Genomic DNA, 144,179 nt, shown 5'->3' with positions numbered 1-144,179 from the left:
TCTGTGACTCTTTATTAATTTTAAATTCTCCATCCCCTCTTTCATCAGTGCTGCTCTCGTAGTCTTTAGAATCGGGACTAAGTGGAAGAATTGACTTTCTATTCATAGTGGAAGAATTCCCGCTATATTCATCAATATGAATAGAGTTGTTACGCGATGAAGATTTTGATGGTGTATAAACCGAAACTTCACCATCAGAACAATCCATCCCTTTCAAATAGAAGATGTTGAATGATACAAATGGAGTCTCCTAAGAATATTATATAGCTTAAAGAATGAAATATTCCCTTCAAAATTGTTCCCTCCAAAAATTTTCGCGAAAATATTTCCCTCCAAAAATTTTCACGAAAATATTTCCCTCCAAAAGTTTGTTAGATTTATTTACCTTTATTATTTTATTCTACAATTCATTGAAAAACATAAACTAATTTTTTTATGAAATCAATCACTGAAATTCAAATTGTAAACTACAACTTCTATATTAATTATTCTAATAGTTAAAGTATATAATATTTACTAAACAACTAATTTTTTTTTTTTAATTTTTATAATATATTCTAAAACAAATTAATCCCACATTCAATACATTCTAAAATAACTCTACAATATTCGCTCTATAATAATTTAAAACAAATTATCCCACATTAATCGTACAGAAAAACATCTTCGTAATTTCACTTATATATTAAATTTCGTTATCACTATTACTTACCTCACATCCAGGTTTTTTGAAGTTCGTTGAAAGACTTGTGAATTTATGGAGCAGCTATATTGCTATCAACAACATATTCAACAAAGAATTATCGCAATTGAAAGGTAAGTTCAATTTTTTTTCAAAATTTTCATATTAAATTAATTTAACGAAGAAGATTTTTTTTTTTAAATTAATAATTTTTCCAATCGTGAGCATGGTGGGCCCAATCAAACTCAATCACCCAATAACCGTGGGTAGGCCGTTGTCATGCCCCCTTCCCCCAACCCATTACCGATCTTTCCCATTCACCCATTCACCCATGCCCTCTTCCTCCTTCTACCCTACCCATGCGCCAGCCCTTGCCACCCCCAACTCACCCACCCATGCACCCTTTCCCCAACTCTTCCTTCCCTACCCCACAACTCTCCTCCCCATAAGCCCACCCCCTAACTCCCATTCCCCTCCAATCTCAACTCCTCCCCTCCTTCCTTAACGTCGGCCCCATGGGCCCCACCCCCTAACTCCTTCCCCGTGCCCCCTCTCCCTCCACCCGCTTCTGCCCCCCCCCCCCCCCAACCCGCGCCCTACCCCCCCCTTTCTGCCCCTACCTCTACCCCCCTCCTACACCCTAACCCCTACCCTTACCCCCCCATCCCATCCCCCCCCCTTACCCCCCACCCCCCGCCCCCTACCCTTACCACCCCACCCCAACACCCCCCCTTACCCCCCCCACCCCATCCCCCTACCCCCCCCATTCCCCCCCCTTACCCCCCACCCCATCCCCCTACCCCTACCCTTACCCCCCCACCCCATCCCCCTAACCCCCCCTATTCGCCCCCCGCCCCCTCCCCACCCCGCCCCCCTCCCCCGCCCCCTCCTCGGCCCACCCCGCCCGCCCCTCCCCCGCCCCCTCCCCGGCCCCCTCCGCCCAGTCCTCCCCCACCCCTCCCCCTCCCCCGCCCCCTCCCCGCCCCTCCGCCCACCCCACCCCCTCCCCGGCCCCCTCCGCCCGCGCAGGGCCACCCTCGGGCCGCCCCGCCCGACCGGCGGCGGGTCGATTCCGGGAATCGACCCGCCGCCGGTCGGGCGGGGTGGGCGGAGGGGGAGTGGTGGGCGGGGAGGGGGTGGGGTGGGCGGAGGGGCCGGGGAGGGGGCGGGAGGGGGAGGGGTGGGTGGGGGGGGGGGGGGGGGAGCGGTGGGCGGAGGGGCCGAGGAGGGGGCGGGGTGGGCGGAGGGGCCGGGGAGGCAGCGGGGGAGGGGGAGTGGTGGGCGGAGGGGCCGGGGAGGGGTCGGGGGAGGGGGAGCAGCTGGGGAGGGGGGGAGGGGTGGTAGAGGGGGAGGGGTGGGGCGGGTGGTAGGGGGGAGGGTGGTGGAGGGGTGGAGGTGGCGAGGGGGGGGGGGGGGGGGGGGAATGGGGCGGGATAGGGGTAGGGGGCGGGGGGGGAATGGGGGGGGTAAGGGTAGGGGGCGGGGGGGGCATGGGGGGGAGGGGTAGGGGGATGGGGCAAAGCGGGAATGGGGGGGTAAGGGTAAGGGGCCGGGGGGGGGGAATGGGGGGGGTAGGGGGATGGGGTAAGGGTAGGCTGCGGGTAGCGTGGGGGGGGATGGGGGGGGTAGGGGGTGGGGGGTAAGGGTAGGGGATTTGGGCAACGAAACTGATCGAATCGGGGCTTTATCATATTCCCAGCATTGGAGGAATTCCTGAATCAGCATAGTCGGAAGTAGCAGCGCGACCAGAAGGAGAGGGGTAGGGCACGGGTAGGGTGTAGGGGGGGGGTAAGGGTAGGGGTGGGGTGTAGGGGTATTGGGGGGGGGTGGGGGTAGGGGTAGGGGTAGAAGGTGGGGGGGGGTAGGGGGATTGTGGGGGATGGGGGGGGTAGGGCGCGAGGATGGGGGGGGGGGGGTGATGGGGTAGGGCACGAGGGTAGGGGTGGGTGGGGGGTTGGGGGGGGCGGGGGATGGGGGGGGAGGGGATTTGGGGGCGGGGGGCGAGGGGGGATGGGGCGCAGGAGTGTGGGGGGATGGTAGCGGGTAGGGTGAGGGAAGGGGGGGGGGGGGGGCGGGGAGGGGGAGAAGCTTAGGGGGTTGTGGGGGGCACGTGGGTAGGGGCTTGCCCATACTTGCCTAAATGTCTACTTAGCCTCATTATCCCTCACCTGACCTCCCGCTCGCGCATCGACCCACCTGCCCGTTAAAGGTGGCTGGGAAATTCTGATTATACAAATAAAAAATTTATGGTATATTTTTGTTATTAATTTAAGTTAATATGTTTTTTTATTTACTAATTTATGTGTTTTTTTTTAGGAAAATGGCATCAAGGAAAATTTCTGTGAATCTTTCTGGACCAAAGAGTCTTAAAGGTGTATCTTCAAAAAACATTGGTGAAAGAACTCCACCTGAGCTCATGCCTACAAATATTTCAAGTGCTTCAAGTGATAAGAAGCTAATCTCAGATTGGAAAAGTTCAAAAGAGGTGAAATTTCCATCAAGAGTCTGGTATGTGAAAGAAAGAGAGAGCACAACTGTGAATATATATCTATACATTGATATACCCCATAATAATGAAAATTTTGAGGTGATGGGAAGAGTCATAGATATGTGTTCGGTACCAAACACTGAAGTTGTTTACGTACTTACAAAAGCTCCCAAGTCACATGAAAGGATTAAATACCGACTATCATATTCATTATATGACACGAGAGAGGTATCTACAAAGTTGTGTAAACAAATCGTAAATGAGATGACACAAAACATCGTAAGTATTGTTATTTGTATTTTTATTTTGCGTTTTGAAAGTGTCTTGCTATAATTTTTTAACTTTGTTTATATTAACATATGATATTTTGTTTGGCAGAATTTTGTTGAAAGCTGTTCAATTAGGTTGGGAGGCATTCATTTCATAGAGCATGATATCATGAAAGTTGTCAGCCATTTTTACTCAGTGTCAGAAGAAGATATGGAAAACATGGAAAATGTAGTAATTGATGATGCTACAAAACTACATCCAAACAATCAGAAAAAAAAGGCCTCTGGTGGATAAATCTAGCAAGGGTAAACAAGTTACTTTTGAGGACGATGAAGTTGAAATTGACAATGAAGCATATGTTGCCATTACTGAATATGACATTGGAACTGAAGAAGGTCGTAAAAGACCAAAAGTAACAATGCCCAAGAATAGATCTCTTGAGAATGTTATGACGAAAAAAAGTAGAGTTGAAGATCTTGAAGTAGTCATTACCAGCAGTCAAGAACCTAGTGAAACTTCAAAAGAAAGCAGAGAAATCATTACACCAAGAGCTGATTTAGATGATGGCATAATCAAAACAAAACAAAATGCCATTCGACAGAATTTGACAAAGAGAAACTTAATTGATGGTGGTCATACATTTCAGTTAAATGTCAGACAAACCTATAAGGCAAGTGAAGGAAAATGCCAATATCAAGTCAGAAAGCCACATCATCTGCATGTTCACAACTTGAAGACATTGATGAGGTACAATCCATATGCTCATGTGGTTAGTTATGTGCTTCTTGTTGATCCACTTCAAGTTCCCAACAAAGAAGCATTTGATAAGTCAAAATGTTTTGAATACAATTATTATGTGCTTGGGGGGAACCATTCTGTTGAAGCTCAAAGACAATTGATGGAGGAATATCCTAATAAGCCACGTTTTGAAACAATGAAATGTATCATTTATGCTGGTTTAAATGAAACAGAAGCAAAGTTAGTGGCATGGGATCATAATTCAGATAATGAATATAGGATGTTTATGACTTTGATCCAAAATGTTAGATTTATTCATAGTGAATTCCTAGAAAAATGTGGTGGGGATAAGATAAATATTACTGCAGATTTCCGAAAGGAATGTTGTATGGAAATAGGCTATCAAATTGAAGAGAAAACCAATTCAAAAGGTGGAAAAGACAACAGATATAGCGATTTATTCAGAGGTGTTGATAACATTTTCCAATTGGCATTTAGAACTGGAGATATTTGGAATTTGATTGATAACATTTTTAGCATGTGGGAAGACATTGACATTAAAAACCAGAGGGTCAAAAAGTCTAAGCCATTGATATGTAGCAACAATAAATCAACACCTGAACTAAAGAAACTTCCAGACGATATGACCATCATGCCTTGGAGGGCGATGCAAGGAGTGAAAGATGAAAAAATTGTCAAAACAATATTATCTCGTGTGAGGTTAGGGGAATTATCATTGGAAGAAATGTCTGAAGAATTTCAAAAGTAAGTTTGCTGAATTATTTTTACTTATTTCCAGGATTATAGTTATCTTTTAAATAAAACATGTTGTTATTGGTAGTATTTGTTATACATATCATTATATTAACTTTTTCTTACTTTATCTATGCAGTCACAAAGTTTACATGAAAATTCAGGAACAAATGGTTAAATTGTTGAATGAAGATAGTTGGGATGATGTTGTACGCAACTATCCAGATTCAAGTTCTACATCAACATTAAAAGCTTTTTATCTTGCATTTAAAAAGGTAACTTGATTTATACATTCAGTTTTAATCATCTGTTTACTATTTTTAATCTAAAAATTACACATACATTTGTTTGTTTGGTAAAAGATGAGGAAAGAAGATAATGGAGCACCAGACAGTTTGAAGACTTTTATTGAAAAAATAAAGATTGAAAGACTGAGAAAGAAACGTATTAAGAATGTTGAACTTGATCCAACTCTTAATCATTTCATTTGGAATGGGCTAGACACTATTCAATATCAAGTAATACAAGGCGACTGTGAAGACATTGCTAAACTCGTACCAAAAAGGGATTATGCCCTGGTTATTGCAGATGTTCCCCATGGTTTCAATATTCCAAACATTTACTATGATAGTGACCCTTATACTTATCAAGCTTTTAATAAAGTGGTGGCGGGATTTATGGAAGTGACGTCATCACCATTATGGAGATTTGTGACATTTCATTCAGACACACAATTGGCAATGGTATTGTCAAGCTTCAAGGGGAAAAGAAATTCAAGGATGCAGCTTACATGGTAAGATGTTTAAAGGTATATTTGATTAATGTTGAAAAATTCATTTATGTACAAGTTAATTGAACTTTTACTATTTTATGTTACAGGCAAAAGTCAAATCTTCTTAACAATGAAGATCAACAACTTATAAATGACTGTGAGTTCATTCATATTGATAGTTGGGCAAAAGATGATAGCCATATGTCTATGATTTTTAATCGGGTGGATAGAAAGAATCATAGCCAAATACTGACTTATGATGCTGTTGTGAGAAAACTAACATATGAAGACAAAGAAACGAAAGGAGAGATAGTTAACATTTATCAGAAACCACAATTATTGATTAACTATCTTATAGACATATGTTCAAATGAAAGAGATTGGGTTCTGGATTTATTTTCTGGCTCAGGTAGGTTTTGCCACATGGAATTGAATTTCAATATGTTCTTTTTTTTAATTAATATGTCATTGTACTAATTTACTTCATTATTTTTTTGTGCTTGATAATTAGGTACAACACTAGCATGTTGCCTTCAAAAAGGAAGAAATTGCATTGCAATTGAGAAAGATCCATTACAATGCAATTTCATTCAGCAAAGAATTAATGCTCTTCAATTTCTTCCAGATGCAATGCAAGAAATTGGGTTGAAGAAAGGGGACTTTAGTGAATCACGTGTGGCAAAAAAGGCAAAGGAAGCCCAACCACCATTACATGGAATGTTTGGAAAGACATATATTGGGAGATTTGCAGACATCAAAGACCCATTAGAAGAGGAAATTGCGCAAAAGGAAGCAGAAAATATTGTGGAAGATGACAATGATGAAACTCTAGAGGACGAAGAGTTTGGATTACGTGACATTGTTGATTAAATTTAAGTTATACCTGGAAATCAAGCTTTGCAATGTTTTGACTCTGACATTTCATGAAAAGAATAATCAATGAATTAAAGTTGTTATGTGTTCAATATTTGTAATTTGTGATTTTCGCATTGATTTTTAAGTTAATTATTATTTTTTGAAAAAAAATTTGTTATTATTACTTTTTTGACATGAAATTCATAAAAAAAACTATTATTTGACCATTTTTAGTTAATATTTTTGTATAAAAATTGTGATTTTGACATGTTAATTCTAGCAAAAAATTATCAAAATGTTTAGTTTTTTTGTTATATTTATGTTAAAAATGGTTATTTTTATGTCCATTGTTAAAAAATGTTGTTTTTTAGAAACAATTATTTCATGTGGATTGAAAAATTAATTAAGGATGTATAAATATGTAGATTATCTAAAATTCAAACTATCGACTTTCTAATTTAAAAACGCAAAACAATAAAAACCCCACTAAAAAAGAAAAAAAAAATTAAGATAGAGAACAAGAAAATATGAATAAAATGACCACTTCAAAAACTATCAAATTTAGAAAATAATTTTTTACATTTCACACACTAGAACATTTAAAGTCAAAAAATAAGTCTTTTAAAAAAAGGGTGTGACGCAGAATACTCACTTTTTAAAATCAGCATGAAAATCACTACCATTCTAAAACTTAATGCACATGAAAAAAATTAAAGTTCCAAAAACCATGTTCTAAAAAAACATGTGTATTCTGCATCACCACTTTTGAAAATCGGGTCATTTTTTTGCTATCTCTACGAAACGGGTAACAGTATCAGTTCTCGTTTCAAAGTTTACATTATTTCAAACAATCATATACGCGACTATGCCATAACCAACTCGCGTATATACGTGACTTCTCTTTAAGAAACTTGCGTATGAGATTTAAGACACTGAAGTTTTACACTTCTAGCTCCCTCTGATTCTGTTATGTCTGTATGTTGTGTTGTGTTGCCTCTTTCTGACTGTACTTCTTTCTTCTTCCACATCTTCAAGTGTGATGATGATGTTTTCTCCTTTTGGTATGGTGCCCATACTTTGTTCCTGCATTCCTTAGCTATATGTCCAAGCTTGTTACATGTGTAACATCTTACATGTCTCATATTTCTTCTATAGCAATCAACAACGCTGTGACCAAACATATTGCAAGCAAAGCAATATCCATTAAAGTACTTTGAATGTGATGATCTTTCTACATGATGGTCTTGAAACCTTCTTCTTCTACATCTGGCTGCAACATGTCCAAGATTATGACATACATAACATTCAACATTATTCATAGGAGGAGTAAAAGATTTTCTTTGAAGAATTTCTTTCCTTGGTTGATGATGAGATTGACCTTTCATCTCCTTATTGAGCATTTCAGATTTTGCAGTCGAGTCCCTTCTCTTACTTTGTGAACTAGATTCACCTTCAATAGATTCATGAAAACCAAGACCAGTTTTGATAGCAGGAGACCTTTGACTATTAATAATATCATCCGAGACTTTAGTACTATCTTGAAATCGTAACAGTTTATCCTTTTCTTCTAATTTATCTTTCAGAATATTTACCTCAACTTGATGTTTCTCTTCCTTTTCAAGATACTGCTTCTTCACATTTTCTTCAGCATTTCTTTCTTCTTCCAACCGATGTCTTAGTTCAAGAACTTCATTTTCATGAGCTTGGAGTAGTTCTTTATTCTGCTTCTTTGATTCTTCAAGATCTTCTTTTAGCGAGCGGATCGTGGCTTCAAGACTTTCATAGTAACTGGATCTATCTCTGAGTTTCTTGATGGTTGTGCTTCTTTCATTGACTTCATCCTACAACTTTTGATATTTTTCCTTGAATAACTTCCTTACCTTGTTTCCTTCCTCTAGTTGGGCTTTTAGTTTGGCAACTTCCTCTTTGAAGTCACATTCCCTTTTGTTCAATAGATCTTGTTGATCTCTGATTTTGTCCGAAAGCCTTTTAAATTCTGCCTATATTTGATATCTTTCTTGTTCACCCATAAGAGCATATTCAGTTGTTTCACTATCACTTTCATCTTTTCCAAATGGATAGATAGCTAGAACATCAGAGGATAGCAAATTCATACCTGATAGTTCATCTTCATTCTGAAATGATTCTGAATCTGATTCTGAATCTGAAGAGCTTCTTACACCTAATCCCCAATCGATTCTCCCACTGTCATAGTTCTTCTGAGATGTCTTCTTCTGCTTATGTGCTTTCTTCTTAAGCTTCTTTCCCATTGTTCCACGGATCTCCTTTAAGCGATCAAGCCTCTACCAAAGGACCTGCTCTGATACCAATTGTTGGAAATAATACTGAGAGGCGGGGGGTGAATCAGTATTATCACATCAATAAAACTTTTTCATTTCCATATTCATATTCATATATGCTACTTCCACAAATTTTTATGATTCAGTTAGTTGATCCTTAATGAGTGCATTAGAACATTATCAACCATATTAATAGTAAACAGGTGCAGTAAAATAGAACAGATCATCACACATAAGCCACACACATGAACACCATAATATAAGGTGGAAACCCAATGTGGGAGAAAACAACCTGCTGCAAGTCGTCTCAATCTTCTTTAATAAGAAATATCTTTTACAATTGTTCTGTACTGGTGCAGACTTATACCAGTGCACAGGCTTCTACCTGCAGAAGGCTACAACCTTCTCTCATTCTCTTGTCTTTCCTGGAAGGGAGCTACAACCCCCATAGTTCTTGTACTAGCCGATCCATTTACTAGTACGCAGGCTGCTACCTGCTACAATGCTCCAAAGTTTTCAACTGCTACTGGAAGGGAGTTGCCACCCCCTTAGCTCTTGTACTAGCTAAGATACTAGTATGTAGGTGCCCGCCTACAATCTTCTCTCCTCCAGGTACCACGTTTCATACATTTTCATACTGGATACTCCTGAAGCACAACACATAATCTGAAAGGCCACGTTTCATCCAATTTTCATACTGGACCCATTAATATCATTGAAGCACATAATCAATCAATCTTCTGAATCACCCAAACACTAGATCAATACATATACAAGGATAATATATGTGTTAGCACCCAAATCTAGTCCATCAGATCACATAAATATGAGCCATTATGATCCTGATCCAATATTAGTTCTCATCCATCAATACTGAAGCTAAACACAATCAACCAAACAGGATATGCAGAATACTGACACCTTTAAACTGTCATCAGAACCCATCAACAACCAGAACCACCTGTGACTTCAAATATCATAACTCAAATTGTATACGCTACTACAATGAACCAAACCTGCATACATACGCGCTTACACCAAAGCCAACCCGCGTACAGATCTATAAATATTCAAACATGACTTGCAGCGATTTCAAACTCAAGTTATACCCAGTTCAGATCATTACAAGCGTCAGTATACAGATCTAGAATAAGCATAATCAAATATATAGAGATAGTTCATTTCAAACCATTTGATCCCGATCTATCCTTAGATCTTGTTTTCCATCAACTGGTGAGATCCCTCTTTAGCTCAGATCTAGATCTACACCATAACCCAATCATAGTATTCCAGATCTAGCACTTTATGAGATATTCAATAATTCAGATGATGCTTTGCCAAATGATCTCCTTCCTATTTTATAGCCTTCGTCCTTTCTCAATACCACGGTCCAAAACCATAGGATCAAAAAACTGTTGGACTAATACCATGAACCAACCATGAAAGTGCGTGAGTTCAAGACTTTTGGATGCAATACCATGGACCAAAACCATAGGATCAAAAACTGTCGGACTAATACCATGAACCAACCATGAAAGTGCGTGAGATCAACACTTTTGGATGCAATACCATGGGCCAAAACCATAGGATCAAAAACTGTCGGACTAATACCATGAACCAACCATGAAAGTGCGTGAGATCAACACTTTTGGATGCAATACCATGGGCCAAAACCATAGGATCAAAAACTGTCGGACTAATACCATGAACCAACCATGAAAGTGCGTGAACTTTTCTCTTGCATGAAGGGAACTTTTCTCTGCATGAAAGTGCGTAAACTTTTCTCCACATGAAATAAACTTTTCTCTACATAAAAGTGCGTGAACATTTCTCTACATGAAATAAACTCTTCTCTGCATAAAAGTGCGTGAACTTTTCTCTACATGAAATAAACTTTTCTCTGCATAAAAGTGCGTGAACTTTTCTCTACATGGAATAAACTTTTCTCTGCATAAAAGCGTGTGAACGTTTCTCTACATGGAATAAACTTTTCTCTGCATAAAAGTGCGTGAACTTTTCTCTACATGGAATAAACTTTTATCTGCATAAAAGTGCGTGAACTTTTCTCTACATGGAATAAACTTTTCTCTGCATAAAAGTGCGTGAACTTTTCTCTACATGAAGGAAACTTTGTTGCACTATAATTTATCAAATAAATTTGCTGCACTATAATTTATCATTTGTGTGATTTGCCATCAAGGACAACACTTGTCTCATAATGCCAACAATCTCCCCCTTTGGACTTGTCATACTGAGAATTGTCATCTGATATCTCTTCCGTAGATTCATCTAGATATATATAAGTGAGTTGATCTTCTATGAGTTGTTTGCCATCAAGTACAACACATGCATCATAATGCCAACATTTTATGCATCTTAATAATTGATTGCCCACAATCCAAAAACACCCTGTTACTCTTTTCTGAGATGAAATCATGAGTTTCCCTTAAAAGAACATTTTAAGCCTTGAAGTTAATTGTTATGTTGACTAAGACAAGGTCATCGTGGATGAACCATCTGGTTCACCCAATTCCTCTTCCTCTCCTCCATCTAAATGATTGTCTAAGGAGCCATTTCCTGAGTTACCAAAGTCACTTGAGGACAAAGATGTTGAACTTGCAATTGTTTTGAGAATTTAATCCTTGTCATCTCATCCTCCACCTACTTTTGATGTTTGGTCATCTGTTGATCTTGGCTTGAAACCTCTGGACAATCCTGTTCAAACTCCAGAGAACCCGTTGACCACTGACGGTCAGCTTGGACTAGTTATCTACCCTCCAAACCTTTTGTTTGACCCTGTTGTGATATCACCGCAATGTCCTTACAGTCCGTACGACTAGCTGGGTGTTCCTTTAGAACTATCCCCTTATACTCGTTTGGCCATTTTTCGTCGTTTATTTTCAGACATGGAACCTAAAGGCGATGCTACAGTTACATCTCCGAATGAGTCTAAAGTTTCCAATCCACCCACTGTTGAGAGGAAAGAATTACAATTGCAGTTTCCTCCCAAGGGTTTCCCTTTTTCAGAAGGTATTCCCGCCAATTTTCCACCCAACTATGTGTCTTTGGCGCAGTTAGTTTCAAGTACACCTAATGCCTCATCACGTTACCATAATCCTGTATGGGCGTTAGGAACCAAGCCTACGTTAGGTCCATTTCTTACGAACATGACTTCCCAACAGGCTGTTACTTCAGTCCCAGTGCAACCCACCATTCTGAAGACTCTTGTATCATCAATCCCAGTTACCTATCATGCACAACTGGCAGTTTCAAAGATTATCTCTATCAGTTCCTCCCTCCCACTAGTCAGTGGCCAGGTTGTGCCACCGCCTGGGGGGAAAAACCAGAATGTTTCTATGGTGTTAGGTTCCACTAATGTGAGCGGCTCACAAGCTCCCATGCTTGGTATAAACCAACCTTCTTATGGTATTATTTATAACCCTATTGATCCTATTAGGTCAAGCAATGTCCAGTACCAACATGTTCAGAATCTCATTGGTCTGTCTAGATCGAGTAATGTTTAGTATCAGCAGCCCTGTGGGGCTCAAGTCTAATACCAAAATCCTTACGTTCCATATGGTTCTCAAGGAATGGTTAATCAACCTTACACCCTCCAATCTCGGCAATACATCTAGCCTGGATATGGCCAGATTCAGTTTGGTAATTTCCTAGGCATTGTTCAAGTACCTCTGCAACAGCAAGGACAACCTCTGCAACAATAAGGGTAGCCTTTGCTACTGTAGGGGAAATATTTTTTGCAGAAATTTCTCTTCGTGAAACTGCAAGGGCAAATGATCCACAGCAAGATCAACTACAACAACCATAAGGTCAGCCCTTGCAACACTTGCAAAAAATTGTGCAGCAGCAGATGCAATATGCTCTACACACCTCTCAACCCATATCCTCACAAGGCCAATCTCTACAACCCCAAGGACAAATTTTGCAACCGCAAGGTCAACCCTTGTAACAGAAAAACCAACAAAGGAAGCAACAACCCTTGTATACATATCAACAAGGTCAACCCTTGCAGGGGTAGGGCCAAGGTCAAGTCCTGCAATAGCAGGCTCAAAATCCTCATGTACTAGGTCAACAGGTTCAGAATCCTGCCAGTCAAGGGCATCAGGTACAAAATACCTATATCCAAGGGTAACAAGTGTATCAACCTTATGCCCAAGGACTACAGGTTTGTTTCTGGGAAAACTAGTGTCTTTTCGATCTGCTAGCCCTCTAGGATTCACAGCTATCCTAGCAAACAAACAATCAAATAAATTTGCAATTTCCTCTATGTATGATAGATAAGAGAGCAGCAAGGGAACCAACTTGTATCTTTCTATTGACTCCTTTCTTGATTTCCCTCCCCCTTGATAGAGCTTGCAACTCCTATCCTACTTATCCTGCTTAGAGAATACCTGTAGAGACAAAGTAACAAAACACCATCAAAGCATCTTGATCTATTATATCACAAGCATTGCAAAATCAGAAATACAATGAACATAAAATGGCATTCACAAATAACAACATTCACAAATACACGATTGTATGGAGGAAAACTCAAAGAACTTTATTAAATAGAAAGGAGAATTACAACCCAGCTGTCTAATCTAGCATCATCCTCCTAGCATCAAAGCCCTCTTCACATCATGAAAAGCAAGATCACACAACAATACAATGCTATTTCTCAGATACAAACTATCAACACTTCCTTACAAATTACAAAATCCCAACCTCTAGATCTCTCAGATGAGGGATCCATTTATAGATGTTTGTAAGGGTGTGAGTCATCTGTGGGTTTTTGATTAGTTTCATTCCACTTGTTGTTTTTGGTTCCACTTGGAGATTTCTTGGATATCTTACTCATCCCTGGGAAAATTCAGAGAAACAAGTGTCATAGGAGAAGTTTCTAGTAGATTCCATGAGCATCCACTTAGCAAACTGTCTCAGACATTTGTCCATTCTCACTCATCGCAGCCCATAGAAGGCATCAACAGTATCCATCACACCTGGCTAGTGTAGAAGTCAGTATGCATCGCACCATGACAATGGAGCAGTCAGTATGGTCCTATTTTGGCCAGTTCTGGATGGTCTTTGACGTGGAACTTTTGGGGAATGATGTAATTAGTTGACCATGATATTTTAGGGTATGAAACAATACTTTTATGGATTAAAGAGCCCTATTTTATCAACATATAAGATTGGGGTTGAAGTGACCAAATATGTCTATAACAGATGCACCCTAAAGCATGAAGTTGTAAATCTTTGATGTCGGGTGAAATACTTTAACATGAGGATCTGAGGTTTTCGAAACTGGAAGGTGACCTGTATAAGATATAATACAATACATCATCATCATATAATTTTCATGATCTAGTCGAGGTGGGAATTCCCATGCTCAGCTTTATAAATTCATTTCATGTACATAGAACAGATAACCATCTGCAGTTGTAGACTGGTGATTCTTCATATGTAGGGTCATCGTCCCTAGCTTGGATGACCATCTGTGTAGCTTTTGTGTACATTTGATGTCTTTATATTCCTGAATATATCGCAGCCCGGATGGATGAAACTAGATCCAAGGTCTTCAAACTCGTTCAATCTTCACCTGATGTACAAGTCGTTCCATGTGGAAAGATGTTTTGAAGTCGAACATGGAAAGACATCGCCTGATTACCAGCCAATAATGTGAGTTGTTAACAGACGTGAGAGGAATCACCACTAATGATAATGACTGTCAAGGTACTACAGTACAATTCACGTGGTGTGAATATATGATCTGGTGTTGAACACCACGCAAAATCTTTTGGTCGAAGGCCATTGATGTCAACCTGTCGTCGGAAGTGAGAAACTTGCCATTAAGGCATGCAAGCTTCAAAGTAATGAAAGGGTTGTTTCTAAGTCAACTTCTTGGATAATGAGCTGATGTCAACAAGAAGTGACCCGTCATAGGAGGGCCTTAATGTATCCCACATCTATGACACGAAATGAAGCAAATGATTTTCTGGGGGTGAAAACGATCGACGACACAAGGTTCAGGAATGGCGATCATGAAAAATGGAGGTTGAAGGTATTGCAATGGATGAGGCATTAACTAGATGGTGAATTCTCAATTGAATGACTTCTCTTGAACATATCGGTGACACTTAGATAGATTGGTAGCATTAACCCCAAAAAATGGATGGTGTGAAAGACCAATGGTGAAATGACCAGTGAACGGAATAACCCAACCCAACTCAATCATGGTGATGGAGTGAAAGTGTCATGTTCAAGAGTGACCTACTACCATAAAATTATTTAAGTTTTCTTCCCTTTTCCCAGTCATTGCTGATCAATACCTCTTTATTTTTGTCAAGCTTGAGGAGGATAGCATATGATTGTTCTATAATTTTCCCTTCAGGCAAACCTGTCGCCATGTTTTAGCGAGCCTAGCGACAGTGAAACTCGTTCTTGTGTGGGTGGACAAGTTTGTCGCTATTGTTTTATCAAGTTTAACGACAAAGATAACTTAGTCCTTTTCATGTTTAGAGAGTTTGAAAAGGGACGAAAAGGAAACTTTAGTAGTTCTTTTTCATAGCATAATCCCTTAAGTCCGAAAAAGATTAAAATAATACAAAAAGGATGACTTTTCGATCACTTTAGCGAGCTGAAATAGTCAAACACTCGAACTTTTTCATAAGATAATTCCTCAGGTCCAAAAAATATTAAAATCTACATGATGGATGGTGCTTCCAATCACTTTAATGAGTTGGAGAGTCCAATTGCTCGACAATCTTTTCATATTTAAAGAGTCTGAAAAGGGTTTAAAGAGGACTCATTTTTTAGGAACGAGTGCTATCCAGGGTAGCAACTGGTTTTGGGTAATATTGGAACTTCTCAAAACATGGTGATGTGAAGAGGGTGGCTAATAGGACCACTCGTTGCAGTTGTTCCTCAAAAGGGTAAACAATCAAGTGGAAGCGTATGATCGGCCAAAAGAATGGAGGTGATGGCAAGAACACAACCAAGGCTCAAAAGGCTGATGTAATGGCAATCACAAAGGTTATTTACCGAAGGTAGGTTCATTTTTTAAAGAGCTTGAACTCTGGGGGAACATATGCTCTGTTTTGGTGCAAGTTCATTTTTTAACGAGCTTGAACCTTGCGGAAAATATGCTCAGTTGGAGGCGGGTTCTTTTTTTAGTGAGCTTGAACCTTGCGGAAATTATGCTCAGGTGGAGGTGGGTTCATTTTTTAGCGAGGTTGAACCTTGCGGTAACTATGCTCAATTTTTAGATTTCCTTTTTGGGCAAACTAGAAATGACCAAACTAAAAAGCTAAAAAAACTAAAAAGCTAAGGAACCACTGAGGTTAAGTAGGATGATTTTTTTTATTAGCAGTTTAGACAAAACACTTCCTTTTCTTCGTCCATAGCATAAATGAAGGTGAATGGTGTGTCAAACCAATCACCTAACCTAAGGGGTTAAAAAACTAAATAGCTAAAAAATCTAAAAGGCTAAATGGCTAACAAAACTAGGAAAGGAAAATGGTCGTTTTTATTTGGCATAAAAAGGTTTTCATGCCCCCAGCATGATGAAAAGGAGAGTCTCTAGAAACCATATGGAAACTTACTGTGGTTATGCAAGATGGTTTCGTCCATGGAACAGACAAAACACTTCCTGCACTTTGTTCGTAAAATAGACAAAGGTGAAAGGTTACCCAGACACATAACTTACAAGGAAACTTATCTCTATAGGAAAAATTATCCTTTCAGCTGGGTTTGTTCGCCAAATAGACAAGGGTGCATGCCCCCTAAGCTTCGTTATGTTCATCAGTTTACTTGCAGTAATTAGGTAGAAGGAATGAAGGTTGAAGAGATGCTCTTGATGCAAAAAGACCATTTAGAGATGATTTTTGACTTGGAGTTGTGTTTGATCCTGGAAATAAAAGCTGGTCAATAGTGACAATTTTGCCTTCATGCGGGAAAAACATCACTCGAAAGAGTGTTGAAACAATAACTTCCATGTTGTAAACATAGTCACACCCAAGGAGTATATTGTAATCTAAAAACCCTTGGACTACCATCACGTTCAAGTGAACGGTTTTCCTTCTTAAAGTAATTGGTAACTTATGAAGGATCCCTAACGGTCGACTGGTTCCTTTGTTAAATCCTAACAAATTCTGTGTAATAGGCATAAGCGATGGCAAACCAAGTTCTTTCTAAGCAGTTGAGGAAAGGATACTCACTGATGCCCCTTCATCTATGATAGTGATAGACATGATCATTTTGTAAACTTGTACTATGATTTGGAATGGTACATTAGAAGGAAGGTGAGATCTCGATAGTCGATTCCAATCAAAGGAAGTGACTAGACTGCTTGGAGGGGGTACTGAATAGACGGGTGAAATAACCCTTTGAGTAATAGGAAGTGGGGGATTTTCCTCCTGTTGTGAAGGAACGGGCGAATTGCCCCCAAGTTCATCGAACTCTGAAGTAACAAAAAGAATTTGAAAAGTATCATTCTTACTCTCTTTGGGAAGGATATGATCTTCTGAAGGTAAAACTGGGTCAACTACCATCTCGACCTGCTGAATTTGGTCCGGTATGGACTCAGAAGATTCACTTTCAGCGATAGGTGTTTCGACCGACTGTTGAGTTATATCAGTCATATTCTCAACTAGTAAAGGACTTGGGGAGAGTTTCTTGTATCTAGATGGAAGTCGTTGCGGTGAAGCAGGACGGTTATGCAAGACTCTTTTCGCTTCATCCAAAAAAGGACAATGGGGAAGGGTATGGTCACCTTCACATAACTTACATGGAATTTAGACCTTTCTTCTCTACCCATTATTACTAGTTGATGGTGTGTTGTCAACTTTATCACTGGAGGTTGACGACATTGCTTGGTGAGAACAGGGGTACCATTCTCTCAAGATCCGAGGAATGCACGGACATTCTCGATGTAAATGGTCTCCTCTACAAATTATGCATGGATCTTTAGGTTTGAAAAGCTTAGTGTGTGGATTTTCACTAGATGCTGCATGGTTGCCCCCTTGCTTTACCGACTTATTTTTCTTCTCCTTCCCTTTCTTCTTTTTCTTAGGCACTTGGTTACTAGCATCACTATTTTCACCAAGCGAAGATTAATAAGGGGAGGGAGAAACAAACGAAGAGGAAGGTGAAGGGTCAACTTCAGTATCAGTTGGATGTTGATTCAATTGCTGAGGAATCACAATGTTTTGAATGACAGAGGTTGAGAATAGCCATACTGGCAGGCTAATGGTAAGTCCTGGAAGGGACAAAGTGGCCATATGAGGAGCACCAATATTTCCCCAAGATGTAAAGGGACTAGGATTCCCCTCGAGAGGGATTCCTTGATTGGTGGACTTCATTATCTCAACCTAAGATCAACGAAGGAAACAGGGTTGTTATTCCAAATTTGATAAATTTTAATGATGCTTTGACACAACTTTGCTTTTTCAATTTTTAAGAGTTAAGAAAACGCTAAAGATGACTCTAGTCCCCTTCGATTTTTAATGAGCCTGAAGTGACAAGTTCTCAGATGGACCTTTTCTTTTAAAGAGTCGAAAAGGAATGAAAGTGATTACTCTAGAGATCTAGACAAAGGGATTACCAAACCAATCGCAAAACTGCAATATACACCTTGGTGATAAATTAAAGAGAAATTACCAAGGACTTATGTACGATAGTCAATCTTCCTGATTGTTGTGTTCAGTGCATTGTGATCGATAGGGTAGCAGACACGGCTTCCTATGGATAAAGGATATAAGACTATTGTGGTCTCCCAATATATACTTGACAGTACAGGGAGCACAAGTCCATGCTAGCACTTGTCATATCAAAGAGGAGGAATCACCCAACCTTCAATGAGAATGATAGTTACTAGATTTTACGATGTCGGAAGACGTCTCTAGCCTAGATCTCTAGATGTGTTGCATTAGGTCCCAAAGCATTGTTAAGTTCATTGAAATTTATTTTAGAGTTGTTCTTGTTTAAAAGTTTGCCTTTCAGTGGTTCACTGCTTGACGTAGATTTAAAATTCCTAAATATGCAATATAAAATGATAAACAATCGTTGTTTATTTTGATCAATGAAAATCCTAGCTACTAAGGAAAGAAGATTACGATTCTTTCAAACAAAGAGCAAAGAGCACACACTAAATGCACTTTTCCTAAATCATTTTTCGCACACGGTCTAAATGCAAATTCAAATGCATGTATTTGTTTTTCGTTCTCTTTAATGTGAAAATGCCCAAAAACAAAACTAAATGTAGTAAAGATCTAAAATAGTTTTACTCAAATTGACATTTGGACAATTTGTTTTTCAAAATAGAAAGGAAGAATAAACGACACTTTTCGATTTCGAATAGAAAATGCTTTCAAAACTTCAAATATCAACAAATAAAATCAAATACATGACAAAAATTTCAATCGACTATCCAAGGAAGGAAGAGTCAATGACACTTCTCTTTTTGACACAAAACGACAGTTCGATTTAAGCAACTTTTCGACAAAGGATCGTAAATGATGGACACATACATAAAATTTTTTATTAATCCTAATCAATGGAGGCTGATTTATTTGATGCAAGGAGGCTTTAGTAATGAGGTACCTTTCATAAGCAGCAAAACAACTAAACAGAGCTGAAAACAAGGACAAAGCCCCAAATTTCAAGAAGGGAAATAGGCTCAGTCAGTCATCACACCTGGGCTTCACAGAAACAAGGATGCATAGCACTTTTTAGACTCGGGAGGAGCGATGCATACTGGCAAGCAGTGATAGACAGTGCAAGGGGCCAGGGAGCGTAATTGAGATAGGTTTTGGCTCAAATTTGTAGTTGATTTCAGTGAGTTAAGCTAAGCTATGATAGACAGTAAAAAGCAAAGTACAGAGGTATGATCTTGGGAGGTTACTGAGCTACCACAAGGGCATCTAGAATGTTTGTAAGTTATATGTTCATTTCATAAACTAAATAAGAGATTGACTGAAGCAACATTCATCTACTATGCAATTGCAGAGAAAGAGCAGTTCGCAGGCTGTTTAGCTAACTTCAGGCTCCGTCTATAGTTTATAAAACAAACAACAATAACCAACAAACATCTATTCGATCCCCAATGGAGTCGCGATTTTGTTTATGGGAAAATTAGTGTCTTTTCGATCTGCTAGCCCTCTAGGATTGGCAGCTATCCTAGCAAACAAACAATCAAAGCAATTTTCAATTTCCTCTATGTATGATAGATAAGGGAGAAGCAAAGGAACCAACTTGTATCTTCCACTTGACTCCTTTCTTGATTTCGCTCCCCCTTGATAGAGCTTGCAATTCCTCTCCTACTTATCCTGCTTAGAGAATACTTGTAGAGACAAAGTAACAAAACACCTTCAAAGCATCTTGATCTATTATATCACAAGCATTGCAGAATCAGAAATACAATGAACATATCATGGCATTCACAAATAACAACATTCACAAATACATGATTGTATGGAGGAAAAATCAAAGAACTTTATTAAATAGAAGGGAGAATTACAACCCAGCTGTCTGATCCAGCATCATCCTCCCAGCATCTAAGGCCTCTTCACCTCATGAAAAGCAAGATCACCCAACAATACAATGCTCTTTCTCAGATACAAACTATCAGCACTTCCTTACAAATTACAAAATTCCAGCCTCTAGATCTCTCAGATGAGGGATCCATTTATAGACGTCTGAAAGGGTGTGAGTCATCTCTGGGTCTTTGATTAGTGTCATTCCACTTGTTTTTTTTGTTTCCACTTAGAGATTTCTTGGATCTCTTACTCATCCCTGGGCGAATTCAGAGAAACAAGTGTCATAGGAGATGGTTTTAGTAGATTCCATGAGCATCCACTTAGCAAACTGTCTCGGACATTTGTCCATTCTCGCTCATCGCATCCCACAGAAGGCCTCATCAGTATGCATCGCACCCTGACAGTGGAGCAGTCAGTATGGTCCTGTTTTGGCCAGTTCTAGATGGTTTTTCAGGTGGAACTTTTGGGGAGTGATGTAATCAGTTGACCATGATCTTTTAGGGTATGAAACAACACTTTTAGGGATTAAATATCCCTAGTATATAAACATATAATATTGGGGTTGAAATGCCCAAATATGTGTATAAAAACGTCCAAAACCCTCTTGTTCAGGGACAATAGGTTCATCAACCGTATGTTCAAGGACAACAGGTCCCATATCCATATGTCCTAGGTCAACAGGCTCAACAGCCTTTTAACCCATATGTTGCTTATCAGCAACCTATGGTTGGATAGTTTTAAGGTATTCAACATTCAAACCCTCCCTATGGTCAAGGTAATCTACAATGGGGCAGCCTTAGATGGCATATGGCCAAAATTCCCCATTGTGGGGCCAAATACCTTACCATCAGGGATGGGATCCTCCCTATGGGCCTGCTTAACAGCTTCCCATGCCTTTTAACACCCAATTTACTTTCTTGGATACACTCTAGTTGCCAGATGTATCTCTCCTTACGAATGATTTGATCCTTCATTCGTCGTACTAGCCTCTGGTATCGTCCAAGATACCAAGTGATTACCCAAAGTTCAATGGGAAAGCTAAAGAAGATCCTTAGGCCCATGTGATGACATATCACCTCTGGTGCTCATCGAATTCATATGTAGACAATTCCATTCATCTCCATCTTCTCCAATGAACCCTCATGGGTGCTGCAGTGAAGTGGTACTTCAAGCTACCTCAAAGTACTTACCACGACTTTAACTCTTTATCCATGGCTTTCCTCACACATTTTCAACTGTTGGTTCGCTATGAAACTGGCACCTATTTTCTCACATCGCTTAAGCAAGATATTGTGACACACATCTCTGATCACATCCATGAATGGAGATGTAGGAATTGCCTAATCAAATTGGAGATTGCTAATCAGTTTCTCACTAAATGGTTTATCAAATCATTCGTAGCCCCAATTTCTCGTGATATAGCTATGGGTGGATGTGTCATTGAATATCAGGCCATCACTCGTGCCAAGTACTTGGATCTAGTTTACTCTCAGTCTGGCACTTTGTATGAGTTATTACCTAATTCTCCGCAGCCATCATTAGATGCCACAACATCGAAGTCACCAGTTGTTCCTCGCGTTGATGGAGTTATTGGTTTAGTATCCCAGACCCCTGCTAAAAATTCTTCTAAATAGAAGTCGGTCTCAAATAATGTTCCTAATAGTTCATCTTAGAATCCACCTGGCCCTAGTAAAACCTCAAAGGTCCACGCTGTCCAGTCTATTGCACCGGAAAAATCCTCGAAAGGAAAGAATAAAGGCAAAGGCAAAGCTAAATCCGATGCCCCAAAACAGGGTCCTCCCAAATCGTCTGCTGGGGAATCTTCGCAACGGAAACATAAGTATCCCTGCCTCATCTACGAGGAAGATCACTACACTACGGATTGTCCCTGATGATCCAAAGTTATTTGCCTACTCAAAGGGACCCCCGTTGTCCTCAAAGAGCCATTTCCGTCTCAGCAAACCCAAATGGTAGACCAACCCCAATCAGCTTCCTTCGGATCTCAAGTGTTCATGATGAGTATGCCTATTAATGTGGCTACTAGGTCGAAAGACTATCAAATTCCTGCTCCAGCAGCTAGGAAAGATAAAGAAGTTGCACCTTCTTCTTCTACCCCGAGTTCTATCCCTCTGCATATTGAGCGCCCTAACCCTGATTCTGCTATGAGGCCACCCTCTCAAGGTGTATTGTGGAAATCCTCGTATAATCCCAATGCCTGAGCTACTCAACATTACAATACTGTTGAAGATTTGGCTTAGGCATTATCAACCATGTCGGCTCTCGTGGTACTCCAAAGCTACCCATCGCAGTGGAAATATTTGCTGTCAACTATCAGGGACATTGATCCCGTCGATTCCAATTTGATATGTTTTGATCTAGAAAACCATGTTTCGCGGCTTCCTCATTAGATTGCCTTTCTTATTTGGGTAATCATCAATGAGAAGACCATCCACCAAACTGTCATCGATGAAGGTGCTTCCACCTGCATCATGTTAACCACATGTTGGAAGGCTATTGGTTCTCCTGCATTGAACCAATCTCCAAACACTTTGGAAGCTTTCAATGGGTGTGATTCGCAGCCCTTCAGTGTCTTACCTAACCTTTCCATCACCCTAGAAGGCAAGATAGTGCAAGTCGAGTAGAAATTGTTGATGCCAATCTCAACTATAATCTTCTACTTGGATGAAGTTGGACTCATGCCATGCATGTCGTAGCCTCCTCCTTGTTTCGCATGATTCATTTTCCCCACCAAAGGAATATTGTCACCATCGACCAACTGTATTTCTTTGCCTCTTCCTCCTTGGATGGAAATGTTCCGTACATCAAGCACTCTGGTGCTCCCTATGAGAGTGTGGGCATAGATCTCTTCAAAGATTCTGCCTTAATGGGAACTTTTCTACTCCCACCTCATCATGTTGCTTCTGTCAACATGATCTTGGCCAAATCTGATCCCTGGGTCATACCTGCACCAGATCTTGTTGATACTTGGGGCGAGGTTATGCTGCTTAGTCCCGCCAAAGTCAATTACGTGGAAATTGTTTCGGCTTCAGACTCTACATCCTCTGCTTCTCATATGTCAAAGACCTATTTCAATACGTACTCTCAATCCCCATGGCTTGGCACTTTGGAATCAACTAATCCCTTAGCCGAGACCTTCCTTGCTGATGAAGGTATCATGGAAATCATGTCTATCAAGGAACCCCCATGGATCGATACTCATCATCGCTCCTCATTCCTGCCTCGCCCCGTGGTCAAGTTTATGTGTCTTGAGTAATTTTCTTCTCCATTTGACATGTCAAGTTATCCTGACATATTCAAGATCTTTCAAATAAGGGAACCTTTATCCTATTAGGGATTCAGAATTTTTCTCCCTTCCCAAGTTTTTACCGATTTCCCACTGTTGCAATGGGGTTTTCATCTGACTTGTAACCCTCCCTCACCTAGGGGGCATGGGGACAAAGCCTTATATGCATTCTACTCTATTATTTGGCCCGGTTGATGCTTATTCGTCATGGCAATGGTAAAACTCTGGTGCCCTTCTGTGTTGATCGAATACTTGAGTCCCAACATGGGCTCCTACCTTAAGAAGTGCTATGCTTAGGTCATCTTGCATAGTTCCATATGTACATTAGTGTGTCATTCATTTTTGTATAGCGTGGTTTTGTGTGATAGTTTTCAAACAAATTTCATTTTTACTATGCTTTTCTTGCTTTGCAGATGTCTGCAACTCCCCACGTTGGTTTCACTGATGGTGCTTGTCGTAGTACCCAGAACTTATAATCCATGGCATGGGCTATTTATGACCCTAATGGTGAGTTGATTGACCTTCAAGGTATATATGTCTGGGTCGTAGAACCAACAACATTGCTGAATACAATGCGGTTATCAAATTGTTGTCAAAAGCCATCGTATTGGGTGTCAGAGAATTGGTTGTCAACTTGGATTCACAACTTGTCGTCCTTCAACTCAACGGGTAATATTCCGTCAGAAACCCTCAAATATTGAGAATGTATCTCTATATCCATCTATTGGAAAGACATTTTGATTACATTACATGTCATATTCCTAGACGCATGAATACATTAACAGATGCATTAGCTAATCATGTGTTGGATAGACATTTACAAAACATGTAAAAGATAAAACAAACCATTTATACCATAGTCGACAATAAAATACAACAAATATATATATGGTGAGAATGTTTGATACAACAAAACCCAAAAAATAATATATGTGTCTAAAATAACATCGGCGGCTCACAGGCCTCATATATTCGTGGCACGTAAGCCTTAAAAAAATATGTAAGTGTTGGACCTAAGAACTAATCAGCATGGTGATTGTGGTAGCATGATATGGCTCATGCAACATCAGTCAGCAATCGGTGGATCCACTCCGAGACTCCCATAGTATGTCTCTGGTACTGAGGAGAAATGTCTCCTACCCGAGCATACTCCGGGATCCCTCGAGTCAATCCCTGAAGGTTCCTCGTGATCTCCTCCTCGTTGTCACTCCCTTCCTGATAAGGGGCGATTGTATCAATGGGGCGGGGGATGAGCCTGGCTATTGGGGACATCCCAGCAGGCAGTTCTAGTCCAACATCTCCATTAACGAGAGAAATGTTATAAGAACATATATACCAAAAATAATTAAAAAATCTCACAATTAAAAATTTTGGCTTTTTACCTTCGTCATCGAAATCCTCTCCATCTGGTAAGGACATGTCTAGATCTCCACAGAAATCAGTTCCACTGTATGGACAATCCTCCACGATGATCTTCTGTCATCGTAGCCATGAAAAGAATGCAGGTTGGTATGACATATGCTGACCCCCAGTGATCTTGGGCATCAAACAGATCCAGTGGGCCATCCATGGATCACGTGGGATAGGAGGATCTACCTCAGTCAGATGATACTGGAATAGTGGTACTCATTCCAGGAAGAAGGTCACAAGTACTGATTCGAAGCAAAATTTCTTTAAATTCCCTACCTTAGCTTTGGACAGTTGGGGCTTGATGTTCATCCTCATGGCCTCTACCCAGTTGAAAATCGTAGGAGCTGTGCAGTCAATAGCATAAAGGAACTTCAACTTGTTAGTCTCATGTTCCACCTGGGAGCCCGCCACTTTGTTGATAGTTAATAGAAGCACCCTCAGTGTTAGATCCCACACATTGGAAATCTCTATCTTTCCACTCTTGGATTTCAGGGCCTCAGGTTAGTGTTTGGCAAGCAAATAATAGATGCTTGCCCCATCGGACGTGACCCATACAAGTTCACCGGCTCCCCTCTGCGTGACAGTACAATGATGAAGTATATATCTAAAGTTTCCAACTCCAACTCCTAGTCGCCAATGACAAAAATTTCCCGATTAATGTCCCAAAGACTAATTAGGTATCGAAGCAACTCGGGCTGGGCCCGCATCCTTGGCGTAGCAAAGAATTTGAGGAGCCCACAAGCCCTCAAAGCCTCCAGACAATTTGGGTCATTCTTTTCCTGGGTGTCAACATCTTCATGTTCGTGTTCTTTCCAATCCACCATTTTCAGTGATTATCTCCCACAAAAGCCATTAATTTGAGTCATTAATAATCCTTGGCACAAAAGATTTAAGTTCAAACGGTCAGTTTTGAGGAAATAAGGTTTTTCCCTATCCACAGTGTCAACACCTCTATTTTAAAAATAGTTGCACCACTCGGCGTGGCTGGCTCTTTTAATCACCCCTGCCTGCCACGATTCCATGCTCAGACATCGCGCTGACTGAGGGCAAAAAAGATTTTCAAAAACCTCCTCAAAAAACCTAATAAATGGCTAAAAGAAGAAATAAAGAACATAAAAATGGAGCTCAAGGCTTCGACTATTACCTGGAACTAGCGTCTCATCAATTGACCTCCCAGATCTCCCGTAATCTGCTCTAGAAAAATTAGGGAAAAAGTGAGTAAAAATTCTTCACAACAAAGATAAAATGGTAAATGGTAAAAATATATTTACTTTTCCCCTTTTTATTCATTTTTTTCATGGAAATATCAGGTTTTGTACATAGTTTTACCTATTCTGCCTCAAGGACTCGATAATACACTTTACCTTACTTGTGCAGCGATAGGTGATGGATTTTCAATGATGATGATGAGTCCGTTTCAACTCTTTTATCGATTCATTAAACTCATATGAAAATATTTCCGAGTATTTTTCCCTTTTTGACTCGTTAAAGAGAATAAAAATGGGGGGTCCACTTTTAGCTCTTTTCCAACCCTTTAAAAGTGAAAAGATGCCCGAGCCCTTGTCGTTTTGAACTTGTTAACGGATGTGAAACATTGTGTGCCTAGTATAAGTTTACCCCTTTTTTAGGCTAGGAGGCACTATTTACGAAAAAAGGTATTCCTTGACTGAAATGGTCAAGCAGTTCTCTCAACTATTGTTTTATACCTTTTCGGGCTCGAGAGACACAAATGTACAAAAGGGGACCATACAGAGTTTTCTTTTATGTGTATTTTCCAAACTCTCTAAATATGTAAAAGGTGTCGAGTTACACCTTAGTCGGACTCGTTAAACTATTAAACGACATCGGATTCATCACTATGATGAACATGAGCTTCTCTTTCCGAGGGCTCGTTAAACTTACTAGGTCAGATTCATTCGAAGGATGAACTTACAGTAAAAGCATATGATATCCCCTTCCAGCTTGCGGTTAAAAAATTATTGGGCTACCTGCCAGAAATGGTGGGGGAAAATTTGGAAATCTATAAGTTGTGTTGGCAGATCACTCTTGAACATGACACTCTTTGCTTCATGTCGGGTTGGTAAATCCTCCATTGTATCGTTGACTTTCCTGGGTTTGGTCTGTTCATTTTGCCTTCTATTTGATCTCTGCTACTGATCATGACCACTGATCCTATGGATCCAAAAGCTGTCAAACTTCCAGTTGTGTTGTTGATATGTTCAAGAGTTGTCCTTTAGCAGTTACACTTACCTCTGATTCTCTGTATCATCCAAAATCATTTTTCATCCTCTCATCTCGCGTCAATGATGTGGGATTTATTATGGCCCTCCTTCGACATGGTCACTTTTCATCGACTTCAGCACATTATCTAGGAATTTTACCGAGAGAATCCTTTCCGACACCTTAGAGCTTGCATACCCTAATGGCAAGTTCTTCGCACTCGATGACAAGTTCACATCATTGACTTTCGATCGAGTCATTTCATGGGTGTTCGACTTCAGTTCCTCTATTCACATTCCATGGATTGTGTTGATAGTACCTTAAGGACCATTGTCATTATTGGTGGTTCCTCCCACGCTTGTTAATGGTTTACATCATTGAATGATAATCAAGCGAATTTCTAGCATGTTTGACGTCAACACATCTATTCGCATGCTAGAATCTCTACTTTGATCGGGTCATGTTGGAGCACAAGAACCTGGACTCAGATCACACAAGTCTAGGTTATGAAATGATGTGACATGGTTATGATGATATTCATGTCTCTTTCAGATGGCTGGCTGTGATGAGACCATGAGTTATCATATGTGATCCTTCTCATTATTGGGTGGTTGCGACCATACCGTGGTTTCGTAATGATCCTCTTTGATAGATGGCTTCGCCCATACCTGGATCCATTTACATGATCATTCTCTAGATGGCTACGTCCATACCGTGATTCATGATCATTTGACAGAGATCTCAATTTATGTATATGTATCTGTACTTGCTTGCAGGTTTTCCAATGGCGAACTAGTTCCCCACACTGATTTATAAAGCATTTCATCCCTCACTCCAACTCAACCTTCATGCTTTAGGGGGCATCTGTTACACGACATTTTGTCACTGTCCCTGTACTCCCTGTTCCTTGATCCTGGAGGACCTCTACAGTGAGCCTTGCATGCTTTGCCTTCATGAATAAATTCCCATTGTGTCCCTCTTCATGAGCAAATCAATTCCATTTTGCACCATTTCCCCTGAATCTTCTGTTTTACCCAGTTTACAAGACTACCGCTAATGACCTTTGTCTTCCCTGCACCGATGTGCAGAGATTAGCACTACTCCTCGTGCTGACTGGAGCAACTGAGCTGTGTTCCAGTCTTGTCAGTCCTATTATGGAAAGTTTTCTAAATTAGAGCCAAAGCTTCCAAGCTCTAGAAGCTTCGTAACAAAATTCTGGTAAATGGTTTGGCTGGATGGGGTCGAGGATGACAGTTTGGGCTCCTTTCCCCTATAATGATGGAAGTACCTCAATGATCCAAAATGGATCTAACATAGACTTCTAAGTCTATGAATTTTCCTCACAAAGGAAAAATGAAAGACATTGGATGATTTTGAAAATAATCTCATTTCGTAGATTGTTTCATTCTGAATCCAACGCAATTTTAATGGGCTAAAATGGACTTCAGTTGAAGAAGTTATTACAAAAAGAAGATTTCCCATTATCCTTAGAAAAGGAGGCAATTTCTTATATAAATGGACTTAAAGGCTCTTTCAGGAAATCACATTGGAAAAACTCAAAGGGAGGACTTAAATGGAGGCGGAAGGACTCCCCGATAGTGATCTCTGATATATTGCATCAGATGAAGGCCTTCATGCAATATCGAAACCCTGGGAAGGCGATTAGCGATTGCGATTGCAATCGGTGGATCGGTGGATCGGCGATTGGCACAGTCAAAGGGAAGACCCCCGAGGCCATTGCAATAGCGATATGCGATGCGCCGATATTGGTGATCAGCAATCAGCGATCAGTGGATCGCAACAATACAAAGCGTCGTTGACATGTGACAATGCGATATGCTGAAATGCGATAGCATCGATATTGGTGATGGGCAATCAACGAATGAGATTGTAGCCATATAAAAGAGCCATGCCATTGCGACTTGCGATAAAGCATGGACCCGATGAGGTTTATAGCCGCAATTTCATAAATTTTGAAATCTGGATTTATGGGATTTCTTTGTATTTCCATGTAATTGGCCATTTCTTGGGTTTTAAGCATTCCACCAGTGCGATTGCAATTTGCGATCACAAGATGGACCCAAGAGGGATATAGATGCGATTGAAGGCCATTTGAAGTCCACGCTTAAGGCCCATGATGGGTTTTTCTGTGTATTCCTTTTTATTTCCATTCCAAACAAATAATGCATTATTTTGTGGATTTCGTTCCGGAAAAAGGCCGCTTGTGTATTTTCTTTGTAACGACTCCCATTCACCTGTGCCACGCTATAAGCAGGCGTTGTTGTAATAGGAATGCATTATACGTAGAAAGCCACAGAGCCATAGGGCTAGTGCTAGAGCCACAGAGCCAGAGAGCCAGAGGGCCAGTTGAAGAGACAAAGGAATGATTACACATAGAGAAACGGACGGGAAGCCGCAGAGTCGGAGGACTCCTCAATGGCCAGAGAGCCAAGCGAAGGAGCAGTTTTTCCCTTCAGAGAGTTGATAGAGGCATAGCCACCAGAGGTTGGAGGCAGAGCCGCAGTTCTAGAGAAAGCCAGAGAAGCCACCAGAGGTTGGGGGCAATGGCAAAGGGGTGATTCCTCAGAGAGCTAAGTGCAGCATAGTTGCAAAGCCAGAGAGCTGAACGTAGCAGAGTTGCAAAGCTTGAGAGACTAAGAGCCAGAGAGATAGAGGGAAGACAAAGCCAAAGAATAGCAAAGAGATCAAATGATCAAGCTATTGCTAATTTCTGATGTGTGTTGAAGACAGAAGAAGGAGTTCCAGAGATAGTTAAAAGAATTCTGAGGGAGTTGGTGCAAGTTAGAGCTCAAGAAAGTTGAAAGCGCCGAATAAAGGAGTCTAGTCTAGAGAAGCCTAGATCTATCTACATAGTATGGAAAGCCGGGGATAAGATGGTATTCTAAACCCATATGTTCAGTTGTAAACCAATGGAGTTGAGTGTGGAACTTTTAAAAAAAAGATTACCATAATCCGAGAGAACCTAGTCGAGTGTAGAGCTCACAGAGATGTAGCCCAAGAGTTTTGGGTGAAATCTTAATTATATTGTTGTCTTATGTGTTTGTTGATTTGTCGCTTTATTTACTATTATGTGTTTTTAAATATCATCATAAGAAAATAAACTTAAAGCACATAAACAATCAAAAGTACAAACACAAGCATACACCTATTTCAAGTTATTTATTCTGCAAATTGTCAAGCATAAGCTAGATCTTGGAAATTGTTTAAGCTTTGGAGTGGGAGAGGTTCTTGTAAGCATGACATGAAGCCTTTAGTTCCCCATTTTTAGATCACTCAAGGGATAAGACCTTCTCCCATGAGAAGAAGATCCATCTCCCATCCATCTTTCTTATATAAACCTCCCTTCTTCCCAAACACAAGCTAGTTTTTGGTTGAGTGTTGATGCTATTTTGGTTTGGAGTAGACATCAAGCTATTACTAGTTGTAGCTATCTAGTTGTGTGAGGGAGAAGTGTGATTTGGTTTGGAGTGAAGCCTAAATGGAAGAACCTTAAAACTATTGTTGATTGAGGCCATCATGGAATGCTAGCAGAAGTGTGTGGGAACGTGGTCTTGTCAGAGGAGGACTGCAACGTCAAGAAAAATGGTTGTAATCTCTCTTTGATATTATATGAAACTATCAATTGATTTCCTACATGTTTTGTAATATTACATATTCATGGCTTAATGTTTCTAGAATTGTTAAGTAGGTTGAATTGCAATTTGTCTATTGTCATGTTTGTTGTTTATTGTTTTTTACTTGTTTCAGGTGCTTGAAGAAGGAAGCGAGAGATCGCTAGAGTGAGCAAGCAAGGAAATCATCAAATAGGGTAAGCAAACCAAGAGGTAGGCCCTCTTGATTGATTCCAACCTAAGGAAATCTTTCATAGAATGTATCTATTGTGGCTAGAACCATTATCGGGCTAGAGGAATTTTTTCGTGTTCGCACTTATAATTTTACTTCACAACACATGGGTAAGAAAGACTACAAAAAAACCCTTGGGTTTAGTATTCAGAAGAAAAAAGAAACATTCATGGAGGTGAAGTGAAGCTTCGTGGATGTTAGGGCTTCAACATATAGTGTGAAACCAAAGTTAATGCCAAAGAAGGATTGCGACAAAGTATCTATTTTGACGCGAGAATTAGATCCAAGAATTTTAAAGTCATTCTTATAGACCTGCATGAATTTGTTGAGAAATCAGAAGGTTGTTGAAGGACTCTAGGAGTTGATAGACTCCTACACTAATAAACAAGTGCCACGAAGAGATCTACGTAGTAAACAATTTACATCGACATAAGAAGAGAACATGGAAGGAAATGAGACTAATTGCGTAGATCAGGGAATAGGATAAGGATCAAGTAATCCTAGACTTAGGATCTAATGCCAACATGTTACCTAAGAAAACTTGGGATTTAATGGGAAGACCAAAGTTGAAATGCAAACCAACCTAGTTGAGGATGGCCATCCAACAGAAGATCCTCCCTATGGGAAGGTTACCTGGAATTGTAGTATATATTGAAGGAGTTTGTGTCGTTGCAAACTTTGAGATGATTGAAATTGTAGATGATAGCAACCCCTATCTGGAGCTTCTTGGATTAGATTGGTATTTCAGTAATTTGGCGATAATCAATTTGAAGAAGAGAAAAAGGGTGTTCGAAAAACATAATCTGAGGGTCATTGTTCCTTTAGACCCATCAGAAGGAGTGCGCTATACAGAGATTATCCGGGATGAGTACTACGAAGCAGATGTCAATAACATTTATCAAATAATAGCCAAGGAGGAATATTGGATTAATGCCTGTGCAAAAGGTAAACTAAGTTGGGAACATGATAGTTCCTAGATTTCAGATTCTGAGGAAAAACTAGAAAACTGGCAGAATAGGTTACATGAAGTATATACCAGATGATGTGCCATAGTAAAAAAATCACTTCACTGCATAACTTCAAAGGTATATAATTTGCCTTATTATGATGGGAGAGGAGTTGTAAGCCTTTTCCTTGATGAATATGAAAGAGAAATACCATAAGAACATAGGTTGCAAGATTTGGGTGTAGCCCTAAAATATACACCTCCTAGATGGTGGGGTAATCATAAAAGGATATAGGAAGTTGGGAGGAGTATTGAAGGCTAACGTGAATCAGATTTGGGCTAGAAAATACAGGAGTTGAAGAAAAGTATGATGGTAAGGTTGATCCCTAGGAGCATATATATCGCTGCACTTCAGTTTGGAAGGAGGTTCCAAAACAAGAGTGAGTACATGGGTTTATCCACACACTAGAAAAGATTCCTTTGAATTGGTATCTTGAGAAAAAATTCCAACATGGAATTTTGAATTAGACAGATTAAGTTGAAGGGTTCATACTAACATTTAGTTTTTAAGATGACTATTTGTGCATAGATTCAACCCTTCACAAAGTCAGCGGAAAGGTTTTTTAGAACACAACCTCGCTAACATGGAAGAAACTAGATTGGACCGCACAGTTGGAGCAAGCACTGGAGTGATATAATGTGATTGTAGAAGAAGATGATGAGGATCCATGCAAAATCAAAATCACAGAATTGGAAGGACACTGCGAAGTTATTGGCCCAAAACCTGAAATACCCTATGTAGCAAAGCCCACAAAAATGAAGAAGGTAAATATCAGATCAGAAGAGGAACCAAAATTTGCAATGATTGGAGATTATTGGGATGGAGGCACAGTTAGAAACATTACAGAGCTACTACACAAGTACCAAGAGCTCTTCTTGTTTTGGAGAATTTGGTATCTACGGATTAGTACTAATTCCCTAGATAAGTAGCTATATCTAGAACAATAGTTTAAAGTGTTTTAGACTTTTCGTATAAGAAATAGATAAGATGAGAAGATGAGAACACCTACTTTTAGTTCCTCTTTCATCTTGTCTCCTTTGTATCGATCCTGTCACTCTTTCCCATACTTAATAAGCTTGAGAAGTACCTGTAAACACAACAGAAAACAAAGAATCAATCAAAGCACATGATCTATTAAATGTAAGTGAAAGGAATTAGATACAATTCACACATATAAGCATTATGAAGCAATACAAACATATGGGAGAAAGGTTCAAACACTTTATTAAATAGAAGAAGGAATTACAACCATTGGTGTCTGATTTAAAGCCATTCCTCCAGCTTGGATCCCATCCACATCACATCAAAAGCATGACAAAATTGTAGCATTACAATACCTGCTTCAAAGACAAATCTCATAGTAGCATTATCTCCTTACAATTCAACATAATCTAGCTCCTTATGACTTAGATGAGTGGTCAATTTATAGGAAGATGAAGGAGGCTTTATCATAAATGGTGGCATTGAATGGCCTTCCATACTTAGAATTAGTTCCATGGAGGAAGGGATGAGAGGATAGGATGCACCTTAACTAATTCCTCATCCATTTTCGAGCTCATAGGAGTTGATAAGTGAGGGAACCTTCTAGATGACTCTGAAAGATAAGAATATTCCCCAAACCCTATGCAAATTTCACTCAATCTTGCCCAACGCAGGTGAAAGGAATCCTAAGTGCTCTGCAGAGCACACTGGCAGTGGACTCATCTACTCTCCAAGACACCTTTACAAGGGCTTACCTGCGCTGGTCCTTTTGGATGTCTTGAAGTCTTGAAACTATCTAGGAAGGAGGCATTCAAAGGGGTGACTTGTTTAGGGCATGGTTTGATGAGCCCTAAAACACTGATCTGGATGATGGGATTAATGTGCCCAAATGGATCTGTAACAGCTGCCCCCTAAAGCATGAAGTCGGAAAAATTCCATTGTCGAATGAAATGCTTTACGATGTGATGAAGAGGTATCGAAGTGGAAGGTGACCTACATCAATTACAATACATATATCATGATATTTGATTTTACATGAATTGTTGAGGGAAGGCATACCCATGCTTAGCTTATAAACTTTCATTACATGTACTTAAACAGTTGTCTGTAGATATAGACCCATGATCGGAATGACCATCAATGTAAAGCCATTGTACATATGATTTAGTACTCCTGAAATTGCAGCCTGGATGGATGAAACTAGATCCAGGGTCTTTTACTTATTCAATCATTCGCTCAAGTACGAGTCTAACAATGTGAATATATGTCTTGAAGTCGAACATGGGAAGACACCATCTGATTACCAGCCAATGATGTAAGCTGTTAACAGATGCGAGAGAAATCACTGATAATGATAATGATCATCAAGGTACTGCAGTACATTCTGCATGGTGTGACTGGATGATTTGATTTTGAACACCATACAAAGTCTTTTAGTTGAAGGCCATTGATGTTAACCTATTGCTGGAAGCAAGAAACCTGCCATTGATGTATGCAAGCCTCAAGGTACTGGAAGGGTGTTTCTAAGTCAACTTCTTGGATAATGTGTTGATGTCAACAAGAAGTGACTCATCGCAGGAGGGCCTTGATGTATCCCACATCAACGACATGAAACGAGTGTAGTGATTTTAGAGATGGAATTTGACTGACAACACAAGGTTCAGGAATGGCGGTCATGAAAATGAAGGTTTATGGTATTGCAAAGGATGAATTTTGACTGAATGACTTCTCTTGAACATGTCGGCGACACTGAAATGAATTGGTAGCATTGACCCAAAACAAAGTGATGGATGGTATGATAGACCAATGGTGTGATAACCATCAAGTTAATAACCCAACCTAGATAGTCACGGTGATGGAGTGAAAGTGTCGTGTTCAAGAGAAACCTGCTACCATAAAGTGGTTTTCCCCTTTTTCCCATTTTCCCCAGTCATTTTTGACCAGTACCTCTTTATTTTTACCAAGCTTGAGGAGGATAACATATGCTTGTTGTATAATTTCACCCTTCGGGTGAATCAATCGCTATTTGATGTTTTAATGAGTCTAGAAAAGGTGAAACTCGGTGTTTTCTAGGTGGAAACGTTTGTCACTATTTGATGTTTTCACGAGTTTAACGACAAAGATAACTCAGTCCTTATCATGTTTAGAGAGTTTGAAAAAGGACAAAAAGAAAACTCCACAAGTTCTTTTTTGTAAATTAATCTCTCAAGCCCGAAAAAGCATAAAATAATACAAGAGAGATATTGTTTCCAAGCCGTTAACAAGCTGGAAAGGACAAGCACTCGACAATCTTTTCATGTTTAGAGAGTCTAAAAAGAGCTTAAAGAGGACTCCAAGGGGGTTCCTTTTTCATTTTTAACAGAGCTCAAAAAATATATAAAAGTGTGCTCTATGGTCAAAGGTACAATTTACAATCGAGCACGTTGAATTCTGTAAGTTAGTTTCAAAACCTACTCAAAGCAAAGCCAAATGGATTAAAAATACCTGTTTCAAAGGCAAAAATAGATAAATACTAATGTTTACTCGATTAATGAACATTAAATAAACATGAAACAAGTTTTTACCATGAAACTTTTACCATTTGGAACTTACCATCTAGTTTTGTGGTCTAACCTAGTTTTTACCTCGATCTTCATCGGCTGATTGCGATAGATTTTGTGGACCATTTCTCGAGTTGCCTAGAATAGGTAGGAGGTAAACCTATCTTCTTTCTTTTCAGTTCATTCTTTTGTCATTTCATGCAAGTTTTAGGGTTTTTTGGGGCCCCTGTGGTTTCATTTCTTTCCCTGGGATCAGCTGCAGGCTTTCACATCGAAAAATATGCTGAAGAGCACCCAGATAGAAGGTTGCATGCTCTGCAGCACACCGTCTATGTGTCTTGGCTACACTAGGCAAGTTTCCCAAGTTTAATTTAACTGTTTGGTCCAAATTTTGTCCTGTTTTTTGCATGGAAATGATCCTAATTAAGCTTATGATTTTGTTTTAGGCTTTCATCGGATCATAATGTTGATTACATGGTGAGAAAGAGGGAACAAAGAAAAATACATGGTTTCCCTAAACAATCTAGGTACAGTTGAGGCCCTCAAAAACTCCGGGTTACTCAAACACTTCAAGTTGTCTGGAATGAGGCAACAAATAGAACTACTGCAGTTCCTTGTTCATGCATGGGATCTAAAAGAGTGGGTTTTTCAAATTTGGGACAAGATGGTCCCCATTACCATAGATTATATTTTCTTTCTTACCAGACTGTCAAGGCGAGGTGCTTCCATCTCACTTTCTAGATTTTCTCGTGGAGGTGAATCGGTGAGAGATTATATTAGATAGTTTTGTTGGCTAGGTGCACAACCTAGCAAGGGTGGGAAAATATACATCAGGGATGTAGGTGATTTGCCTTTGAGAATGATCCTCTTCACAATCGCAAAATTGGCTAGAAATGTGACACTACATATGGCGAACATATCTTATATGTGATATGCATTGGAGTGTCTAGAGCCAAAAGTTTTCAACTGGTGCGAGGTTGCGCTTTCCTCACTGAATGAACAACTGACCAAGGTAAAAAGTGGTAAGACGAAATTTTTTTGCTTTGGTTCTATCTTAATCACTTTTACCATAGAGAGAATCACATTGATGCAACCACAACATGTATCACTGGGTGTAGTTGGTCCTAGAGATCCACGTATGTAGAGGTGGGTCAAATTGATGGCTTGACATGCGGGTCAGTCAACAATCATTTTCCACTATATTTTTCAGTTGGCTCGAGCAACAACATCTTGTATTTGAGGAGCATCCATACTCAGGGATGGATTTCCATGGAGGTCCAGATTTGATTCTGCTAGTTGGAGCACAATGGGGTGCTATGGGTTCATCCTCTAGTGGAGTCTTTGGATATGATCTTAAAACTGATTTGGAGTCACTAGGTGAATGATTTCAGCCTTCATGTGTCTGATCATTGTCCACCATCAACAATCAGATCTAGATCTAGACTTTGATGATGTTTCCTAGGGAATACGAAACCTTTCGGTCGTTCCCCAGTATGGTCGCCACTATGTTATGACCTGGATTGAACCTTAGGCTAAAGGATGGCAATGCTAGGGTAAGCACAAACCACGCTTAGCCAAGTAGCTAGCCCTACTAGGCCAGGAGAGGGATCTCTCCATAAGGATCTCAGCCAAGATTACTGGAGCAAGAAAATGATATTAGGCTAGGTATAGTAGCACAAGGTTTGATTTGATTTTGAAGGGTTTTGCTAGATCAGGAGGAGCCGGACAGTTTGGGCAAGGAAATTAGGTCAAAATTGTAGGGTTTCAATGGGGCAAGGTAGGCACAAGGCTCAACACTCTAGGGTTTGATGGGTGAGGTGATTCAAGAGAGGTGAGGATATAGAAAGAGCATGTGAGCAACCTGGATTCTTCCTAAACTAAAGAAAACATAGACTGTGAAATGTCTACCCAAAGCAGAGCATAGAACTTATGGATTCTTCCTTTTAGACTTGTATACATTCACATAAAGAGCATGAAATGATGAAATGGAATAAAAAATACATTTTAACACATGAAAACATAAGGAAATCTGAACTGAGCATCATACCACATGGATCCCAAAGAAAGAGCTGCAACTTTTCATTAATCTCCTACTAAAACTGATACAAAATGATGTCTACTCAAAGCATAAGCATCTAGCTGAGTCTAACCCTTTACAATGAGAAAGAAAAAGAAGATATAGACCTCAATTCAACCTCCTCCCATCCTTAGGGTTTGAATCCCTAAGATGAGGAATTAATCCATCAAAATCTGAACAAGAAACTAGAATCTAGGCAACCCTAACAACTTGCCTCTAAAAGCAAAGAAACTGATTCATTTGACTTCAAGACAACTTTTGATCCAGTGAATCTACCCTCCGGTAACTAATATTCATCTTATTTACATGCATAGTCACCATTTACATCAGTAAAAACATCATCCATGAGAGAAAACCCAAAAATCACAATCATGGCACAGTAAAGTGCAAATTGAGCAAAAAATTGTCCTATGCCCAATGCCCAAGCTCTATGTGCAACACTTTTTGTAGGGCTATTTTTGATGCCTTCCCAGTGTCGAAATTAGGCCCAAAATAAATTTTTGGAAATATATTCAAGTCTAATTTCCATAACATCATTAATTTTTTAATTTGGAGTTCACTTGACTGCTCAAATGTGGATTCTTCCGAGACTGCTTTTGTGGCTCAAAAAGAGGGTAGAAAGGTCATTTTGTGGGTGTTTTTTGACCTTTTGGTTGAGCAATTTTGCTCCAAAAGCTTAGTAAATGCACAGGGTGCATGTACTCATCATTTTGAACCCAATAATTTTGACCATTTCCTCATTGGATGCCCCTAGGAAAAGTGCAGCACCAGTGGTGGTGCACATAGAGCTAAAATTTATGTGTCAAAAACTGCTAAATTCTTCAAAAATGAAAAAATTCTCAAAACTTGCTCAAAGTTGCTAAAAATTTGTGAGAGACCACCACCATCAAGTGTCTGGGTCAGCCAAGGAAGCTTCACCAAGCAACCTAAGCCTATCACCCTCCTTTTTTCCTTTGAGTGCTTGTTTTAGCCTTGTCTTCATTTGCTTGACCCTTATGTTGCAAATCTTGTTCCAGGTCCTGTAATGGCGAGCCATGTGCCTAATGACTTGATTGTCCCTATTTGCCTTTTGTAGTAGCTTCTCCAAATGTAAATTGACCCTGTCAAGCCAAGTTTCTCTATCCTCCTCAATCTCCTTCTCAAGTCTTTGTTTCATAGTCAAGGTGGCTGCGGTTTCTTCTTCTTGCATTACTGACTTGCCTTTGTCACCATGCCTCTTTGCTTTGTGAAGTTCTAGATCCATGAGGACTTTTTTTTCACTTAGCTACTTGTTCTCTTGGTCAAGGTATGAAATTACATACTTAGCTCTCACCAAGTTGTCCATCAGTGCTTGGATTTGTGCATCTTTTTCCCTTATGGTATATTTTTGTTTGTTGCCTCATCTTGAGCCTCCAAGTCAACTATATCAATGCGATGATGGATGTGTGGTTGTTCTGGTTCATCATCTTCCATCTACTCAAATTCCATTTCCTCTTCATCATTAAGGCTTCCCTCCAACATCTTTTCTTTCCCTTTATGCTCCTGTTGCACCTGTTGTACCTGTTGTGTTGATGAAGAAGGCAAAGCCCCTTCCACAGTTTGTGGACCAAGAATTTTCCTATGAGCTGATGAAGAAGTCAAGGCCCCTTCAACATCAAGTGGAGTAAACACTTGCCTATCCATTGCAAACAACTTTAAATCCCCTCTCTTATATGTTTTGTAGGTTTCTGGCTTCTCAACAACTTTAGTCTCTTTAGCCTTCTCACTTTTCTTTACTTTGGCACTACTGGAAGGCCTTTCTGCTTCTTGGGGCACCAGTGGAGGAATCTGAGGGCCATTGAATATGTCATTGGAAATAAATGTATCCCAGGGGATGTTGAGGAGGTTGAGATGTTGTAGAAAAATCATCTTAATCAAGGAATAGTGATAGATACTACTCATCTGCTGGGGGTATGACTTTTTCTGTACAATGTAGGCCATCTTCTTAATGTTCCTAAATAAGAAATATGGGATGTTCAAAATTTTCACTCTTGTGAAGTGGATAAGAAGCCTAATATGATAGGTGTTCAATCTATAAAATCTACCCTCACATGTAAAATACTTCATAATGATCCTCATCATAGGGGCATACTTGTCTTCAAGGAACCTCAAAGGAAAGGTCCTCTTTTTTTCATTCCTGTACCTAGATTTGATGTATGGATCATAGTAATGCTCATCCAAATCTTGTGCCTTATACCATTTTCCCCCACATTTGGAATCCTTCTAGCATTAGCAATGGTGGACGATGAAACTGTAAATGTCACCCCAGCAAGAGTTACTTTGTTATCACGGAGATGGGCTACAAATAGTCTTATCAGCTTAGGATGATGTTGAACTCTTTGCACCTGCTCACAAAACTCATAACACCCTAGATGCCTGAAACAAGTGACAGTCATATGAGAAGCCTGTAACTCTCTTATGTTTGATGGTTCCTCTCTGATAATTCTACCTCCCTTATGTGCTTTTCTCTAATGATGAGGTTCATCTTCCATGCTTTCACTGCCACTATTTTCCTCCTCCTCATAATCTTTGTCCTCTTTGTCCATGTTTGTTGAATTTTGAAGTTGTGTAACCCTAAAGAAGGTAAACAAGGAGTGAGTTATGGTGAATAGGGATAGGGGAAGGGGAGAGGAGCTTGTGCGATGTAGGATGAGATATATATGATGTGAGAGTGATAAGGAGGGTATTTTTTGGTAGGGATTGTTTAGTAAATAAGGGTTTAAGGATTTTGTTTTGGGGATTAGGGTATAGGGGATAGGTGGAGGGATTTATTTGAGGGAATTAGGGTATAGGGAATAAGTGGAGAGATTTGTCAACAGAATGTGGGAATAAAGGATATGGTAAGTAGGGAGGGTTTTTTAGGCAACCTAGGGTTTGAAAATTTAAATAGCAAACCAACTTCAAAATCATGAAATGAGTGCTGGGAGGATAGTTCAAGGAGTGTACTTACTTGTTTAGAAGTTCTAGGTGGAAAAAGAGCAATTTGGATGGTTGATAGGGTGGTTTTGGTGCTTGCTGGCCCTATGTGCAGTGCCTTGTATAGGTGTGCGGTGTTATGGCTGTATGTGCAGTGCCATGCAAAAATTTACTGGAAAACAGGCCCTATGCGCAACGCTCCCTCCTGTATGCGCAGTGCCTCCTGCTTTATGTGCAACGCCTTTTTGTAGGCCACTTTTGGAGGCTTTCCTGGTGTCCAAATTGATCCCATGATAGCTTGTTGGAAATTTTTATCTCTTGGCTACACAATGGACCTATCAAGCACTGAAAATGATCAATTATAGCCCCTAAAAAGTCAATTCTCCCAAGACTGGTCAAAAAGTGCAGAATGAGGGTGAAAAAATGAAGTGTTCTCTTGCAGGAAACTTTTGGAGGTCTTCCTCAACTCCAAATTGAGTGCATGATAGCTCATTGGAAATATATTGTTGTCTAGTTATCATTTGACTCATCAAGAAAGTCATTTGGAGACTCCAAATAGAAGAAAAAGTGATTTTTAGAAAGTTACTCCAGAAGTGCAGCAACTCTCTTGTAGAAACTGTATTTTTGACATTTCTCTAAAACCATGACACCTGTGTAAAACATGAAGGAGGGTTTTCATCCTTGGCCTATTATGGACAAAAACCTCTCTCACGTTTGCCAAATCCATCCTTGTTTGGTCTAAAACATAGTTTGAAGAAAAACTGGCCCCTATGTGTGGTGAATGACTTGTCCCTTGGAATGACTTCTTGACAACTGATGGAGACCTGATATTGATGATATGAAATGACCTCATACCTTTTGATATCCTTTATGCCTCCTCTACTCATATATATCTGATTCCATAGCAAACCCTAGCTCAGTGGGAGAGGAAATTAGGGTTTAGTGAAGGGAAAGCAGGGGATTTGTAGAAATGAAGGGAAATGAAGGGAATGGGGGATTCTAAATTCTTAGGAAAATCTTGGGAGGTAGGGAGGGATGCTAGCAAATAGGGGAAAGTGTAATTTCAAATATTTAGTGAGAGTAAGGGGTCCAAAAGGGAAAAACATAGGCCTAGCCTAGAAAATCATCAAAAGTATATCAATAGGCTAGGGTTTGTAGAAAAATGATGATTTTGAGGGATAGGAGTGATGGAAACTATTTAGAAAGGTATATTAAGGATAGGGGAGGGTGTAAGAGCATCAGGATACACATTTTGTTGATGTGTTAACCATGAAGGTCATGAAACCAAGAAAAATGCCCTTAAAACCCTAGGAGAGGGAAATGAAAAGAATGGGCATGGGAAAAGGTCAAGGGAGGTAGATGGAGTGTAGGTGAGTGAGATATAGATGGATAAGAGTGAAAATGAGCCTTCCCTTGGTCTTTTATTGCCTTTATACCTTGTTTATATTTTCAAAATTACTCTTGGGACCCACTTTTTCTTTCTCAAACTTGACTTGTCTTTTACAATTTACTTTTGGACTTGATCTTCTAATTTGATCTTCTTGGTGGATTTGGAAGAATAATGAATTTGAAGCTCTTCCTTTTGGATGATGGAACTTTGAACTTACAACACTTGGAACCATGAGAATTATTACATATTAAAACCATAAAATTACATTTTTGCTTGAATATTCAAATTACAAACTATTTTGCTGATGAAATCTTGTTTATTCTTACTCCCTCACTTGCTGTTCTTTTATGTAGGAGATGGTGTTTTAGTGGACCTTGGAAATGAACCCTACGATCTAATGAAACCTTGAAAAACCATAAAATACCTAATGAGACCTTGAAGGACTGAATTTAAAGATGACATGATTGACATTTGAAGTATGCTCAGCAAGACATGAAGGTGGGTCAGCAAGTAATCAAATTTGAGGAAGAGTGATGTCTTTTTACTAGGACTACTAGCAGTGAGTAAATTTTTACATGACCTAATGAAATGAAAAAAAAATCTGTGTGGGACACCTAAAATGAATATGAAAATAGCAATTTTGATCACTAATGGTAGTATGAGAATACTGACTCTAACATTGGTTCCATTGGAGATGGTAGCTCCATGGAGGTGCCAAGAACACCGTAGACCAAGTAGCCTTATCCCTTGGGCATGGAGTAAAAAAAAACTCAATCTGAAATGCATGACTGAATACTGATGACTCAAAGACACAAACTAACTTTTAGTCAACTGAAAACTGACTCAATACTAAAACACAACTGACAAAATAAAAAAGATGCTCAAAATGGAGCTTATTCAATAAAACCTACTCTAACTATTCAATTCATCACCTGATCAAGTGAAATGAAACAACCAATGCAACCAAGTAAGCATTCTGGTTGCTGCTTGAATTATCTGCAAGTGCTTGTTTATGAGCAAGAAGAGAGAACTATTGAAAGGAAACTCCCATGAAATTTGTCAACAGATTGAATCTTGATGAAATTGCAAAGCACAAGCCCACCTGCTGACCTTAAGAATGCTACGAAAGTATCTTCATAGGAATACATATTGATTTCCAACCCATCTAGTATGTTATTTCTCCGCTCCTAGTAGTCTTCGTACTTTCGTTTTAAAATTTTCCTAACATCTATGTTTTCTTTCTTTGATGACTGTAGCAAATTGACAAAAGGATCCTGAAACTTACAAATGACTAATTTTTCTTGATGATCAACAACAAAACAAAAATACTCTTCATTACTCTCCTGATATGACTGGAAATCTTGGTATGAGATTTGTAATGAAACTCCAGCTGAACAAGACAATGAAGTCGGCTATCAGATCAAGTTTATATCAACATTCTTTTCAGGCTCATAGTTATCTAATGGAGAAGGAATTTTACTACAGATATCATCCAACACATCAGCTATTGGGTCATGAAAAACTTGCAAAGATTGCTGCAACCTATTTTCCATCAGTTTTAATGAGACTGCATGACACTCTACAGGTTGCTCATCCTTTGCTTTAGAGATATTATGAAAATCTTTCTTTAAAAATTGAAATGTTTCAAAACATAGTGGTACAGAGTCATCTTCCATCATTTGATCATATGTTTCAGCTTCCAAGCCTTCATCTCCAATTTGAAATTCAATGGAACTGGGTGGCTGCAAATCTAGAGCCATGGAGGCTTCTATGTCGCAAATGATTTCCTCAACCAATTCATGAGAAGGTTTATCCTTTATAGTGTTGACCCCTCGCTTATCTGCTTGCTTATAGTTTTCTCTTATTTTTGAAAATGAGGAGAAAAACAAGGGTAAGGATATCTAATCAAAAGTTTGATTATCCTCTTGATTGTCAAGATCAAAACTCAATGAGTGTTGATTTCTGATCGCATCAAAGTTACCTCTGATGAACTGAAATGAAGTAAAACAAAGAAGCAAAGATCCTTCACTTACTTCCAAATTTTCTAAACTTTCCTCATCACTATCATAGCTAATATGCTTCGGTTGATTACTATATTCGAGCTACTGAAACTAAAATTCCTCCTCCCACAAACCAACTGCTGATTTCTCTTCAAGATTAGCTTCTGTTTGGAGAACATAATAATTGTCGTACTGATCAAACTCTTCCACCACATCAATATAAGTAATGTCACCAATCATATGCATTATATTATGAGATTGTTTCTCCTCGGATTGATCTACAAATCCATTTTCAAATCTATGGTAGTTAGGATTAGCAAGAAATGTTAAGTGCTCTACAATGTTCTCCCTCTCTTCTTCCTTCAACTTTGCCCTCATGATCAATAGATTAGCCTCTACATCTACTGCATTGTTTTGCATCTCTTCAAGTGTTGCAAGGTTCCTTTCCCTCAGTTAAAACTCCATTTCTAGATCAAAGGAATCCGGGTAGTGCAAGAGAGCGGATCCAGGAGGAGGCCTTATATTAGCAGGCATCGAAAGATAGACTTGGTTAAACCTGGCAGAAAACTGTTGTACTATCTCCCCTTGTAGTCTTTTCAGTTGGTTACACTCTTCTAGAATCAAGAAAAGGTTTTGTTTGACCACCCACTTGTCGAGGAAAACTTTGACAAACTATTGGAAATTTGAGATGCTCGCATTAGGCAGGTTTTTGAACCAACTCTTGACTTTTCCTTGCAAAGAAAGAGCAAATAGCCTGATACTGACATCCTCTTCGTCGACTTCAAAAAGGTCAAGGAAAGTCTCAAAATTTTGCATATGTCTCTCAGCAGTGATATTTTCATATTCACCATCAAACCTCGACAGGTATAGGTAATGATTTTTAGGGAAAGCATGGAGTATAGGAGGTAAGATGAGTGGTTTGTATCGATCTAGAATTTTACAAGGTGTAGGAGTATATATAGAAGCTGTAGAATCAGTCTTGGTCTCTTTAGGATCATCAAGTTGAAGATGGTCATCATAAGATTCAGAATAAGGCTGTTGATCAATATGAAAGGCATACGAAGAATTTGTTTTCACAATTTTTAAAGGGAAGGAGTCACATGTAGGTCTATGATATTTTCTCAAATATAATATACTTTGTAAAATCTTTTTGAGATTCTTGAGAAAAGAGAAAAAATAATTGATGACAAAGAACATAATTTCTTGGATGAAATTCCAACTTGAATACCTAATCTTTCCATATTGTCCTTTCATGTTTTTGTTGGTCAGGTTCATCCTCTAGTGGAGTCTTTGGATATGATCTCGAAACTGATTTGGAGTCACCAGGTGAATGATTTCAGCCTTCCTGTGTCTGATCATTGTCCACCATCAACAATCAGATCTAGATCTGAACTTTGATGATATTTCCCAGGGAATACGAAACCTTTTTCTTGTTCCCCAGTATGGTCACCACTATGTTATCACCTGGATTGAACCTCAGGCTGAAGGAAGGCAATGCCAGGGTAACCACAAACCACGCTTAGCAAAGTAGCTAGCCCTACTAGGCCAGGAGAGGGCTATCTCCATAAGGATCTCAACCAAGATGAATGGATCAAGAAAATGATATTAGGCTAGGTATAGTAGCACAAGGTTTGATTTGATTTTGAAGGGTTTTGTTGGATCAAGAGGAGCTAGATAGTTTGGGCAAGGAAATTAGGTCAAGATTGCAGGGTTTTGATGGGGCAAGGTAGGAACAAGGCTCAACACTCTAGGGTTTTATGGGTGAGATGATTCAAAACACGTGAGGAGCTATACAGAGCATGTGAGAAAACTGGATTCTCCCTAAACTGAAGAAAACATAGACTGTGAAATGTCTACCCAAAACAGAGCATAGAAGTTATGGATTCTGCCTTTCAGACTTGTATACATTCACATAAAGAGCATGAAATGATGAAATGGAATCAAAAATAAATTTTAACACATGAAAACATAAGGAAAACTTAACTGAGAATCATACCACATGGATCCCAAAGAAATCGCTGCAACTTTTCATTAATCTCCTGTTAAAATTGATACAAAATGATGTCTACTCAAAGCATAAGAATCCAGTTGAGTCCAACCCTTTACAATGAGAAAGAAAAATAATATATAGACCTGTTGTGGCCAGCAAAACCCCCCTCGTTCAAACTAGTATCGGCTACGATGCTAGAATGAATGGGGACCCTTAGTTAATTTAAAAAAAAAAACAAAGATTTCTTTTGAAATTACAAGCATAAGCTTAGGAAAGGTTTCTTGGACGACTTAAGCCTAAACCTGTGTTCATAAAAGCAAATCTTTAAGGTTGCATCACAAAAAGATAAGAAACGCCTTCGTTTCCCCTCTAAAGGCCAATATGCACATCGCCTCGGTGTTAGTGGACAACATCGCATCGCAATACACTAGCATCCATAAAGAAAAGCTTACAAGTCCGCCGATCGGCGATGTTGCGATCGCGCGATCGCATATCGCAGAAATGAGGCAGGGTACGTTGGCAAACATTGAATTATTGCGATCTGCGATGTTGCGATCACTAACACTTGCGATCGCGTGACATGCAAGGGTACGTTGGCGAGTCATGAAAGCACCTTAGTACGACTCCTTCGGGCGCGCCACCCAAAGAAAATCCACTTACTATAACCTGACTTGGAAATTATGCGCTTTTAATGATAGTAATAAATTTGGTTGTTAGTTATTAAGTGGAATAAAGACGCGTGCCTTAATGCGGATTTGCTTCACATAAGGTGGCGTATCTGATTTATCTCTTGCATTTAAAACTCTCCCATCACCTTTCTGATCAATCTTTCCATTTCACTCATAACCTGCAGGAGCAAAGTGCGAAGGCAAAAATCAAACAGAAACGCTAAGCGAGATGGGGAAGAAGAACAAAGCTCAGAGCTCAGAGACAAGAGAAAAGACCAAGGAGATGGCACCCCTCTACACAGATACTGCATGCAATAAAGACGCAGGCATCTCAACATGGGAAGGCATGTATAGGCTATTAGAAGAAGAGAACCCTAGAATAATCAAGGTAACTGTTGCCGTCGCAGGTGCATCACGTCCTTCAGAGGCATCCCTGGAAGACCTAGCGTGCTCTTTCCTCCATAGAATAGCGGCAAGGCCGAAGATCCTACCATATACAGACATGATCAAGTGGATTTTAGATGATGCGGAGTTGCATCATAGACAGTTCAAAGTCCAGGGGCATGGGCTCGTGGGATTGTTTGCGGCTCAAGACCTGAAGCTCATGTATCATCTTCCTGAACCACAAGCAACCTACAATGCAGAGTTTGTTAGGAAGTTCGCAGCAGAGAATCCGGACCTATCAGACACCACTAAGGAATGGTCAAGAAGAGATGAACCATTGAAAAGAGATAAGAACGGTATGTATAGCACTGGTTCTCTTACCTCTCCGTATTGTTTTGCTGCAGCCATGCTATGTAGGCTATTTGGTAAGCCCGATATCAATAAATTTTCATCTGAATGGCTACCGTTAATTGATGCCGTGACTAACTCTGAGATAGTGGATTGCGCCAAAATCCTTTCTGACACTCTATACACGGCGGTTCTCCACTACCGTTCTAAGAGATCCTTCTCCCAAAGGGTCTATCCTCCTTTTTATTTGTCTGCCTATATAATGGACTTTGTCTGTCTTGTATCGAAATTCCCTACTATGGGCTGGCAATGGACTACCCAGGACCCATTACCCATTCATGTCTATCATAAAGTCTTGTGGGATTCCCAGTTTGGCCCCCATTTTTACCAGATTTGCCATGGGCTCATATTGCCCATGCATAGAATGATATATGATAAGGACCCCCCAAGGTGCTCTCCCAAGGCACAAAACGATATCATCCCCATCACAAGATGGTTTGGGGAAGAATGGTTTACCTATATTCAAGTTTTTGGAAGCACTGCACCTCCGCATGTCCTACCCTTGTATATCCCGGATAAACTGTTGGCCCGAGAGATCGCTTATCAGACTTGTTCTGAAGGCAGTTTAACTAAGGACCTAAAGAACAAAAAGAAGGCCATTTGGCCTCAATTCGCCGTTACATGTGGGGCCTTCTCTTTGTTCGATGTGGGACACGCTTTTGGCGAGGTGGAGAATGTGACGTGTCTCCAACTATTTAAGTTCTCACCAAGACCATTCGACCCAAATAAAGTGGCCCAGGAATTTACAACCAACGTCAAGATAAGTGTGTTCTCTGGGAAGAAAGATCCGTTTGATGATCTCTTTCAGAGCAAGAACTCACTTAAAGAAGTTTTGCAAGAGGCTCAGTCGAGGTTGTCCCCAGACGACCTCCGGAAATTCACATTGTATAGAGAAAGAAGGCTGGCTAACATTCCACTGGAAAGACTGCAAGTAGCAACTAGAGAACTGACTCCGATCATCAGCCTCAGTAAATACTCCAGCGCTTCCAGATCTAATTCCAGAGCCATAAAAGAAATATCCGAAAATCCTGAAGAGTCTGTGCACAAAGAAGAGAAGAATGAAGAAACAATCAAAGACACGACTCAGTCAAGTACGATGGCTCAGCAGCAAGTTATCGCCTCGCCACCAAGAGAAGTTCCCCCTCCCGTCGCCGAAACACCTCTTGTCACTGAAGAATTGGATAAAGAATGGGAGACCTTCAATGAACTAATAAATCTTGAAGGTCAAGTCCCGAAGACACCTGTAAGCAATACACAGGTGGTGCAAGAAGCCGTCTCGACCATGGTCAGTAGTGCCGCAGAAATGGAGCATCTTCCTATCGCTCCATCCTCAGAACGTCTACTCAGCGTAGAAGAAATTCCTCCACTGGACGTATTTTACAGTCCACAACACAGGGAAGTTGTAAGGAGACAAAGAAAGAAGAGGAAGCTTGAAGATGCACTGTCTTAAGATGCTGAACACCTAGATGTCTTGTGGAAAGACCCGAATAACAATCCAACCGAGAATCTCACGAAATTGTCTCAGATTGCAGGAGCATATGCTTCTACAACTATCGACAAGGCCTCTGAAGTTCAGCAACTTCTAAAAGAATGTGAAAGTCAAATACAACTGCTACAACAATAGTTGCGACAAGCCAATGAGAACGCTGAAGCTTCCAAGCAGCTCGAAAAGCTACAGGAAGACTTTCGCCAGTTGCAGGTGAACCATCAAAGAAGTATTGAAGAAAAGGAAAAGCAGCTGCTGACGGTGCAATAAATGCATAAAGATGAACCTAAGCTGATAGAGTTTATTTCAGAGTCCATCGGCTTGAACGACCAACTGTCACAGCAACAGGAAGATATGGTGCGCAGAATATCACAGTGGAGGCATTTTTGTGAACTAAGCGACAAGATCACCAACCAGGTGGTGGAATTGCGGAATGACTATGACCAGAACAACAAAAGAGTAACAGAATATCTGGCTTGGCAAAATGATGAGGAAGGGAAAAGAGCAGGGGCACCCAAGATTAGTGAAAATCATAAGGAACTGCTCTTTAATAAGTGGGACGAACAAATCACACAGGCGGAGCAAGCAACAGAGTCAGCGGAAACACAGGCGAGCATACTTATCGACTGTGTAAATGAAAATTTACACAGGGCTAATTTAATTTCAGAGTCCACTCCGGGGTACCTACCAATCGCGTCGCAACTGGAGGCAGAATGGAAGCAGAAAGCACAGGCAAACGGGAAGACAATCCAGGCATTGGCTAGAATAAACTGGGAAAGTTACTGGACTTACTTAGTTAAGCCTCACAGCCAATGCATGACAGTAAGATGCATCATGAACGCAGCCGAGAAAGTAGCGCCAGCTCTTATGGATGCTGTTTTCGCAGCCCAGCTAAGCACAGAAATCAGCCAACCTACTCTTCTCAAGCCTATGCTTGACAGCTGCAACTTCAGAGACCAAATTAAGAAGTAATTTCATTTAGAATGTTGTTTTTTCCTTTTTTACTGAATTAGAAAAAGGGCGGTCATTTGAGAACCGTATCCTCAATTTTGTAATAATACTATTATTAGGATTAGGTAGTAGTATTTCAACCCTTCTCATTGCATTGGAGAAGGGTCCAGAAATTTGTCAAAAACTTGTCCTCGGAACATGCACTTCTGCACCCTCAGAGGAGGTTTTGATGAATGGAAGGATCGAGATTTATTTATGTTTGTATCTTAATGTCTGCTACTGATGTTGCACTTATGTACTCTTGGTAGATATTAGAGCAAGTAGAGATAGATCGTTATTGCTTGAAGTCTGTGAGTAAAAATTAGTCATAAATGGTACTTTTATCTCTTGACGAATTTCTGCTTATATTCTTAGAGTGATATACAGCTGATATTGTTTGTATGTTAATGTATGAGCATATGGGATATCATTTGGCACTTCTGTACGGTGGACTCATGTATTTATGCTTGACATATGAATGATTTGATTATGCGATATGCTGTTCACAATTGTTTTGTGTAACTTATTATGCAGAACAATTTACCTTAAATGGTTTATATTCTTATGATAGTTGAATAATCTTTATTACCAGTTATTGTATGAAATCTTTCTAGATTGCATAATGGAAAAGATACATCCCGGGTTAGTGTAGATTCTATATGTTGTTTCCACTAGATTTCAGTAGCTTAGAGTCAGTTTGCAAGTTAGATTTACAGTAGTTTTAGAATGCTTCCAGAATCAACATAATCAAACTCTACACACACTCACACATCACATGTATCGGGAAGCTGGTCTCGTTATCCCCAGTCGGACCCGCTACTCCAAACGGGCAAGGAGCCGCCAACCAGGTTCCGGACCGGGTGGGTATCCCCCTTGTTGTCGACCTGATCTCGGGGCCCTCAACAAGACATAAATTCAACCTCCTCCCATCCTCAGGGGTCGAATCCCTAATATGGGGAACTAATCCATCAAAATCTAAACAAGAAACTAGAATCTAGGCAACCCTAACAACTTGCCTCTAAAAGGGAGGAAATTGATTCATTTTACTTCAATAGAACTTTTGATCCAATGAATCTACCCTTTGGTAACTAATATTCATCTTATTTACATGCCTAGTCACCATTTACATCAGTAAAAACATCATCCATGAGAGAAAACCCAAAAATTACAGTCATGGCACAGTAAAGTGCAAATTGAGCAGAAAATTGTCCTATGCACAACGCCCAAGCTCTATGAACAACACTTTGTGAAGGGCCATTTTGGAGGCCTTCCCAGTGTCCAAATTAGGCCCAAAATAGCTTGTTGGAAATATCCTCCAGTGTACTTTCCCAAACATCTTCAATTTTTTCATTTGGAGTTCATTTTACCCCTCAAAAATGGATTCTCCTGAGACTGCTTCTGTGGCTCAAAAAGAGGGCAGAAAGGTCATTTTTTGGGTTTTTTTGACCTTTTTGTTGACCAAATTTGCTCCAAAAGCTTAGAAAATTCATAGGGTGCATGTAATAATCACTGGGAATCCAAAAATTCTGACCATTTCCTCATTGGATGCCCCTAGGAAAAGCACAGCGCTAGTGGCACTGTGCATAAAGCCAAAATTTCTGTGTCAAAAACTGCTAAATTCTTCAAAAATGAAAAAATTCTCAAAACTTTCTCAAAATTGCTCAAAGTTTGTGGGAGACCACCACCATCAAGTCTTTGGGTCAGCCAAGGAAGCTTCAGCAAGAAACCTAAGGCTATCACCCTCCTTTTTGTGTTTAAGTGCTTGTTTTAGCCTTGTCTTCATTTGCTTGACCCTTATGTTGCAAATCTTGTTCTGGGTCCTGTAATGGTGAGCCATGTGCCTAATGATTTGATTTTCCCTATTGGCCTTTTATAATAGCTTCTCCAAATGAAAATTGACCCTGTCAAGCCAAGTTTCTCTATCCTCCTCAATCTCCTTCTCAAGTCTTTGTTTTGTAGTCAAGGTGGCTGGGGTTTCTTCTTCTTGCATTACTGACTTGCCTTTGTCACCTTGCCTCTTTGCTTTGAGAAGTTCCAGCTCCATGAGGACTTGTTTGTCACTTAGCTACTTGTTCTCTTGCTCAAGGTATGAAATGACATACTTAGGTCTCACAAAGTTGTCCATCAGTGCTTGGAATTGTGCATCTTTTTCCCTTATGGTTATATTTTCGTTTTTTACCTCATCTTGAGCCTCCAAGTCAACTATCTCAATGCGATGATGGATGTGTCTATGTTCTGGTTCATCATCATCTATCAACTCAAATTCCCTTTCCTCTTCATCATTGAGGCTTTCCTCTAGCATCTTTTCTTTCCCTTTATGCACCTACTACACCTGTTGTACCTATTGTGTTGATGAAGAAGGCAAAGCCCCTTCCATAGTTTGTGGAGCAAGCATTTTCCTATGAGTTGATGAAGAAGGCAAGGCCCCTTCCACATCAAGTGGAGTAAGAACTTTCCTATCCACTACAAACAAATTTATAGCCCCTCTCTGATATGTTTTGTAGGCTTCTGGATTCTCAACAACTTTAGTCTCTTTAGCCTTCTCAGTTTTCTTTACTTTGGCAATGCTGAAAGGCCTTTTTGCTTTTTGGGGCACCGGTGGAGGAATCTGACGGCCATTGAAGATGTCATTGGCAATAAATGTATCCCAGGAGATGTTGAGGAGGTTGAGATGATGTAGCACAATCATCTTAATCAAGGAATAGTGATAGAAACTACTCATCTTCTGGGGGTATTTCTTTTTCTGTACAATGTAGGCCATCTTCTCAATGTTCCTGAATAAGAAATACTGGATGTTCAACATTTTCATGCTTGTGAAGTTCATAAGAAGCCTAATATGATAGGTGTACAATCTAGAAATTCTGCCCTCACATGTAAAATTCTTCATAATGATCCTCATCATAGGGGCATACTTGTCTTCAAGGAACCTGAAAGGAAAGGTCCTCTTCTTTTCATTCCTGTACTTGGATTTTATGTATGGCTCATAGTAATTCTCATCCAAATCTTGTGCCTTATACCATTTTTCCCCCACATTTTGAATCCTTGTAGCATTAGCAATGATGGAGGATGAAACTGTAAATGTCACCCTAACAAGAGTTACTTTGTTATCACGGATATGGGTTACAAATAGCCTGGTCAGCTTAGGATGATGTTGAACTCTTTACACCTACTCACAAAACTCAGAACACCCTAGATGCCTGAAACAAGTGATAGTCATATGAGAAGCCTGTAACCCTTTGATGTTTGATGGTTCCTCTCTAATAATTCTACCTCCCTTATGTGGTTTTCTCTGATGTTGAGGTTCATCTCCCATGCTTTCATTGCCACTGTTTTCCTCCTCCTCATAATTCTATCCTCTTTGTGCATGTTTGTTGAATTTTGAAGCTTTGTAACCCTAGAGGAGGTAATCAAGGAATGAGTTATGGTAAACAGGGATAGGGGAAGGGGAAAGGAGCTTGTGCGATGTACGATGAGATATATATGATGTGAGAATGAGAAGGAGGGTATTTTTTGGTAGTGACTGTTTAGTAAATAGGTTTTTAAGGATTTTGTTTTGGGGATTAGGGTATAGGGGATAGGTGGAGGGATTTGTTTGAGGGAATTAGGGTATAGGGGATAGGTGGAGAGATTTGTCAATAGAATGTGGGAATAAAGGATATGATAAGCAAGGAAGGTTTTTTAGGAAACCTGGGGTTTGAAAATTTAAATAGCAAACCAACTTCAAAATCATGAAATGAGTGCCAGGAGGATAGCTCAAGGAGTGTACTTACTTGTTTAGAGGTTCTAGGTGGCAAAAGAGCAATTTGAATGGTTGATAGGGTGGTTTTGGTGCTTTATGGACCTACGTGTAGTGCCTTGTATAGGTGCACAACGCTCCGGTGGTATGTGCAGCACCGTGTAAAAATTCACTGGCAAACAAGCCCTATGCTCAATGCTCTGTCTATATGTGCAACGCTCCCTCCTCTATGCGCAACACCTCCTGCTCTATGCACAACGCCTTTTTGTAGGCCACTTTTGGAGGCATTCTTGGTGTCCAAATTGATCCCATGATAGTTCTTTGGAAATTTCTCTCATTGGGCTACACCATGGACCTATCAAGCACTGAAAATGATCAATTATAGCCCCTAAAAAGTCAATTCTACCAAGAATGGTCAAAACGTGCAGAATGAGGGTTCAAAAATGAAGTGTTCTCTTGCAGGAAACTTTTGGAGGTCTTCCTCAACTCCAAATTTAGTGCATGATAGCTCATTGGAAATATATTGTTGTCTAGTTATCATTTGACTCATCAAGAAAGTCATTTTGAGGCTCCAGATAGAAGAAAAGTGATTTTTTCCAAAGTCACTCCAGAAGTGCAGTAACTATCTTATAGCAACTGTATGTTTGACATTTCTCTAAAACCATGATACCGGTGTAAAAAGTGAAGGTTTTTTTGCATCCTTTTCCTATTATGGACAAAAACCTCTCTCATGTTTTCCAAATTCATCCCTGTTTGGTCTCAAACATAGTTTGAAGAAAAACAGGCCCTTATGTGTGGTGAATGAGTTGTCCCTTTGAATGACTTATTGACAAATGATGGAGACCTGATGTTGATGATGTCAAATGGCCTCATACTTCTGATATACCTTATGCCTCCTCTACTCAAATATCTCTGATTCCATAGCAAACCCTACCTCAGTGGGAGAGGAAATTAGGGTTTAGTGAAGGGAAAACAGGGGATTTGTAGAAATGAAGGGAAATGAGGGGGATGGGGTATTCTAAATTCTTAGGAAACTTTTCGGAGGTAGGGAGGGATGTTAGGAAATAGGGGAAAGTGGAATTTCAAATATTGAGTGAGAGTAAGGGATCCAAAGGGGAAAAACATAGGCCTAGCCTAGAAAAGTGTCAAAAGCGTAGCAATAGGCTAGGGTTTGTAGAAAAATGATGATTTTGAGGGATAGGAGTGATGGAAAGTGTTTAGGAAGGTATATTAAGGATAGGGGAAGGTGTAAGAGCATCAAGATACAAATTTTGTTGATGATTTAACCATGAAGGCCATGTAACCAAGAAAAATTCCCTTAAAACCCTAGGAGAGGGAAATGAAAGGAATGGGCATGGTAAAAGGTCAAGGGAGGTAGATGGAGTGTAGGTGAGTGAGATATCAATGGATAAGAGTGAAAATGAGCCTTCCCTTGGTATTTTATGGCCTTTATACCTTGTTTATATTTTCAAAATTAGTCTTGGGACCCACTTTTTCTTTCTCAAACTTGACTTGTCTTTTACAATTTACCTTTGGACTTGATCTTCTGATTTGATCTTCTTGGTGGATTTGGAAACATAATGAATTTGAAACTCTTCATTTTGGATGATGGAACTTTGAACTTAAAACACTTGGAACCATGAGAATTAGTACATATTAAAACCATAAAATTACATTTTTGCTTGAATATTCAAATTACAAACTATTTTGCTGATGAAATCTGATTTATTCTTATTCCCTCACTTGCTGGTATTTTATGCAGGAGATGGTGTTTTAGTGGACCTTGGAAATGAACCCTAAGACCTAATGAAACCTTGAAAAACCATAAAATACCTAATGAGACCTCGAAGGACTGAATTTCAAGATGACATGACTGACATTTGAAGTATGCTCAACAAGGCATGAAGGTGGGTCAACAAGTAATCAAATTTGAGGAAGATGAATGTTTTTTGACTAGGACTACCATCAGTGAGTAAATTTTTGCATGAACTAATGAAATGATAAAAAAATTATGTGTGGGACACCTAAAATGAATATGAAAAGAGAAATTTTGATCACTGATGGTAGTATGCAAATATTGACTCTAACAATGGGTAAGTTGTTTGACCAAAGTGTTTTTTTATTTTTCAAGTTTCTACATGTTTTTTGTGTTTTTAATGTTTCCAAGACTAAACTAAAATTACTCTTATGCATGCAGATGTGGGTAGTATTCGACTTGTGGGACACCAATAGGTTGCAGGTGGGCCAACATAGAGAAACATTGGGAGAGCAGTTCTCCAGGACTTGGATTTGGCTAAGACCTTAGCAGAGTTGCAAGATCACACAAAGGGATTAAACCTTGGTATTCCAGATGTCTAGACCGAGGATTTACCTATGAGGCTATAGCGCTAGAATATTGGTTGTTCCTAGCCATTGGGCGAGGCTTTTGCACATGATAGCATAGGTTGTGACCTGTTACCATGAGCACCACTAGATCTACTTAGGATATTTTGCATGCATTTTGAGTTTTTTGGGTCAGATGACGAAGTGTGATCTGAAAATGTGTCACTAAAGGCTTCTTGTCAAGCTTACAAGAACCTCTCCCACTCCAAAGCTTATATATTCCCAAGATCTATGCTTACGATTAACTAATTGTGGAATTAAAAGTGCTTGAAATATGTGTATGCTTGTGTTTGCCTTTGAACTATCTAATGCCTTAAGTTCTATTGCTTATGCTGATATTTAAATACATGTAACAATAAATAATGCAGAAAATAAACAAACACATAAGGCAACAATATAATATGGAGTTCACCCTAATATCTTGGGCTACGTCTCCTTGAGTTCTAGTCAACTCGACTAGGTGTAGGTTTTAACCCCGTACAGAAATTACCTGCATACGAATTCTAAAACACAGAAAATAAACAATGCGAGAGAAAAACACATAAAAGACATATACATAGAGATTTTCCCCTGGAACCCAAAACCGTGACTACCAGCTTCATTTTTCATTATGTTCCCTTCAATGTTATAATACATATTTATACATGCTGAAGCATCCAATACCATGGACCGAAAACCATCGCATCCAAACCATGTGTGAAAATCATGAAAAAAACCATAGGTAGGTCCGCCCAACTTAACGTAGGGTCCAAAACCAAAATTTTCCAGGCACTGCCTCGTGTTAGCACTCAGGTTGTTCCCAAAAGTGGTAAGAAATGGAATACAGCCGAGGTAACCACGAACCAATCTTTTAGATGTAGGTTCTAGCCAATCTGCATCCAAAGAGGGCTCTCTCTTTATAATTTAGCTTTGTTTTAAGGTATATTAGGCTAGTTATGAAGTACAAGGGTTTGTTTGATTTTTGGATGGTGATATTCAATAAAACAGGGGTGTAAATCTAAGAAGTTCAGTCCATTGGGCTAATGGAGTCTATGAGGATGAACTGCTAGATACGGTTTCTTTGACAGAGGGTATCACTACAGAGCAAGGTAATCAATCATGGAACAATTTATAAGATGGAATCAAATGGGATGGAGTCAGTGTGTGAAGGGAAATTAAGAATCCTTCATCATGTAGACAGAGGGGAAGTGGATGATTATTGCTAGGGAGCAGTTAAGAATTCCTTAGCTAATATTGAAGATGTAAGAGCCAGGAGAAACATGAGTAGTTAAGAATTCTTGTTTATGCTAATTCTGAAGAAAACATTAATAATAAAAGAGATTGAACACAGAGTGCGAACAAAAGTTTTTTGAGTTATTCTTTTTCTTTGTTATTCAGATCATGAAACATATATGATATAGTAAACACAGAAACTAAAAACACAAGTAAGAGGGACTTATTGATCCACAAGGTGATTCAAGAATTCTGTAACAAGTCCTCTGCTATCAATTAAACATCCAGAGAGTCTAGCAACAATGGATTCCAGTAGCTTTTGTATTCAGAAGGTTTTTTAGAGTTACAGCACAGTCTAAGAAATGTATCACCAACCCCAAACACTTCTCTTGGGGAGGTATTTATACAAAAGTGTTTACAAAATATCTCAAAAAGATAATATCTAGTAATGACTCATTCTACCTACTTTACAGGAGAAGTAAATGATCTTGAAAACAGGGAGAAACAAATGAAGAAGTAAATGTTGTTGTGCTGTCTGCTCGGTTGGTGAGATGTGTTGACTGTAAGCTCGATGAGTCAGTCAGTGGCTGTTTCCACTGATATTCCGCGCTACTGCCTCAGCTTTCTCGGGTGTATTTAATTTTTATTTGATAGATTGTTGCCCCGCATGACTCTTATCCATTCCTATTCTCCGCTTTATGGTATCTCTTATATCCTGGGTAAAACAAAAGTTGAAACATGCATATAGGATTTCCAACATGCTTTGCCACCACTGCTCTTCTAGTAAATTATGTCTTTGTAGCTTTCTCAAAGTCTCATCAGTGTATATGTACCTGAAGAAGTTAGGCTGGATTGTAAAAATATGTTTCACTTCATGCTCAATATAAAATAGATTTTCCAAGTTGTTGTAGAGAGTTTGGCTAGATGGAAGGGCCTTCTCTGCTGAAGTACTTGATGATGCATTTACTTGATCAGCAGCATGCTTATTCAACTTGTGCGTGTACTCAACTTGTCTCAACAAGCGTTCATTGCTTCCCAACAGACTTGGCAAGCCCCTTTCATGCAATACTGCAAATCTTTCTATAAAAGAGTCTATCTCCACTTGCATATCCTGGCACCTCCTTTCCAAATTCTGCATTAGGGTTCTCTTAGTTAGAAAAATTTTGATCGTTAGGATGGTTCCTGTTCTATCTCTAATGTCCAGTGCTGCTAGTTCTTCACTGGTCTTAGTGTTCAAAAAATGGATTAGCCTGTTGGCATGTTCGGGCATATGTCCCAATAGAGTTTTGGCCTTTTGAATTTGCACTTGGGCTACTGCTATCAAGTCAATTTGCTCATAAATAGTTTGAATAGATCTCCACACATTACTAATGGATTGACTGATTTTAGCCCACAAAATGCCTTTGATTTCTCCCAGAGGCTTATCTAAAGAGAGGTCCTTTTCCAATGATTTTACCTTGTTCTCTAATGCTTTCACCTCTCTTGTCTTTTCTGACACAATGATTTTGGATTTTTCATAACTCACTTCTAATTTTGCCAATTTCTCTTTGGCTTCTTTCAATTCTGATGCTTGGAGTTTTAATTCCTCCATGGCTTTTATTAACTCCTCTAAGGTCATAGTAGTGCTGCTGCCTGGTGCTGTTGCTGTTGATGTTGTTCCTGCTGCTGATGTTGGGATAGTAGGAGGCATTGTCATTATAACTGTGGGAGGGGCAGTTGTGACTGTTGGAGCTATTTGAGATGGCTGGGAGGTCGACTCTCCCTGCTTTTCTTGTAATTATTTCTCCAATGCTTTCTCTATTTCACCCAATCTTTCATTCAACCTCACGAGGAAGTCCATCATGTCCTCCTCGGACTTCTATTGTACAACATCTGTTGTTTGTGGATGCATAGTAGGAGGCATTTTGAGCTGTTTTTGGAGGGCAGCAATGTCATCTTCCTTTTTCTTCATTAATGCTTTTATGCCTTTCACATCTTTGGGATCATGTCCCAGTTCAATGATGATATCTTCCAAAGATTTTATCCTGTTGTCTTTTGCTAAAGAGGAAGCTTTTTCTAATTCTAGCTTAGCAGAGTTGTTCTCTAATGAGTTTTGCAATTTGTGAGCCAACATTGCTTTATCAGCTAGTGTAGAATACACCATCTCTTCTGTCTGTTTGTGCAGCTCAATCTGGTCTATCGGATGAATATCCTTGGCCAAGACCTCTAGATTTGTCCTGATATAATCAACTGCCGATTGTGGTTGCTGCACCTTAGGCTTGAAATAGCTCATGATCATTTTGCCCTCCTTAATGTCATAGGCAGACATTAATCCTTGTTGTTTTGAGGGGGCCATCTTAGGATATTGGTCATAAATTTGTAGCCTCAATGGATCATTTCTAGCCTTGATCTCTATGAATGTTCTTTTGACATCATAGGTCTGCTTGCTTGATGGTCTTGTGGATGAAACTTCCACACTGTGCTGCCTTTCCAATTCCTACGTGTGAGAGCTGACTGATGTGTCTATTACTGTGGAGATCTGTGGGCTGATTCCATCTCGCCTCTTAGGATTTCTATGGTTTCCTCAATAATTTCCTCTTTAGCTAGAGGATCCAATATCTGCCTTTTTGCACCCAGCTGCTCGCTGGTCCACTGATGGGTGTAGCCTCTTCTCTGTCCCTTTTCTTGCCCTTTTCCTCATTTAGATGAGTCTGTAGTGTAGGAATCTCTATTGCTTTGGTATGTACTGGAGGAGTTTTCCCCTACCGACCAGTCATTTCTTGCTGCTCTATGTCTGCCACCTACTTGCCCTTTGAAGAAACTGAAACTGGTGTGTTGGCTTCTTGCATAGGTTGTTGTGAAGTCCTAGCAGCAGATGTACCCACTTCGGCTTGCTGAGGTAGCTTGAAAGATACATGTCCAAAAGAGTCCAAGTCAAGATCCTTTTCCAAATATTTCATAGCTTGTTCCATTTTTTCTTACCGAGTAAGTTCTTCTACTAATGTACCCTCAACCCAATCATCCTGATTAGCACACTATTCTACTTTAGGGATCTTATGATGATTATAAGCGGACAGACGTTTTTTCACTTTTCTTTCACTTATAAAGCCATTTGGGTCATATGGTACCCACCGGAAGTTTTTCTTCAATTTAAGCTCTTCCCCTAATATTTTATCAGCATCTTCCCATGCTTCTCTTTTGTTAATAATAGAGGGGCCTAATTGGTTTCTTATCCTCAGTTGAGCTTTCTTTTCGACATTGCAAAAATGAGTCAAATATGCATTAATAAGTTGTTTTAAATATTCTAGAGCAAATAGTCTCATAAGCACATATTTTGGCAGTTTATTGGGGCACAGCTCACAGCCATATATCCTGATCTCAGTGTGATCCTAGTAGAAGTACCAGTCACCTATCCTGTAGTTCTTGGAGAGCTGTAATATTTTCCTTATGTCACCAGAGAGCCTAGGAGGAGGGGCTCCTATTAATAGAGTGGAAGCAAGATGTATGAACAGGTCAATGAATTCACAGTAAGTATAAGGGGTATCAACAATTCTGTGGAAGACAAAGGTCCAAAAGATTACAAACCTCCTCCCTCCTTTGGCATCCAATTTTCTGATGGGAAATATAAAAATCTCTGGGTGCTAATATGTTATAGACATTTTTGTGCCTCGCGACATGGAGCATGAAATGTCAATAATTACAGGGATCCTCAGTCCCTAAACATGTTGTTCTTACCCCTAAAAGAACAAGGTCATCAAACAACAGCACTTCCAATCAGTTCTCCACCTGAAAACACTTCAAAACAGGCTAATTTTGGATCATGTCAGCTGCTCCACTGAGCATCTGCGCTGGAATGCAACTGCTCCTCCTTGTACCTGCGCTGGAAGTCAAATCTAATGAAGGCTACCTGCGCTGGGCGAGATTGGCCAAGTGGCACAGTCATTCTGCAAGGTGTCAACTGCCCAGGAAGCTTCCAAACTGACACTTGGTTCATGAGATTCGCCCTGTGATGAGTAAGAGGTACTTGATCACCATGTGTAAGCAAGGATCTCCAAGTGGACTCAAGAACTGAAGATTAACTGAAGAGGGAGAGGACACAAGGCAGCTTTATGTCAGTCTCAAGCTGACTCATCCTCTCTTCTTCTCTCCTATATATAGAGCTCTTCTATGAGGTCTAGGGAGGCTGGAATTTTGTGTAAAGCAAGGAGGTGCTGTTGGTTTACAGTTAGAGCTATTGGGTGATTGTTTTACTAGAGGTGAAGAGGAGATTTCTTGCTGCTGGGGAGGTGCTGCTGGATTGGAGCCATCAATGGTTGTAACCTTCTCAGAACCCTGTTACTTCTATCAATAAAGTTTTGCATGTTCTCCTATATACTTGTATTGCATTGATGTATTGTATTTACTTGTATATTTGATTCACTCTAATCCATGCATCAGTTATGAGTACATGTATCTTGTAGTTTCCTCTCTTGTTTTGTGCAGGATCTGTGTGTAGCTGGACCGGCAAAGCGAGCAAGGAGCTGGGAACAAGAGACAAAGAGAGAGGATAAGGATCGACTAAGCGAAAGACACCAGGTTGGTTAATCTTTTTTCCTTCTCTCTGTACTTTCATAAAGGAAAATATCAAAGCTTTACTTTCAGTTGTTGCTAAAGACTGTCACCTTTAGAGTAGGGATAGGGTCATCCGAGTCGGATACTTTTCCCCACAACAAACTGGCGACTCCGCTGGGGAGCCTAGTATCTTGTTGGTGTTTGTAGTATCTTTGCTATTCATTTCTTGAAGAAAAGAGTACCAAATCGAAAAGCTTTTGACTATATCAAAAGCGAAGTAGAGGGACTGCTACTCTCGCTCATTTGCTGAGCAAATTCAAGATTTGAAGAGCTTATCTACAAAAGACTCTTTACTCTTTGTGATAGTTTTTCATCCTCTTGATCATCCCTTAGCCTGTACTTGACCTATAGCTTTTTATTTCAGCAAAAACAGTGCATTTTTGAGCTTTTTATGACCCGGAATTCCTTGTAAACGCAACTCTCGTGTCTCAGTGCAGGTTGTCCACAGGCAGTCTGCATTCCAGCGCAGGTACTCCCTTCGGGAACTGCGCTGAGAGTCAATTTGACAGACCAGAGCCTGCGCTGATCCAGTTAGACTATGTCTTCCTGAGGTTTCCCACTGTGTCTTAGCCCTGTTTTCACTGTGGTTTTGCTGCTGATTGCTTGTCATTGTACTTGCTGTAAACCAATTTTCCTTGACATTATTCCGCCTCAGTTGTGTGATGAAACTGTGATTGTTCTTTCAGTATTTCTTGTTTCAGTTACAGTTTCCCATTGTGAAAAGCGAACCAGTATAGCTGTGGCCTCTTAAATCCTGAACTGTGAAAGTGTCTTTGTGATCTTAAGAGCTAGTTTTATTACTGTTCATGGCTGTTTGAGTTTGTTTGTTTTTCATCTTATGGTTTGAATTCATATATTTTTAGTGTCGAAACAAGTGCTTGTGAAGCGTCTTTTCATTTTAGACAAAACTTGTTTGTTTACGCTTCAAATTGAATTCGAAAATTATACAACAGTTTCCTTTTGTCTACATCAACATTAAGGGAAAAGAAAAGAAATACATGCATCTTGCATTTGCATTTTTGATAAGTTTGCGTGTCTGATCTAGGAGAAAGTGCATTAGTTTGTGCTTTGTGCTCTGTGTGGAAAGATATTGTTTTTCTCTCCCCTCAGTAGTTAGGATTTTCAAAGCTAAAAAGATTGTAAAAGCTTGCTTATCATTTTAGCTGCATTTAGGAATTTGTACCAATACATCTCGTGGTGATCTTGAAAGACAAACTGATAAACAAGATCAACTTAAAATATATTGAATGAATCTAAAAACGCATTGTAACATAACGCTCACAATAGAGGTCTAGGTAGAGACGTGTTCCGGCGTCGTTAAACGTAGTGACTGTCGATCTCTACGAAGGTGGGTGATTCCTCCTGAGGGACGATAGCACTAATACGGACTTGAGCTCCCGCGTACCGTCGCGTATATTGGGAGACCCCTATAGGCAATTATCCTTTATCCTTAGGAAGCCGTGTCGACCGCCCTACTGATCGCGATGCAGTGAACACAGCATTCACGAAGATCGACCACCCGTACCGTAAAACGTATTCTGTGGTTTCGCGAAAGGTTTGGCACACCCTCTGCCTAGATCTCCAGAGCAGTTTCTTTTGGCCCTTTTCAAACTCTATAACTGAAAAGGTCCAACCGAGCATTTGTCACTTCGGGCTCGTTAATACATCGAAGGCGACTAGAGTCATCTTTAGCTTTTTCTCGACTCTTAAAACATGAAAAAGCAAAGTTGTGTCTAAAAGCGTCTAATAAAATTCATTCAATACGGAAACATAATTCCCCTTTTGTATTTTAGTTGATCAAGTAATCCGCAACCGTGGAGGAAAGTCAATTAAAACTCTGTCGTTCGGGGAGACTTGCGAGTCAACCGCCTTTGTCTCCGGAAACGAGAGTAGTACGGACGAAGCGAACTCGCTGGACCAGGTCAAAATCTCCTTTTAAAGTTAGAACGGAAGTTCCAACAACATCTGAGATTCTGGTCACTCCCAATATTTCTGGAATCCCTGCCTCTATTGAAGAAGTTCAACAGCAACAGAAGGACAGTTGTACTGATCCTAGTCTGAAAACAAGTACTTGCATAACTGAACCAGTTCCATCTGAAACCGGTCCACAGAGTCTTGTTGTTCAAACAACCGTCGCTGTCGAAGCAACCCCTTCTTCGGCACCAGAAATCTTTTACGGACCTGACGGTCTTCCTCTTCCTCCTGGTCTGATTGCAATAGAGGAAATAGTAGAGGACCAGCAAGCAAATACTCCAACTCATTTTGGAGTAGGTACCACTCTTTTTCCTTCTGCATCAGAAGTTTGTCCATCGCCACAGGAAGTTCCTGTAGAATCGATAGGCAGTTTATTGGATAGACTTAAAATGTCTGAACAACCGTCGACATCTAGAACTGTGCCAAACGACACAGCGACAGCAGACCCTCCTGCTGCCAACCCAACGATGTTTGCCGGCATACCAGCCGTCCCGACTAGCTCTCATCAGCTAGAAGGAGTCCACCCAAGGACTATTATGACAACTTGGTCTGTTCCAGTTTGTTCTTCCGGTATAATACCCGGTAATTCTTATGTTGAAACTAGACAAATTGATCCCTTTGGGAATCAGTTTGGGCCATCCAGTCCTCAAAGGCCATCTATACCCTTGAGCTCCGGATTGTTACCATATGGGGGGCAATATGCCCTTTCACTTCCCCTTCCGGGGGGATACCCATACGGCAGTTTTCAACAACATTCAGGTTTGACTGAAGTAACGACGAGTGGTTGGGTACCTATGTTACCCCAACAACCAAGAGTTGTATATTCCATGCAACAGTGTGTACCTATGTCTAGTATCCCGACGACGCCAGCAATTGTAACCGTGTCGCAAGTTCAATCGATGCCTGTTGTATGTCAACCCCAAGTTGTAATGCAACAGCCTATTGACCCTGCAACACAACCACAATCGCCAACTGCCGGGACGACACAGATACAAACGCGAACTATAACCCCGCATCTTGGTCCGTCGGTTAGTGTCGCACAGCAAAACATGGCTTCACAACCATGGATGGTGCAATACCAACAACCTCAGTTTCAACAGGTGTACCAGGGATCTGAACAACAGATCTTTGCGAATAGTGGGCAACCCTATATTCAGAACGGGTTAAATCAACCACTTTACAGTGGCCAAGCCCACCAGCCGTATCAGTCATATCAACATCAGTTGCATTATGCTGGTATGCAAAGACCTACTGCTCAGGCGATTCCATCGTACCCTGGGTACGCCTCGCCAAACCTGAATCAGCAGTTGCCATTCGTGGCGACCCTAGAATTACCAGATTTACATCGATTAACGAACGATCCAATCGCCTATGCCCATTGGTGGCCAGCGATTCCTCACAAACTTCCTTCGGACATTCCTAAATTCAATGGAAATCCTGGCGAAGACCCGTCGAATCATGTGATGACATTCCATCTGTGGTGTTCATCGAATACCTTGAATGATGATTCGATAAGGCTTCGTCTTTTCCAGAGGACATTGACTGGTCCGGCGGCCAAATGGTATATTGAATTACCTAGAGCCTCGTTCGACAATTTTAGTTCCCTAGCCACGACTTTCTTAACACACTTTCAGTTACCTATAAGGTACGAAACTGGAACAGAGATCTTGACCAATTTTAAGCAGACAACGGCCACACATATATCAGATCATATACATGAGTGGCGCCGTCAGCGCAGACTGGTAAAAACCTATGTTCCAGATCAGCTATTAGCTGAGTGGTTTATAAAGTCGCTTCTGCCTGCTATAACAGAAGATGTGGCCAAGGGAGGCGTCGTAACAGAGGAGCAAGTTATTGCTCGTGCTCAATATTTGGACTTAGTATATACTCAGTCGGGCACGCTCTATGATAAGATACCTGACGCCCCCAGACCAGAATTTTCAATCCCTCCTCCTCCCGGATCGAATAGTGACTCTCATGCCGGTGATGGCGTGATTGGAACTGCAAACGCTAAGTCGACAAGGGATTCGAATAAGAAAGCCCGTAAGACTTCGAATCAAAAAGAAAATCAAGAGATTCTTGCTTCGGAGGTAAACGCTGTATCTACGGATAAAGACAAAAACTCCAATCAACCAGGAAGCAAGAAGAAACAAAACAAAGGGAAGAAGAAGAAACAAGGTGGGTCATCCCCTCAAAAAACTTCTTCAAACCCTCCTGGGCAAGGGAAACAATTTTATCCATGTCAAATATGCGATGAAAATCATTTGACAAAGAACTGTCCGTTCAAAGCTGAGTTAAAGAGGTTCTTTAAAAGTTCCCAAACTTCAGCTGTGTTAACTGATCCATTTCCCGCCCCAGGTCAAAATATGGTTGATAGTGGAAATGCTTCCCCGTCTCAAGTGCTTATGTTGTCGGTTTCTAAGCAAAATGATGCTTTGATCTCGACAAGGAATAAAGATTATGGGAATCCGCCGGTGTCGAACGACAAAGGGAAAGATCAACCCAGTAGTTCGACAACAACTTCGGCAGAAGTTGTACCCCCCCTCACGCATGAATTAACAATAAAGCCACCTAAGGGAGTAGTACACAAGTCGACATTTAACCCTCGCGCCAGAGCGACGCAACACTATAATATAGTGGAGGATTTGGCCCAATCGCCATCTGCTATGTCGACTCTTGAGGTACTACAGAATTGTCCATCACAAAGGCAGGCATTGTTATCAGCAATTGGTGGAGTGGATCCTAAAGATTCCAATCTTGTATCCTTTGATCACAAAGGATATGATCCTCAGTTACCAGCGCAATTAGCTTTCCTTATTCAAGTGAAAGCACTCAACAAAACTGTTCATAGAACGATTATTGACGAGGGAGCGTCGACATGTATCATGTCGATGAGTTGCTGGAAAAATCTTGGATCTCCAACCTTGTCGCGATCTTCGACGACATTGAAAGCATTTGACGGTAGGTCGTACACTCCGTACGGAATCCTAAATAACTTTAAGGTGGAACTAGGAGGAAAAACAGTGGAAATTGATGTTGAGGTCATTGATGGCAATCTTGACTATAACATCCTACTGGGAAGACCATGGATATATGCCATGGCAGCTGTAGTGTCGACATATTTTAGGAAGATCGCATTCCCGTTTGAAGGAGGAATTACGATCGTCGACCAACAGAATTTCCTCCCTAATGGTTCACAAGTTACTGGAAGCATTCCCCTGATCCATGGGAGCGACCACTCAATACAAGATATCGGAGTAGGCTTGCTAAAAGATCCCACAATGATGGGAACTTTCACGTTGCCACCTCCTTTCCATGAAGGGAATATCCCGTTTGTAGCAACATGCAACATGGTATCTTCGTCAAAGGTCGCAGAAGACAAAGTCATCATGGATTATCAAGTGGTTTTGCCACCTAGCCCTATTGAAATATTGTAGCAATCAATGTTTCAGGCATGGAAGGCGAGCCCAAATCAACGCTCGTCAAGCGTTTGGGTAGATAGGTCCGAAGAATATGGTACCCCATTAGACCCATGGTCAAAAGTTCATGGGACTGACGAAGGAATCTTACAATCATTAATGATTGAGGGGGCACCATGGAATGATCACCACCATCGTTCCCTTCTTCCAGAATGTGAAGAAGAAACTCATCACGACCTATATCACCCTTCAGTGTTTGAATTCCTAACAAATACTGTAAATACGGTGGATTCAGAGAGAAACCTATCCAATATTGAAGAGACCGTAGCCGTAAACATCTCGACAAAATCTGATGTTGTAGAGAATATTCATGTCGGCAAAAGTTGTTCCCCTTCAGAACTGGAAATATATAGCGCTCTCTTTCACGAATTTAGAGATGTCTTTGCATGGTCATATGATGAAATGCCAGGCATTGACTCGAGTATAGTTGAACATGAGATTAAAATGTATCCTGATGTCAAACCAGTAAGACAACGGCTTCGCCAGGTTCATCCAAAGAAAGCCGCTGCCATTAAGGCAGAAGTTGAAAAACTTCTCCATGCTGGATTCATCTACCCGGTTCCTCTAACCGATTGGGTATCGAATATTGTCCCTGTTATGAAAAAACAAGGGACGATAAGAGTGTGCGTCGACTATAGGGATGTAAACCAAGCTTGTCCAAAGGACAACTACCCTACACCCTTCATCGACCAGATAATTGATGAATGCGCCGGATGTGAAATCTTTTCCTTTATGGATGGATTTTCCGGGTATAATCAAATAAATATCCGCCCACAGGACCAGTCTAAGACTGCATTTATTTGTCCGTGGGGCACATTCGCTTATCGAAAATTACCCTTTGGTTTAAAGAACGCAGGGGCGACGTTTCAGAGGGCAATGAATTATGCCTTCCATGACATCAAGAACATCGTTCAACCTTACCTCGACGATCTTCCGGCTCATTCGCGGAAGCGGACTGATCATCCGCGGCATTTGAGAGCAATATTTCTACGTTGCCGACATTACAAGATAAGACTCAATCCGCACAAGTGTGTGTTTTGCGTTGGTTCTGGTCGTTTACTTGGCTTTGTTGTTTCTAAGGATGGGATTCGTCTCGACCCCTGTAAGGTTCAGGCAATCATTAATTTGCCTCCACCTTCAAATTTGCTTCAGATTCAGAAACTCCAAGGGAAAGCAAACTTTCTGAGGAGGTTCATTCCAAATTACGCAGAACTTGCCAAAGGTTATACTCGTCTTTTGAAAAAGGATGTGCCTTTTGTCTGGGACAAGGTCGCACAAGCTTCCTTTGACGCTCTGAAAGATTCTCTAGTAAGAGCATCATTAATGTACGCCCCGGACTATCAAAGAGATTTTAACCTGTATCTAGCTGCAGCAGATACGACCATTGCGATGGTCTTAGTGCAAGAAGTCGATGGAATTGAACATCCTATTTATTATTTAAGTAAAAACTTAAATGACACAGAAAGTAAATATTCCTATGTTGAAAAACTAGCGCTTGCTGCTGTTCAAGCGATTCAAAGGTTTCGACATTATGTCCTCTTTAGGAAAACTACCATTCTGTCAGATTGCAACCCCATGACGTATATACTGTCGCGACAGTTGCTTGGGGGCAAATATTCAAAATGGATAGCCATCCTTCAAGAGTTTGATTTGGATTTTGTAAAATCCAAATCAAAGAAAGCTCTAGTTTTCGCGGAATTATTGTGAGATCTCCCATCGTCGTCCAACGATGAAACATCAGAAGAGTCAATCGTGGATGAACATTTGTTTCTGATATCAGTAAGCGATGAGTGGTATGGAGACATCATTGTTTATCTCCAAACCCAAAAATTTAGGCCTAATACCTCACACTCGGAACGGAAGCGTATACGATACCAATCTAAAGACTACATGATCGTCGGTGATACACTTTACCGTCGTGGAGTCGATACGGTTCTGAGGAGGTGCCTTACCCATGAGGAGGCCGAAAAAGCCCTGAATGATTGTCATTCAGGCGCGTGCGGGGGGCATCAATCTGGATATGCAACAGCACAAAGAATCTTACGAGCAGGATACTTCTGGCCAACTATGTTTAAAGATTGCATAATAGCTGTCAGAAGTTGCCATGCGTGTCAGATCTTTGATAGCAAAACCAGGAGACCGCCCGCACCTTTGCAGCCTATAGTTGCTGTTGGGCCTTTCGCCAAGTGGGGCATCGATTTCATGCAATGTAACCCCACCTCGACCGGGGGGCATGGGTATATTATAGTCGCTGTTGACTATTTTACCAAATGGGCCGAGGCGATGCCTACATTGGATAACACTGGTGAAACAGCTGCCCTTTTCTTTTTTAATCATGTAGTCGCTAGGTTCGGCGTTCCGCAGGCTATAGTGACAGATCATGGATCGCATTTTCGCAATCACATGATGGTTGAGTTAGCTGCCAAACTAGGGCTATCGCACGATAGCTCTACCCCGTATTATCCACAAGCCAACGGACAAGTTGAGGCAATCAACAAGGTCCTGAAGCGTATGTTGCAAAGGATGATCGGGGTTCACAAAAGAAGATGGCACCTACTCCTATACTCAGCATTGTGGGCTTACCGAACCTCGGTAAAGAACGCCACTGGGTTCACACCATTCCAATTGGTGTATGGCCTGGAGGCAGTCTTACCGATCCAGTGTGAAATTTCGTCTCTTAAACTCGCAATTGACCTCCTCCCCGGAACCTCAGAAGAAGAGGCTCGTTTCTTGGAATTGATCCAGTTGGATGAAAACCGTCGTGACGCCGCTTTGGCGAACGAAGCCCATAAGAAACGGGTCAAGGCGCAGTTCGACAAAAATGTCAAACCTCGTATCTTCTCTGAGGGTGACTTGGTTTTGCTTTACGACCAAGAATCCGACAAATTAGGAGCAGGAAAATTTAAGTCCTTATGGATGGGTCCTTATATTGTTAAAAGGGTGTTAGCAAAAGGAGCCTACGAGTTAATGGATTATGACGGAATACCACTGGCGCAACCCCGTAACGGGTTGTACCTCAAGCGTTACTATGCCTAAATAGTAACCTGAGTGCTTTTGTTGTATTTTGTTTTCGCTAAAATGTTTGTTTCGGTTAAGTAATCCGCCCTTCTCATTTGTTGCAGATGTCGAATTATTCTGAGACATATGTGGGATATGCTGACGGAGCGAGTCGTAGTACGCGGAATTTGTCCTCCGCAGCCTGGGCCATTTTTGATCCAAGCGGCGAGTTAGTGAGTTTCAGAGGTGTGTGTATTGGGCGGTCAACGAACAATATCGCTGAATATAGCGCGTTGATTGAACTCCTCTCTGATACCATCGCTCATGGTATACGCCGACTAATTGTTAGGCTAGACTCACAACTTGTGATACTACAACTCACTGGTATATATTCAGTCCGCAATCCAGCTATTTATCGTATGTTTCTAAGGGTTAAGATTTTGGAAAGAGAGTTTGATTTAATTCAATACCAACATATTTCCAGAAACTTGAACACATTAACAGATTCATTAGCAAACTATGTATTAGATAGACATTTACAACATATATAAAAAGAGATGCATCGGTGCTATGCAAGTGGATCACAAATAAACTGAAATAAACTCCGAAAATCAAAATATATAAAGCTGTTTATAGTTTGTACATAATGTGCTGTAATCAAAACAAAATTGGTCATACGACCTAGAACTCAAAAAGATGCTAGGGGGCACCCTAGCCTAGTGGTGCTCATGAAAGTACGTCACGGTCTGTGCGATCATGCGTAAGAGACGAGTCCATCGTCTAGGCACGCCAATAGTGTGCCGCTGCAACTGTAAAGGTAACTCGTCAATCTGTACATCCGGAAGACCACGAGTAAGGCTCTCAACCTGCTCCTGCACAGCTGCAAGTATCTCAGTATCACCAAGGTCGCGAATAACAACTCTCCTAGCAGGCTCTGCTGCTGGGGCAGCAACTGGCGATCGTGGACGAACTACTGGACGAACAGGACCAACATCTGCATGCACCCAAGAGTTTGATCAGTTTTGAACAGTAACATCATGAATAAAAACAATAAACAGTGATATGGTCAGAGATTTTACCAATAGCGCCCCATTGCTCGCCATCCGGGAGCACCAAGTCCGGATCACCTCGGTAGTCCATACCCACATATGGATACTCAGAAAATGCCATCTCCTGACGCTCGAACCACCTAAAGAAGGACTCAGTGAAAGTGATATGAGGTTGACCAGCATGCCGGGACATATGGTCAACCCACCTCTGCATGCGTGGCTCGGTCGGAGAAGGCAAATCAAGCATGATGTACTGAGGTTGCATCAATGGGATTTTCTCCAAGATAAAGGCAGTCAGAATAGAACCAAATCCAAAGTTCTTCAGCCCCCCGTCCTTTACCTTGGTCAATTGACTTTTCATCTGAACAAGTACTGCATCACACCAGTTAAACACTTTCGGTTGGAGACACTCCAAGGCGTGCTGCATATAAGATCTGTTGGCAACATGTAAAGCTGCGCTGCCGGCCATCCTACCAATAGTAAACAGAATGGACCTAAGAGACCTGTCAGTGATGTCACGGATATTGATCTTGCCGTCTTTGCTCGGCTGTGAACCTTCCCGGCAATACTGACGGATATAGTCTCTGGTGGAAGTAGTCCCTCGAGCCGTACCTGACAAAGAAATGGGGGCACCCCGCCTTGACAACCCAGTCAAGAAGTACATGTCCTCTATGGTCAAGGGGATGGTTTTCCCCCTAATCTGGAATACTTGGTTAACAGGATCCCAAGCATCAAGCATATACTGCAGTAAAGAAATCTGTGCTCTCATGCTAGAGATACGGAAGAACTTCAGTAGGCCACAGTTCCGAAGCGCGCTCACCGTGACCGGGTCATGGAGTGCAACCATGTCCTCTGCTTCATGTTCTCGTTCTCGCCATGTAAGGGACATTTTGTTCAAATTTCCCTGCAAGCAAACAAGAGAAGGAGTAAGTTCCTAATTTTGATGAAAAACTGGCGAAAAATCATCAAAAAACACATACAGGATCAGTTTTTCTAGGCCCAGCGCAGGCAGAGAGTCTCCCCCTTGCGCTGAGAGGCAGTCTGCCTTAAGACCACCTGAAATACAGCGCAAGTTTCGAAAGGAGAACCTGCGCTGATGCCAGGGCGCCCTGACGAAACCCCTGGGGCTCAGAAACCCTGAAAAATGTGCATGAAACTGAAAAAGGAAACCATGAAAGTGAAGGGCTAAGGTTTAGCTCCTACCTGGTCCAAACGGCGCCGAAAATCGTCCACAGAATCTCCCGAAATCAGCTGGTGAAAATCAAGGAAGAAGAGGCACCTCCAGAGCTCCAACAAGCAAAATGCAAATGAAATGGTAAATGAGAGGTAAAAACCCCTTTTTATGACTTTTTACACAGTTTAAAGTTAAATATTAGGGTTATAATCTCGTTTTCATGCAAATATTGTCCATTTCTAACAAAATTTGTTGCAGCAATTGAAGATGAAGTACTACATTTGAAAAGAGAAAAGCTAGTAAAAGTAAAAAATTAAATTTGACCATGAATCGAGCAGTTTTACCACAGAATTTATGCTCGTTAAAAAATAGAAAAGTATGAGCAAAGTTACCAAGCAGAGTCCAAGCTCATTAAAAAATGAACTTATCCCGGTAGACAGCCATTGCGATCGTAAATTTATCAGCCTTAAAAGCCTTGGTCGTGTTTTCATCCATCACCTCCATTTCATTTGGCCGGTCGTTCACCCCCATATGTGTGTTTACCCATTTTGAGGAACAGCTGCGAAGAGTGATTTCACCTAGCCATCCTTGTGACACTACCGTGATTGTAAAATTCCAATTTGTACCTGGAATCAGTTGCTATCCCTGTTTATCACTCGTTCCTCAAAAGACGAGTCTTCTTTGAGCTCTTTTCACTGACTCGTAAAATATGAAAAGTTTGCCGAGTTTTTGGCCTTCCAGCTCGTTAAACGACTGGAACGCTATCCCTCCTCTAGATTTTAATCTTTTTGGACCTGAGGGATTATTGCACAAAAAGATCGAGCGCTTGTCTTGTTCGGCTCGTAAAAGTACCGAATAGCCATCCCTTCTGTATTGTTTTATACTTTTTCGGACTTAAGGGATTAGATGACGAAAAAGGAATTATGGAGTTAACTTTCTGTACCTTTTCAGACTCTCTAAAAATGAAAAGGACCGAGTTTTCTTTGTCGTTAGACTCGTTAAAATGATTAAATAGCGACAAACTTGTCTTTAGACGAGAACGAGTTTCCCTATCGCTAAGCTCGTTAAATCATAGCGATGGGCTTGCCCGAAGGGCAGGTTATAGAACAAGCATATGTTATCCTCCTCAAGCTTGAAAAAAATAAAGAGGTACTGGTCAGAAATGACTGGGGAAAAATTGGGAGAACATCAAAGTTTAATGGTAGCAAGTCACTCTTGAACATGACACTTTTCCTCCGTTCCACATCGGGTTGGGTTGTTCCATTCACCGGTCTCATCACCATGGTCTTCACCAAACCATCCACATTTGGGGTAATGCTACCGATCCATCGCATCAGTGTCGTTATATGTTCAAGAGGGGTCATTCTGAAAGTGTCAACCGTGTCCCATCCACTGCCATACATTGTCCTTCATCCATTCATGATCGCCACCCTGAATCATATATCACAGTTTGTTTTCACCTCCACTAAAATCATTAGCTCCGTTCCGTGTCATTGATGTGGGATTCATTAAGGCCCTCCTTTGACGGATCGCTTCTTGTCGACTTCAGCTCATTATCCAAGAAGTTGGTCTAGGGACAACCCCATCAGTACTTTGAAGCTTGCATGCCTCAATGGCAAGTTTCTCACTTCCGGCGACAGGTATACGTCAATGACCTTCGACCAGAAGATTTTGCGTGGCGTTCGACGCCAAGTCCTTTATTCACGCCACGTGAATTGTACTGCAGTACCTTGAGGGTCATCGTCATTATTGGTGATTCCTCTCGCGCTTGTTAACGGTTTTCATTATTGACCGGTAATCAAGCGATGTCTTTCCATGTTCGACTTCAGCGAAATTCTCACATGGATCGACTTGTACTTAGAGTGAAGATCGAACGAGTTTGAAGACCCCGGATCTAGTTTCATCCATCCGGGCTGCGATATATATTCAGGAAATATAAAAGCATTTACCATGTACATCATTGCAGCAGATGATCATCCTATTCAAAGGATGATAATTTCAGCAGAAAATTATCAGTCTACCTTCAGACGATCGTCTGTCATATGTACCAAAATGTATTTATAAAAGCTGAGCATGGGAATGCCCGCCTCAGCTAGATCATGAAAATAGAATGAAAAATAATGTATTGTATTGTATTGTATTACAGGGCGCCTCCTCAGCACTGGAATGAACTTCGGACCCTCTAGATAAAGCATTTCACCCGATAAACGGCCTCATACTTTAGGGGGCAACTGTTATAGACATTTTTGTGCCTCGCGACATGGAGCATGAAATGTCAATAATTACAGGGATCCTCAGTCCCTAAACATGTTGTTCTTACCCCTAAAAGAACAAGGTCATCAAACAACAGCACTTCCAATCAGTTCTCCACCTGAAAACACTTCAAAACAGGCTAATTTTGGATCATGTCAGCTGCTCCACTGAGCATCTGCGCTGGAATGCAACTGCTCCTCCTTGTACCTGCGCTGGAAGTCAAATCTAATGAAGGCTACCTGCGCTGGGCGAGATTGGCCAAGTGGCACAGTCATTCTGCAAGGTGTCAACTGCCCAGGAAGCTTCCAAACTGACACTTGGTTCATGAGATTCGCCCTGTGATGAGTAAGAGGTACTTGATCACCATGTGTAAGCAAGGATCTCCAAGTGGACTCAAGAACTGAAGATTAACTGAAGAGGGAGAGGACACAAGGCAGCTTTATGTCAGTCTCAAGCTGACTCATCCTCTCTTCTTCTCTCCTATATATAGAGCTCTTCTATGAGGTCTAGGGAGGCTGGAATTTTGTGTAAAGCAAGGAGGTGCTGTTGGTTTACAGTTAGAGCTATTGGGTGATTGTTTTACTAGAGGTGAAGAGGAGAGTTCTTGCTGCTGGGGAGGTGCTGCTGGATTGGAGCCATCAATGGTTGTAACCTTCTCAGAACCCTGTTACTTCTATCAATAAAGTTTTGCATGTTCTCCTATATACTTGTATTGCATTGATGTATTGTATTTACTTGTATATTTGATTCACTCTAATCCATGCATCAGTTATGAGTACATGTATCTTGTAGTTTCCTCTCTTGTTTTGTGCAGGATCTGTGTGTAGCTGGACCGGCAAAGCGAGCAAGGAGCTGGGAACAAGAGACAAAGAGAGAGGATAAGGATCGACTAAGCGAAAGACACCAGGTTGGTTAATCTTTTTTCCTTCTCTCTGTACTTTCATAAAGGAAAATATCAAAGCTTTACTTTCAGTTGTTGCTAAAGACTGTCACCTTTAGAGTAGGGATAGGGTCATCCGAGTCGGATACTTTTCCCCACAACATAATACAACAATAGATGATATATGAAACTTGTGTATTTGAACACTCCTTCTCTTTCCAAATTCATAAATTGGCCATGGATTTTGTCAGCAATGAAAGAGACATAGTCATACTTAATAGCAGGGGGATGTCCATGAGTGAAGGTAGATAGCAGAACTAGGACCATTTCATCCACAAATTCGCTGGACCTGAATCCCAAGATCACTGATATCATGTCAAGAACAATTCTTCCAATTTCATTGAACTAGACATGTAAATAAGGAGGAGGACCTTGGGGCTGGAAATCTGGTTTCATGAAAATCTTAGCAATCTGGCCTATTTCTACAGTGGATAGTTGAGAGCCTTTCTCAAGCAAAAATCCCATGGAAAGAGGAGCAAGAGGCTGAACTGGATGGAATTGTAGCATTTCGTTAACAGAATCAATCGTTATGTAGAAAATGACAGCTTGTGATGGAGAGAGGACTGCTTTAGTGACAGGGTCATAATTTTCACAGCAGTGGCAAACAATATTTGGGAATATATTGACTGAGGGCAGGTAATACTTGGGGAGATTGGATTCCCATACTCCATAGATATCAAAATTGTCCAAATGACTGTTTCTGATTAGGCAGAAAGTTTGCAAATGATTTTGTATACAAATTGGGTCTTGTATCTGGAAATATCTATCAGCCAAGGGTAAATGATGTTGGTCAGTATGAGGAGCATTGAGAGGCACAACATTAAGGGCCACCGGGGTTTCCATTGTTCAATTCTCTGTGTTTTTTACTGGAAGTTGAATTTTTGTGGAAAAAGGGAAACAGAGAAGTTTTGTTGAACTTCTATGAGAGCTTTAGACGGAATCCAGCTTGAAATTCGGCTCTTTTGGTATAATTTATAGAGGAAAACTTAAAAACACAAGTTCGGGAGGTGAAACGGGTAAATACCTGTGTTTTTGGACATGCACGAGAGTGATTTGCAGGTTGGACGATGAATTGCAGAGCGAGATGCCAAATTATGCTGGCCGGGTGGCGGATTGGAGCTTCTGTAGTTTTCTAGACGTAATTCGCATGCACCGGTCTCGTGAAAACAACGAATAGAAATGAGCGAAAATGACACTTTCACGGGTTTTTTAACAGAATTTCAGCTTTGCAGGCTTTTTGGTGCTTTTGGTCAGATGACGTCAGCATGACAGAATGATTTGTCGCATAGTGGGGGGGTATATAAGTGTTACGTGGCACTGGCGTGGTTGTGACATCAGCGGGGAGGTCAGTGGGTGGTAAATGGTTTTGGGCCCGCTCCGCTTATGAGCGGGAGGGTGCCTCGTGTCCCTGGTACGGGCATGATACCACCATTTCCCAGGCGTTAAAGTACAATGGTGGTGGGGGTCGCGATATTGCTGTGGGACGTCCAATAAGAGAGCGCCGATCGGACGGTTGGCGCTCTTTGGAGGAAGCAGAGGGTTACGGTGTGGGACCCGATTAATTAAATCAAAAGTTTTTTAATATTTTTCTGCTGTGATATATCATTGGTTTATGAGGTTGTGGGTTTGATTGAATGGTAATTTAATTAAACAAAGGTTAATAAATCTCGAGTTTGAGCGCGAATGCTTATTACAATGTTTCGGATAAACCTGTAATTCCATTTAAAATAACGAAATATGGCTATAGTTTGCCGGGGGGCGGGATAGTAAATATTTTGGGGGTTTTTTTTAATATGTTAATATAATACAGGAAAGGGGCATTAGGATATGGATTTATATAATAAGGTTAATGTGTTAATATGAAAGATGTGTTTGAACAAAAAGCACTAAGTTGTAAATTCAAAAACTTAGGCTTAGGGAAATGAAAGGGCGCCAAGCTATGAAGTTGGATAACTTAGGATGATGGACCAAGAGGATTTTTACATAAGAAATGTGGTTTCTTTGCATTAAGCAAGACTGTTATTTTCCTCTGGCTTTTCATGAAATGCAGTGATTTAAGAGTATTGAGAAGATCTCAATATCTTTAGGGGGGAGGTTAATAAATGTCTTTAGGGAGAAGAGTGAGGGGAAGTTAGACATGCATCACTTGATTTGTAACCAAACAATTGCCATTGTACTTATGATATCAGTAAGGTGAATCACCTTTGAAAGACAAAATTACTCATAAGCCTGCTTCTGCAACATGAAAACTGCCTAGCCAACCTATTATACCTAACATTTTTTCTCCTTCCATGGGTGCATTTGAACTAGAAAACCCTTACTCTCTTCTTTTCTTTTTGCTAGAATCCTATCTAAGTCTGCCCTTATTTCTTCCAAGGGCTCAGAATTAGCTGTTGAGAACCTTTGCTTCTCTATCTAACTATTTGTTTGCCAAGCTTGAACTGTTTGGACATATTTTATTCTCTATCTCTAAAATAAGAAATTCAAACATGAACCGGCCAAGATTAAGCTGTTTGGCCATCCATCAACTGCGGCAAGAGTCAAATAATTGTAGATAATGAGATTCTTTTGCAAAAATAGAATAGTAGTGCCATTTTGGACTAGCACACTTTCTTGGTATTCTTCATTTGGGGTTCATTTCCTTTCTTTTTTTACCATTTCATTCTTTTTGACCTTTGATCTTTCTTTTAGGGCATACCCTCTTTTCATTTTTTAATTTTTTGATCTTTTCAAAATATGGAACCTTTGCAGCAGGAAAAGGATGAACATATTTGGGATTTTACCAGTCAATCATGAAATATGACACCTATTGGTATATGAGCATAACACTGGCTCCACTTGGGGATGGCTTTTCTTGGTGAAAATTCAAGAACAGCAGGTCAGATGGCCTTATATTCAATTCTTGCTGCATTCTGAAATCTTACCTTTGTTGTAAGTAAACCAAATGTATAGAGGAGCATGTAAAATATATACATCTCTCTTATGAGCTGATCCAAATATTTGCATTTCTGTTTTGGATACTTTGTTTGAATGTTTGTTCTCATATTTTCAGCTCCCAAGTCTTCTTTTTCAATTTCTGGTAAACTAAAAAAAAGTAACACAAAAAGGTAGCACAGTTCCTTGACTGTTGCTCAAAATTTCCTGCATATTCCTTCCCATCTTATTGATGTAATAAACTGCAGAAACTAAACACACTTATGTACAAGTTAGAGTCCTAACATATCAACAAAATGGATCAAAATAATGCTTCTGCATTCGACCATTGACTGGTCCATCTTCTACTTTTGTACCATCCAGGCTTTTCAAAAATTAGGTGTTGTTTCCTTGTGAGGCCTGAATAGCAAAAGGTCCCTTCCACAGGAAGTCAAACATCCCATGTTTTCTTTTATCTTCCCTTCTGGAATCCCATTTCAAAACTTTTTCTCCTATGAAAAAATCTTCTACCTTAGTCCTCTTGTCAAATATCTTCTTAAGTTTTTCTTCTAGAATATGAGATCTTTGATACACCTCTTCTCTAGTCTACTGTAAATGAATAGTCTGATTTATTCTTATCTGAATGTCATTGGGTTCTGCTTGCACTTCTTACAGTAACTTTATCACAGGGACTCCCAAAGATGAAGGGAATACAGCCTCCATGCCATAAATCAATTCATAGGGGCTTGTTCCAATGGATCTCTTAGTAGTTAACCTGTCTGCCCATAATACATTTATGAGCTTCTTATGCCAATTTTTCTTGTTTTCTTCCAACACTTTCTTAATGATATTCATGAGGCTTTTGTTGGATGACTCAGCTAGACCATTACCTTGAGGGTAATAGGCTATGGATTGGCCTAAGGTAATGTGGTATTTGTGACAGAAATTGATCATTCTCTTGGATTTGAAAGCAGGAGCATTGTCTGTTATAATTTTTTCAGGACAGCCAAATCTAGACAGGATGTTGGTCTCTAAGAATTGTATAATCACTGAATCATTGGCCTGTCTACAAGGGATGGCTTCTATCAATTTGGTAAAATAGTCTGTAGCTGTCAAAATCCATTTATGCTGGCTAGAAGAGGGAGGGTGAATTTCCCCGATGAAATCTAAACCCCATTGTTGAAATGGTCTTTTAGTGGAAATTGGTCTAAGGGGTAGAGGAAGAAGTTTTCTCTTACCTTCAAAGATTTGACATTTATGGCAAGAAGTTACAAAATTATTTACATCAACAAACAGGGTGGGCCAATAAAATCCAGCCCTTAGGATTTTATCAGCAGTTGATTTCCAGTACAAATGTCCACCATAGTCCCCTGCATGAAATTCTTTCAGCACTTTGTCAGTTTCATCCTTTGTCAAACAACTCAGTAAAATGCCTTCATGATTTTTCCAAAATAAAACATTATCTAAAATAGAGAATTTTGAAGCTTTCATTTTCAGAAATCTCTTTTTAGTTTTAGATAACCCTGGAGGAGCCTACAGGTTGAGCAATACATAAATTATATCAGCATACCAAGGCGATTGTAAAAAGGCTTGATTGATATGTGGAGTCACCATCTCCTGTTCATTATCCAGTTCATTGATGTCAAGGACTTGAAAGTTGGTTTCAGTCATAAGTTTAGCCAATCCTTGTCCTTTTATCAGCTTTGTTGGTTTAATTTCAATGTCATATTCCAAAATGTTAGCTATCCACTTGCCCCATTTGCTTTCAATTCCTTCCTGAGTTAGGATATCTTTGACAACAATATTTGGCACATAAGCTATTACATGTGAGAATAAGATATAAACTCTGAAGTCCTTAATAGCTTTTACAAGTGCATAAGCCTGTTTTTCCATGATTTGATACTTAAGTGGTGCATCTCTAAGCGTTTTTCTAAAAAAGCTATGGGTTTTTCACACCCATGATCATCTTTTTGTAGTAAAACAACAACAATAGTATGTTCAGATGCAAACGAAAAAATTATGAAGTCTCTATCAAATTTTGGGCTTGTAAGGACTAGTGTTTTAGTTAAAGCCAATTTAATTTCATAAAATGCTTGTTTGGCCTCCACTGTCCACTTGACCTTGGAATCCTTCTTTAACATGTTGTTCAACAGTCTGATTAATTCATCTAGATTAGGTATGAATTTTCTTAGAAAGTTGATTTTCCTTAGGAAAGCTTGAAGTTCTTTGATATTTCTAGGGTGAGGAACTTGCAAAATGGCTTGTATTCTGTCTGGATCTATTCTAATGCCTTCTTTGGAGATGACGTGACCTAACAGTTTTCCCTCTTCTAGGCCAAATAATGATTTCTTTGGGTTTAGTGATATACCATATTTTCTACAGATTAAAAGCACTTGTCTGAGATGATCTAGGTGTTCCTGATCTGATTTGGAAAAGGCAGTGAGATCATCTAGGTATATGACCAGGAAATGATGAATTTCTTTAGAAAAAGCTATGTCCATGGCCCACTGAAAATTTTCCCCTGCATTCTTGAGTCCAAATGGCATTTTTAAATATTTGAAAGTTCCCCATGGAGTCGTAAAAGCAGTTTTTTCTTGATCATCAGGGTGAACTAAAATCTGGTTGAAGCATGAAAACCCATATAGTAGTGAAATTATAGAGGTTCCTACTACCCTTTGTAAAATTTGATCCATCTTAGGTAAGGGGTAGTGATATTTCAGAGAAACTTTATTCAGATTTCTCAAATCAACACACAGTCTGATTTCCCCTATTTTCTTCCTCGTGGGCACCAGATTGGATACCCATTCTGAAAATCTGATGGGTGCAATTATCCCAACATCATACATTCTTTTGAATTATTTTTCAATTAGAGGGAGAAGTACAGGGCTGACCCTTCTAAGTTTTTGTTTGAAAGGTTTTTGATTTTATTTGAGGGGTATGGTATGCTGAATTACAGAATTGTCATAGGATTTGAGATCTTCATAGCTCCATGCAAAAACATCCTGAAGTTTTTTGAGCAGTTCAATATATTTCATCTTTTGGTCAGGAGGAAAAGTTTTGGACAATTTTATCATTTTAGGATTTTGTTCAGTTCCTATGTTATAGTCTTCAATTTCTGTGTTTAAAGGCTACATTTTTGGTTTCCTTGGGATGTCATTAGAGTCAAAAATGTCTTCCACAAGAGTTAATCTTGCGGGTAGAAAATTGTCCTTTAAATCAATTACTTCAGATTCTACTTCAATAGTTTCATTAATGTCTGTTTCCTCGAGCTCTTGCAACTCTTTTCTGGCTGAGTTGTTGTTTTAGCTGAAATGTGGGTTCCAACTTTGTTTATTTGATCATCTTCGCAAACAGTGCCTGTGTCTATATTAGTGCTGGAAAATTCTTCTTTTAAGGTCAGGAAATTATTAATCTGAGTGTCATTGTCAAACACTTGCCAGTTTTTTACATTGTCAGGTACAGTTGGCCTGTGTTTAATCTCAGCTATAAAATGATGATTAGGCTCAAATGTCAGTTTACAAGTGCTGGCAAATGTTTCCAAACTATGAGCATGTAAATTGTGTTTCCTTGGAATTTTGGCAAGCTGAGTTTCAAGAAAGGTATTAAGTATTTCGATTGCTGCCCCTCTATAAGACCTAAGTCTTAGATCGTTTGCGAGGAAGTTTCATTGCATTTGTTGAATAACTAAATCAGAGTCTCTCAAGATTGATATCCCGACTTCCCCTAAGCCTTTGATCAATTTAAGTCCTAGCAAGAGGGCTTCATATTCAGCCATGTTATTTGTGCATCTAAAATTCAACCTGTATGCACGTCCTTCAGCACAATCATTTTCCATATTGTGTATCCAAATCCCCGCCCCTACCCCTAGTTTATTGACCGACCCATCAAACTCTAGATACCATAGGATTTCTTGATTACAGCTAGTATCAAGGGTCTTAGAAATTTTTTCACTAGGGAAATTTGGATTTTGAGTTTCATGTAATTTCCCATGAGTGTCTGTTATATCAACCATTTCAGAGATTTCTTGGATTTGAGCACTAGATTCTTCATTTATGCTTTTTTCTTGTTCTAATGCTAAAACCTTGACATCAATTGGGGGATAAATTTCAGCATTGTATAGGATGAAGGAGCCCATATCAGAATGTAGGGAGAAAATGGGAAAATTTTGGGGTTTCTCCTGGCTGCTGACCACATACTTCATCAAAGTTTCCTGGCACAATCTCTTGGGCTAACCAAATATTGAAACGGTAGCATAGGACATGTCCAACTGTAAAGATCCCTGGATCTTTGCACCCCAAGATCTGGACAGTAACATGCCATATTTTGGTGGGATATCAACTACCACTACATCCATTAAAATTGTCTTGGCAGGGTATTGAACTAGAGATACACATAAATCTTTGATTAACCCTAGACATCTGACCTGGCTAGAATCAAAAGAGAACAAGTCTGTGTATGGCCTGGTGATATCTAAGTCCAGTTTTTCCATCACAAATTTGGGCATTAAATTATGGGAAGCCCCAGAATCAATCATTGCATTGTGAAGTACTTTTTCATGAATATTCAGACTTACATAGAAGGGAGGAACTCCTCCATCTACTGATTTGCCGTTTACTTCAGGACCAAAAATTAATTCTGGCTGATCATCAAGGACATTTACTGCATCTCTGTTTTCTGAAATTTGAAGTGACCTGCTGATTTGTTCTCTATAGACATCATGTTTAGCCAATTTAGACAATGGAATGACTATCTTTAATTTGCCTATTTTAGTTTCAAGGTTAAAAGGTTTTTCTGTTTGAATTTTTGCATTTCGGACAACAAGATTTTCTTTTCCTGCTGTATTTTCTGTGTTATTTTCCTTTTCAGGAGTTCTGTTATGAGCTGAATCTATTTCCAAGTCCATTTCTGGAGGCTCTTCCACAGTTCCTTTGAGAGGAATGGAGGTTGAAGGCTGTTTGATAGGTTGTTGATTGTCTGATATATCTTCAACTATTGGATGATTTGGATTATGGATTGTTTTAGGAAAAGTTTGTACAAGAGGGTTCTTAGCCTTGGCTTTGGTAGGTTGCTTGGTTTCTTTCTGCTTACTGGTTTTAGGGACATCTATCATTCTGCCTCTCAGATTGTACTGCTTGTGGACCTCATAGATGGCTGTATCATATCCCTCCCTAAAATCGAATGATTCACCTGATTGGGTTTGGAATTGATTAAAATTATGAGCTTCTTGGTCATCCTAAGTCAAAAAATTTTGCTATTCACTATTGAGACCCATTAAGTTAATTTGAGAGTCTTCTGTTGGCTCACTAGAAGTTGAAGCTTCAGCATAGTTTTCCTGGAATGGAGGTCTGATGTCTTAGTCGGGACCAGTCTTTCCAGTATTGGGATTCTGATTTTTCCTGAAGTTTGGATTTCTTCCAATGTTGCTCGGTTAACCATCCTAAGAGGATTTACTCTCAATTGTTTCTACTCTGTCACCCAATCTATCCATTCCTTTAATAATTGCATCTAATTTTTGTTCAAATGCAAAAGGTTCTTTTTGAAAGGTGTCCTCCTTTCAGCTCTAGCTCGAGCTCGTTTAGAAATCAGATTGGCCTCTACACTAACAGTTATACTCTGCATGTCTTATAAGCTTGGAGGAGCTCTTTCCCTAAGCTGGTAAGCCATGTCAGAATTAAATCCATCAGAGAATTTGATCAAGTCCAAGTCTGATGGAGGTCTGAGATTCTGAGGGATGGCATTTTATACATTATTAAATCTGGCACAGTAATCTTGGACACTTTCTTGTGGGCCTCTTTTCAAGTTCTCATATTTTGTTAGGATGTGCAAAGGGTCCTTCTTCTTTTCCCATCTGTTCAAAAAAATTTGATAAAGGGCTTCTGGATCAGCAATAGTGTTTGCAGGGAGTGTCCTAAACCAGGTCCTAACATCACTAGTTAAACTTTGAACAAAAATATTCATTCTCACATCATCAACATCAATCTCATAGTTTTCAAAATAGTCTGTCATTTTCTTGGTATGTTGTTGTGCTGTGTAAGTGCCAGCACCATCAAAATAGGTAATTTTTCTTTGATAATCTTAGGGCATAGCCCCTAGATTTGCAGGTAATTGCAGGGGAGCATATCGGTTTTCCATATTTGCAGATATAAGTGTAACAGCTGGAAGAACGGGGATAACAATTGAAATTTGTGCAGTGGATGGGGGAGTGGAAAATATGGTTTGAAGTGCTAATGGTGAACTAGGAGAAACAACGGTAATGGTAGAAAGGGCTGATGCTTTTCCAGGAGTAAGCTCAGATTGGAAAAGGTTCTGTTGAGGTGTGTCAAGGTGTGAACTAGCAGAATTTTCTTGACTTTCTTGGCTTCTAAGGTTCTTAGGGATAAAATTATGATTTTCAAAGATAGGTGGGGGATTTGGATCTGGATTTGATCTAGTGTAATGGATTTTCTTATCTGGAGCCAACTTCTGAATATATTTTTTGGTTTTTCTTGAAATATTTTGAAGGATACAACTTTTGACAGTATCTTGAAGGAAGCTTTTGAAATATGGGTGCTTTTGAATTTTCTTGAAGATCTATTGAAACAAGGGACTGATCAAGTAGTTGGGACAACTGTTCAAAGTATAAACTAGATTGGAGATAGATTGAAGCAACTTTTATTTACTCCTGTAATTGCATAGCAAAAGATGTTTCAAAGGCTAGATGGCCAACTTCAGGCTCCATCTAAAGCTTTAGTAAATAAACAATAGTAACAAACAATTATTCAGGTCCCCAGTGGAGTTGCCAATGATGTTAGCACTCAGGTTGTTCCCAAAAGTTGTAAGAAAGGGAATACGACCGAGGTAACCACAAACCAATCTTTTAGATGCAGGTTCTAGCCAATCTCCATCTGGAGAGGGCTCTCTCTTTATAATTTAGCTTTGTTTTAAGGTATATTAGGCTAGTTATGAAGTAAAAGGGTTTGTTTGATATTTGGATGGTGATATTCAACAGAACAGGGGTGTAAATCTGAGAAGTTCAGTCCATTGGGCTAATGGAGTCTATGAGGATGAACTGTTGGATACGATTTATTTAAAAGAGGGTGGTACTACAGAGCAAGGTAATCAATCATGGAACACTTTATAAGCTGGAATCAGATGGGATGGAGTCAGTGGGTGAAGGGCAATTAAGAATCCTTCATCATGTAGACAGAGGGGAAGTGGATGATTATTGCTAGGGAGAAGTTAAGAATTCCTTAGCTAATATTGAAGATGTAAGAACCAGGGGAAATAGGAGCAGTTAAGAATTCCTGTTTATGCTAATTCTGAAGAAAACATTAATAATAATAGAGATTGAACACAGAGTGTGAACAAACAAATTCTGAGTTATTCTTTTTCTCTGTTATTCAAATCATGAAACATATATGATATAGTAAACACAAAAACTGAAAACACAAGTAAGAGGGACTTATTGATCCATAAGATGATTCAAGAATTCTGTAACAAGTCCTCTGCTATCAATTCCACATCCAGAGAATCCAGCAACAATGGATTCCAACAACTTTTGTATTCAGAAGGTTTTCAGAGTTACAGTGCAGTCTAAGAAATGTATCACCAACCCCAAATACTTCGCTTGGGGAGGTATTTATACAAAAGTGTTTACAAAATATCTCAAAGAGATAATATCTAGTAATAACTCATTCTTCCGCAGCCCATGATCTTAACTCGCAATTTGTTTCACATGTAATACAACCTAGCGCACAGATCAGCACGGTCTCCAGTACGCAGCGTTTTGATAAAACTTCTGAACCTATGCAAGTGCAGGTATACGATCTCGGCAGTTCGGTCCTTAACCCGCGAACAGATTTACATCGAACAGATTTACATCCAGCATTGGACACAGGGAATAATATGAAGCTGAAAGGTATCAATGTGAACGATCCGTTGACTCAGGCACATTCGGTTAATTCAGCGCAATCCGGCTTGGTAACAACGACTAATATAAACCGCTTTGTTACATGTCAGGACTATAGCAGTCAAGGTAGAAATTCGCATATAAGTAAGCTGGAAGGAAAAAACGTGGCTGCGACCCAGGATATTAACAACAGAGACATAATTGGTAGGCATGGCAACATACCCATCAGTTCACCAAATGAAAAAAGCGTTGATATAATTATTAATATGGATAAAACAAAAATCTTCGCTAATAACCCATCTACAAGTTTAAAAACGCAAAACCCTCATAACAAATTAATCATGACATCTGACAAAGCCCAGGTTATTAACTTATCAGACTTCACCCTAGATCATGCAGCTGAATCTATCTTGAAAAAAGGGCTGAATTTTGCCATAACCCTAAATAAAATTCCAGTAGAAGAGGTTATCAGTAATATCGAAGTAGCCATAAAAAACTTAGATATAGCAAAAAGTGAAGAAATCAGACAAGATATTGCAAAAATCCTGAGAACTAATAAACCTCCTACATCTAACATTTCCAAAGAAGAAAAAAGAGCGTTAAACACCCTAAGAAATAATAAAAACATAGTCATCCTAAAAGTTGATAAGGGAAATGCAACTGTGATCATGAACAGAAGTGATTATGACAAGAAAATGGAAGATCATCTAAACAACAGTGGTTGTTATAAAATAATAAACAAAGATCCCAGTGAGAAAATCATGCGTGAAGTTATTAATAAAATCAAAGAATCATCCCTAGATGATGTCACTAAAAATAAAATCATCCCTAATAGTTCCATTAGTCCTAGAATTTATGGGGCTCCTAAAGTCCATAAACCAAACATTCCTCTGAGACCTATAGTTAACACCATAGCTTCCCCTACTTACTTGCTGACAAAACACCTTGCCAAAAAACTCAGACCCCTATCTGGTAATACCCCTTCTTATATTAAAGAGTCAAGACTCTCATTCTTTTTTTCAATGGATAAATGGCATAGAAATGAAAGACGAAGATCTTATGGTCAGTTTTGACATTGTATCCCTTTATACCATGATTCCTATTGATGAAGCCATTGAAATCATGAGAAACCTCACTAATAAAGATACTGTGGATCTTTTGGAACTATGCTTGAAATCTTCGTACTTCAGTTTCAAAGGAAGAATTTATGAACAAACTCATGGTGTTGCTATGGGTTCTCCTCTATCCCCCATAATTGCCAACATCTTTATGGAGCACTTTGAGAGGAAGGCTCTTATGTCATTTCCATACACCCCTGAAGAATGGAGAAGGTTTTTAGATGACATATTTGCTAAGTGGAGTCATGGAAAAGAAAAGCTTGACTTATTCCTCAATCACTTAAATAGTCTCTCTGACCATATAAAATTTACCATTGAAATTGAAAACAACAACCAGCTTCCTTTTCTTGATGTCCTTCTAACTAAAAGAGAAGGGTCTCTTAGTTTCCAAGTATATAGAAAGAAAACTCATACATAAATATATCTTCATGCAAATTCCCACCATCACCCTAAACAAAAGATAGGCATCATTAGGACCTTAACCACTAGGGCAGTCAGAATATCGGATCCTGACCATTTAAACGATGAACTCAACCATCTTCGCAAAGTGTTTGAACTAAATGGCTATAATAGAAATACCATCAAGAAAGCCATGCACCTATCCATAAAGAAAAATAACAATAATATTAAGGATCAAAACTTGTCAATTCCTAAGATCTCCCTTCCTTACATAAAAGGTACCACAGATAAAATTTCTAAAGTTCTCAATAAACATAACATTAGTGTAGCATTCACCCCTGCTAACACCATCAGACAATTATTCAACTTTGTTAAAGATCCTATAAACCCTAACCTTCAGAAAGGTGTTTATGTGATTCCTTGCTCATGCGGCAAAGAATACATAGGTGAGACAGGAAGATCTCTTAAGGTTAGAATCAAAGAACACACTGCTGACTTAAGAAGAGAAAGAATTTCTAAATCAGCCTTAGCGGAGCATGTTCACTCTTCCTCTCATTACATCTGCATGGAAGAGGCCAAACTTGTTAGAAAATAAGAACATTGTCTCAAAAGAAAAATTAAAGAAGCCATTGAAATACAAAAAAGGAAAAATAACTTTAACCGTGATGATGGATTAAAACTGAGTAACACTTGGAAACCTTTATTAGAAATCTTAAAAAAGCATTGATCTGCTCTTACCCCTTATATTAACCTTCCTCTCTCAAAAAATCGGTATAAATCTTAACCATCCTCCTTTAACCTTAAATCATTGGCCTAATCAATCTTAAAATTCAGTTTTAGATTTCTTCTCTTATATCTTGATAACATTAAAAACTCTTCTTAGTTAATTCATATAGTTAAAATTAAAACAAATAAAAATCACCTCTAGGATTATAGATAATACTATAATAATATCTCACCTATCCTATAAGTCTAATTAATTAATTGAAATTAATTATTTGAATATACAAATTAAATAAAAAAATAAAATAATAATAATAATAATAAGAAATAAACAAATAATTAAATAAAAATAAATAAATAAAAATAAAAATAATTCAAAATATTTAACTTTATATAAATAAATTAGTAAACATAATAATTAAACCTATAAAATATAGAATTAATTAATTAACCTATTTATCCTTTCAACCTTTTATTAAATTAGTTAATAAATCCTCCTATCTAATTAAACACAATAAGAAATAAATCAATTAATTAAAGATCAAATCAAAAATAATAAACTAATAATAATAATAATAATAATAATAATATATATATATATATATATATATATATATATATATATATATATATATATATATATATATATATATATATATATATATATATATATAATAATAATAAATAAATGAAATTAAAATAAAATAAGCCGACCTAATTTCTCCCATCATTCCTTAATAACCCACATATATATATATATTAATAAACATAGCTCTGGGATACATCATTAATGTTAAAGATTATCTATTGTCGCATCCCCTGATGATGGACTCACTTTGTAGTCCGAAACGTTGGGTTCACAAAACTCTACAACATGTCATTCCTCCTCTATCTAAAACCATCCTCACCTGTGTGGATTCACTATTTAACAATAACTCATTCTACCTACTTTACAGGAGAAGTAAATGATCTTGAAAATAGGGAGAAACAAATGAAGAAGTAAATGCTGTTGTGCTGGCTACTCAGTTGGTGAGATGTGTTGACTGTAAGCTTAGTGAGTTAGCCGGTGGTTGTTTCCACTAATATTTCGCGTTGTTGCCTCGGCTTTCTCGGGCATATTTAATTTTGATTTGATAGATTGTTGCCCTGCATAACTCTTATCCGTTCCTATTCTCCGCTTTATGGTATCTGTTATATCCTGGGTAAAACAAAAGTTGAAACATGCTTATAGGATTTCCAACATGCTTTGCCACCACTGCTCTTCTAGTAAATTATGTCTTTGTAGCTTTCTCAAAGTCTCATCAGCGTCTGTGTACCTGAAGAAGTTAGGCTGGATTGTAAAAAGATGTTTCACTTCATGCTCAATATAAAATATATTTTCCAAGTTGTTGTAGAGAGTTTGGCCAGATGGAAGGGCTTTCTCTGCTGAAGTACTTTATGATGAATTTACTTGATCAACATCATGTTTATTCAACTTTTGCATGTACTCAACTTGTCTCAACAGGCGTTCATTTCTTCCCAACAGACTTGGCAAGCCCCTTTCATGAAAAACTACAAATCTTTCTATAAAAGAGTCTATCTCCACTTGCATATCCTGGTACCTCCTTTCCAAATTTTGCATCAGGGTTCTCTTGGTCAGAACTCTTTTGATTGTTAGGATGGTGCATGTTCTGTCTCTGATGTCCAGTGCTGCTAGTTCTTCACTTGTCTTAGTGTTCAAAAAATGGATTAGCCTGTTGGCCTGTTTGGGCATATGTCCCAATAGAGTTCAGGCCTTTTGAATTTCCACTTGGGCTACTACTATCAAGTCAATCTGCTCATAAATAGTTTGAATAGATCTCCACACATTATTAATGGATTGACTGATGTTAGCTCACAAAATTCCTTTGATTTATCCCAGAGGCTTATCTAAAGAGAGGTCCTTTTCCAATGCTTTTACCTTTTTCTCTAATGCTTTCACCTCTCTTGTCTTTTCTACCACAGTCATTTTTAATTTGTCATAACTCACTTCTAATTTTGCCAATTTCTCTTTGGCTTCTCTCAATTCTGATAATTGGAGTTTTAATTCCTCCCTGGATTTTATTAACTCCTCTGTGGTCATAGTAGTGCTGCTGCCTGGTGCTGTTGCTGTTGATGTTGTTCCTGCTGCTGATGCTAGGATAGTAGGAGGCACTGCTGTTATAACTGTGGGAGGGGCAGTTGTGACTGTTGGAGCTATTTGAGATGGCTGGGAGGTTGAATCTCCCTACTTTTCTTATAATGATTTCTCCAGTGCTTGCTTCGTTTCACCCAATATTTCATTCAACCTCACCAGGAGGTCCATCATGTCCTCCTCGGACTTCTGTTGTACAACATCTGTTGTTTGTGGATGCACAGTAGGAGGCATTTTGAGTTGTTTTCGGAGGGCAGCAATGTCATATTCCTTTTTCTTCATTAATACTTTTATGCCTTTGGCATCTTTGGGATCATGTCCCAGTTCAATGATGATATCTTCCAAAGATTTTATCTTGTTGTCTTTTGCTAAAGAGGAAGCTTTTTCTTATTCTAGCTGAGTAGAGGTGTTCTCCAATGAGTTTTGCAATTTGTGAGCCAACATTGCTTTATCAGCTAGTGTAGAATACACCATCTCTCCTGTCTATTTGTGCAACTCAATCTGGTCTATGGATGAATATCCTTGGCCAAGACCTCTAGATTTGTCCTAATATAATCACCTGCTAATTGTGGTTGCTGCACCTTAGGCTTGAAATAGCTCATGATCATTTTTCCCTCCTTAATGTCATAGGCAGACATTAACCGTTGTTGTTTTGTGGGGGCCATCTTAAGATATTGGTCATAAATTTGTAGCCTCAATGAATCATTTCTAGCCTTGATCTCTGTGAATGTTCTTTTGACATCAGAGGTCTACTTGCTTGATGGTCTTGTGGATGAAACTTCCACACTGTGCTGCCTTTCCAATTCCTGCCTGTGAGAGCTTACTGATGTGTCTATTACTGGGGAGATCTGTGGGCTAGTTGCCCTCTCGCCTCTTAGGCTTTCTGTGGTTTCCTCAATAATTTTCTCTTCAACTAAAGGATCCAATCTCTACCTTTTTGCACGCGGCTGCTCTGTCGGTCCACTGAGGGGTGTAGCCTCTTCTCTGTCCCTTTTCTTGCCATTTTCCTAATTTAGAGGAGTCTGTAGTGCAAGAATCTTTGCTGCTTTGGTCTGTACTAGAGGATTTTTCCCCTGCCGACCAGTCATTTATTGCTGCTCTATGTCTGCCACATGCTTTCCCTTTGAAGAAACTGAAACTGGTGTGCTGGCTTCTTACATAGGTTGCTGTGAAGTCCCAGCAACAGATGTACCCACTCTGGCTTGCTGAGGTAGCTTGAAAGATACCTGTCCAAAAGAGTCCAAGTCAAGATTCTTTTCCAAATCTTTCATAGCTTGTTCCATTTTTTCTTTCCGAGTAAGTTCTTCTACTAATGTACCCTCAACCCAATCATCCTGATTAGCATACTGTTCTACTTTAGGGATCTTATGATGATTATAAGCGGACAGGTGGTTTTTCACTTTTCTTTCACTTATAAAGCCCACCAAAAGCTTTTCTTCAATTTAATCTCTTCCCCTAATATTTTATCAGCATCTTCCCATGCTTCTCTTTTGATGATAATAAAGGGGCCTAATTGGTTTCTTATCCTCAGTTGAGATTTCTTTTTGACATTGCCAAAATGACTCAAATCTGCATTAATAAGTTTTCTGAAATATTCTAGAGCAAACAGTCTCATAGACACATATTTTGGCAGTTTATAGGGGTACAACTCACAACCATATATCCTGATCTCAGTGTGATCTTGGTAGAAGTACCAGTCACCTATCCTGTAGTTCTTGGAGAGCTGTAAAATTTTCCTTATGTCACCAGAGAGCCTAGGAGGAGGGGCTCCTATTAATAGAGTGAAATCAGGATGTATGAACAGGTCAATGAATTCACAGTAAGTATAAGGGGTATCAGCAATTCTGTGGAAGACAGAGGTCCAAAAGATTACAGACCTCCTCTCTCCTTTGGCATCCAATTTTCTGATGGTAAATATAAAAATGTCTAGGTGGTAATACAACAACAAATGATATATGAAACTTGTGTATTTGAACACTCCTTCTCTTTCCAAATTCATAAATTGACCATGGATTTTGTCAGCAATGAAAGAGGCATAGTCATACTTAATAGCAAGGGGTTGTCCAGGAGTGAAGGTAGATAGCAGAGCCAGGACCATTTCATCCACAAATTCACTGGACCTAAATCCCAAGATCACTGATATCATGTCAAGAACAATTCTTCCAATTTCATTGAACCAGACATGTAAATAAGGAGGAGGACCTTGGGGATGGCAATCTGGTTTCATGAAAATCTTAGAAATCTGGCCTATTTCTGTAGTGGATAGTTGAGAGCCTTTCTCAAGCAAAAATCCCATGGACAGAGGAGCAAGAGGCTGAACTAGATGGAATTGTAGCATTTCATTGATAAAATCAGCCGTTATGTAGAAAAGGACAGCTTGTGATGGAGAGAGGACTGCTTTAATGATAGGGTCATAATTTTCACAGCAATGGCGAACAATATCTGGGAATATATTAATTGAGGGCAGGTAATACCTGGGGAGATTGGATTCCATACTCCATAGATATCAAAATTGTCCAAATGACTGTTTCTGATTACGCAGAAAGTTTACAAATGATTTTGCATACCAATTGGGTCTTGTATATGGAAATCTCTATTAGCCAAGGTTAAATGATGCTGGTGAGTATGAGGAGCATTGAGAGGCGCAACATTAAGGGCCACCGGGGTTTCCATTGTTCAATTCTCTATGTTTTTGACTATAAGTTGAATTTGTGTGGAAAAAGGGCAACAAAGCAGTTTTGGTGAACTTATATGAGAGCTATAGACTTAATCCAGCTTGAAATTTGGCTCTTTGGGTATAATTTATAGAGGAAAACTTAAAAATACAGGTTCGGGAGGTGAAACGGGTAAATACCTGGTTTTTGGACGTGCACATGAGTGATTTGCAGGTTGGACGATGAATTGCAGAGTGGGATGCCAGATTATGCTGGCTGGGTGGCAGACTAGAGCTTCTGTAGTTTTCTGGACGTAATTCGCATGCACCGGTCTCATGAAAACAACAAATAGAAAGCAGCGAAAATGACACTTTCACGGGCTTTTTAAATAGAATTTTGGCTTCGCGGGCCTTTTTCCACTTTCGGTCGGATGACGTTAGCATGAAAGAATGATTTGTCGCGTAGAGGGGGGGGTACGAAAGTGTTACATGGCACTGACGTTAGTAGGAGGTCAGCAAGCGGTAAATGGCTTTGGGCCCACACCGCTTATGGGCTAAAGCGGTTTTTGGTTAAAGGGCTGTGAGTAAGGTAGGAGGGCACCGCGTGTCCCTAGTACGGGCGCGATACCACCATTCCCAAGGCATTAAAGTACAGTGGTGGTGGTGGTTGCGATATTGCTGTGGGCTGTCCGATAGGAGAGAGCTGATCAGACGGTTGGCGCTCTCCGGAGGAACCAGAGGGTTACGGCGCAAGACCCGATTAATTAAATCAAAAGTTTTTAAATAATTTTTGGGTGTGATATATCATTGGTTTACGAGGTTGTGGGTTTGATTGAATGGTAATTTAATTAACCAAAGCTTAATAAATCTTGGGTTTGAGCGCGAAGGGCTATTACAATGTTTCGGATAAACCTGTAATTCCCTTTAAAATAACAAAATATGGCTATAGTTTGCCGGGGGCGGGATAGTAAATATTTCAGGGTCTTTTTTTTCTTTTATATGTTAATATAATATGGGAAAGGGGCATTAGGATATGGATTTATATAATAAGGTTATTGTGTTAATATGAAAGATGTGTTTGAACAAAAAGCATTAAGTTGTAAAGTAAAAAAACATAGGCTTAGGGAAATGAAAGGGCGCCAAGCTATGAAGTTGGATAACTTAGGATGATGGACCAAGAGGTTTTTTACACAAGAAATGTGGTTTCTTTGCATTAAGAAAGACTGTTATTTTCGTCTGGATTTTCATGAGATGGAGTGACTTAAGAGTATTGAGCAGATCTCAATATATTTAGGGGGGAGGTTAATAAATGTCTTTAGGGAGACGAGTGAGGGGAAGTTAGACATGCATCACCTGATTTGTAACCAAACAAGTGCCATTGTACTTATGATATCAGTAAGATGAATCAGCTTTGAAAGACAAAATTACTCATAAGCCTGCTTCTGCAACATCAAAACTGCCTACCCAGCCTATTATACCTAACATTTTTTCTCCTTCCATGGGTGCATTTGAACTAGAAAACCCTTACTCTCTTCTTTTCTTGTTGCTACAATCCTATCTAAGTCTGCCCTTATTTCTTCCAAGGGCTCAGATTTAGCTGTTAAGCACCTTTGCTTCTCTATCTAACTATTTGTCTTCCAAGAATGAACTGTTTGGACAAATTTTATTCTCTATCCCTAAAACAAGAGATTCAAACATGAACCAACCAAGATTAAGTTGTTTGGCCATCCATCAACTGCGCAAGAGTCAACTAATTGCACACAATGAGATTCTTTTGCAAAAATAGAATAGTAGTGGCATTTTGGACTAGCACACTTTCCGAGTCTTCTTCATTTGGGGTTCATTTCCTTTCTTTTTTTACCATTTCATTCTTTTTGCCCTTTGATCTTTCTTTAAGAGCATACCCTCTTTTCATTTTTTAATTTTTTGATCTTTTCAAAATATGGAACCTTTGCAGCAAGAAAAGGATGAACATATTTGGGATTTTACCAGTCAATCATGAAATATGACACGTATTGGTATAGGATCATAACACCTCGGACTCCATAGAGTGGGGTTACCTGCACCTGTCAAACCCCCTGTGACTCCCCCCGCTATGTAATTGGTGCAACGAAGGGGTGGTTCCACCCCCCCTTCTAACCCCAAATTTAACTATGTGGGCTAGTCGTGGAAAGAATATAACACAACCAACATCCTCCCACTTGTTGTTTTCTTTCCATAGGGGGCCACAAGAGAGCTTAGTCATTTATCTAGCCCTACAATGCCCATTGTTTCTCTACACCAAGAGAACTTCTCAGATTCATAGATTTTGTCAATGCATCTGCAATATTCTTCAAAGTGTCCACCTTTACCAACAACACTTTTTTCTTTTATCATATCCCTCACAAAGTGATACTGAACATCAATGTGCTTTGTCTTTGAATGATATGTAGGGTTCTTTGCCAAGAAAATTTCACTTTGGTTGTCATAGTCTATCCTTATAGCTCCTTGTACTAACCCCATACTTGAACACAATCTCTGCAACCAAACTGCTTCCTTTCTTGCATGAGTGGCTACCATGTATTCTGCCTCTATAGTTGATAATGCCACTACAGATTGTTTCTTACTCATCCAACTAACTGCACCTCCAAATAGGTTAAACACATACCCACTTGTAGATCATCTTTGATCTAGATCTCTAGCTCAGTCTGCATCAACAAAGTCATGAATATCCAACACTCTATCCAATCTTGGTCTTCCTTGGTACCACAAACCATAATCACTAGTGCCATGCAAATACCTGAAAACCCACTTCACTGTTGTCCAGTGCTCCTTCCCTGGTTTTGACATAAACCTACTCAATACTCCCACTGCATGTGTAATGTTTGGTCTAGTACAGACCATCGCATACATCAGGCTACCCACTGCACTTGCATATGGAACACGGGACATGTACTCTTCCTCTTCTTATGTCTTGGGACACTCTTCAGCAGATAACTTTACACCTATAGGAATAAGAACCTTCACTGGTTTACTATCCTACATATTAAACCTTTGTAATTATTGTCTCAACATACTTCCTCTGGTTTAACCAGAGCTTCCTCTTTGTCCAATCTCTTTTAATTTCCATGCCCAAAATATAGTTTACAACACCAAGATATTTCATGTCGAATTTGGAGGACAAATGAGACTTCAAATCCTGGATAATTTCTTTGTCATTTCCAACCAACAACATATCATCCACATACAAGACCAGATAAATAACATGGTCACCAATTAATTAAAATACACACAGTGATCTACTTTGTGTTTGGTGAAGCCAAGTCCCCGTATAAATTTATCAACTTTCTGATACCACATGCTTAGTGACTGTTTTAACCCATACAGAGACTTCTTTAACTTACATACCAGTTCTTTCTTACCCTTCACCGCAAAGCCTTCAGGTCGTTTCATGTAGATCTCCTCTTCCAGATCTTCGTGAAGAAATGTCGTCTTCACATCGATTTATTCTACCTCAAAGTTAAAGGTAGCAACAATAGATAAAAGTAATCTAATAGAAGTTACCTTGGAAACAGGAGAAAAAATATTGCCAAAATCAATTCCTGGCACCTGGGAATAACCTTTTGCTACCAACCGAGATTTTTATTTCTTCACCTTTCCTTCTGCATTTGTCTTCTTCTTGAACACCCATTTGCTACCAATGGGTTTCCTTCTAGCCGGCAACTCCACCAGATCTCAAGCCTCATTTTTGTGCAAAGATGCCATTTCATCAACCATGGCCTCTTTCCAGAGTTTTCCATCCTCTGAATCTACTGCTTCCTTCACAGTTTTGGGATCATCATCAATAATAGATAAAGAAAAATTTGAACAAAAAGTAGATGGACTATACCTTTTTGGCTGCCTTCTTTCTCGAACTGATCTTATCACACCCGAAGTTTGTGGCTCTTCATCTTCTGATTCCTCCTCTGCTGTAGAGTCTGATTCTTCCTCCTTTAGCTCGAACTCTATCTTCTCAGGTTCCTTCAGCTGGAATTCATGTTTAATAACATATTTTACCTCTCTAAACACCACATCTCAGCTATACACTACCTTCCTTGTTACAAGGTTCCAAAGCTTATAACCCTTTAAACCATCCTTATACCCAATAAATATGCACATTTCAGATTTACTATCCAACTTGGTTTGTTTGTCCTTTGGAACATGTACATATGCATCACATCCAAATACCCTCAGATGTGAAAGAGAGGGTTTCTTACCAGTTCATACCTCTTATGGAGTCTTATCCTCTAATGCTAATGAAGGTGATCTGTTGACCAGGTAACATGTTGTCTCCACTGCCTTTGCCCAAAATTCCTGTCCTAACCCGGCACCACTGAGCATGCTTCTTGCCCTTTCCATCAACATCTTGTTCATTCTTTCTGCAACTCCATTTTGCTCAGGTGTGTATGGAGTAGTCTTCTATCATGCTATACCACACTTCTTACAGAATTTCAAATTCCTTACTGCAAAACTCTCCACCGTTATCTATCCTCAGCACCTTTATCTTCTTCTCTGCCTAGTTTTCCACCAGAGCCTTAAATTGTTTAAACCTGTCAAAGACTTCAGATTTCTTCTTAAGGAAATATATCCATGTATTCCTTGAGAATTCATCTATAAATGATACATAGTACACAGATTTACCCAGTGACGAAACCTTCACAGGTCCAAACACATCACTGTGCACAAGCTCTAATATCTGTTTCGCCCTCTTACCACCAGAGGGGAAACTCACCCGATTCTGCTTCCCATATACACAATTTTCACAGAAATTAAAATCCAAAGAGCCATTACTCATACCTTCTACCATACCTTTACCATGGAGTATTTGAAGGCCTTTCTCTCCAATATGTCCAAGCCTTTGATGCCACAGCATGGTCTTCTCTCCAGAGACCATTAGATTTTCTTCTCCACTTTCAGTAACCACAGAATTGTTGCACCCATCAACAACAGTGCTACCTTGCAGCTTATATAGAGTTCCAATCCAAACTCCCAGCATCAATATCAGTGCTCCTCGAACCATCTTGCAGGTATCCTTCTCAAACATTGTTTTTACACCTGCATCATACAACTTGCTTATAGAAATCATATTTCTGGCCAATGCAGGAATATGTAGAACAACCAGAAGTGTTCTAACCATTCCACCTTGCAACTTCAACTTTACTTTTCCACGACCAATGATTCCAACCTTCCTATCATCCCCTAAGAAGACATCACCACCATCGTATTTCTCATACTTGCAGAACCACTCTCTATGGAGAGTGAAGTGAAAGGATGCACCTGAGTCAATCAACCATGCCTCATGATCTACATGTGTACTTGAAGAAGCCAAGTACACATCCCCACCTTCATCTAAAGTGGTTTTTGCCTCTGCAGAAGGAGCACCATCAGATCCCTTTCCTTTCTCAGGAGCTTTAGATTTACTATCCATTTTGTAGTGTCCTTCCTTTCCGCATTTCAAGCACACCACCTTTATAGGTTTTCCAGGAGATTTAGATCTCCCTCTAGATTTAGATCTCCCACTCGATGACTTATTTTTGTTTCTGTTCTGGGACCGTCCTCGTATAGACAAGGCATCAAAATTCTGGCTCTCCATATTTTTCCGTCTCACCTCCTCCATCAACAAGGATGAGACTATTTCATCAAACTATAAGGTAGTTGAATTGCTACTTATTGCAATAACCAGACTATCCCATGAATCTAGTAGAGAACACAAAAAACTAATGCACTTATCATCATCTAAAATTTTGAAATCAATAAATGATAACTGACTTACCACAGTATTAAACGCATTTAGATGCTCTGTCACTGAGTCTCCATCTTTCATCCTCAAGTTATATAGATTTTTTTGTACGAACAACTTATTCACTAGAGACTTAGATTGGTACAAAGTCCCTAACTTGTCCCACAAGGCCTTCGCCATAGCTTCCCCTGATACATTCACCAAAACTAAATATGATACACACAAATGTATTGTTCTCTTTGCCTTCCAATCCAATTTCTTCCATTCTTCATCAGACACTCTCGTTGGTTTAGTACCTGGATCACCGCGATCCACTGATCCTTATCCACCAACAGATCCTCCATCTTGAGTTTCCACAACTCAAAAATCTGACCATTAAATTTTTCGATCTCTATCTTTCCACTGCTCACCATCTTCTTTCACCACTAGAATCGATCCCGTAGATCTCCCATTGAATGGGGTCTACCATAGGCCCGAGAAAAACCCCTTAGAAATAAAGGCATCCCCTTGAAGCCAAAATAGCTCTGATACCAAATGAAGGTTTTAACACCATACAGAAATTACCTGCATATGAATTCTAAAACACAGAAAATAAACAAGGCAAGAGCATAACATATAAATCACATATACACAGAGATTTTCCACTGGATCGCAAAACCAGGACTAACATCTTTATTTTTCATTATGTTCCTTTCAATGTTACAATACATATTTATACATGCAGAAGCATCCAGTACCATGGACCGAAAACCATCGCTTCCAAACCATGTGTGAAAATCATGCACAAAGCCATAGGTAGGTCCACCCAACTTAGCATAGGGTCCAAAACCAAAATTTTCCTGGGTGCTCCCTCAGACCCCATAGAGTGGGGTTACTTGCACCCCTCAAACCCCCTGTGACTTCCCCTACTACGCAATCATTGCAACGAAAGGGGGGCTCCGCCCCCCCTTCTAACCCCCCAATTAACTATGTGGGCTAGTCGTGGAAAGAATATAACACAACCCAACACTAGGCTCTTTGGTATTATGGTTGAATTCTTTTACAAGCTCCATGCTTAACTCCATTGGTTTACAACTAAACCTATGGGTTTAGAACACCATCTTATCCTATTGGTTGTCCATACTCTGCAGACAGATCTAGCTTCTCTGGACTAGATTCCTTCAATCAATGCTTTGAGCTATCTTAAGCTCTATCTTGCACCAACTCCATCAGAATTCTCTTACCGTCTCTGGAACTCCTTCTTCTATTTTCAGCACACATCAGACACCAGCAATAGCTGGATCATTTGATCTCTTTGCTTTTCTCTCGGCTTTGGCTCTGGCTCTAGCTCTCGTCTCTGGTTCTGGCTCTCAGCTCTGACTTTGGCTCTTTGTCCCTTCCTTATCCTAAGGAATCATCCCTAGGCAATTCGCCCCCAACCTCTAGTGGCTCTGTGCCTCTATCAGCTCTGTGACTATGGGATGTTACAGCATGAGCTCTCTAGAAAGAGAACTTCCCTGAAGGGAGCCTGTTGTGAGCTCCTCAAAAGGAGACTAGATTCTTTGCTTGGCTCTCTGGCCTTTTAGGAATCCTCTGACTCTGTGGCTTCCATTCATTTCTCTCTATGCAATCATTCATCTACCTATGTGTCTCTTCGATTGGCCCTCTGGCTCTCTAGCTCTATGGCTCTATGACTGGCCATCTGGCTCGCTAGCTTTGTGGCTCTATGTATAATGCATTCCTGTTACAACGTATCATTGCTACAAAATGCTTGCTTACAACATAGCACAATGATTTTAGAACAAGGACAGTTACAAAGGAATCGGTGGCCTCTTTCTAGGATAAAATCTGCGAAATAACCATATTTCCAATACCTAGAGAATATACACTGAAATACACTATCGGGTGCCCAAGCCAGATCTCAAATGGTATTAAACCACGTCTATAATTACCATTGGGTCCACCTTTTATCGGCATATCACAAGTCACATATCGAAATGTGCATTGGCCTTTTGTATCGAGGATCACTGATCTTCAATCACTGATCAAATCAGTATTTTCCATTCTTTTTCCGATATGATGGTTGATATCGCACATCACATATCACTATCACTATGGCCCAGGGATTCTTTCCATATACCATGGAACCCGTCGACACTGATCCACCGATCCGATCATCACAATTGCAAGTCGCACGTCGCATGGCCCTTAACGCTATCTCCTTTGATCGCTGATCGCCAACGTTGATCATCGCATATCGTAACCGGCTCCGCCAGGGTCTTGATATGACGCTAAGGCCTGCCTCCGATGTGATATGTCAGAGATTGCTATTAGGGGAGTTCTTCCGCCTTTGTTCCAAGTCCTCCTTTTAACCCTTCCAATGCGATTTTTCCATATAAGGCCTTCAACCCCATTTTTATAAGAATTTGCCTCCTTTTCAAAGGATAATGGGCAAACTTCTTACTACAATAACTTCTTCATTTGAAGTAAATTTTATCCCATTCAAATTGCATTAGATTCAGATTGAAGAGATCTATGAAATGGGACTATTTCCAAGAGCATCCCTTGACTTTCATTTTCCTCTGTGAGGAACATTTTTAGACTTACAAGTCTATTCTAGATCCATTTTGGATCACACCTTCCAACTAAAAAGAACTTTTGGTCTCCAAAAGACTGATATATTGATCTGAATAGTAAATGAGAGTAACAACACCCTCTTCTTTTAGCCTCCATACACTTTCCTTGCATAGTGCCTCTGAACTGAAGCCTTTGACTACTTTCCTTCGTGGATGTGTTGGTCCTCTTGGGAAGAACTGTTTTCCTCCTTGACTTCATACAGAACTCCTGCTGAGAAGGTCACAGAAAGTAGTTTGAACTTCTCTTCCTTGATCATTGATCCAAGGTGGCTCAAACCAATGTGAAGTTACATCTGCCTCACAAATTTTCATTTGTATCTGTTTGGCATACTGTCAACAACAACTATTAACAACAATAGGATTACAAACACAACTGGATGGCCTAAACTCCTGCTTCAATAAAAGAAATATATTTCACATCTTGTGAACACCTCCATGTCATTACATCTACATACAAATGATTGACTAGATAACAAGCCAACAAAACATGCCTTTAAAACAATTGACCCTTCAAGTCAAGCATGTAGAAAAAGAAACAATTGATCCTAAAGTTCTTTCTCAAAGATGAAACACTTCATCATTATCTCCATATTCAAGACCAAATGAACTTTTCTCAAGTCAATATTGCATTACATGCATGTTTAAAAACAAAGCAATCAACCTTTCAAGTTAATTACACATACATGTTCAAATACAAGGAAATCATCAACATCCCTGTGGTCATGCATATCATGCTTATGCATGAATTTCATCCTTCAAATTTTGCTTAAGCACACTGTACTTTCGAAGTTGAAATGAATATAATGTTGCAGCAATAAAGTGAGTCTCCTACTCAACTTTTTCCATTCACCTTCTTGGTAAAAACTTGCAACTTGCATCTCATTAACAAAGAAATGCAAATAGATGCATTATATCAATAGACATGCAATCTTAATTGGATAAGAACTCTAACCATTTCTTACCAATGCATTCCAAAGGTCCTTCCTTTGTCTGCTCATCAGCGTCAACATGTGAATCATCTTGAAACACATCAATCATGGAATCTTTCTTTCCATTCCTGCCATTTTCTCTTTCCACCTTCTTCAAGTTTCATGGAAGCATTGTTGTTTTCGGAGTCCAACACTCTTCAGCAATGTGTCCTTTCTTATGGCAGTAAATGCAACACATGTGCATCCTCTTGATAGCATGATTTGCCTTGTCCAATGGACCTTTGGCTTTTTACCTCCTTTCCTTCAAAAGTTTTCTGTATGTGGCCATTCTCTTCAAACATCTAGAAACATTATGGTTAACCAAACCACAAAAGGAACATGCAATGCTTTTCTAATGCTTATATGGAAATTTACCATGTTGAACATAATCAAAAGGCATATGATTAGAACTAGATTTATACCCTTCTCTTTCACCTTTATTACCTTCATAAGGAGGTGAATTGAATGAAGAAGTAGCTCCCTTTGGAACACCATCAACCTCTTCAATGGTTTCAGAGTTTCCACAACTCTCTGGTTCAAGTGTATGCTGATATACACCTTTTTTATACAAAGTATGCTTCACACTATTGCATTCCCCAAGAATACAATCTTCACAATCTTGAGGTAGAAGACCTAAAATGAAACTCCCTCTTTGAACTGTTTCAATGGTCTTGATGGCAACTTTGGAACTTTCTCCATAAGATTGTCCATAGCCAAGACCCAAATACTTAGGCCTTTCCTCAACCATTTTTGGTTCAATATTACCCTGTGCACGTTTGCCCAAGCCTTTTCCTTCATAGCCCATTTTGGACATTAACTTGGAACCTATGCCTCTCGTATGTTTTTCAAAAGAACCAATATAAACATTCTTAGAGGAAATTGAAGACAAATTGGAATTATTTACCTCTTCTTCAAGATGATACTTGACTAAGGTTTCTTTTGCAACAAAGAGCTATGTCTTCAACTCATGCATCCTTTCCAGGTTCATATTTGCAATATGAAGTTGTCTCTTCATTTCTTGCAATTTGTCAGAAAGCAACTGCTTCTCTTCCTTCATGGAATTCAATTGCTCTCTAAGTATGATTCTCTTCCTTCCATCCTCATACATTTCTCTCACCATATCCATTATGGTGAACAAGTCTTGCTTCATGTCTTCATCAAAGACTCTTGTGAAGAAAGAAGAATTTGAGGACTCACTTGTAGAAGTTGTCATTATCAAAATGAACAAAATAACTTCAAACAAGATTAACAAGAGCTTATTCAAGCAACCTTTTGCAACAAACCTCTTATTCTTCAAGGATTTCTTTGAGGTCCTTTGGGATAAGAAGCATGCCTTCAGCCCTTCTTCCTTCTTGTCCTCTCCTAGACTTAGCTAACAACAGCTTTCCCTAAACCTTTGCAAACTCAAACAACAGTCAACTTACGAACAATAAAACAACAAAATCCTTACTACTATTTGAACACCTTTCAAATAAAACAAGCATATAGTGGTACCACTTGCATCATGATACAACTTGCTCTGGTATAACCAACATTGATATCACCTTCTTTGAAGGTGGGGTTAATCAACCTGAAGCTCCGATACCACCTGATCTGAAAATGGGTCACTAAAGGCTTCTTGTCAGGCTTACAAGAACCTCTCCCACTCCAAAGCTTATATATTCCTAAGGTCTATGCTTATGATTAACCAATTGCAGAATTAAAAGTGCTTGAAATAGGTGTATGCTTGTGTTTGCCTTAATCTATCTAATGCCTTAAGTTCTATTGCTTATGCTGATATTTAAATACATGTAATAGTAAATAATGAAGCAAATAAACAAACACATAAGACAACAACATAATATGGAATTCACCCTAATATCTTGGGCAACATCTCCTTGAGCTCTAGTCAACTTGACTAGGCTCTTTGGGATTATGGCTGAATTCTTTCACAAGCTCCATGCTCAACTCCATTGGTTTACAACTGAACCTATGGGTTTAGAATACCATCTTATCCCGCTAGTTGTCCATACTCTGTAGACAGATCTAGGCTTCTCTGGACTAGATTCCTTCAATCAGTGCTCTGAGCTATCTTGAGCTCTAGCTTGCACCAACTCCCTCAGAATTATCTTACTATCTCTGGAACTCCTTCTTCTGTCTTCAGCACACATCAGACACTAGCAACAACTGGATCATTTGATCTCTTTTCTGTTCTCTCGGCTCTGGCTTTGGCTCTGGTTCTCGGCCCTGGCTCTTGGCTCTGGCTCTTAGCTCTAGCTTTGGCTCTGGCTCTTTGCCCCTTCCTCATCCTGAGGAATCATCCCTGGGAAATTCGCCCCTAACCTCTGGTGGCTCTATGCCTCTATCAGCTCCGCGGCTATGGGATGTTACAGCATGAGCTCTCTGGAGAGAGAACTTCCCTGAAGGGAGCTTGCTGTGAGCTCCTCGAAAGGATATTGGCTTCTTCACTTGGCTCTCTGGCCTTTTAGGAATCCTCTGACTCTGCGGCTTCCATCCATTTCTCTGTGTGCGATCGTTCCTCTGCCTCTGTTTCTCTTCAACTGGCCCTCTGGCTCTCTGCCTCTGTGGCTCTGCGACTAGCCATCTGGTTCGCTGGCTTTGTGGCTCTGTGTATAACGCATTCCTGTTACAACGTATCATTGTTACAAAATTCCTGCTTACAACGTGGCACAATTATTTTAGAACAGAGACATTTACAAAGGAATCAACAGCCTCTTTCCAGGAAAAAATCCGAGAAATAACCATATTTCCAATACACAGAGAATATACATGGAAATACACTATTCGGTGCCCAAGACGGATCTCAAATAGTATGAAATCGTGTCTATAACTCCCATTGGGTCTGCCTTTTATCGGCATATCACAAGTCACAAATCGAAATGTGCATTGGTCCTTTGTATCGGGGATCACCAATCAAATCAGGACTGCCCATTCTTTTCCTAATCCGATGGTTGATATCGCACATCGCATATCACTATTGCTACGGCCTGAGGGTTCTTTCCATATACCATGGAACACACTGACGCTAATCCACTGATCCAATCATCACAATCGCAAGTCGCATGTCGCATGGCCCTTAGTTCTATCTCCTCTGATCACCGATCGCCAACGCCGATCATCGCATATCGCAATCGGCTCCGCTGGGGTCCCGATATCATGCCAAGGCCTACCTCTGATGCAATATGTCGAAGATCACTATCTCGGAGTCCTTTCGCCTTTGGTATAAGTCCTCCTTTTAACCCTTCTGATGAAATTTTTCCATGTAAGGCCTTAAGCCCCATTTTTATAAGAATTTACCACCTTTTCAAAGGACAATGGGAAAACTTTGTATTACAATAACTTCTTCATCCGAAGTCCATTTTATCCCATTCAAATTGCATTAGATTCAGATTGAAGAGGTCTATGCAATGGAACTATTTCCAAGAGCATCCCTTGAATTTTAATTTTCCTCTGTGAGGAACATTTTTAGACTTAGAAGTCTATTCTAGATCCATTTTGGATCAAAGCGTGTCTTGGACACAAATTTTGTAAAAACTTTTAAAACACCTATCTATTTTAATTTCATAGTTTTCTATGGTTAAATGAGATCCTATTCAACTGATGATGTGAATTGAAAATATTACTTTTACATTGTCACAAATGTCTATTTAACACATAATTCACTAGAGAATCAGTTAATGTGTTAAGATTTCTGGAAATATGTTGATATTGAATGTGTTCAAAACATCTTTCCAAAATACGAACTCTAAGGAACATACGTAAAATTGTTAGATTTCGGACAGTATAAATGTTTGTTAGTTGTAGTACAATGAGTTGCGAGTCCATCCTAATGATGATTCAGAAAATGCCAAGTGAAGTGGCATCAGAGAGTAGTTCAATCAACGTGCTATACTTAGTGATGTTGTTCGTCGATCGACTGATACAAATCCCTTGAAAACTCACTAACTCGCCACTTGGAGTGAAAATAGCCCATGCTGCAGAAGACAAGTTCTGTGTACTACGACTAGCACCATCAGCGTAACCAACAAAAAGGTTCTAAAGACTCCTACATCTGCAAAAAATGCAAAGCAGATTACTAACTAGATAAAATCTCTAAAAGATACACACACACATGCAATGAGAGCATATATACAATGAGTTTTACTACACTTAATCAAGCATAGTAACGTTTGAGGTAGAATCCCATCATAATCTACTAACTCGTAGGAACATTTTGCCAAAACATGCTTGATAATATAAGGGCCCATCCACATTGGTTTGAATTTCCGTGGTCCAAGTTAATCAACTTCCTGATCGTAAAGCAAGACTAGGTCTCCTTCTGAAAAGATATGAGGCTTGACATTTCTATCATATTGCACCTTAATAAATTTCTTTTATGCTTCATTAGCCAATGTGGCATCATGATGGGTTTCATCCAAATGGATTAATTCCAAGAAACACGCTTCTTCTTTAGAAGTGTTAGGTAATAGGTCAACCACGAGTTTGAGTGAATGAAATTTCGCATTGTATTGGTAAGATTGCTTCCAAACCATACACCAACTGAAAGGGTGCGAATCCAGTTACATTTCTCACTAAGGTTCAATATGCCCACAAGGCAGAGTACAGGATTAAGTGCCAGTTTCGCTTATGAACCCTTATCATTCTCTGCAACATTTGCTTCAGGACTTCGTTGATGGCCTCAACTTGTCCATTCCCTTGCGAATAATAAGGGGTAGAACTATCATGTGATAGTCCTAACTTAGTAGTCAACTCAGCCATCGTGTGATTGCGAAAATGCGACCCATTGATGGGGCCAACCCATGTGGTCCCGCCTCACCTTAGCTGATGTGTAATCTACTCTATGAACTGGACAGTATACGTTTGATTGGAGTTAATTATGGTTTGATATGCAATCAACTTGCATGTACCGGCACGATTTATTTGGTGGACATCTGTCCTCCTCGGGATCCTGGTAAATCCCCGCTTTGGTTTTCACCCTGTTTGCGCCTTTGGGTCTATTATTGTTTCCCGGTGGTTGGCTATGTAGTCTCTGCATTTTTTTGTTTTCGCTGGTTGTTGTTCGGCCTGTGGTGAAACCCTATGCGGTTCCGGCCTGTTCTGTTGCGGTATGGCTAGTGCTCGACTGCGCTCTTTCGCTCCTGTTTCGGTTTGTTTGCCTGACGCTTTGGTATCTCCTCGGTAAGTTGTCTCTGTTCATTATATGCTTGTCTCTCTCTCTGCTGTAGGTGCTCTCCACTATTTTTCGTTTACCTTAGCGCTGTCTGGTCTTGTCTTCCTCAATAGTCCATGGTTGTTGGGTCGTTATGGATTAATGGTGCTCGGGTTCGCTTTCGGTTTGACAGTCTCCAAGGTTGATGGATTCCGTGACCTTTCCTCTTCGGCTCTCAGCTATTTTTAGAAGGTATGTTTCCGTCCCCTGCTGGAGTTTCTTCACCACAATTCTTACAGGTTCTAATGGCTCGACCCCTCTGTGAGCAGGGCTCTCTGGTTCGAGGTTTTCTTGCTTGCTATCGTGGCTCGCCTTCAGGTATGGTTACCTTTTTTTTTGTTCTCTGTTTTTGTTCTCAGTCTCTATGGTTCCGGCCTTCATTCATGGGGTTGGAAAACTAACTCCCCACCCTTTGTTTCTTTTACAGGTGAAGCCGTTCACTAGTTCGATGGCAATGACATTCGACTGTTCTGGTCTCTTCCCGGGTAGTCTTGCTCTTATTTCTTGTCTGCATTAGGTTCTTGTGTTGGTCATTTGTTCCGGTTGCTAGCCACTGAGATGTATGGTCCTAGCCATGGTTTGGGATTTTAGATTTTGTCAAACCCTTGGCCCATAAACTAGGTAGGGTTTGGAACTGCGTTAACGTTGTTTGGGTATGCTGAGATGGACTGGTCTACGAATGTTTATGCTGAGTTGAAATGTTACAAATATATGCGGAAAGAGAACTCGTTCACTGTTGATTTTGTTTGCTTACCTGGTAACGGTGTTTGTCTGGGCATTGAACCCGTAGTTGGTGCTGGTTGGTTCCACCTCTCGTGTGCTTGTTTTCTTGTTCTGCCAGTTCGTAGCCTGTCAAGGACTGTAATGGACTTTGTATATGAAAATAAAATAAATTATTGACACAGCATATTATTGTACAGTCTTTCGTTCCTGAGGACGCATGTAAGAGTTATTTTGTTGTGCACTGTAAAATGAAGAAAATGTATTTTTATTTCTATTACTCTTTCTTTTGCTCCACTGCTAAACCCCCCTGGGCTTGCTTTCTCGCGTTCTTGTACATTGTTTCCATGCAGTTAGATAACTGCTGGCAGTTGTTCGATTTCAGTTCAACAGTTATTACATATTTGACATTTCTTGATGGTTAACTTGTTTCCCTTGGTCTATTCTTTACAATAGTAAATTACTGTTAAGTGACTAATGACTCTAACTACTATTACTATTCCTAGTTAGAACTTATTACAGTATTTTAGGCATTCTGAACTAGAACCAAAATAACAACAGATAATAATAAAAGTAACTGAAAAGAAAAGAAAAAAAAAAACATAAAAACGAAACAGACTTGTTGTCCGTTCTATGAGCTATTTCTCGCCTCCTGTCCTTTTCAGAAACCATGTCCACCTTCTCTCTGACTTCACCCTCTTAACCAGATGCTCCTGCATCAGGCTTCCGGGGTAAAAGAGAACTCATGGCTCCGTTCCATGAGCTCCTCCACCGAATAACCAGCCTTCTGAATCTGCGCCGCATCGAGCCACGAGCTGTCCTCCATTGGACAGTCTCTCCACTTGACGAGGTAACACAGATATTCCTTTCTGCGCGTTTTCTTGGCTACCTGGGTGCTGAGGATCCCTTCAATTTCATGGGTCCGGGCCGAAGGTAACTGCTTCTTCCAAGGACTGCTCTCTAACTGGGTGTCCTGTTCTGGCTGTACCGTACTATCATCTTCCACCTGGGCGTGATATGGGAACAGGTCTGCCACGTTGAATATAGGTGATATGCCTATGTTAGGCGGCAGCTGAATTTCATAAGCGTTGGCTGAAAACTTTCACAGAATCTTGCATGGACCGATTTTCTTGTATTTCAACTTGTTATATGTGCCCTTAGGAAACCGTTCCCGGTGCAGGTGCGCAAGGACCTCGTCTCCAACATCAAAATGCACCTCTCGTCGCTTTGTGTCTGCTTGCTGTTTGTATTTCTGTGTGTTGTCCTGCAATCTCAATTTGACTTTTTCATGAAGCTCGCTCATTGCTTCAGCAAAATCTTCCCCATCTGCGCTTCTCCGTTCCAGCTTTCCCAAATCTCGCAGTTCATGTATTCCCCGAGGATGCATACCATACAAAATCTGAAATGGGCTAAATCCGGTGCTACGATTGGGCGAATCATTATAAGCAAATTCTGCCTGGGCAACAACTCGATCCCATAATCGTGAATTTTCTCCAGTCAAACTTCGCAATAAGTTTCCCAAGCTCCTGTTCACCACCTTTGTCTGTCCATCAGTCTGCGGATGATACGCAGAGCTGAAATTCAATTGCGTGCCCAACGTTTTCCACAAGGTGTGCCAAAAATGGCCTGTGAACTTCACATCCCTGTCTGAAACAATAGTCCTGGGTAAGCCATGTAATCTAACAACTTCTGTGAAAAACAGGTGTGCCACGTACGTGGCGTCACTAGTTTTCCGGCAAGGAATTAAATGAGCCATCTTTGAAAATTTGTCTACCACTACCATCACTGAATCATATCCTCGCTGCATTCTAGGCAATCCTAGGACAAAGTCAATGTTGACTGAATCCCACGACCTGCTTGGAACAGGTAGGGGTGTGTAAAGTCCAGTATTTTGGCTGTGTCCTTTCGACAGTTGGCAGACTCTACACCTAGTTACATATCTCTGCACGTCCCAGCTCATTGTAGGCCAATAATAAAAATGCCCGAGCTGCTCCAAAGTTTTGTTGATGCCAAAATGTCCCGCTAGTCCGCCACTATGTTTTTATCTTACTAGATTGTCCCTCATCGAACAGTCCGGAATACATAGCTGCCCACCTCGAAACAATAATCCTTCCTGTAAATTATAATCTAACCATGGGCTTGTGTTCCTCAATACGGGATTTTGGCAAGCTTCAAAAGCTTCCTTGAAATCCGTGTCCATCTGGTACAAATCCTTCAGATATTCGAATCCCATCACCTGTATGCCACTTTCTTGTAAGAGCAAGGCTCTTCGGCTTAAAGCATCTGCCACTTTGTTGGCTTGCCCACTTATGTGTTTTAGCACAAAAGTAAAACTCTGCAAGTATTCCACCCACTTGGCATGCTTATGGTTCAACTTGTGCTGCTGCATTACATATTGTAATGCTGAATTATCGGAAAACAAGACAAACTCATTGCCTAGTAGGTAGTGTCTCCAATGTTTTAAAGCTTGGACCACTGCATAGAATTCCTTGTCATATGATGAATACTTCTGCCGACTCTCATTTAGTTTTTCACTAAAAAACGCCACTGGTTTGTCCTCTTGACTGAGCACAACACCAATAGTTGTCCCGCTTGCATCACAACGAACCTGAAAAGGTTTACTAAAATCGGGCAGCCTCAAGATTGGCCTCTCCATTATTTTCCGCTTCAAAAGTTGAAAACTGTTTTCTGCCGCCTTGGTCCAACAAAAAGGTTGGCTGCCCTTTTTGATGGTCTCTAACATTGGTGCGCAGATTTCACTGAAATTTTTTATAAATTTTCGATAAAAACTTGCTAGACCGTGAAAACTACGTACCTCAAACAAACTCTTTAGTGACAACCAACTTATGATTGCTGCAATCTTTTCTGGGTCCATCTTCAACTCGTTCTCTGCAACTACAAACCCCAGATAGACCAGCTCCTTCTGCAGGAAAGTGCATTTCTTCAAATTTATTAGCAGCTTGCTCTGTTGCAACTTCTCGAACACCTTTCGAATATGCTGAAGATGCTCTCTTTTCATTCTGCTGAAAATTAAAATATCGTCCAGATAAACTATCACGAACTTACCAATAAATTCTTTTAACATCTCATTCATTAGCCTCATAAAATTACTAGGAGCATTACTGAACCCAAATGGCATGACCAGCCATTCATACAGCCCTTCATTGGTCTTGAAGGTTGTTTTCCATTCATCTCCTTCCCTAATTCTGATCTGATGATACCCACTCTTCAGATCTATTTTTGTAAAATAAGCTACCCCACTAAGACAGTCCATCATGTCGTCCATTCTGGGCAAGGGAAATCTGTATCGAATCATGATTTTGTTAATGGCCCGCAAATTCGTACACATTCGCCATTCTCCACCCTTCTTAGGTGCAAGTATTGTTGGTACTGCACAGGGGCTCAAGCTTTCTCTGATCAGTCCCTTATCCAGCAACTCCTGCACTTGTTTGCGTACTTCTTCATTGTCCATCGGACTCATCTTGTACGTTGCCTTGTTTGGCAAGCTTGCTCCTGGTATAAAATCAATGTGATGGTTGATACTCCTTTTGGGAGGCAGTTTATCAGGTAACTCATCAACCACAATATCTTGGAATTCTTCCAACAGCTCTTGAATTTCTTTAGGCAGTTCTGATTTTTCTATGTTCAGCAACATCGACTTCATTCTCCTTACAACTGCATAATTAACCTCATTTTCCTCAACCTGTTTCACAAACTGTTTTCCTCCAATTAATAATGCCTTTGTTCCGCTCAGTTCTGCCGTGTCTTCCTCTTTGATGGGTACAAGTGTGTGTTTGATCCCATCCTTTGTAAATTTATAACAATTTGTCTTCCCATCGTGTGTCACCTTCCAGTCATACTGCCATGGTCTTCCAAGCAGTATATGGCACACGTCCATTGGCATAATATCGCAGACCACTGTGTCATGGTACTTGTCAATGTGAAATTCTATCTCACATTGTTCATCAACTAATAGCTGGTGGCCTTTCTGTAGCCACGACACCTTGTAAGGTGTGGGGTGCTTAAGCCGCTTCAGTCCCAGCTTTTCCACCATTTCGGTGGCAACCAAGTTGTCCATACTTCCGCTGTCTATTATCAATTTACAGCACTTTCCATGTGATTTACAAACTATCCGGAACAGTGCTTTCCGCTGGGTCCATTCAGCCACCTCCTTGGCTGGTTTCAACAATACTTTATTTAAAATCAAAGCTTCCCCTGTTTCTGCCATGTTTTCCACCTCCCGGGGTTGTGCTTCAGCTTCCTCAGGCTATGCAACAAGTGCTCCCTCTGGCCCGCATGTTCAACTTCTGGACGTTCGAACGATCTGTGCCCCCACTTATGGCACCTATAGCACTAGACATTAGTCCCTCTTCCATGGCCATTTCCTCGTCCTCTTTGATATGACCGACCTCCTCGGGTGCTTTCTCCTTTCTCTGCTGTCCCTGAAGCTCTGGAACTGTTGCCTTCCTCGTTGTTCGCGGTAGTTCTCCCTCTGCCGTAGGACTGTCCTCATCCTCTGCCATTCCCTCTCCCTCTCCTGTTGTTCTGTTTTCTGTTGATTTTCTCTTCAGCCTTTACAACTGTTAGGTACCTAGGGGGGATAATATGGGGTACCAAGGGAGGTACCCAAGGTAATAATGTAATAATGGGATGGGCCATAGTAATAAATAAGGTGGTTAACCCATGTCATGTAAGGGACCACAAGTAGTTAATAATAATGTAATGGGCCCATGGTATTAGTTGATGGTATGAGGAAACCATGGTAATGATGCATGGTATTGTATGTATGAGGCCTATATATAAAGGCTAGAAACTCCACATGGATGAAGATGAAGTGAAGTATTATTGTATGAACAGGCATATGGCTTGTGGAGTGTTCTCCTTCCTTAAGGAGTGAATGTATGGTGTTGCCCTACCTTAAGGGTTTTGATAATAAAGAAGCATTTCTATCTATTTCTATCTTGTTATTATTGGGTATATTTATATTTTGGTATTAGATCTACAACAAGTGGTATCGGAGCTCTTTCTTGGGCAAACCGTGGAGAATTTTTTTTTCATTTTTGCAGGGATTTTTTGGGTGGCGAATTTGTAGATCAGATCTGTATGTTTTGGTGTAAGTTCTACAAAATCTAATTGCAGATCTGTATTCCTTGTGCAAAAATAGCCGATTTCAAAAAAAAAAACGGTTGAATCGGATTCCGGATGAAGGAGATATCACTGATCTAAAAATCAGTGGGGTTGTAGACAATTTTCAGGGCAGCGACTTTGCGGCGCAGATCTAGACGTCCTGGTACAAGATCTGCAAAATCTAATTGCAGATCTGGATTCTTTGGGAAAAAATACCCAACTTCAAAAAAAAAATCAGTCGAATCGGAGTCCGGATGAGGGAGATATCGCTGATTTAAAATCAGCTCTTTTTGCAGAAATTTTGGGTGACGGCGGGAGAGTAGCAGCGCAGATCGAGAATTCTAGTGTCTGGATCAGGATTTCTATCACATGGGCAGATGCAGAATGATTGCTCTATTTCTAAAAACAGGTCATAATAAGGATTCTGAGCAATATTGACGAAACTGTGACAATTACACATTTTCGCCAAGTAAGTGAATTTTTTCCAAACCATTCATGGCTTCTAGCAAGGATCTATATTTTACAGGAAAAGATGATGGTCCTACTATTGAAGAATTCATACAAATATACAAGTCCAAATTTGGGACAACAGGTTGTTTTTGGAAGTTTCAAATGCTGTCTAACTTTAGAGGTGAGGCTCAAAAATGGAAATTATTACTTGACTACGATTGGTTGAACAAAATTTCAGATGCAGAATTTGAAAAAGTCTTTTTGGACAAATGGTCTCGGGCTAGAAAAAAGGAGAATGAGACACATAAAGGGTTAATTCCTACTGGTATATCCTTACTACAGATTCATGGATTGATTCAGAAGGAGAAAATCGTTGTGTCTATAAATCCTAGTTGCAAGCAAAATCTTATCAGTGTTAATTTGGCAAAAAGATTGCAAATTCTAGCAAAACAAATTGAACATACACAGGTTGATGATAAGGATGTTCAAATCTATAAGGATCTGAAGCTTTCTATGGATAAGTATGTGTTTCATGGTGATTTTTATGCTTCAGAAATGGATAATATGGATGTTGTTTTGGGATATCCTTGGATGGAATCCGTGGGTACTATCAATATTAATGTGCAGAAGAAATTCCTGAAGCTATGGTATAAAAAGAAGAAAAATACATTACAAGATATTTCCATCCATAAATAGGTAGAGCATATGGAGGTTGAAGCAGAAGATGTTCAAGGGACTGACATATCAGATGATGAGCCGTTGATGATCGACAATCAAACACAAACAGAGGCTGCAGAAGAAAAGGTTACATGTGATGATACATCAGAGGAGGGCTCAGTGGTTGAAGTCATATTGAAAAAGAAGACACCACAACAGGCACCACAGCAGGGTGAAGTCAAGCAAAAGCTATCGTGGGTTAAATCTTCAACATATCATCACCCACATCACCCCGCAAGACAATCAAGATGGAAACCAAGTAGTCACATGACGGATAGCGAGGAGAGAAGATCCACCCACTACACATCAACACAGAAGAGCTGCCACGGTCAACTTCCATCTCAAGCGAGCGAGGCACCAGCGAGATCGAGGGTTCACCTTTCTCTTGGATGGCTAGATGCACGTGCATGGTACCAGTGGACTACTCTTTTGAGTAGATCTTATTATTTGTGTTCTTCCCATGTTTCGGGGACGAAACATGCTTAGGGGGGTGGAATGTTATATACCTAGGGGGAATAATATGGGGTACCAAGGGAGGTACCCAAGGTAATAATGTAATAATGGGATGGGCCATAGTAATAAATAAGGTGGTTAACCCATGTCATGTAAGGGACCACAAGCAATTAATAATAATGTAATGGGCCCATGGTATTAGTTGATGGTATGAGGAAACCATGGTAATGATGCATGGTATTGTATGTATGAGGCCTATATATAAAGGTTAGAGACTCCACATGGATGAAGATGAAGTGAAGTATTATTGTATGAACAGGCATATGGCTTGTGGAGTGTTCTCCTTCCTTAAGGAGTGAATGTATGGTGTTGCCCTACCTTAAGGGTTTTGATAATAAAGTGAATCATTTCATATTATTTCTGGGTTATTTCGTATTCTCTATATTTTCATATCAGATCTATAATATCTTGGGTTAGATCTATAAATATACCCAAGAATAACAAGATAGAAATAGATAGAAATGCTTCTTTATTATCAAAACCCTTAAGGTAGGGCAACACCATACATTCACTCCTTAAGGAAGGAGAACACTCCACAAGCCATATGCCTGTTCATACAATAATACTTCTCTTCATCTTTATATGGAGTCTCTAGCCTTTATATAGGCCTCATACATACAATACCATGTATCATTACCATGGTTTCCTAATACCATCAACTAATACCATGGGCCCATTACATTATTATTAACTACTTGTGGTCCCTTACATGACATGGGTTAACCACCTTATTTATTACTATGGCCCATCCCATTATTACATTATTACCTTGGGTACCTCCCTTGGTACCCCATATTATTCCCCCTAGGTACCTAACATTCCACCCCCCTAAACATGTTTCGTCCCCGAAACATGGGAAGAACACAAATAATAAGATCTACTCAAAAGAGTAGTCCACTGATACCATGCATGTGCATCTAGCCATCCAAGAGAAAGGTGAACCCTCGATCTTGCTGGTGCTTCGCTCGCTTGAGATGGAAGTTGACCGTGACAGCTCTTCTGTGTTGATGTGTTGTGGGTGGTTTGTCTCTCCTTTCTATCCATCATGTGACTACTTGGTTTCCATGATGGTTGTCTTGTGGGGTGATGTGGGTGATGATATGTTGAAGTTTTAACCCACGATGGCTTTTGCTTGACTTCACCCTGCTGTGGTGCCTGTTGTGGTGTCTTCTTTTTCAATATGACTTCAACTATTGAGCCCTCCTCTGATGTATCATCACCTGTAACCTTTTCTTCTGCAGCCTCTGTTTGTGTTTGATTGTCGATCATCAAAGGCTCATCATCTGATATGTCAGTCCCTTAAAAATCTTCTGCTTCAACCTCCATGTGCTCTACCTGTGTATGGATGGACATATCCTGTAATGTTATTTTCTTCTTTTTGTACCATAGCTTCAGGAATTTCTTCTGCACATTAATATTGATAGTACCCACGAATTCCATCCAAGGGTATCCTAAAACAACATCCATGTTATCCATCTCTGAAGCATAAAAATCACCATGCAACACATATTTATCCATAGAAATCTTCAAATCCTTATACACTTGAACATCCTCATGATCCACCTGTGTATGTTCAATTTGTTTTGCTGGGACTTGAAATTTTTTTACCAAATTAACACTGATAAAATTATGTTTACAACTGGGATTGATAGAAACAATGACCTTCTCTTTCTGAATCAATCCATGAATCTGCAATAAGGATATACCAATAGGAATTAACTCCTTATGTGTCTCATTCTCCTTTTTCCTAGCCCGAGACCATTTGTCCAAAAAGACTTTTTCAAATTCTGCATCTGAAATTTTGTTCAACCAGTCGTAGTCAAGTAATAATTTCCATTTTAGAGCCTCACCTCTAAAGTTAGACAGCATTTGAAACTTCCAAAAACAACCTGTTGTCCCAAATTTGGACTTGTATATTTGTATGAATTCTTCAATAGTAGGACCATCATCTTTTCCTGTAAAATATAGATCCTTGCTAGAAGCCATGAATGGTTTGGAAAAAATTCACTTACTTGGCGAAAATGTGTAATTGTCACAGTTTCATCAATATTGCTCAGAATCCTTATTATGACCTGTTTTTAGAAATGGAGCAATCATTCTGCATCTGCCTATGTGATAGAAATCCTGATCCAGGCACTAGAATTCCCGATCTGCGCTGCTACTCTCCCGTCGTCACCCAAAATTTCTGCAAAAGAGCTGATTTTAAATCAGCGATATCTCCCTGATCCGGACTCCGATTCGATTGATTTTTTTTTTGAAGTTGGGTATTTTTTCCCAAAGAATCCAGATCTGCAATTAGATTTTGCAGATCTTGTACCAGGACGTCTAGATCTGCGCCACAAAGTCGTTGCCCTGAAAATTGTTTACAACCCCACTGATTTTTAGATCAGTGATATCTCCTTCATCCGGAATCCGATTCAACCGATTTTTTTTTTGAAATCAGCTATTTTTGCACAAGGAATACAGATATGCAATTAGATTCTGCAGATCTGGCACCAAAACATACAGATCTGATCTGCAAATTCGCCACCCAAAAATCCCTGTAAAAAATAAAAAAAAATTCTCCACTTTGGTGCCCAAGAAAGTGCTTTGATACCACTTGTTGTAGATCTAATACCAAAATATAAATATACCCAAGAATAACAAGATAGAAATAGATATAAATGCTTCTTTATTATCAAAACCCTTAAGGTAGGGCAACACCATACATTCACTCCTTAAGGAAGGAGAACACTCCACAAACCATATGCATGTTCATACAATAATACTTCTTTTCATCTTTATATGGAGTCTCTAGCCTTTATATAGGCCTCATACATATAATACCATGTATCATTACCATGGTTTCCTAATACCATCAACTAATACCATGGGCCCATTACATTATTATTAACTACTTGTGGTCCCTTACATGACATGGGTTAACCACCTTATTTATTACTATGGCCCATCCCATTATTACATTATTACCTTGGGTACCTCCCTTGGTACCCCATATTATCCCCCCTAGGTATATAACAACAACACTCTGGAAGGCTTCTTCAATATTTCGGGGAGAGAGAATACCGATTTCGTCCAATATTTCCATCCTCAAACCATTCACGTACCTCGCTATTTTTTCTGGAGTGTCGTCCGTATAACCAGCACGTAAATTTACTCGGTAAAACTCCTCTGTGTACTCTTTGATAGTCATACCCTTCTGCCTTAAATTCTGTACTCGCCGATAAAGTTCAACCTGGTAGTCTTTCAGCAGGAATATGCCCTTCAATTTTGCCACCATCCTTGGCCATTTTCGTATCAGCAATTTGTTCATTTGCTTTCTGTCCGCTTGGACACTATCCCACCATAAGAGGGCATGCCCTTTTAATTTAGTTGCAGCGAATCTAACTCTTTTATCCTCACTAACTTCCTCATTTTCAAAGTACTTATCTAATTCGCTTATCCAGTCCAACAGGACATCTGCGGACAGACTGCCATCGTAGTTGGAAATCTCTGTTTTGGGTTTGCTGCTGGCTAATAGAACTGATCGCAGCAGTCTCAATTCCGGAGCTTCTTCATTTGACCCGTCTGTAGCAGTTACTGCTTCCTCCTCACTGTCATCTCCAAGTTCTGGGTCTCTTCGCCTACCCACCTCCACTGCTTCCAAAAAAGCTATAAGAACTCTGATATGTTCTCTCAATCCTTCATCTGCTCCTCTACGTGCACCTCTTCCACGTCCTCGTCTTGGTGCTTCCATCTTCTTCTATTTCCTCAAAACGCTGCTCTGATACCACTTGATGGGGCCAACCCACGTGGTCCCGCCTCACCTTAGCTGATGTGTAATCTACTTTATGAACTGGACAATATACGTTTGATTGGAGTTAATTGTGGTTTTATATTCAATCAACTTGCATGTACCGGCACGATTTATTTGGTGGACATCTGTCCTCCTCGAGATCCTGGTAAATCCCCGCTTTGGTTTTCACCCTGTTCGCGCCTTTGGATCTATTATTGTTTCCCAGTGGTTGCCTCTGCAGTCTCTGCATTTTTTTGTTTTCGCTGGTTGTTGTTCGGGCTGTGGTGAAACCCTATGCTGTTCCGGCCTGTTATGTTGCGGTATGGCTAGTGCTCGACTGCGCTCTTTCGCTCCTGTTTCGGTTTGTTTGCCCGGCGCTTTGGTATCTCCTCGGTAAGTTGTCTCTGTTTGTTATATGCTTGTCTCTCTCTCTCTGCTGTAGGCGCTCTCCACTGTTTTTCGTTTACCTTAGCACTGTCTGGTCTTGTCTTCCTCAATAGTCCATGGTTGTTGGGTCGTTATGGATTAATGGTGCTCGGGTTCGCTTTCGGTTTAACAGTCTCCAAGGTTGATGGATTCCGTGACCTTTCCTCTTCGGCTCTCAGCTATTTTTAGAAGGTATGTTTCCATTCCCTGCTGGAGTTTCTTCACCACAATTCTTACAGGTTCTAATGGCTCGACCCCTCTGTGAGCAGGGCTCTCTGGTTCGAGGTTTTCTTGCTTGCTATCGTGGCTCGCCTTTAGGTATGGTTACATTTTTTTTTGTTCTTTGTTTTTGTTCTCAGTCTCTATGGTTCCGACCTTCATTCATGGGGTTGGAAAACTAACTCCCCACCCTTTGTTTCGTTTACAGGTGAAGTCGTTCACTAGTTCGATGGTAATGGCGTTCGACTGTTCTGGTCTCTTCCCGGGTAGTCTTGCTCTTATTTCTTGTCTGCATTAGGTTCTTGTGTTGGTCATTTGTTCCGGTTGCTAGCCACTGAGATGTACGGTCCTAGCCGTGGTTTGGGCTTTTAGATTTTGTCAAACCCTTGGCCCGTAAACTAGGTAGGGTTTGGAACTGCGTTAACGCTATTTGGGTATGCTGAGATGGTCTGGTCTACGAATGTTTATGCTGAGTTGAAATGTTACAAATATATGCGGAAAGAGAACTCGTTCACTGTCGGTTTTGTTTGCTTACCTGGTAACGGTGTTTGTCTGGGCATTGAACCCGTAGTTGGTGCTGGTCGGTTCCACCTCTCGTGTGCTTGTTTTCTTGTTCTGCCAGTTCGTAGCCTGTCAAGGACTGTAATGGACTTTGTATATGAAAATAAAATAAATTATTGACACAGCATATTATTGTACAGTCTTTCGTTCCTGAGGACGCATGTAAGATTTATTTTGTTGTGCACTGTAAAATGAAGAAAATGTATTTTTATTTCTATTACTCTTTATTTTGCTCCGCTGTTGAACCCCCCTGGGCTTGCTTTCTCGCGTTCTTGTACATTGTTTCCATGCAGTTAGATAACTGCTGGCAGTTGTTCAATTTCAATTGAATAGTTATTACATATTTGACATTTCTTGATGGTTAACTTGTTTCCCTTGGTCTATTCTTTACAATAGTAAATTATTGTTAAGTGACTAATGACTCTAACTACTATTACTATTCCTAGTTAGAACTTATTACAGTATTTTAGGCATTCTGAACTGGAACCAAAATAACAACAAATAATAATAAAACTAACTGAAAAGAAAAGAAAAAAAAACATAAAAACGAAACAGACTTGTTGTCCGTTCTGTGAGCTATTTCTCGCCTCCTGTCCTTTTCAGAAACCATGTCCACCTTCTCTCTGACTTCACCCTGTTAACCAGATGCTCCTGCATCACCCATGATCTATAACTATGGCCTGTGGTACACCAAACCGGGAAACCACATGTTTAAAAAAGAAAAGAGCAGCCATTTCACCACTGTTGTTCAATGTTGGCATCGCCTCGGCCCATTTGATAAAATAGTCAACGGTGACTATAATATACCCATGCCCCCCGTCCGAGGTGGGGTTACATGCCATAAAGTCAATGCCACATTTGGAAAATGGGCCAAAAACAACAACTAGATGCAATGATGCAAGTGGTAATCTGGTTTTTTGGTCATATATCTGGCATGTGTGACAACTTCTGATAGCAATAATACAATCTTTGAATATAGTTGGCCAGAAGTAACCATCATAGAGAATTCTCTGTGCGGTTGCATATCCAAATAATTGTCCACCATAGGCACTAGAATGGTAATCATTCAATGCTTTATCGGGTTCCCCATGCATGAGGCACGTCTGTAAAATCGTATCAATACCACGACAATAAATAGTGTCACCAATGATCAAATAATCTTTGGCTTGGTATCGAATACGTCATTGTTGCGAGAGAGAGGTATCAGGCTGGAAAGTTTTGGTATGGAGATAGATTATTTTAGCTCCATACCATGCATCAGATGATGATATTAGAAACAAAGTCTCATCCAAAATCAATGGTTCAGATGTTGAATCAATGGAGGTCAAGGGAAGGTCACAAAGTAACTCTGTGAAAACTAGAGATTTCTTTGATTTGGACTTGATGAATTCCAAATCAAATTCCTGTAAAATAACTATCCATTTTGAGTATTTCCCCCCCAGCAGTTGATGTGACAAGATGTATGTCATAGGGTTGCAATCTGAAATGACAGTAGTTTTACAGAGCAGGATGTAATGGTGAAACATTTGAATGGCTTGCACAGCTGCCAAAGCTAGTTTTTCAACTACTTACTTTCTGTATTGTTGAGATTATGGCTCAAGCAATAAATTGGATGTTCAATCCCATTTTCTTCCTGGATAAAAACCATGCCAATTGTTGTATCTGCAGCAACGAGATACAGGTAATAGTCATTTTGATAATTTGGAGGGTACATTAATGAAGCTCTAATCAAGGTATCTTTAAGAGCATCAAAATAATCTTGCGCAACCTGATCCTAAATGGAAGCGTATCTCCTTTTTCAAAAGACGTGTAAAACCTTTAGCCATCTCAGCGTAATTAGGAACAAACCTCCTCACAAAGTTTTCTTTCCCTTGGAGTCTCTGTAACTGTAAAAGATTTGAAGGTGGAGGCAAATCCAGAATTGCCTGAACCTTGAATGGATCGAGTCAAATACCCTCTCTAGACACTACAAATCCAAGCAATCGACTAGAACCAACATAAAACACACATTTGTGTGGATTGAGTCATATCTTGTAGTGTCGGAATCGTAAAAATATCGCTCTCAAATGTTGCGGGTGATGAGTCCGCTTTCGTGAATGAGCAGGTAAATCATCAAGGTAAGGTTGAACAATATGCTTGATGTCATGGAAGGGATAGCTCATTACCCTCTGAAATGTGGCCCCTACATTCTTCGAACCGAAAGGGAGTTTCCTATATGCAAAAGTGCCCCATGGACAAATAAAATCTATTTTAGATTGGTCCTATGGGAGGATATTGATTTGATTGTAGTTGGAAAAACCATCCATAAATGAGAATATTTCGCATTCAACACATTTTTCAATAATCTAGTCGATAAAAGGAGTAGGATAATTGTTCTTTGGACATGCTTGATTTACATCCCTATAATCAATGCACACTCGAATTGTCCCTTATTTCTTCATGATAGGAACAAGGCTAGAAACCCAGTAAGTAAGAGGTACAGGGTAAATGAAACCAACTTGCAAGAGTTTTTCAACTTCTGCCTTAATTGCAGCAGCTTTTAGCAGCTTTCTTGGGATGAACAGGTCGAAGCTGCTGTCAAACTCACTTGAAATCAGAGTACATTTTGATTTCTTTTTCAACAATACTAGAGTCAATGCCCGTCATCTCCTCGTAAGACCATGCAAATATATCGCTAAATTCATGAAAGAGAGTATGGTAACTATCAAATTCTGATGGAGAACAATATTTTCCAACATGAATGTTCTCTACAACATTAGGCTTGGTCGAAATATCAATAGAAATCGTTTCTTCAATATTTGACAGGTTTTGCTCAGATTCTACTGTGTCTATGAAAACTGAATTAAAGAAAATTAACAACTAAAGGATGGTTTAGTTCATTTGAATAATCTTCAATGTCATCTGGAAGATGGGAACGATGATGATAATCTTCCTAATATTCTTCTCCTATCATCATTTATTGGATGATTCCTTCATCCGTAGAATGTATACGTGAGAAAGGATCTAAAGAATAACCATATTCTAACGAATGGTCTACCCATACAATTGGTGAATGCAGATTTGGGTTTTCCGCACAAGCCTAAAAAATTGATTGCTACGCTAGTTCAATGGGGCTTAGTGGCATTACCTCAATATTACTATCAATTTCAAACTTGTTGTTAATCCTCAAGTCAGATGAGGTGGAGGAAATCATGTTGTAAGTCTCTACTCTTGCCACTTCTGCCAAATCAGATGGTGATGGTAGTGTAAAAGTACCTATTACGGAATGATCTTTAAAGAGACCTACTCCAACACTTTGAAGTGACAGTGGGGGTCCATGTACCAATGGAATGTTTCCTGTAACTTTTGAACTATTGGTAAAGAAGGCAAGCTAATCGATAATTGTGATTCCACCCTTATGAGGGAATGTAATAGTACAAAAGTACGTTGAAACCATAGTAGCCATAGAATATACCCATGGCCTTCCCAGTAAAATATTGTAATCGAGGGGTCCATCAACTACCTCAACTTCAACAGTAATTGTTTTTCCCCTAGTTTGATTTGCAGGTTACTCAAAATCCCACAAGGAGTATACTTTCATCCGTCAAAAGTTTTTAATGTGGTTGGTGATCGTGACAATGGCGGTGAACCAAGTGTTTTCCAACAGCTCATTGACATAATGCAAGTAGATGCCCTCTCATCAATAATAGTTCGATGAATGTTCTTATTGAGAGCTTTTACTTGAATTAGGAAAGCTAACTGCGTCGATAACTGTGGTGTATATCCTGCATGGTTAAAAACCACAAGATTGGAATCCATAGGTCTATTCTACCAATTGCTGACAGTAAAGCCTGCTTCTGGGAGGGATAGTTTTGTAACACCTCGAGTGTCAACATAGCAGAAGGTGATTGAGCAAGATCTTCCACTATGTTATAGTTCTAAGCTACTCGAGCCCGAGGGTTAAATGTTTATTTATGCACAACTCCATTTGGTGGTTTTATTGTCAATTCTGGTGCAATAGGTGGAATATTTTCAGATGAAGTTGAAGTCGAAGGAATAGGTTGATCAACGGCCTAATTATTTGACGATGATGGTGTATTTCCATAATCTATATTTCTCGTTGACACCAAAACTTTTTTTGTGGCTTTGTGATGGATAACACGAGTACTTGGGATGCGGAAGCATGGTTTGTTGCAACCAAATGTGTCTTCGGGTTTGGAAATGGATCAGTCAACACTGCAGATGTGTTTGAGGTCTTTAAAAGTTTAGATACCTCTGAGCGGTGTGGAAAATCTCTTGTAAAATGCTCATCATTATAGATTAGACATGGGTAATGAGGTTTCCTTGCTGAAGTAGAGAATCAGATGATTTCTCTTAAGGGGAATTATCTTGTTTCTTCTTGTTTTTCCCCTTTTTCTTGCCTCCTAGTTGATTTTGATTTCTTCCTTTGTCAGATGACACGACATTAACTTCAGAAGCAAGAGTGTTTTTTGATGCATTGGTAGTTTGATTAGTAATGGCAAGAGTTTGACCAGATGGTCTTCCTGCCATTTGTGTGCTCAAAGAACCTATCATGCCATCACTGGAATGAAAGTCCTTAGTCGACTATGGAGGACGTGGAACAATGAAAGTTGGTTGGGGTTCATTGGGAATTTTGTTGTAGAGCATACTGGATTATGTGTAAATCAAATCCAAGTATTGGGCACGAGAAATTACTTGCTCTTCTATGACAACTCGACCTTTTGCCACATCCTCGGTGATTGATGACAACAAGGATTTTATGAACCACTCAACCAAAAGCTGATCAGGAACATATGTCTTAACTATTCGACGATGACACTGCCACTCATGAGTATGATCTGATATATGGGTAGCAGTTGTTATGAAACCAGCTCAAGAAAAGATAGAAAAGATAGATCAATGCCTTAGAATTCAGCCTCTTTGAGGGGGCAACCTCCTTTACATTACATAAATGAACAATTCTTGGATGATACAAATGAAAAGACCTCCTTTCTATATATAGGAGTCTAAGGGGTCATAACATAATCAGAGCCGACATAACAATAATAATGTAAGGGCACAATAATAACAATAGCGGGCTTCTATGGGGCACAATAGTAACAATATGGGCACTACATGGGTACATCAATATAATAAGTGGGTTATACTAATAACAATAAGGGGTTACACTAGTAGTATAGGGGCCTAACATGCCCCTCTCCTTTAAAAAGCATTGTCCTCAACGCTTGAGTAGTTCTTGATGCTTCTGTATAAAATTCTTGTCCTCCCATGTGGAATATTCAGCGGGTAAGTTCTTCCACTTGATGAGATACTTTGAAATTGATCAATTTCATAGCTTTCGGGTTCTTGTTTATGTGACTGCTCCAGGTTCCAATATGATTTTTCGTTCCTCTTTAATTTCTGGCAATATTGTTTGAATTGGGATCTTTTGCAACTTTTGAATAAGTGGCCATAATTCTTCGTCCTTCTTCCATTCATCCCTTGCTTCGTTTATCCAATCTGGTTGGATAATATAAATAGCACAAAACAATGCTTCCACATCCTCATCCTTGAAGAGTCTTCCCATTTGGTAAGGTCGCCATTTTTTAAGTGCTTGTTGTTTCGTTTGATTTTGCACCGAAGTGGCGTTATCCTTTAAAAGTTGGAGAACTTGTTGTTGATGCTCGATGTGATCTTTCACTGCTTGAACCTTTTTCTTCTTGATATGTCCTTCTATCTCTAGAGTTTGAGGAGTGGTAATTTCTTTCAATCCTTTACAAGATATGGTCGGATTTATTTCTTAATGCTCAATGTGATCTTTCACTTCTTGAACATTTTTCTTCTTTATATGTCCTTCTATCTTGATAGTTTGAGGAGTGGTAATTTCGAACAATGAATTACAAGATATGGTTGGATTCATTTCTTCTTTCTCAATGTGACCTTTCACTTCTTGCACCTTTTTGTTCTTTATATGTCCTTCTATCTTGAGAGTTTGAGGAGTGGTAATTCTTGCCAATGTTTTACAAGATATGGTCTGATTCATTTCTTCTTTCTCTGGGGTGGGGTACTGGTGTATATCTTCTTCTTTTGTTGTTTCTTGATCCTTTTCTTCCTCCTCTTCATATTCTATGTAAAATAATTTCTTCTCGGCACACTTATGACCTTTAGTGCATTTGTTATCACAATTGTAACACAGCCCTTTTTCTCTTTTTTCTTCCAATTGTTGTGGTGTAACCCTTGTAGGTTGTGGAAGGCTAGGAGAAACAACACTTCCATCTTTATAGTTGTGAGGGGTACACTTCCTAGTTTCCATAATTTTGCTTTCCACTATGTCACAAAGCCCTTTTACTCTTTCCAATTGTTGTGGTGTTGCTCTAAAGAAGGTGTTGCTGTTTGTATCCTCATAATGTGCTATCATTTCCTCCGTGAAAATTGACCACGTAACAAGTTGTTTACGAGAACAAAGCCTTTCATACCATAAAAATCGATCTGGTTCTAAATATGAAGATGCAATACATACCTTTTGTAACAGTTGTACACCATGTCGATCAAAATATTGCTCCATTTGAAGTATCCAATTTACCGGATCCTTGCCATCAAACTTCCTCATCTTGCTTTTTCTTGATTTTAGGAGCTCGACCTTGAAACGACTATAACTTTGTACTTTTAGATCTTTAAGTTCTAAAAATGCAACCTATAGTAGCCCTCTATGTCCTCTTTCCAATGCCATCAGTCTGATCCAAATTGGATTCTCTAAGAAAGGGTTATGCACAATATCCCAAGATGATCTGATTATAGACCTTTCCAGAAGAGCGAACTTTTATGAAGTGCCACGTGTCACTGTTTCAACCTTTGACTCTAAAAAATGTATACAAGAAAACTGCAGTCCGTCCTCTTTCTGCACCTTCTTATGAAATTTCAATCCGATGCTCAGAAAGGACGTTATGACGATTTTCCCCAGGTCACCTGTTTTGAATGTAATTCAGGAGTCTACAAAAAGACCAACTTCCTCAGATCATATCTCCGCAAATATCGCGCAAAAATCTATGAAATTTGGACTCAAGGTTTAGCACGATTTCTTTTCAAATGGGTTGTTTTTTGTGACTTCTGAAACGTCACAGAAAAAAGTTATAGCGAAAATGCCACGATGACCTGTTTGGAGTAGCGAAACCCTAGAATCCAAAGCTCTGATGCCAAATGTTATGGAACCAGCTCAAGAAAAGATAGAAAAGATAGATCAACTCCTTAGAATTAAGCCTCTTCGAGGGGGCAACCTCCTTTACATTACATAAATGAACAATTCTTGGATGATACAAATGAAAATACCTCCTTTCTATATATAGGAGTCTAAGGGGTCATAACATAATCAGAGCCGACATAAAAATAATAATGTAAGGGCACAATAATAACAATAGCGGGCTTCTATGGGGCACAATAGTAACAATATGGGCACTACATGGGTACATCAATATAATAAGTGGGTTATACTAATAACAATAAGGGGTTACACTAGTAGTATAGGGGCATAACAGCAGTGGTCTGTTTAAAGTTAGTTAGCAATTTCATTCCAGTCTCATATCTGATAGGTAACTGGAAGTGGGTCAGAAATGTGGTGGCTAAAGTTGTAAAGTTGTCGAAAGAATCTCTTGGTAACTCAATTTACCATTTAGCAGCCAGACTAGTAAGCGTTCTTTGGAAAAGACAGAGTATAACCGAATCATCATTTAAGGAGTTTGATGAACACCACAAATGAAAGGTCATGAAATGATTTTATGGGTCCTCTCTGGGATTTCCATTGAATTTCAGACTGTCAGAAGGTAACTTACGTAGAATCACTGGCCACCAAGGTGCATATAAGATTGGATCATTAGTGAACCAATTTAAATTTGGTAATTCTAAAGTTGCTACAAATGGCAACTGTTGATTAAGGTCAAGTTGAGCATACCGAGGATATGATGGAATTTCCTGAGCAATAGGTCTTTGAATACCAACATATGGCATCTGCATTTGGTAACCTTGGTAAGGTTGTTGTTGAACAAATCCGGCATAAGGTGCTTGTTGATAACCAAGTTGAATTTGTGGTTGTCCATAACCTACAAAATCTTGTTGATCAGGACCTTGGTAAGCTTAATATTGTCCAAACCCAGGTTGAGCCTGTTGGGCAAGTCAAAATTGGGGTTGGAATTCCTGGAATTGGGGTTGTTGAAGTTGAGGTTGCCACATCTGTTGAATCAACTGTTTTTGTTGTTGGTACAACTGTTGTTGATTTAATCGTTGTTGTTGCCCAGCAATGAAAGGTTGACTAGGTTGTGAATAAACTATACCAGTGTAAGCTTGGGTTAGTCCAGATAAGGGTATACTAACATGTGGTTGTTCTTGAATCCCAAAAACAAGTTGTTGTTGTACAACAACCTGAGAAACTTGGGTTCTTGACCTATAACTTGTGGTTGCGAGGTAGAAGGACTAGTTTGTAACGGTTGAGATACAACAATTTGAACTTGTGACTGTGGTACAGTAGTAACAATAGGTGTAGTAGGAATAGCTGACACAGTTTGCATTGGTTGTGTTGGATACACAAGCCTTGGTTGAACTGGCATTGTTGGTTGCCACTGACAAATTTCAATTCCAAGTTGACCTGAATACTGTGGGATATTACCATATGACGGTCCTCCAAAATAGGGAGGATAAGGTGAATAAGCATATTGCTCTCCATATGGTGGCAATCTAGTATTTAATGGATACATAGGTCTTTGTTGACAAGATTTCCTAGCTTGATATTGATATGAAGGATCAAACAGTTGAGTTCCCTTTAAAGAAGAACTAGGTATAATTCTGGTTGAGGACATGTGTGATGACCATGGTGTAGAAGCAACCCTTGAGTGGGTTCCAGATAAAGATTGGTAACCAACTGGGATGGATGATTCACCATATAGGTGCAACTCAGGTGTGGTAGAAAACATCGAAGAAGTTGCAATAGAAGATTTTGCCATAGCTGCATCAGATGATACAGTCTAGGATGTTGACGGTTGTTCAACCATAGTTAACTGACCCAAACGTTGTCCTAAAGAATCGATGGGTACTTGAAAATAAGCAGGATTAAATGGAGCAGTAAAATGAAGAGTATGAGGGTAAAGATAAAGCCCAAATCCAAAGTGGAATGGGGTTCCAGGTGTAGAGTCTTCTTCCAATTCTTCCTCTATAGCAATTAAAACTGGTCGAAGAACTTCACTGTCTAGTCCGTAAAAGATTTTTGATGTTGATAAAGTTGAAGTTTCAGTAGTTACTGATGTCTGAGTGGTAACTAGTTGATTGTATTACGGTAAAGTAACAGCTTTTGAATGTTCAAATTCGAAGTCCAGATGTTCACGTAAAAGAACAACAGTTTCAAAAAGAGGTTCCTGAACAACTTCAAGTTCAGATGTAACTTATGTTTGAACTATGATATGTTCTGGATTAACTTTTGGTTGAACGAATTCAAGTTCAAAAGTAATTTCTTGTTGAGAAACTTCAAGTTGAGGATCAACTTGTTGTTGAACAAATTTGTTTACTATTTCACTGGGATTAGTGCTAATGTCCTCAAGTAATTGTGAAACTTATCCTTTAGAAATGGATGTACCAGAAATGGTTGGAGTAATTGGAGTCCCGGAACTTACCAAAATAGATGATTTAGGTAATTCAGATGAAGAACCAAGAGTTCTTGATGTACTTGAATCAGTTAGGTGAGACTGCTTTGACCGAATAGGTGTAGCTTTGGGTGGCAAAGGTGGTTTTCTCGTTGTTCTCCACGAATGATGGGTAAGGGTTGATGTTCCTCCACGATTGTTGATTAATTTTATTATCAAAAAGAAATAAAAAAAGGGGTAAACTAGGCAAAAGTTTTACCAAGCAACTGTGAACTGTAGAATACCTCTTGGTGTACCAAGAATTACGAGCAAGCAATCTCCGCGAATGCTGTGTTCAGTGTATCACAGTGTACAAGGTGGCTGACTTGGTTACTTAAGGATGGATAGAAACCTACTGTTTTCCTCCCATATATACCTGAAGGTATGTGGAGGCCCAGTCTATATAAGCGTTGTCTAATGCAAAACCGCACAGTGAGAGCATTCCCATATACTTTACGTACTGTAACACCGCCCTATATACCCGAAGGTACATGGATGAGCTACAATATACTCATCTATGTGGAATGAGGTAACACACTTGGGATGTATTGCAGAAAAGTTAGTGACAGATGCTTTGTTTTACGATGTCGGAACACGTCTCTAGCCTAGAACCACTAAATGTTCTCGTTAATGACAATGCTCCATTAGGTAAATTGATGTTAATTTTAAGTTGATCTTGCTTAGGAATTTTCCTTTCAAGTTCACCACGTGATGTATTCTTAAATTCCTAGGAATACAACTATCATGATAAGAATTCTGTCCATTCAATTTAACAATGAAAATCCTAGCTACTTAGAGCACAATCTAATGCAATTTCCCTACACTATTCCTATGAGCACACACAAACTTTTTCAATGCAACATGCATGTTTTTATTTTTGATTTCCTTAATGTGATTATGAACGAAAGGAAATATGCACATATAATCAATAAATCTCTCATAAGAACAAAGACTCTTATGACAGTTCTAATTCAAAGGAAGAGAAGACTTTCAACGCTTTCTTTTGAATGAAGATTAATCAACTATATTCTAACTTTGAATATCGATTGATAATGACAAAAAAAACATCAAGAAACATTAATCAATCAAATCAAAGTTGGGCTAGACAAGGAGATAGAAACTTATTCTCTGAGACATAACATTCGTTGATCAAACAACAAACAAACAAACTGAGAAAAGTTGGCAAAAACACTTTATAAAGGTGGGAAACTAACCCTAGGAGGATCAACGTAGCCCAAAATGGGAGACAGTGCAGTTCAGAGCACTGTCCCTAAGCCAGGGGTGCTATGCAACACATTGTGTCCCTCAAAAGCCTACGCTGGTGATAGTAAGCCATTTCAAGAGGAAATTTGACACAATTTTGACCCAATTTTCAATGCAAGGAGCTGAATTACAATCTATGAACACAAATAAGGTCTACAAGGATGTCCTAGGAGGTGGATAAGCTACTAGGAAAGAGGATCTTCCCCAGAAAAGTCACCAATTTGTTTTGAAAAATTGGTATCTACGGAAAAATACTAATTCCCTAGATAAGTAGTTGTATCTAGAACAACAGTTTAAAGTGTTTTAGACTTTCCCTATAGGCAATAGATAAGATGAGAAGATGAGAAGACCTACTTGTAGTTCCACTTTCCTCTCATCTCCTTTGTATCGATCCTGTTGCTCTTTCTCGTACTTAAATACCCTTGAGAAGTACCTGTAAACACAATAGAAAGCAAAGAATCGATCAAAGCACGCGATCTATTGAATATAAGTGAAAGTAATTAGATACAATTCACACATATAAGCATTATGAAACAATACAAACATATGGCAGAAAGGTTCAAACACTTTATTAAATAGAAGAAGGAATTACAACCATTGGTGTCTGATTCAAATCCACTCCTCCAGCTTGGATCCCGTCCACATCACATCAAAAGCATGACAAACTTGTAGCATTACAATACTTGCTTCAAAGCCAAATCTCATAGCAGCATTATCTCCTTACAATTCAACATAATCCAGCCCTACTCACTTAGATGAGTGGTCAATTTATAGGAAGACGAAGGAGGTTTTGTCATAAATGGTGGCATTGAATGGCCTTCCATACTTATAATTAGTTCCATGGAGGAAGGGATGAGAGGATAGGATGCACCTTAACTCATTCCTCATCCACTTTCAAGCTCATAGGAGTTGATAAGTGAGGGAACCTTCTAGATGACTCCAAAAGATAATAATATTCCGCAAACCCTATGTGAATTTCGCTCAATCTCGCCTAGCACAGGTGAAAGGAAGCCTAAGTGCTCTATAGAGCACCCTGGCAGTGGAATCAACTTCTCTGTAGCACACCTTTACAAGGGCTTACCTGCACTGGTCCTTCTAGAGGCTATTTCTGGATGTATTCAAGTCAAGAAACTATCTGGGAAGGAGGCATTCAAAGGGGTGACTTGTTTAGAGCATGAAGCAACTGAAATTAGGGTTTGTTGTGCCCTAAAACAATGATCTGGATGATAGGATTGGTGTGCCCAAATTGATCTGTAATACTTCCCAACAAAATTATCTAAATTGAAGGGCATATTAGGGGACCTAGGAGTTATGAGGATTCCCCTGAAACTTGAAGTGAAGCTAGTAAAGCAAAGGCCCTATAGGGTGAATCTGAAATACAAGGAAAAATTAAAGGAGGAGTTAGATAAAATTATCAAAGATTGGATCGTCGAACTTGTCAAAGAGTCTAAATGGGCAAGTCCCATGGTATTTCAGGAAAAGAAGACAAAAGGAGAGATCATAATTTGTGTTGAAATGAGAAAATTAAATGATGCATGTCTTCATGACCCCTTCTCTACACCATTTATAGATGAAATATTAGAGAACATAGGAGGACAAGAGGCCTATTCTTTCACATATGGATTTTCATGTTACCATCAGATTAGAATTGCACTAGAAGATAGAAATAAGACACTATTTTCTATAGAGTGGGGCTCTTACCAGTACATGGTGATGCCTTTTGGCTTGAATAATTCTCTTTCCATATTTTATAGAGTTGTAGTTGTAGCCTTTACAGAATATATACAAAAATTTTTCGAATTTTACTTTGATGAATGGACAATCTTTTGGGTTTTTGAAAAATCATGTTGCGAGCTTAATGTTGATGCTAGATACATGTAGGCAATACGAAATATCATTAAATTTGAATGAGTGTATCTTTTGTGTACCATTTGGTGTACTGTTAGGCCAAGTGGTTTGTCAGCAGGATTTAATGGTGGATCCTGCGAAGATCGTAGTTATTGTGAACTTGCCAGCACCAAAAACAGTGAGACAACTGCGCATGACACTTGGACACACTGACTATTACAAAATTTTTATAAAAGGGTATGCGCAGATAACTATGCCAATGGAGAAATTGTTGAAGAGAGATGTGCCTTTTTAGTGGAACGAAGAGTGCCAGAAAAGGCTAGATGTATTGAAAGAGAAAATGGTGATTATTCCTATTCTAGTTTTCCCAGACTGGAATAAGGAGTTTCATGTACATGTTGATGCATCTTGCATAGTGTTGGGTATAGTACTGGTACAAGAATGAGCAGGAAATTGATCACCCCATAGCTTTTGCAAGCAGAAAATTGTCGAAGGTGGAAAAGAACTATACTATGACAAAAAGAGAAGGGTTAGTTATGGTATATGCATTACATAAGTTTAGACACTACTTGTTGGGAGTGCATTTCAAGATGTTTACCGATCACTCCACAATGAAATATTTGGTGAATAATCCTATTTTAGGAGGAAAAATATGTTGATGGTTGTTATTTTTCCAAGAGTACGACTTCGAGGTTGTAATAAAACCAGGAAGATTGAATGTCAAACCTGATCATCTGTCCAGGTTGGATACAGGAGAAGAACCCACAAGTATCGAGAATAACTTGCCCAGAATGCATTTATTCACAATCAGGGTCACGGATGATCATGTCGCGAATATTATTTAGTTTTTGGCCACAAGTTGGTTCGAAACGCGTCGACAAAAGATTGATTATGTGATTTTGCCGAAGATTTTCTAAACAAGAATGGAACTTGTGAAGTACACTACACAAAAAAATAAGGAGTTTTTAGTTAAATAAGTTGATTTCTCATTGATTGCAGGACACTTGTACAAAATGGTACTCGATGACATACTACATAGATACATCCCTACACATGAAAGGAAGAGTATTTTGGTAGAAGCTCATGGAGGATTTGCGGGCGAAAATTATGTAGGAAAGGCCACTACACAGAAAATCTTGAGAGTTGGCTTATGGTGGCCCATAGTACATAAGGATGCAAAAGAGTTTTGTTGAGCATGTGATGTATGCCAAACAATAAGAAATCCATCTAGAAGAGATGAGATTCCCTTAGTGTCATAGATGACGTTGCAAGCATTTGAGAAATGTGTTATTGACATTGTGGGACCTATTAAACCACCAGAAAAGAAGATCGGCTCAAGATACATAATTACTGCAACTGATTATTTGACAAGGTGGGCCACGACACAACCAATAAAGGATTGCAACATAGATACCACCATGAAGTTAATCTTTGAATATATTTTGTCTAGATTTGGGTGTCCAAGATATTGACAAGTCATTGGGGTTCACAATTCTTGCGTAAGAATATTGAGGTGCTAATTGAAGAGTTTAAAGTATACCATCTGAAGAGTCGTCCATATCATCCTCAAGCGAATGGGATAGTCTAACCCTTCAATAATATTATAGAAAATGCACTCACAAAAGTGTGCAATGTGAATAGAAATGACTGGGATCTAAGGATTCCAGCGGTGTTGTGGGAATATAGGATAACATGCAAGAAACTGACAGGATAGACACATTTTAGGTTGGTATATGGATAAGAAGAAATCATGCCTATGGAGTACATTATGCCAAGTTTGAGTATTGTAGCTTTCATAGACATGTAAGACTCCAATATAATGGAGGAAAGGATGACACAATTACTTTATCTAGAAGAAGACATGTTTATTGCAGGTTTTTATCAGCAAGTGAAAAAAGCAAGGGAGAAAGCCTGGAATGATAGGCACATCAAGCAAAATACATTCCTGGAAGGACATCTTGTACTTTTACATGACAGAAAATTTGAGAAGTTCCCAGGAAAATTTAAAAGACGTTGGTTATGACCATATCTTATCAAGAACACCTCTGATTGTGGTGAAGTTCATATCACAAAGTTAAATAGTCGAATAATTCCAGGACGAGTGAATGGCAGCAGATTGAAGGTATACATGGATGAATCTGTCCCTAGAGCTTCACACTAAAGGATGAAAGGAGAAGAGTCTTAGTGCCACCTATAGTTGAAATTCAGCATTAGACTATAAACTACTCTGCAAAATGGAACTTTGCTAAAGGAAGATTACTGCGCAATATTTAGGAGTATGTCGAAGTCCAAAAGAACCATGATGAAGGAAGGATTGCTATGCCACAATGAAAGGTTTTTTGAAGTTCACTGAAAATATGACTGTTGCAAGGAAAAAGTTATTGTTAAAATAAAGCTTCCATTAAGAGGCAAGGGAGGAACTCATTTATGAAGCACAACTGGTCGGATCTAGCACCATATCTGCATTGAATGAGAAATATCTAAGCTAATAATGGGGTTCAAAATTCAAATTCATTAGAAGATCCATGTCTTGCTCCACATTTTACACTTTGGTATCTAAAGATTTCAGTTTGAGAATTTGCAACCAAGTGTGAGACAAGTGTGTTGTTGTATGTCTGAGAGAAGTTTCGAAGAGATTGCTAGAGAGTTTATAAAGAAAGGGCTAGTAGGCATCATGGAAGCCCATATTTGTAAATTTGCAACATCAAGTGTACCTGTGTCCTCAAGGCATGCGAGGTTTCCATGAAAACAAGTAGCCACATAATAACAACCATAAAGAAGACAAGAAAAGAGACCAGCTGAAGCCTCTAGAGTAGAGCTAAGGACATCCCCAAGAAAGAAAGTAGAAGTAGAGCATCAAAAAAGAACAAGAAAGATAAGAAACCTGCGCAGAAGGTAAAGAAAATAGTGTAGCATAAAGAACTAGAAGATATCCATGACAGTGAGGAGGAAGTCGAGATGCAATAGATGGAGACAAAGGACACATAAATTCCCTCTATGTTTCCACCATATTTTCCACCAAGGAAATGATATTCCAAGCCGATTAAAGATCTAAAAGATTCAAAATTCGTCACTTTCACACTACTGCTAACATAAAAAGTGTCATTTGAAGGAGAATTACTAGGAAAAATTCCACAATTAAAGATGGAGGATTGGAGTTAAATGACTAGAGTAAGTATCCAGAGTTTGAGCCAAGAAGGTACCTACAACAAGTATACTATCCAGATAACAGAGTTACAAGGTTGGAGCCACACCAGTGATCTCAGGGATTGGAGAGTCTGGGTTTGTTGAACATGTTAAATGTGCCAATACACTTCAGTAGAAGCACAACTAACACAACCTATGTTTGACAGTTACTAGTATTAGTGCATGAAGGATGCCTCTAGCTGGGGAAGAGGATTCTGAATGATGAAATATTGATATGAAGGATTATTAGATTTCCCTCCCAAGGAAATGACCTTGTTGAAGAGTTCATTGGTAAAAACCAAGACAAGGAAGCAACACAAACCATGAAGAACAAGTCTAGGATAATCAAGAATTCACGAGGTTAGATATTAACACCATCAACGACCAAGGGGTGCACTTCGCTGCACACATCTTAGCTAGAAAGATAATGAGGAAGTGTAGAGGAAACTAAGTACCCACTCCTGTGGTTTCCTTAGCCGCATAGTGAAACATCAAAGTTCAATTCAACTAGGCTAGATATTTATGCAAGAAATTTTTGGAGGAATGCTGAAAATCAGAGGAAGAGGGTAGGACATTTCACTATGCATGTTTTATCTTGATCATCACACTGTTAGCATGGAAGGAGACATAGGATTCACAGTTTCCCTCAGTCGAAGAATATGTATGTGAAGCTGCGTAGTATGCATCACTCTAGCATGCCAAGGAGCCATCACATGCATAAGAGAACATGATATTATTTATACTATTCCAAATATACTTGCACATGGTGGTGAACCAACATCCTAGGTTATCACCAAGTTTGTATGATCAGTATTGCAATATAACAGAGTTTAAGGTAGACTTTCACAGGATATATCTAAAGGCTTGAAAGGATCCGATGGATACATGGCATCCTCTGCCATATTTTGTCACTGAAGATGACCTTCTTGGGATAATACAACATTGGTCACTAGAGTGGATGACTCCAACCATAGAAGACATTTAAGTGAAGAAGGACACCTCACATCATGTGGGTTCAAGTGTAAAGGACAAAGGAAAAGAGACAAAAGAGATAGATCCAAAGTAGGAACAGGGTATCCAATACCCTCTCAACAATGTTGAGGCAATAGAGGAATCATCGTTCATTATCAAGATAGGATACCTACAATGACTACGATGAGTGAAAGGAAGAAGCAGAAGGCAGAAAAATCTAAGGGATCAATACCACTTGTCCTTACTGATGGGTACATCGATGAAATTGGAGACAAAGTCCAAAAAGTAATAGTAGACACATAGACAATAGGCTCAAGGAGCTATGACTGAGGGAGAAAGCAGTGCTACAGAAGATTGTTGGACCAACAATAGAGGCACTACTCAAAGAAGTGTGTCGAGAGGAGAAGAAGGTAGCAGAAATATTTCAGCAGGATAATGATGCCTACATGAGCATCACAACAAATATTTGGGGCATAACAATTGAGTGACTTAGGACAAGTCACATGTGAGTGTTAGGGGTCTGTTAGGCGTGGCTCAACTTGGTCCAATTTTTGTCAAAGGCTACATTTTTAGGAGCAGAGTGTGTGGTACCGTGAAGTTATATTTACCACACGGTGCTCTAAGGGCTTCGGGGTGGGTTGAATCCCATCATTTTGTAACAGATATTGGGGTTTTATGTGATTGTCTTGTCAAGCCCATGGTATGTGGACCATGGTTTTGTAGTGATGTATTGTATATAAAGAGATGTAATGCTTTGTCAAAGATCATGATAGAGTCGATAAACACAAGTGATTGTATATTCTTCTTTTAGTCTGTTTGGGCCTTCAAGAAAGGCTCCACAACTAAGTGCATGGAGACCTTGGAAGGGTCTGCAACTTAGTGCATAGACCACCTGCAACTGTGTGTGCAAGCTGACAAGCTGTATGTATTGAAGAGATTCATCTTAATAAAGAAGAAGAAGTTTTGGGAAATATTTTGTATTCATATGTATTGTTATGTTTTCTTTCTATATATTATGTGAAGTAATGATTGCAAGTAAATGTTATGATAGCATAATTTGTATTGTTCTATGATATGTTTATGTTAGACTGAATGTGACGAAGTAAGTAGTTAAGTTATACAACACAGTAGTGATATGTATGCTAAAAGACTAAGTAAAATACAAAAAAGTGAAGTAAAAGCCACCTCACATAGCCTCTCGAGCTTGCAGAAACCTGGTTCTGCAAGCACCCATAGCCACCTCGAGTGAGACTACGATCTACTTCGAGGTCATTGCCGAAAGGGTTGGTGTCTGAGGGTTTTTTTGGTACGAAGTCCGAGCCAAACATGGGTTAAGCCCAATCAAGCCAAAATTCTCCAACACCATATTTACCAACTACAACTTGGAGGATGCTCCAATTCCCTAGATATTAGGCTCCAACCTACTAGATGCTCCAACACCCTGTGTACTAGCTACAACTAGATGGATGCTCCAATTCCCTATGCAGGCTCTAACCTACCCTAGAACCACCCTGTGGCCTTAAAGTGTTCTTAGGATCCAACCTGAAGGTGACTCTAATGACTTTCCTTTCACCACCCTTCCACCCTAATCAATAGGAAAACCACATTTCATAATTTTTAGACTAGATCCCCTATGCACTAAATCAATAGAAGAAAAATGTAGGAAGATATTTTTCTCTACTTACTAAGGATATTACTAACAAGCCCTAGCAGCCACACTTCTCAACAATGTTCTTAACTAACCACTATAAACATTGTTCACCAAACTGTCATTTTCTAAATCACAATTCCAAATCAAGCTACTACACAACCTCCACATCAAACCCTGACTGTCAATATTGTTACATCCACTAATCACTACAAAATACACTATCACAATTTCTACCACTGAACTGCATTGCTCATGAATGAATATGCATGTAAAGGCTCATGAGGCAATCTATCTCGACCACTATGTCAAGTTGCTAATGTTGTTGCAAGTACTGGTCATTGAAGTTTGATGATGGCTCAAACCAAGATGCCTCAAGTCATCCCTATGACCTGTTTGAAATTCTCTCAAACACTGCCTAAGGAGGGATACCAACATATGTCTTGTAGTTGATTACATGAGACATAAACTCTTACTACAAATCAATGAACCTCTCACTATCAAATACTTTGAAGACTATTATCATCATGCAATGTTGTCACAAACCCATTAGTTGATCATCTGGACACCTATTATTTAAACCACAGTTACCAAGGAGGCACAACACTATCAAAAATATTGTCTCAATGTCCTACCATAGATAACCATTAAGATCATTGTATGTAAAATACTATCATGTACATAAAACTGCCTTATCTTCACTACTTTTGTAGTATATATGTTACTACAATTGAGGATGAAGCAATAAGAATCTTGTCCATATACTGTCACTTTCAAGGTTATGTCACAATAACACACAAAAGGATCACACTGCTATTTTCATTTAAGATAATTGCACATTTTAAAGTCTTAAGATGACAATTCTTATGGAGGAGTCAATAATAATCTATTGATTTTTGTCAATCAATATACATGTCAACATGTCTAGGTCTATGACACAGGAGGTCAATTGATTTTAGAAATTATCAACAATCTGCCCCACATTCCCTTCCCCTTTATACTCAGGCCTTTTGCTTCACTACTTTGATTTCCTTTATATAAGCCCGAAAACTAATATTCACCGATAAATAGAGCCGCTTGAAGGTATTGTACCGTAGATCACACACCTTTGATCTGACGGTCCATAACTCATATTGCAATCACAAACCACAAGGACTTAGGGCTTGGTACTTCCACCTTTGAATCACTGCGATGCGATTTAATCAGTGATCGCATCGCACCATTGCATATCGTAGTTTCCCAATGCTCAAGGCCCATTCACATATAATTGAAATATGGGCGATGCGATGGATCAACGATCACACATCGCATGGTCTTAAGGCCCGAGGTCTATTCAACTGCCGATGGAATCTTGCGATGTGATGCGATATATTGGCAATCGCACATCGCAATTCCTTAAGGCCTAAGGTCAGCCCATTGGAAAATAAATGTTGTGATGCGATATGGGATCCAACTGTCGGTGTGATATCGCACCATTGGTTTGACTTTAAATTGACGGTTGAGATTTAATGCAAGATTCTGCCACATTTATTTAACTAAGGCCCCCAATTATCCTTTGAACTCTGAGATTTATTACATAAAGCATAAAATAGAGAAATCTTTGATTTCATTCCGAATACAAATAAACAGAGGCAAAACGAGAGTTCTCAATGAAATTGACACATAACTGCATGCGACACCAATTACTCAATACGATCAATATTACAGAGTCTCGACCTTTTGGCTCGATTATAGCAATTCAAAAGACCCCTGTTCCAATCTTGAAATCCTCACTCTCACTCCACTCTCGCTTTGCTCAATCCTCCCTCACCTCTGCCAATCTCTTTCCATTACAATTTTTCATTTTTATGAGTCAGATCTTACTCCAACTGTGCTAACAACCCAATCTTCTATTTTAATCATTCTAACAACTCAATCTCTATTTTCAAGCTCTATCACACACTTATGCTAACAACTTATCCTTGAACCTAAAATAAGAAAATTTCCTAAATATTACAATAATGAAATACAGATCATTTCTTGAGAGATCCAACCCTCTCGATTAAAAATGACTTTTGACCACTCAGGTCAGTGAAATTCAATTCATTTAGCCACAAAATGTGAACAAACCTTCACTTTGCTGGCTAAGTCTAGATGCTCCTGCATCAGACTCCTAGGGAAGAAAAGAATCATCCCTCAGACTTTTAGGGCTTACTCCATACTTCTACAACTCTTTTGTTGTCAACCATCTATCATCCTCCACTGTCTGTCCTTTCCATTTGACTAGATATTGAAAATAAACCTGTCCTTTGGTTCTTTTGGATACTATTTTCTCCAAAACAACTTCTACCTCTTTCTTAACTACCTTTGGTATTTGTTCTTCCTAGTTCAAAGTTTAAAATTCATCTCCTGTAGTTTCCTCCTGTAGCTATGTTTCTGTCTCTTTATATGGATACAAATCTGCAACATTGAAGATAGGTGATATTCCAATCCCTTATGGCAATTCAATTTCATATGCATTAGCTGAAAAATTTCTTACAATTCTACATGGTCCTATCTTTCTCATTTTTAGTTTATTGTAAGTCTTAGCAAGAAATCTTTATTTTCTCAAATACACCATCACTAAATCTCCCACTTGGAATTCCTTCTCTCTTCTTTTCATATCTACTTTATGTTTGTATTTTTCACTTCTTTCCTGCAATCCGTCTTTGACATCTTCTTGTAGTCTCTGCATCTACTCTACAAACTCTCTAGCTTTTGCACTTCTTGTCTCCTACTTACCCAAATTTCTGAGCTCATACACACCTCTTGGATTCATCCCAAAAACAATTTGAAATGGACTCATTCCAGTACTTCGGTTTGGAGTGTCATTATAAGCAAACTCAGCCCGAGTTAGTGCTAAATCCCACTACTTAGGATTTTGGTACACTAAACTTCTCAATATGTTTCCCAAACTCTTGTTTACTACTTCGGTCTATCCATCTGTTTGAGGATGGTATGCTGAACTAAAAATGAGGTTAGATCCTAGTTTCTTCCAAAGAGTTCTCCAGAAATTCCCTACAAACTTTATATCTCTATCGGACACAATACTTACAGGAAATCCATGTAATCTTACAATTTCTAAAAAAAATAGATTAGCTATATGTGTTGCATCACTAGCCTTCTTACAAGCAATGAAATGTGCCATCTTGGAAAATCTATCTACCACAACATAAATGGAATCGTTCCCTCTTTGAGTTTTAGGTAATCCCAAAACAAAATCCATGCTAACTATATCCTTGGTTGGTCTGGTATTGATAATGGCTGGTATATTCCTGTATTCTGGCTTCTTCCTTTAGCATGCTGATATATCCTTCACTTCTCAACAAATCTCTTAACATCAGTTTGCATTTTTGGCCAATAATAAAAAGCAATCACCTGAGAAAAGGTTTTGTCTTGTCCAAAGTGACCAGATAATCCTCCACTGTGTTTCTCCTTTATTATGTTTTCCCTCATAGAACATTTGGGAATACACAACTTGTTGCCTTTAAACAATAAACCTCCTTGGATAAGATAATCTAGACACCGACTTCTGTTATGAACTATTGGATTTTGTACTGCTATATATATATATATATATATATATATATATATATATATATATATGCTATATATATATATATATATATATATATATATATATATATATATATATATATCTTTGAAATCTGCATCACCTTTGTACATTTCAACCATTTCTTCAAATCCTACAACACCGAATTTTAATTCTTGCACAATGAAATTTACCCTGCTTAATGCATCAGTGACTTTGTTCAACTTACCACTTGTGTACTTTATCACAAAAGTAAATCTCTGCAAAAATTCTACCCACTTGGCATGTTTCTAATTCAATTTTGGCTGGTTGTTTATAAACTGTAATGCATGATTGTCAAAATACAATATAAATTCCTTTGGCAACAAATAATGTCTCCATTTTTTAAGGATTGTACAATAGCATAAAAATCTTTATGGTAAGAAGAATTCTTCTTCTTCGCTTCATTCAATTTCTCACTAAAGTACGCTATCAGTCTCTGTTCCTAACTCAAAACTGCACCATTTGCAACCCCACTAGCATTAGTTTCAACTTGAAATACTTTTGCAAAATTGGGTAAGGCTAAAACTGGTTTCTCTGTGATCTTCCTCTTTAGCAACTTAAAATTCATGTCTGCTGCTTCTATCCACTTGAATGGCTGATTAGTCTCCTTGATTGTTTCAAGAATTGGTGCACAAATATGACTAAAACCTCTGATAAATTTCTTGTAAAAACTTGCAAGACCATGAAAGCTTCTTACCTCAAATATATTCCTGGGAATAGGCAAGTTCCAAATTGCTTGGACTTTATCTGGATTTATTTTCAACCCTTCTTTAGAAACTACAAATCCCAAGTAAATTAAATCTTATTTCATGAAACTACATTTCTTCATATTTACCAGTAGTTTCTCTTTCTGCAGAGTTCTTAAAACCAATTTAAGATGCTCTAGATGTTATTCTTTACTTTTACTATAAACTAGAATATCATCAAGATAAACAATAACAAACTTGCCTGCATATTCCTTCAAGACTTCATTCATCAATCTCATGAACGTGCTAGGGGCATTAATGAGTCCAAAAGGCATAACTAACCACTCATACAACCCACTGTTTGTTTTAAATGCAGCCTTCCATTCGTCTCCTTCTCTAATTCTTATTTGATGATATCCATTCTTCAGATCAATTTTAGTAAAACACTTTGAACCACTCAGACGATCCATAAAATCATCCATGTGTGGCAAAGGAAATCTATACCTCATAGTGATCTTGTTTATGGCTCTAGAATCTCTAAACATACTCCATTCACCTCCTTTCTTTGGACTGAGTACTGTTGGTAC

The sequence above is a fragment of the Pinus tabuliformis genome, chromosome 9, assembly GCF_031772625.1.
Source record: "Pinus tabuliformis cultivar Carrire ecotype Pingquan chromosome 9, CPIR1, whole genome shotgun sequence".
In the NCBI taxonomy this organism is placed as follows: domain Eukaryota; kingdom Viridiplantae; phylum Streptophyta; class Pinopsida; order Pinales; family Pinaceae; genus Pinus; species Pinus tabuliformis.
This window is presented reverse-complemented; position numbering follows the sequence as displayed.